The sequence below is a fragment of the Myotis yumanensis genome, unplaced genomic scaffold (assembly GCF_028538775.1).
Source record: "Myotis yumanensis isolate MYYU_CA2020_CCGP unplaced genomic scaffold, mMyoYum1.0.hap1 SCAF_12, whole genome shotgun sequence".
NCBI classification, from domain to species: domain Eukaryota; kingdom Metazoa; phylum Chordata; class Mammalia; order Chiroptera; family Vespertilionidae; genus Myotis; species Myotis yumanensis.
The window spans coordinates 25,582,479-25,726,366 of NW_027223763.1; the positions used below are offsets into that span (position 1 = coordinate 25,582,479).

The window sequence follows — 143,888 nt, forward strand, 5'->3', positions numbered from 1 at the left end:
CTCTTTCTCTTTCTCTTTCTCTTTCTCTTTTCTTTTCTTTTCTTTTCTTTTCTTTTCTTTTCTTTTCTTTTCCTTTCTTTTCCTTTCCTTTCTTTCCTTTTCCTTTCCTTTCCTTTTCTTTTCTTTTTTCTTTTCTTTTCTTTTCTTTTCTTTTCTTTTTTCTTTTCTTTTCTCCTTCTTTCCTTCCTTCCTTCCTTCCTTCCTTCCTTCCTTCCTTCCTCCCTTCTTTCTTCTTTCTTTCTTTCTTTCTTTCTTTCTTTCTTTCTTTCTTTCTTTCTTTCTTTCTTTCTTTTTTCTTCTCAACCACCTCAGACCCTGTTTTCTGGTGATAGCAAACCTTGCATATTTTCAGTGGAGGGATGATTCCTTGCGTACAACCTGTCTCTGGAGGGGCTGCCAATCACTGTCATGGCCACACAACACATGCGAGACCAATCAGAGTCCTTTCTAGGAATTCTGTGATCCCAGAGGGGAGAGGGAGTCTTCTCTCTCCTTTGTGGCCACTCTCTGGCTGGTGGAGCAATGTAAGCCTGGAGCTGTCTGGGAACAGCCCCTGCCGCATGAAGGAACCTTGTCCTCAGTTGGAGGGAAGGAAGCCATATACAGACACAAGCAGAAGCAAGACACACACACACACACACACACACACACACACACACACGGGGGTGGGGGGAGATAGAGCTAGATAGAGAGAGAGAGAACACAAAGGGACGATGCACTTGAGTCTCTTGCGTCCTCTGTCCTTCAATTTGGTTTCATGAGCCAACACATCCCTTTTCTTTTTTTTCTTATGAATCTGACTTGTTTTCCTTATTGACTAATATGCAGCTTTACTGGATTGCCGGCAGTTCCCTGAGTTCCACACTGTCTCCTACTTGCACTCCCTACAGGTTCAAGCAACACCGTGCACAGCGCAAGCCCCATAAAATCCAGAGGGTGCAAGAATCTGGGGTGGCTCCTGTCATTTTCCTTTAGGCACTGCCTCGTGGCCACATCCAGGTTGGCCGAGAGGATTGCCCTGGACCTTCTCCTTCATGCTCTGTCTCCCCCACCCCCATCTCTCCTCAGTCCTTTGTGCCCTTCAAAGTCGGCCTCCTCCTGGGCCTGGCCCTGATAGGGGTTGATAGGGGACAGTGCCTTTGCCCTTCTGATTCTGCTCTCGACAGGAGGCCTTGGCTGCTTCAGGCTTCAGACCTTTAGTGCCCAGCAAGGACCCAAAGACCATTCACACTGCGAAGATGAACTCCTCTGGCATATCTTTCCTCCCTTATTATGTCTGAGAGCACTCCTCTATTTCCTGGCCTTGAGGTCCATTCAGGAGTGGGGTGAGGGCTTAGAGGCCTTTCAGCCATTGTGTTTCAATCGTGTGACAAGATGTGGGTGTTACACACACCAGGTGATCAGAGGAGGAAGCGTGACTAAAAGCAGGCAGGTTCAGGGGAAAGGGTGAGGTCACAGATGAAGCAGGGTCTGCACTGGCTATTAACAAGAGAGCCAGGCTAGACCTAGGGTGGTTAGGGCTTTCCCAAGACGGGACAGGGCATGAACAGCCCAGCAGAGGGGCCTCGGCGGCTTGGGAAGTGACAGGAAAGCGGTGTTCAGTGAAGGTCTTGAATGCCAGGCCCAGGATTTTAGCGGTCATTCTCGGAGTCTGAGCGGGGCTGGGGTTGATACAGGGTCCCTTCTGGGAGGGCCATGGGTTATACCCTCTCTGATGCACAAAGAGGACTGAGAAGTTAGGACATAAACATCAACACCACTTCCTGAGGTTAAAAAAAGTGGTCTCTCCTACTCGTGGCCCATCCCACCTTGCCCCTCTGTGACCCAGGGCCATGTGGGCTCTGACCAAAATGGATGGCTTCACATCATGGCCTCGGAGCCTCACATTCCCCTTCCTCCACAGCTCCTGTCTTCCAGGTTCCCCAGCCCCCATCACTGCCTGATCCTCAACAGTCCATCTCTTGGGCTTTCCAACCTATATCTGTCTTCATTCCGTGACTCATTAGAGAGATTCGCATCACTCCTCTATTTAGGAAGCCCCTAAGTGGAGGTTCTGGATATTTTTGGGGTCAATTTCCTTCCTACCTCAAGGACTATTCGTGTAGATTCACTTGGCTGAGTTTCTGAGCCAGCTGAACAGAATGGGAGGAAATATCCCGGCATGCCCTTTGCCTGGTGATGCTGTTTCTCCTGCAGGGTCAAGCCCAGAGGCAGGGAGTCACAGACTGGGAGCTGGGAAGGAGCGGATGGGCAGCTTTGCACGGTGGTTCCTTGAAAAGATCCTGGCACTGGAATGAGACAGATCCTGAGTCTGAAACCAGCCCCATCACTCAGCAGCTGTGTGACCTCCTGACCCTCAACCTTTTCTTTTATAAAATGGAGATAGAAACACCCACCTTACAGAGTTATGAGGAAAGGTAAACAGCGCTTATAGTCTAATGTATAATAACTGGGAGCTGATATTATGCTTATTTGATCCCAACCTTCTTGAGAGAAAAAAGCAGACTTGTCCAAAGTCATGTGTTGAGACAGTCACAGTTCATCCTGTTTCCCACACTGGGGTTCTTCTGCCCACCCCCACGCTGCCCCCTCTAAGCGGGAGAGAACAAGCAGGAGCAGATGAGCATGATGGGAAAATCTTCCTGTTTTCTGATCATCCCCAAGGACTACACAAGTGGCAGTGACAGGGTTCGTAAACCCACCGGGAGCCACTTCCACATCAGTGGTGGAGAATAAAGGAACTAGAGGGGGAAAAAAACCAAACAAAAGAAAGCGCCTGGAAAAGATGTTTTTATGTTCACTTACATGGAAAAAAATCAAAGTATACAGCATGAAATATAGGTATCTCAGAAAAGTCATCCTCATGAACCCATTTGTTCAATCGCAGTTATAATTCAAGAGATGCCAAATGGGAAATCATAAAATCAGGGTGGGGGGTCGGGGGAAGGGCCACCAAGGGAAAGGTAGGAATTACGTGTTATTTCTCTTCTAGTTTCAGATAACTGGGAGTTTAAACTTTTCCAGCAAGTCAGAGTGATATAAACAGATGCCATACTAAAATATGATGGTAGCAAAAATATAGAACTCCTAAAGCATGATGACAATATTTCAGAAAATAAAAACATTAAAATCTGATAATACCAGAAACTACGGATAGGATCATTTGAGCAGTTCGGTATCTCTGTATGAACAGCAGTTGCAAATGATGGGTGTATATTAAAGAATAAAGCATTGGGTCTGCACATAACTTAAAGAGGGGTAATATTTCTAAACACCGACTTGGTAAGAAAACATGAAGGACATCTTACACTCAACGACAAGGGCTGAAAGGAGGAAATTACTTTCTGAAGGATGCAGTCGGGAGCGTGCCAAGGCCTTTTGTCTGCAACGTGCTCTCGGCCGTGTTGGGATGTATTCGCACTGCCTGGGGTTCCCTGCAGCGTCTAGCACCAATATACCCATCAGATGTTTATCTTTGATCTGAGTTGTTGATGTCTTCAGTTTTGAGTGTATTGAGGTATGTTTTCTTTGGTTGCTGTTGTGATGAATGTGTAATAATAAAAAAAACCCACCAATATTTACAACATTTAAACATTTTAGATTTCAGTGTCAACTCTTCACATAAGAAAAATTGGGGAACTCTTAAGGTCATGGGAAGGTCATTACTTCCTAGCGTCGGTCATGAAACTGTTTTCGATACAGAGAACAATTAGCCTGCTCGCGCAGCTATATGCTTTCTGGTCCAGAATCTTCCCCGTGCTCAGCGGGGAGGCCAATCCCGTGACTGCTGTGCTGGCGCTTCGCCATGCTTCACAGTAGTTATCCTCAAGACGCACTCCATGGGGGTTGGAGCCATGCCAAACGACCTTCTGGGGCCTGAAAAGTAATTTTGTCGTGTTATTTTTTTCTTCTTCGGGCATATTTCAGTGAACAAATTGGCATAAGTTTAGCGAATTAAGTCCAACCCCCTGAGCCCTCTGTGGTTTGACCCTGCATCACCACTCCATCCTCAATCCTCTTTCTAATTACTAGTAGCTGAACACACCACGTTCCAACCACACCCAGCTCATACATGTTCTCAAATCAGACTCTGTGCTCTGTGAATCGGACCCTTCCCTCATGAGGTCCCTTTGTCTAAACCAGCCTCTCTTTCATTCTCAGACCAGGGTTTCTTTCTCATCTTTCAAAGTCCATGAAATGCTTACTGGTACAGAAGCCTTCTTGATTCTCACCCCCAAGTAACGGTGAGTACTTTCCCTGTGCTCCTATCATCTTATCTGTGTCTCCATTTTATCATTGCAATGTTCTGGCTGTAATCACAGCTAGTCTGTGTCTGTCTTCCCCTGTAGGCTGTGAGCCCTGGAAGGGTAGGGGCCGTGTAGATACTGTGCCTTCCAGGCCTGGCATCAGGTGTGGCATAGAGTAGATGCTGATGAAGATGAAAGATTTGCTGAGTTGTTCTATTCTTTTTTAAAATATATTTTATTTATTTTTTACAGAGAGGAGGAAGAGAGAGAGATAGAGAGTTAGAAACATCGATGAGAGAGAAACATCGATCAGCTGCCTCCTGCACGCCTCCTACTGGGGATGTGCCCGCAACCAAGGTACATGCCCTTGACCGGAATCGAACCTGGGACCTTTCAGTCCACAGGTCGACGCTCTATCCACGGAGCCAAACCAGTTAGGGCTGTTCTATTCTTTATAGCATACATAGTTTTCAAAGGATTTGAGTGGACTGTTTCCATGGTCCCTTAGCTACCTCCCTGAGGCTTTATGCTGGCAACACCCCAAAGGGGCAGCTGACAAAAGCATCCCATGATTAGACTGTCTCCTAAAACTGTCTATCATACCATATACTTTGAGGCTTCCACCCCTACTTACCAGGAAGGATCTGTCATCACGTCTCGGCCATCAAAGGAGTATATTGGAACATGTGTACTAAACTGACCTCCATGGCCAGAAAAAATTGAGTCCCAATTATTGAAAAGTACTTGGCCCTATGGAGACAAAAATGTCACATTGGAATCATTATACATCAGCCTGCAAATGGACTAGCTATTTACTCATTGTTGTTGTTTTTTTTAATTTAAAGATTTTTTAATTGATTTTTTAGAGAGGGGAGAGAGGGAGGGAGGAAGAGAGAGAGAGGAAAAGAGAGAGAGAGACATCAATAGGCTGCCTTCTGCACACCCCCTACCAGGTATCGAGCCCACAACCCCGGGCATGTTCCCTGACTAGAAATCAAACTGGCAAGCTTTCAGTGCAGGGGATGACACCCAACCAACTGAGCCACACCGGCCAGGACTATTTGTTCATTCTTTTTTTTTTTTTAAAAAAAATATGTTTTATTGATTTCTTACAGAGAGGAAGGGAGAGGGATAGAGAGTTAGAAACATTGATGAGAGAGAAACATCGACCAGCTGCCTCCTGCACACCCCCTACTGGGGATGTGCCCACAACCAAGGTACATGCCCTTGACCGGAATCGAACCTGGGACCTTGCAGTCCGCAGGCCGATGCTCTATCCACTGAGCCAAACCGGTTTGGCTATTTGTTCATTCTTTAAGGCCAGATGTCACCTCACACTGAAGTCAACCTCAATCATAGAGACAGAGTGGGGACTCAAGAAATATCTGTTGCTTGATTTTATCATCCATTCCTGAACCTTTTCAGTTTTACTATCTTATTTCTTGAACTAATTTTTCTTATAATATGTATACAAAGTCCCATCCCATCAAAAGTGTGTTTTAGGTCTTTATCATTGTTTGAAAATATTTTATATGTATATACTGAGCTTCACATTTGTGCCAATCCACATCATGGAGATAAATCTCTTGCTCCTTTTTCTGAAGGAGCCCTGTTCCCTTCAGTTATTTTTATTCCAAGCATACAAATAATTGGGTCCCAAATGGAAGTACTAAAGTCCCAAGGACCAGAGGGTCTCAAAGTACCTTTGAGATCTAGTGGGAGGTCAGGACCCAGGATGTGTGTGAGCAGGAACAGAGCTGTACCTCTGCAGCTTTGAAGGAGTCGGCTACTTCCATGGTATAATTATACCACTGAAGGATCTTATGAGGCCCTGCCTTGCCTCAAGTGGGGGCAGAGAAATATCTCCCAGGCTTTGGCAGCTTAGATGTGTTGAAGACACCAAACCTGGTGCAGGACAAGGTGTCTGCTCTGTGACCAGTGATTACCAGCTATTCTCTGATACCACTCAGCAAGTGCCCTACAGAAGGCATCTCAGGTGGCACCAAGAGCCCCAGATGTGGGGGTCAAGGAAACTCATTCTAAATTGTAGTGACTTTGAGCAAAGGTCTTTCTCCTGAGCCTCAGTTTCCTCATCAGACAAAAGAATAACTTCCATTTTTATTGGAAGTACCTATTAAGATAATGAATGTAAAATACTTTGTAAACCTTAGAAAACTATGTAAGTGAAAGAGGTCATTATTCCTCCCTCCTGTCTGCTCCATGAGTCATACCATCCAGGCAGGAAGGCTACTGTAAATATTAGAAAACTAAGATCCAAAGTGACACAGCCAATCAGGGACGGGCTGGGCCTGGAACCAGCACACTTGGGACGATGTCAGAAAGTGGCAACTGCCTCCAGTCCCTGTGGAGACCGGTGCACCCAGGAGGCAACAGGGACAGTATTTATTTTTACCTTGAGGTTTACTATTGGGAGGCTGTATCTCTCCACTTTCCTCACAACTGTGGAGAGATCTTGCAGATGGGAGGATAAGAATGCTCGGTAGGTGGACAACAGTCCTGCATGCCTGGCCTGCTGGAAGCACTGAAAATCAGCTCGAACGTCCCCAGAAAATGGCATGTTCAGAGCAACCAAGTGAAGCTGCAAAAAAAAAAAAAAAAAAAAATTAGAGAAGACAGTACAGTTAAAGAGTGAAAGGCAAACTCCAAGTCCCAAATCCATCTCATGTTCCTAATGAGATCCCAGACTTCTTAGAATGGAAGGCACACCCGAGGGCGTCTTATTCAATCTCTACCTGGGGCTCCTAATGGTCCAATCTCTTCTCACTGTAGAGATTCTCTTTCAGGAATCCTACCACCCCATCATTATTGCCATGGCTTGGCTAAAGACTCTAAGTCTAAATCTCCAGACCAGACCCACTGTGGTGTTTCATATGTTCAGATCCTATTCCCTCCTGGAAGTCTCCACTCAGATATCCAACAGGTGCCTCAGGCCTGTAGGTGCCTCAGGTGAACTCCTGCACGGTAAGGACAGCATGATAGGGAACATGCTTCTGGTGTCTGCCCAACCCGTGCCTTGTTCTTTGCTAAAATGCCCTCACAACTCTTGTTTAAAAAACTGGTCTTAGGCCATGCGATCTTGGCTAGTTTTGATTTGTCTGGGAGTGAGCGATTGACCCAAGGTGACCCATACAAACCATCTCTCTCAAGACTCTGAATTGAGTCAGAAAGTATTGGGCTCTGCAGCTGTAAGATCACATTGAACTAGGGCCAGGATCAGTGCATGACAACCCAAGGTTGTGTGTAAGCTTTGAAGATATAACCTCTGTCTGTGTGTTGGGGTGGGGGTGGAAGGGAGTTAGGAAGAAAGATTTTTGCAAAAGCTGGTCTGTAAAGATAGTGGAGCAGACTAATAGCAGGGACAAGAGTTTTACTTTCTGCAAATGACTCTGGAAAGGAATCTCAGTTACCCCAGCGGAAACCTGGACATTATTCTTGAACTCCCTCATCCACGCCTCCCCTTATCCAGTCAGTTAGCACATTTGCCCCTCCTGTTTCCTTTTCTTTCCAATCTGCCCACTTTTCTAGGTTCACTGCTATGATCATAGTCCAGATCAGCTGTTGCCAACCTTTTGGAACTCATGGACCACCAGTGGTCCGCGGACCACCGGTTGGCGACTGCTGGTCCAGATAATAGAGTAGCTGACTAACTGGTGTTAGGACCCCTGGTCTTGTCCCCTCTAATCCATTTGTACACTACACCCAAAGTAATTTCTGAAATGCCAATCTTATAATACCCTTTTCTTGCTTAATACTTTTTATTGTCCACTGGAGAAGGTCAAAGTCAGAAGCTTGGCTTACAGGCCCTTGATGACTAGCCCGTGCCCTTTGCAGACTGAACATCTCTTGAACTCTACTCCTTCAGTCAGACTGAAATACTCAGAATTATAGAAATGTACACACTCCCCCTTGCCTCCCGCTGTTCCATATGCCCTCTGCCTGAAATTCCCACTCTCTTCCGCCCACCTGGCTTTCTCCTGCTCTCAACTGCCTTTTAGATCTTAGTTTAGAGGGCACCTCCTCTAAAGAAGGCAGACTTCTTCGACCTTCCTCGCACGCCCCAGCATCCTTTGATTGCCTCACCCAAACGACTTAGCATAATGTACTGTAATTACCTATTTTTTTGTTTGACTCTCTTGCTAGTCTGTTTGCACCTTGACAGTAGGAGCTGTGTGCCCAGCATGGGACCTAGCACATAGTAGACACACATTCAGCATCTGCAGGGTAAGTGCATGAATTGTACTTACTGCAGGCCTCCCATAATTGGCACTTGAAACAGACGTCAGTGGAGGCCGAAGTGGATGTAGCTATTATGTAAAAAAAAGAAAGAAAACAAACAGTTCTGACTATTTTCATTTCATTCAATCTGTTCTTCAGAGTACATTGAGGTACAGGTGCAAAGTTTCTGGAGAAGGTAGTTTAGTTTGTCATGGTCTTTGGGCCACTCTTAACTGGGAATGAAAAAAAATAACTCTCAGAAAGGAAGGGAATATTTTCAGTCTTTTAGAAAGAGCACTGAATCAGGGAAGCAGAAGGCCCATGTTTTACAGCTGACCCATTCCCTTAATAGAGCAAGTCACCTCTTCAGAGCCTGTTTCCTCATCTGCAAAATGGGATGATAGTACCTGTCTCGAAGGTGGCTGTAGGGTCAAGAAATGGACAATGTAAGTTGCCGACGAGTGTCAAATATTAAAGGGTTCTTTAAGATCGCTTATGCCAACCATGATACATGAATAAACTGAGGCCAAGAGAGGGAAAGCCCCTCAACCAGAGGTTCAGCTACGACATGGAAACAGATCTCCAGACTCTGGGTCCAGATCTGCCTCCACTCTGTAGTGAGAACATTCTGTGGGCACCTGGTCATCCCTGGGCGTCCACCAGATACCGAACCACGCAGCGCTGGCTGTCCAGAGTTTGGAGAGCTTGGTGCCGGGTACCAGGGGGGACTCAGTAAATGCTGAGCAAGACGCAAGGCAGGAAAACTACTCACGTTGTTGCTGGAAAGCGCGGGGGGTGGAGGGCTGTCGGCAGGAATGGGGATCAGTTCTCCCAGCTTTAAGAAAAAACAGTACATTGAAAATGAGCCAACTGCAAACTGTTCACCTATTTTTAAAATGGAAAAAATAACATTCACTGGAGTAGATTATTACTTTTCAGGGGTATTTGGAGGCAATTTATTCAAGAAAGTTGAAGAATTACCTGTAATTTTTTCCAACCATCTCTGACACGAATGAAAAACTCGGTGCTGTCCCTCAGGTAGATGAATGTCCCTTCTATCACCAAATGCGCATTCTGCAGCATGTCGTCCATGCTCCTCAGGGCTGTAACCTGTCAGGGCGTTTAAAATTCCAAATACTGCAGTTATCATGGGAGCCGTGGCACACTCGGAAAGCTGGCCTCCTGGTCAAGTCCAATATAAGCCACCCCCCTTCTTCGTCAGTGAAAAGGCTTATGGTGCCAAAGGGTGATACACAGCTTCCTCATAACCAAAGGACAGTCTTTTTGATAAAACAAAAACATGAATTACTTTGGAACACAACTCTAAGTTGTAATAGAGATGTTAAAACAAGAAGATAATAGGCTGCGAGTATAAAGACATTTAAAAACTGTGGAGAGTTGCCTTTGTTGGGTGCCGGTATCAGCGAAGTGGTCGGGAAGTTCGGCCACTTCCGTTTCTGTGAGCCGCTCAGTGGCGCTGACATGGTTAAATGTGCTGTCCCACACTGATGCTCACAGAGCTTCAAATGTGGTTGCATTTGGAACTTCAATTCTACTTAGGTCTTGAATCTTTCTCGCCTCGCCGGGTAGTTACAACATTAAATACCTGGTAGAAAACGAGGCTCTGTCATTTCTCTGTCTAGAAAGCTGCCAAAGGTTAGACCGTCACCTCGGCATAGCCAAGAGCAGACAGAGAAGCTGCAAAAGTCTATCGAAGAGCACCAAGTCTCAAAGAAACATCAGCCAAGAGAGCTTTTAGTTTTCATTCCAACGGAGCAGGGTTATAAAAGATTAATTTTCACTTAGCCTTGAAGTAACAACAGTGCCGCAAAATGGCTTAGAAATCCCCCAACGGCAGCAAATACCAAAATTCCATTATCTGCTGGACCGTTCTTTCACTTGGCAGCCACTTTCCCAACTAAAAGCCCGCAAAGATCACAGAGCGTTCCTAGGACTCCTGACATCCTGGGGAGGCACTGCCCCTCTGCTGGTGCATCATCAGAGCCTCGGGGCGCCCTGCCTGCCCCAGTGACCTGCAGAGCGCTGGCCGCACAAGAGACATCCTTTGGCGGAACAGAGGAGGCTGAGTTACCAGCACGGGGCCCGTTGAGATACTGTTTACACTCTGGTGCTTCTGTTTTTGATGTCATATGATTGGTTCTACTTAGTTTAGTGAATTAAGGAATAAAAGGGTACAACTGAAATCATCAATGATTTTGTATCCAGCATCTTTTTACTTACAAAGTCATCTAAAGGGATAATAAATACCCTCTGTGTGTGGGATTGCACCCATGCGACCCTCATGGAGGCCTTAATCCAACATAAAGGTGTCGCAGCCCCTACACACTGTAGCCGAAGTGCTTAGTAAACCCGTCTAAAGCAGAGGATGGATACACACTGATCGCTATACTGACCAGGTTTCTGGATCCGGGAAGCCCTGGCTGTCCTGGAGGGCCAGGCGGGCCTGGCAGGGCCACAGCTGCGACAAAGCAGAAAAGAGAAGTTAGAAAAAGCCACACTCTCCGAACAACACCTTGGTGTTAGCCGGTCATAAGGGGAGCACGCGCAAGCCCACCCGCAGTGCTGCAAGCATGGGCGCTTGCCTCTGAACCTTGGGCACTCTGGACCCAGCACTGGACTGAGCCACGAGGACTGGTCCGGGGAAGTGCTGGGCTTCTTCTTCTTCTTCTTTTTTTTTATTGTCTAAAGTTTTATATATGTCTCCTTTTTCCCTGATTGACCCGCCCCCCCACACGCCCCCCTCCAGCCATTCCCACCCCAGGCAAGCCCCCACCACTCCAGTGTCTGTGTCCATTTGGGCTTCTTGATGATAGCACTGGATGAAGCCCTGCCCAGGGCTTTTCCATTTTATAAGTGAATACATCCCCCTGGTTACTGTTGTTTGTATAAGTCAGTCTGGGTTGCGTTTTCTGTCACTCACATCCAAAAACTACTGAACAGAGGAAGCGGGCTCAGAAAGAGGAAGAGAAGGTGCCAGGCTGCGGAAGGAGGGCAAGTAGGTGAAGTGACAGGAGCCTTGGGGCCAGGAGACAGGGCCTCAGCTCCCCGATTTCAGCTGTGTGATCTTGGGGAAACAGCAAGCTCTCCAAACCCTAGCTTCCTTATCTGTGAAAGGTAAGCAGGCATTTCTTCTTCACTGGGCTGTAATGAGAACTGAGAAAAATACAAACTAGGCACGTGCTTTGCAAATTGTACAGCATTCAATTTGCCAGAGGCTCTTGCTTTTGAAGAGTCACAGTGCGCTTAATCAGATCGAGGCTATTGCCCTCTTCCCTAGAAAAATGCACTTGCACACACACACACAATTCCACATAAAATGTTAGTGGGATGACAGCTCCCTGAGGCGATCTTTGAATTTTCAAGGAGTTTATGGTTCCCCAACAAAACGGGCAAGCATAAAGAAACATTATTACAGCAATTCTTTTCCTCTCCTTCTACCTTTCCAAGCCCCAATTCCTCCCTCAGCTCTGCAAGGCTCTTGCAGAGTTAAGGATGTTTTGACTGTATCAGATTTTTCAGGTCATTGCCAGTAAGTTTGCAGTTCCGACACAGGACTTGAAGATCCGTACACAGGTGGTGAATGCCCAGTGGAGATCAGGTAGAGGACTCGGATTTAGCCATGCCTCTTCCTAGTATTTGTGACCTTGAGCAAGTTTCTTAACCTGTCTGAGCTTCAGTGTCTTCATGAACGAAATGAGTTTTATAGTAGTTTCCATTTCATCTCCCTCCCAAGGATGCTATGAAAATTAAGTGGGATAATGAATCTGGGAGTGTTTTGTAAACTGTGAATTGCTATACATTATGTGAGGGGCAATCTTTGTTCTATTGAGCAAGGAGTCCTGGGGCCCCTAGTGTAGGGCTACTATGGACAACAGATCCTCTGCATCCTGTACTCTCCCTGTAATGTCCCCCTCCCCCACCTCCTGTAATGCCTGCTCATCCCTCAAGACACCGATGGTTTATCAATTCAGCACCTTCTTTCTTTGCAGGACCAGTACCTTCACCTTCTCTTGGGATCTTCCCCTTCACCTCTACAACCATTTGGTTCCAGAAGGAGCTGCCATATTCTCATGTGATCCCACCTCCTGCCCATAGGTTGGGCACCTGGCCCAAGTCAGGCCAATCAAAAGCCTTTCCCAAGACTTGCTCCGTCCCAGGACTTTGCAAACAAAAATTGAGAAGAGAGGCCAAGATCTCTAGCTGACAGTAGAAGCTGTAAGCTGTCAGTAACCATATTTCCTTCCCACCATGCAGAGGATGTGGTCTGTGGTGAAGAAACATGAAGTGTGCATACAGAGAGAAGCTGAGACAAGAGACGGCCAGAGGACCCTCGCAGGGGTTGGGCCCCTGGTTCTGGTTGTACCTGAGGTCCTGCCGCACATCTGTGTCTCCCACACATTGACTGTTCACCTTTCCTTGACATGCTGTACGTGTCACTTCTGCTGGATCTAGTCTGGGTTACATTTCTGTCACTTGTAGCCCAAAGATCCAAGACTAAGTCAAAGCCCCAGCCCCAGTCACCCACTAAGTTCTCCCTGGTGCCCAGACATTGCAGATATCTTCCCAGGTGTGTTACCACCACACCTGGCTCATGCCAGCCCAAACCACAAAAAGTGATGCAGCCATGCTATTATTGCTGCTAGTATTATTTTCCCACCATGGGCACAGTGGGAAGAACACAGGCTTCAGAGCTACACTGACCTGGGTCCTAAACCTGTTGGTGCCACTTATTAGCTGTGTGACCTTGGCAAGGTTCCTAAACGTCTCTGGATCTCACTTTTCTCATCAGCAAAATGGGGATGCTGATACTTTCCTTGAAGGGCTTTGTGAGATTTTAATAAAATAATGTAGTAGAGCAACTAGCAGAGTTCCTGGCACTTGGTAAATGGAGATTTTCTTCTGTTTCACCCATTTTCCATTTGAGAAAGTGAGGCACCAACAGGTGAAAGAATTTTTACAGAGAGTTAAAATCAATGCTGGTCCTCAAGTTCCGTAAGGCCCAGGGATAGGCAAAGCAGTCAAGAAGTTTCCACCCACACATAAAAAGATACCCAACATCAGGCGTTTTCAGGGGAATGTAAATCAGAACCACAATGAGTATCACTCCACACACACTAGGGTGACTAGAAAAAAAGGTAATAACAAGCGTTGATGAAGAGGAGGAGATATTGAAACTTTTAAAAAATCCTCATCCGAAGATACGTTTATTCATTTGAGAGAGAGAGTGAGAGAAAGAGAAAGAGAGAGAGATGTGAGAGAGAAACATCCATCAGTTGCCTCACATACATGCACTGGGATCAAATCCTAGGTATGTTCCTTGACCGGGAATCAAACCTGCAACCTTTTGGTGTATGAGACAATGCTCCAACTACCTGAGCCACCCAGCCAGGGCTGAAATCAAAACTTCTGTACACTGCTGGAGGGAATGCAAAATGGTGCAGTCACTTTGGGGAATAGTCTGATAAGGTTCCTCAAGGAGTTAAACATGTAGGACCCAACAATTCCACTCCTAGGTATATATCCAAGAGAACTGAAAACACACATCCCACAAAAACTTGTACACGTATGTTCACGCAGTACTATTCATAACAGTCAAAGAGTAGAAACAACTCAAATGTCCATCAACTTATGAACGGATAAACAAAATGTATCACTGGGATGTTAAGCAGCCATAAAAAGGAATGAAATTCTGATACACACTGCAACGTGGACCCTTGAAAGCACTGTGTTAAGTGAAAGAAGCCAAACACAAAAGGCCACATAATATGTGATTTCATTTATATGAAATGTCCAGAATAGGCAAATCTATAGATATAGAAAGTACATCATTGGTTGCCAGATTTGGGGGATGGGGGTAGCAGCATGTTGTTAATTGATACAGGGTTTCTTTTTGAGGTGATAAAACTGTACTGGAATTATAGTGGTAATGACTGCATAACCTTGTGAATATATGAATTGTATACTTTAAAGGGGTGAATTTTATAAATTATCTCAATTTTTTTTTAAAAAAAAGGAAGGAAGGAAGGAAGGAAGGAAGGAAGGAAGGAAGGAAGGAAGCTAGCTCCATTCCGGAAGCAGCCCTTTGTCAGTGTAGTTGACATGCCACCAAATGGGGTGACCCTGAGCACAACAGCAGCGTAAGTGTGGGCACCATTGCAGTACTAACCTGCTCCTAGGATAGCTGGAGGTCCTGGTGGCCCTGGGGGTCCCGGTGGCCCAGGAGAACCAGGTCTTCCAAAGCCAGGTGGCCCAGGTAGGCCGGGAACACCTGGGGGTCCCTGGGGCCCAACGATAGTCTCCCCTTTCTGACCCTGTGAAGGCAAAGGGCACAGGAACAGAAGAGAGAAAGCACCATTAATCACTAGAAATCCCCCCTATTCTTTTTAAGAGGACATTTGTAAGTAATCAATAAATACTAGCTATTGTCAATATTATCCTCAATCTTGGGCACAACTCAAGTGGTGAATGCCCAGTCACTGTGTTGACACTCCAGAGTACCCGAGAGAGCCCCAAACTAGAAGATGACCTAGCCTAGCCTTTTCAGTTCACAGATAAAGAAGCTGAGACCTAGATTGAGGACAAGACTTTACCAAAGCAAATGGAAGTGGATCTGGAAGTAGAACCCTGGACTCCTGGCTTTGCTGAGTCTGCCCTCGTGGCAGGCTCTGGGACCAGAGTTTGCTTATGATCCCTGAGGGTCAGTGATCTCATCATACTCTTATTAGAGGCATAACTCGATTTCCTCTTTTGTGACCTGGAGAAATTTGTCAGCCCAAGAAGACCAAGCCTATCTAAGAGCTTCCTCTTTGATGAAATTTCAGAAGAATGAAATCGTCCCTCTGAAAAATGCCTCCCTCACCTTCCATTCTGTCTCCACTATCTGATGTGTTCACTATTAACATCTCTTCATATTTAGCAATTTCCCACCGTTAACATGAACAAGGCAGCTCAGTTAGAGACCTGGAAGTAACTTGAATGCTTATGGCCTTGGCCGGCTCCCTGTCTTCCGTGGGCCTCAGCCAAGTCCGCCTCAGTCAACAAGAGGCTGATGCCCAAGTCCCACCTCAGCTTGTGGCTAATGACTGACTCTTGACTCTCCAACTGCCTAGTCACATTGGGGGGGTTTCAGGGAAAGCGGTGACTTGACAAGGAAGGTGGCGTGGAGGGGTCACTACTCACAGCCAGGCCTGGGCTTCCTGGCCGGCCTGGAGGTCCTGACACAGAGAAGTCGCCGATAGAGTCTCCTTTTTCTCCTTTAAACCCCCTGTCTCCATTCTCCCCCTGGAAGCAGAGAACATTCAAAGAACATTTAGTACGAGTAGGAAGAACCAGTCTTTGACATACACCTGAGAACTTGGAAACACAGGCCCAAATTTAAGAGACAAATACTCACCTTCAAGCTGTTTATAAAATGTCTTAGGTAAGCTGGGTCCATTGGAGGGCCTGCAAAGAAACGCCTCATAAAACTCACAATCACAATCTCAGAAATTTACAAAGAACAGTCACCACATTGGCACCCATGATTATTTCCTAGTGGAAGTGACTCTGCATTGATTTAGCTAACAGAGTGGGCACTGGGCTTGGAGGCCGAAACAGTCCTGGCCTGGATCCCCACCCCAGGCACTGTGGGATCTTGGCACACCCCTTTAGGCCTCGTTTGGCATATGAAGCATGAATAATGGGAACTTCTAGTCTCTCCTGACAATGTTCCATCTTGGACATGTCACCCACGACTGGGTCTCTCTTGAACTCTGTGCAGCTTGCGGTCAGGGTGGTTATGGAATTAGTCTTACATTCTGGCTCAGTTGGATTTCTCAGGGACAACAGTCAAAGGCAAGATCTAGCCTAAGAGTTGAAATACCTGGTGGTCCCTGGGCCCCCTGGTCGCCTTTTTCTCCTTTGGAGCCTGGAAGACCCCAGGTTCCTTTTTCTCCTTTAACACCTGCCACCAAATACACATACATTAAAAAAAAAAAAGTGGAAAATTATCTTCATTTTATATAAAACATTTTTGAGACAAGTTTTACAAATTGAGCCCCTTTCACAAAGTCCACTCAATGAACAAAGGCCTATTAAGAGTGTAAAATCCTTCTCTGACTGATGGTGAAGACAGAGGTAGACACAGCAGACCTTGAAAGGCTCCGTCTCAGGGAGACTGACACAGTGAAGGGTAATGGGAGGCAGGATGGAATGTGCCATCATGAAAACACCAGCAGTGCATCATGGGAGGCCAGCAGAAGCTGGTTAACTCTCTCCCACAGCTTCACACACATGCCCGAGGCTCCACACCAAGTCAGGCCTGCAGCCTCCCCTCGCCTATGCCTGTGCAGCACGGTGGTATCAGGGGATGACAGAGTTGAGAGATGCCAACTGTGTGACCCCCTACTCCCCGCAGGGCTTGTGAGAAGCACCCTTTCTGCAGAACTGGCATCACAGGCAATCCCTTCCCCCAACTCTTTAGAAAGGAGAGAGGCATGAGCTCCTTCTGGGGGTTCAGCATTTAGGAAAAGAAGTGACCCCTCCCCCAACCTCGATGAGTGGTGGACACTACATTGTTGAATTCCTGGTTCCCAAGAGGTCTGAGAGATCAACTGACCGCCGCCCTTGAACCTAGAGACGGGCACACAGCGTAGATGAAGTTTGGGGCTCAGTTTCCCAGCGCGAGGGTGGGGAACGGGAAGAATGTTATCAGGGCCATGATGCTGCCAGCTGGGGGTCAGTGGGAGAGGCAATCACACTCGGCCAGGCCTCACTGATTGGGGAGGGGGACTGAGGCCAGGACCTGGGAGCCTCCACCGGACCACAGTGAGACCACAGACAGTGGCGCTGCCCCGAGAAGAGGACAGCCAGCTCACCACTGCCCGTGTGGCTGCTCATCGAGGGAGCAGGGTAGACCCACAAGTAAGAGGGAGGACAACCGGCTCACTAGGGCCTACATCCAGACAAGTCTACTCCCTCCCCTTCCTCCCAGAGAAACTGTGAGGAAGGGGAAGCACTGGGGATCTGAGAAAGCAAATCCACATCCACCCGTCCTCCCCAAGGCCCACCTTGCAGCAGGAGGAAGGGAAAGCCTTAAACTGGATCTGAGCATGGAGTCTGAAAACAGCCTGGACTTTGTAACCAAAGTAACAGAAAGCCACGGGGCCAGGTATCACCAGGAAGACCACCACCTGGTGGGCTAAGGGTGACAGAGCCCAGCCAGAGGTCAGTATTGGAAAGAAAAAAAAGGCCTCCCCTGTTTAAACTGCAAGTGTTCAGACTTCTCAATCAAAAGGGGGACAAAGGGGTGTGTGGGGACAGAGGACCAGACTGAGAGCTCACCTGCGTGCTCAGTTTCCGGAACTTTCCCACTCTCTGTGTGGTAGATGAGCTCCCACAGGCCTTGAACTTGCTAATCAAATGCTCAGAGCCAGGGCTTCTCATACTCTACTGTGCTGCACCCCAGCAGGGCGCTTGTTAAAATGCAGCTTTGACTCAGCAGGTCTGCAGGGAGGCCGAGGGCCCTGCATTTCTAACAAGCTCCTGGGAGATGAAGATGCTGCTGGTCCAAGAACACTTTGCAGCAAAGGCTTTCTGGGCTCCCCTGGCCCTGCCCTGTACTAGCTCTTGATATACTGCATTGTGGTGATTTTTAAACTACTCTCACCTAATAGTGCCTACGGGCCTGGGTGGCAGGAATGGTGGAGGATTCACCTGTCTCAGCCCAGTGCGTGGGACAGCACCAAGCAAGGAGGATTCAGTGGATGCTTTATGAATAAACTAACAAATGGACAAATGGAGTGCTTCCGGCTAAGTAGGAGGCTCAGCCAAGATGTGTAGGATAAACAGATGGGTGACAGAACCAAACAGAAATGCCCCGTCCCACAGCCTTTGCTCAGCTGTGAGCCCCTCCTAACACATAACAGAACAGCGAGTTCTTCCTGACCACTGAGTCTATGCCCATGGGCAGATAAAAACTATGCCAGCAGAGACACGAGGGTCTGGAAATATCCCAGAGAAATGTAAGGTGAATGAGGGAGTGTGTACCGTGAAAGGTGATGAGTTCTGAATTCCCAGGATGACCCGTACCAACCTGGAGAGAGAAAGGCAAAGTCACACATGTGAACCCTGTCCTGGTGTTTGCATGCACAGGTAGCCACTGTCCCCTGCTCCGGGGGAGTGTGTGGCAGGAGGAGCAACGTCATGGAGTCAGGCCTCCTGGCCAAACAACTCTGCAAAGGGGAAGCCCAAAGATTTAAGACAATAAATGGCAGCAGGGTTGGTTTGGCCAACCATGAGTATTGTTGGCCTCCTATTTTTTTTTTTTAATCAATGAATTGATTCACGTGAGAGGTCAAGCTAGTGATGTACCTCGCCGTGAAGCTGAGCTGCCATTAGTTTGGCTACTGCGTATGGTCAGGAATGAGCATAATGAATAGGAACAGGGTGGTGGTAATCAACAATGGCGGGGGGGGTATCATTAGGCTGGGAGGGCCTGGACATTGTCCATGTCTAAACTTTGTGCCTGGGGTCTGGAGTCCAAGCTGTTCCCAGTTCACTCCCAGATTCCTGCATTTCTTTACCTCTTAGAACAGAGCCACTTGCCACCATGCTTTTAATGGTCTGTCTTCACTTTTTTCGCAGTTGATATGTGGAATCAGAATGATCCCTCTGGTGCCAGGATTCCCCTAAGCTTTTGGGTGGAGGGTCACAAACTGCTCAGGGGTCACTGATAGAAGATGGGGGAAGGGAAGGGAGGGGACTCTTCATGGAAAAAAATTTCTAGGTTAAGGATGAAAGCCCCAGCGCCAAGCTGATATCTTGTGGTTTTGCTGGTAAAGTCCCTCCACTCCAGGCATGAGCTGTAAATTGCGATGGTTGGGAAGGGGCTGTATTTCAAAGGGGTTTGCGCAATGCTGGATGTGAAAGGAAGCATTTCTCTTTCAAGTGTCCATTTTGAGAGCTGGTCAAGGAATGTCGCTGGCCCAGCCCCCGTGGTGTCCAGCAGCATGAAATAAAAACACTCTGCAAACATGCTCTGATCTCCTCTTCGGCTTCTTTTAAATAACGTCTAGACCCCCACAGGCCATGTTTACTAAAAAGGGTCCTAGTCCAGGTCATGGTCATTGCAGTCGCATTTTTATAATACTCTCAAGTGCTGTCCCATGGTTGGTCCATTAGAAACCTGGAATTGTTATCTGGGGGGCCCTCTGGGCACTAACTCAGTCTCCCCTTCTGTACCATAGGAGGTGGGATGCAGCCATCGCTCCGGAGGGTTCCTCCAACACTGATGTTTTATGTTTCTGTTCAGTCCATCAGCGTAGACATGACCTGGCGTGCTGTTGTCCTCGCATAGATCCGGGCCCCTTGGTCGCCTTACACAGGTGGGTCCTGTCCTCTGCCTTCCAGGCCGGAGTTCCCAGGTCCTGGGCTGCAGACCTGGGTGCCCCAAAGTTTAGACATGGACAATGTCTAGACAAACACACTGCCAAGCTGCATCATTTTAGAGCCTTTGATCCAAGCCTTCTCACCACCTCAACAGGCATCAATTATGAACCCACTTTAAGGAATCTTAATAATTTTAATTAATTTCTTTAAGGAATCTTTCTAAATTGTCATTTGCAAGCTCCTGAGAACAGAGGCCAGCCCTGTGTAGTTCACCCCTGTGTCCCCAGGGCCTAGTGGGGTACTTAGCATTCGGTAAGTACTCAGTTAATATCTGTTGAATGAGCGAGAGAATGATTACGCACAGTTCCATGACTGATGTTTGTGCATAGAGGCCCACCTTCCTGGGTTTCCCCACAGAAACGGGATTCTCCCAATACTGCTGAGACCTCAGGGACAGTGCCACTGACTACCTGGGTGGCCAGTCACGTGCCTGATCCCCTGGGTCACAGTGCCTGCACCTGCTGCCTGGTGGTCAGGGGAAGTGAGTAACAGTTCCAGATCTGTCAGTGCTGTGACCTTGAACAAGTCAGTGAGCTCGTCTGAGTCAGTTTGCCTCCTCATTATAAAAGAGAGAGAGAAGCCTGCCTCTCAGGTGGTGTGCTGTGTGGTAATATCACAACGGGGAAAGGACAGCACATGGTCAGTTAGAGATTTTAGCCTAGAGTTCCCAATGCAAAGAGCACTGACTGAATTGCTTATTTTCTTGTCTATATTTTTAAGATGTCTATTTCCCCCTATCATACTGCTCCAAGCGTGAATCTAATATGGTTATGATAACAAAAGACACTGCTTTTTTTATTGTGCTAAAGAAACACTGTCGGCCTGTGTACCCTGAGAAGACCCTGTATGTTTCATTGCCACAGTCTGTTATCTAGAAGCTTTTGGTCACTTAAGGGTCTAAATGTAAGTGATATAAGACATCAAAGAGGACACTGATGGGTAGAAAGGGCTCAAGACAAAGACCGATCGTCTTCTCTGAGTTGCTTTCTGTGCCAAAGCCTGCTCTTTATGACAGAGACCATATGCTACTTACTGGCATCTTGCAGTGTGGCCGGGCTGGTATGGGGAAGACAGCCTGTGGGAAGTGAGGACAAGAGAAGTGAGGCCATGGGGACATCTGACTTAGGCTTAGGTCAGTTTGGTGCCCACTCCCCCCTGAAGGTCTCTCCCCCACCCCACCCCCACTTACTCCTTTGATGTTAATCACTGCTCCCGGCGGTCCAGGGGGGCCTGGAGGACCAGGTACGCCAGGTGGGCCCTGAGGAAGAAAGGCCATTCCTGAGTTCAGGTTGTTGTGAGGGCAGAGGCAGCTGCAGGATACTTTCCCCAGGTTTGGGGGACACAATGAGGAAAGGAGGGCCCTTTAAAGCCAACTAATTTCTCCCATAGGTAAGCCAGTCCCGTCTACAGAGCACGTCCACATAGCTGACCTCATTGCATCTTCACAACCCATGGGGAAGACGGCAGAGCAACAAGTATTATCTCTGGTTGACAGATGGATGATGAGGTCCAGAGAGGGGAAGTGACCTGCTCAAGGCCACACAGCAACTTATGGCAGAACTGAGATCGGAACCCAGATTCTGACTCCAAGAGCCATGCTCAGCTGATACTGAGCCCACCACCTCTGTATCAGCCCATCCCTAGTGTGGAGCGACAAGTGAGGTGGGGTGGGGGGGAGGGTGGTCCTTCACGGGCTGTGCTACCTCAGAGAGTGCCTCATAAATGCAAAAATAAATGCAAAGCTCTTGCTGGGTAGCACAGTTATTTTCAAAGCCAGGTCATCCTGGCCTGAACACCATGCAGTGTTCGCTCCTCTAAGCCTGGATCCCAAGCAGGATATCCCAGCAGGAGGGGCGAGGCTCCGACCCAGGCATGAGGCATCTAGCCCACTCTGAAGCTGCACGGATCATCCTAAGGGCAGGCATCAGTGTCTGCTTTTCCTAGTAGCCCCAGCAGGCTTGATGGCTATGCGCTACTTCCCCAATGCTTCAGTAAAGTTGTTTGTCTGGGTTTCTGGACATACAAAGCAGAGACAGTGTGGTGCAAACAGAAGCAGCAACGGACTTAGAGCTGCATTTGCACCTTAGCTTGGTGACCTTCAGTGAGTCACTTAACTTCTACAGGCCCCTGTTTCCTCTTGGGCAAAACAAGGACCCCACCTAGTGTCTCTTAGGATAGTTATTACCAAGACTGAGATAATATCCTTAAGAGCACATGGTATAGTGTCTGGTACACAGTAGGTGCTCAATAAACTTTGGCTTCCTTATTCCAGACCCTTGTTCCCTGCTGATGCCCCCAGTGTCTGCCATCCTGTGAGCCCCACCTAAGTAGCTGATCTACCTTTGTTATTCTCTCACAGGCATTTACGGAGGCCTTAGTGATGTGCAAAGCCCCTGGGACCAGGTATCTCCCAAATCAGAAGACCTGGGATTTGAAACCAGCTTTCCTGAGCATGCGCACATGGCGGTCTCCCTCCTCCCTCTGGGGTCTGGATGAGGAAACTTATGCTCCATTTCACTAAGGGGCTTTGGTGGGAGGAACCCTGAGAGTGAGCTGGAGGACAGAGTTGGGCTGGAGGACGTTTGGAAGTGTCAGTGGAGGAAGAAGAAAAACATTCCTGAACATTATATCCACAAGCCTTGCTCATTGGACCTGACACTCTCTCCTCTGGACACTGGCCTTGGGGCTCTGTCCCCAGGGTGGTGTGGGGCTGGAGCCAGGGCTGTGGCACTCACCGGCATCACGACCCCTCGGTCTCCTTTGGCACCCTTGAAGCCATTCAGTCCTGGGCGACCCTGAAACCCACAGAAGATGCCTTAGTAAAACCACTGCCCACCGGCCAGCCTGGCCCACGTGTCTTCTCTCTCATCCAGTCCAAGGAACACCAACACCTACAGGTCGTCCGGGGAGGCCAAATTCTCCTTTGTGTCCTGGCGGTCCTTTGGGCCCCTAGAGGCAAAACAAATACCAATCAGATTAGAAAAGAACAGAAACTCAAGGGCCAGGGAGATGGGGGGCACCCCACCTGCCATTGTGGGCAGTGGTGACGGTGAACCACCGACGGGAGGAAGGAGGGCAAGGAGCAAGTATGAGGTATCCACCTGATGATCCTTGTCTCCCAGCCTCTCTGTGCTCAGCTGGAAGCACATGCTCAACCCACCACCGCCCCACACCCTCCTGTAAGCTCTAACCCACCCCAGTCTCTGCACACAACTCTCTCAGTCAGGCTAATGAAGGAACCCAGGTAGCCAGACGCTGGCCAGCTCAGAACATGGACCTTTGCCCTAGGTCTTATGTCCCAGGGCTCTCCATGGCCCCCATTGGAATAATGCAGCCCTGCCTCACCCCTCATTGCAGCCCGTCCTGATAACCTGCTCCAGTACCTGGCTTCTGCTTTGTTCCTACCTGTCCCTAAGGACCTGAACCTTGGCCTGGCACCCCAATTCTCCTGCACCCCATTTATTCCAGGGCTGGCTTTCTATGTCCACATGCTTCCAGAGCCACTGCCCTGTTCTAACCTCCTGCAGGAACCTTCATGCCTTCTGACATACGGGTGCCCGCAATGCACCACCTCTTCCCAGAACAAGCTCTACCTCCAGGCCACGCCTTCCCACTCCTATAGCCAGTTTGCCCTGTCTCCCAGGAGAATGACTGGCTTAAGCCTGGGGCCCATCTTCCTGCTGCCATTAACATAGATAGTCATGCCCTGGAAAATAGCAATTAAAGACTGAGTTGAAACAGGCCCTGTGTGTAAAGCACCCAGCCCAAGTTACCCTTAGGGAAAGAAAAGCAAGGACAGAGGAGTTAACAAGACACGGGACACCAGGTGGTATGTTCTAGGGCAGAGCTCCTCAAACGTCACTGTGCATCGGTGTCACCTGGGATCTTATGGAAATGCAGATCCTGTAGGTCTGGGGTGGGGCATGAAGCTCTGAATTTCTACCAAGCTCCCAGCTGATGCTGGCGCTGCTGATCCATGGGCCATGAGTAACAGGGCTCTAGTGAGTTTGTAAGGGAACTCTAAGCTACACTAGTCACAAGGGCCATAGCTGGCCCACGTGGCACCTTTATGCAAGTTAGAAGAAGAAGGTGCCCCCTTATTGTCTGTGCTTAGCAAGCTGTGCATAAGCTGGACTTCGTGGGAACAACTTCCTTGGTCACCTGCTGCAGACTGTGGCCAGCATTGCTAACTATAGGTGTTTCCCATAGTATTGGATGTTAGTTAAGTGGTTAATCAGTAACACATGACTCTCCCAGTCTGCCTTAGCCTTTAGCTACCCCTCTCCAGAGCATCCATTCTGCCTGGTGTAAGGGACCAAGGCCTCAGAAGGCCCTGTGAAGAAATGCACTGTGGATGTTATGAGCTATTCATCAAGGATATATGTCTGTTAGAACAATGTAAGTACTTTCTCCCCAGGCCTCAGATCCAGCTTCAACTAAAAAAACCAGCCTAAAAGGTCTCAGAAGAATGAAGGTGTTTGTTGGAGGTAGTGGGGTGTAGTGGCCAAAACCTGGATTCAGAGTCCAGCAGGCTGGGTTCAGGTCCCTGTGATGCCACTTACAAGCTGTGTGACAAAGGACAAGTGACTTAACCTCTTTCACCTCCATTTCCTGGTCTATAAATTGGGGATTCTGATAATCACCTCTGAAGGCGGTGAGGATGAAATGAATGAGCTGTGTGAAGTATCAGTGCAGCATCTGACACATAGTGGATGTTCTACACCTGAATTTTCTTTGTTTTTTTGGGGGGGAGGAAAAAAGACAGGGACGTTTAGGGTTCATCTTGGGGAACTGGTTGCTTAAAAACTGTTCAGCAGCCCAATGGATTATAGATTCCTGGAGAAGTAAGGCAAGAAAGGCGCTACCCTGTCCTCTAGTACTAACTCAATACTCTCCCCTACAGATGGGAAAAGGGAAGCCCAGAGAAGAGGACTTGTTCAAGGCCTCACAGCAAATGAGCAGCAGATCCATGTCTAGAACTCACAACGCCCAAAGTGACTTTCTGGGTTCCTTTGGGGGGTTCCCTGGGCAGTGGCAATCTTTAGCTGGCAAGACCTGTGACGTAATCATGAGTGCTCACCACCATCTGGCTCTCCTCTCCTTCCTGGACACACGGCTAAGCCATATTTCTGAGGCCCCACCCACCCAGACAACTGGGTTCTGGCCAGTAGAATGTGCTAGACGTGATGTTCCTCATCTTCCATGATCTCTTTCCACCTCCTCAGCCCTGGCCTACCAGCTGGAATATGTCAGTGTGGCCCTGAATCCACAAGATTGCAGAGTCCCAGACTACAAGCATTCTGGGTCCCTGAGTCATTTCTTGGAAGGAACATGCCCAACTAGGAGCAACCACAGTGGACTTCATGCTGCTGTTGTGTTAAGCAACTGAGATTTTTATTTAATTGCAGTCAGCCTACGCTAACACACACACACACACACACACACACACACACACATTTTATCATGTCCTTTTTATTTTCACAACTGGGACAACTCAGTCTAATTAAACTAAAGTACGAGAATTGCCTCAAACCCCAGTCCAGCCCCAGCTGAGAGACACTCTGGCTTACCATTGGTCCTGGGGCTCCGTGGACTCCAGGTTCACCCTGAAACAGGGAGACACAGACTAGTTACCCAGAGGAACATAGTTTGTGGCAGAAACAGAGATGGGATATCAAAGAGGATGTGTGCCATCAGGGTCTGGTGACATAATTACCTTTTCCCCCCTCAGCCTTTCCAGAGGAATGTCCCCTGTCAGGATGGCGCCCGGCTCTCCCTTCTCGCCCTGCAATTCAGAGAACATTTCAATGAAAGTGGACTCCTCCTCGCTGCCTTATCCAGAGGCTCCCCAAGGCCTCTCAGTCCCACAGCCATGACTTCTGTTGTTGCCTTCATCCCAGCCCTCCAACCCCACTGCTTGGCTCAGACACGACCCTCACTAGAGTGCTGTAATAGCCTCCTAAGCGACTGACCGTTCTCTGCTCTATTCCCTCCCCTCCATGCACCCTCCCAGGCTGGGACGCTGCCAGCCGTCCAGGGCTCACAGACCGACATCCTCACTCTCCAGCAACCAGCCCAACAAGGTCCTTCCCTCCTCTTGCTGCACGGCATCCCTGGGAACCTCTGACTCCTAATGTATTTGGTGACTTGCTTTCCTAACAACTTGACTCGAGATCTGTTCCCACCAAGAATCCTTATTCCTATTAAAACTTCTGAAATTGGGCCCTAACCGGTTTGGCTCTGTGGATAGAGCATCAGCCTGCAGACTCAAGGGTCCCAGGTTCAATTCTGGTCAAGGGCATGTACCTTAGTTGCGGGCATATCCCCAGTGGGGGTTGTGCAGGAGGCAGCTGATTGATGTTTCTCTCTCATTGATGTTTCTAACTCTCTATCCCTCTCCCTTCCTCTCTGTAAAAAATCAATAAAATATATTTTAAAAAAAACAACTTCTGAAATTGGGAAGGAGATGAAGGTATGAACACCAGAGGCCTCTCTCAACAAAGGGCCCTGTGTCTCCATGGGGAACTTTGCCTCCAAACTCAGGCTCCTGTGCAACTGGACCAGGCAAAGTTTCTCAGTTGTTAGGAAACAGGGGAGGTGGCAGGAACACAGGGTCCTGCCCTCAGCAGAGCCATCTACTAAACCAGAAGGCTTCCAAGAAGGTATGCGTCCCGAGCAAAGGCCAGGGAGAGAAACCTTCTTTATCACTCCGAGGCTTTGGCCCCAGATTCCATGCTGGCCCCTGGGGAGCTGGGCTGACCACCTTCACCTCTCCCTCCAATGGGCCAGAAGCAGCCAAAGCAAGCAGAGCAGCCTCTTCTCTCCGTCCCCCAAGCCCACACCTGACATTAGGGTCTTACCACTCCGCAGGTGAGGAAAGGCAGTCCTGAGCACGCCAGCAGCAAGAAGAAGCAAGTACCAAAGCATTAGAGGCAGAGCAGGAGAAAGCGAGTGTTCTGTTAGGACTGGAGCAGAGCCACCTGGGTGTCCAAGGTGGCAGGGGTTAGGGGAGGGTCCCTCTAGATCCATCTGACCTTATCACATAGAAAACGGAGTGTTTGAAGCAAGAGCTGCTCTTCCTTGACCAGGCTCCTTCCCAAGCCAGAGCTGCCCTGGACCCATCCCATCTCCATAGCCCCTGGCAGCACAATATCCCAAGACTTCACCCCAGGTGGCACCGAACTTAGACCCCATTCCCTGCACACTGAACTCTCCACCTCCTGGAATTATGGTCCAACAGACACTGGAGGCTCCTCCTTGGGGCTGGTGTGGAATGGTGGGGGGAAGAAAGAAAGAGAGAAGCCTAACACTTTTTAGCCATCCCTCCTCATAGAGTCACCCCACCTCCTCAACTCCCCAAGGCTCAGGGGTTGCTCCCAGTGGCTTTGCACGGACCTCCATTACAGCAATGACCACACTTTCTATTGGCTCTTTGCATGTCTATTCCTCTTATCTTATTTCTATAGCCCTAGTGCTCCTTACAGGAATCTGGCTGGAATGGATAGAAGATAGACAAGTTCATAAATGGATGGATGAATAAATGCATCCATCCCAGAGTCTTTGCAGTCTGTTTATGGATGTCACTTCCACCCTTATCTATAAACACGAACTGGGAAGTTAATTCTCAGAGGCACATGTGCAGGGTACAAAGGCCAGTGCAGTACTCTGGAAATTCCCAGGACATGTTCTGCATATCAATATTTATTCCAAAGATTCTGGACCAAGACTGCCATTCATTATACATGCTTTCATCCAACAAGTCTTTTGAGTGCCATTTATGTACCAGGCCCTATGCTAAGAACTGGAGCTACAGAAAAAGAACTGGCTGACGTCTGCCCTTAGGGAACGCACACTCTCATGGGGGTGCCCACCAGGCAGTTAGACAAAGCACAGCACATGTGATGACACATTCAAAGAGTGTTGGTTGAGTCTTTTTCCAAACTCGGATGAAAATAAATTTCTCCACCCACAACCTACCTTCACTCTGGAGGAACCTTGAGATTATGAAAGTTAACAGCTGGAAGAGTGATTGCTAACAGATATGGATTTTCTTTTGGGCGTGATGAAAATGTTCTGAAAGTAGGTAGTGATGGTGGTTGCACAACCTTGTGAATATACTAAAACAATGAATTTTACAATGTAAAGGGGTGGATTTTATGGTATGTGAATTATATCTCAAATTTTAAAAAATGATGTTACCTTCAGCCAATTTGAAATGTTTAGTAAATTCTGGAGCATGACCCCACCCAGACACCTGGGCCCCTCTTACCTGTTCTCCTTTGAGTCCTGGAAATCCAGGCACACCGGTGTCACCTTTTGGTCCTCTAGGGCCCTAGAAGGAATCATTGAAGGGTATTTTGTTGTTTGTTAAGATTGAAGAGCTTCATCCAAACGGAAGTATTTTTTTCCCAAAAAGTAGAACAATAGAGAGTGCCATTCTCCTGGTAGATATGAATCATGATATTTTATTGATTTTCAGTGGTCTAGAAATTGTGGTCTGGTGGAAAGAAGACAGCACTGAGCGTTAGGAGGCCCAGCAGCCCTATGCCTCTTTGAACTTTGGATTTCTTAAAAGGGCACTATGGAAACTGCCCGGTCCTGCTGCCTCTGCCTCCGCATCGGTCCTCCAGGCCATCCTGCAGCCCACCTCTCCCCTCCATTCAGCTTCCATGACTCCCCTCCCTGCTCTGGCTCCCTATTACCTGTGGGATGGTATCTAGAAATCTTAGCTTGATACCCAAACCCATCCCAGCCAGCCTCAGTGTCTGGTCTTTCACTCTCCACCATACCACCGGGAGTGAGTCTTTTCCCTCACCCTCTCCACACTCCCTGCTGCCTTTGCACTTCTGCCCATGCCATTCCTCCTGCATGAATGCCCATCTACCCCTTTGTAGAGTCAAATGCTGCACACCCAACGGTGACGTCTTCCCAACTCCAGCAGACACTTACTATCTGTGACAATGACTCATATAACCAGACATCTGCCCCCAAAGACCTTTCAGCACTATTGCTATTTGGCTTTTCACAAGTCCCTGTCTTTCTTCTGCGTTAAAGGGTGAGATACCCTGTAGAACAACTTTCTACACAGAAATGCACTTTCACCTTCCGTGGTGGAAGCCCCCGAGTGTGGGGCACATAGATTTAATTACTGGATGTCTAGTCTATGCTGCCCCTCTCCCAGTCCCCATAGCCACCATTCTCTCTGTAGGAACTTTATCTACTGTATCGACTTGAAATGCTTGGCTTGCATAGGAAGTCAACATGCGTAGGAAGCCAACCACTGGCTGGCCCTTGGGTAGAGAGAGATGAGTGACCCAACCCTCCATAAGGTGGTTACAGTGCCGTCGAGGCAAAAAGACAAGGACACAAATAACTGTTATTCAAGGCAGGAAAGGACCACAGCAGAAGTGAAAATAAAGCCCCATGGGGCTGACCAGAGTGGAGGGTCACTCAGGTGGGGGCCAACAAGGAAAGGTTACATGAACAAGATGGCACTAGAGCTTGGTCATGCAGATGGAGAAGAGCATTCCCGGTGGAAGGAACAGAATGAGCGCAGCCATGGGGCAACAGAGGAAAGACAGTTACTGTGGTACTTACTGGAAACCCTGGAAGCCCAGGATTGCCGTCCGGGCCCTGTGACACAACAAAGACAAAGCAGGTGGTTTAGGGGCAGCATTTCCAGAGCCAGCAGGAGCGCTGCATCTCTGGGGCCCGCCCCCTCTCAGCACCTTCAAAGACTTATGCATGTTCCCGCACAATGGGGCTCACGATCCATTTTGCAGAAGAGGATGCTGAGGCCCAGGAGAGAATGAAACTGGGCAGTCACACAGCTGGTCAGTGGCAGAGCCAGGAAGTGTGCACAGGTGCCGAGAGCCCCCGCCCCCCAGAGCCAGAACTGTCTGCACTGTAGGTGGCTGCCTCCTCCTCCATGAAATTGCTCAGCGTCTGAAAACTCTGGGGCGATGAATGCTTCACTGAACTTCGACAAACACTCTCAGAAGATAGGTTCCTAAACTGAGGAATGGGGCCAAAGGGTGTTCTGGGCTGTGTGAGGGTAGAAGTGGGGACATGTGGACAAGACGCAGGTCTTTTCCCAGGTAGTAGTGAGAATTTTAAAGGACCAGTCATTTGAAAGGCCCTGGGACGCAGTGAGTTTGTGGTTCACTCCACATGGGGCCAGGACTCTTCTTCCTGCCAGCCCAGATACCCACATACCTATTAAAGGCAGAATATATAGACACACACACACACACACACACACACACACACACACACATACACACAGAGATATCCAGAGAGCAACATGTTTATCAATATACTGTATACACAGCGGGGTCGAAAAGCATCAAGGCACTGGTTGGGACTTGAATCTTCCCAGGGAGGGAATTGCCCTGAGCAGGAAAATCCTGACCCTCCATTAGGGATGAAGGGGCCCCTGTGGTCTGGACTTGTTGAAAAGGAGAAGGGTTGGGAAGGAAGGCGGGTTCTAGGGGTGGAAGCAGGGCAATGCAGGCAGACAAGGCCCATCTTAGAATGGAGATGCCGAATCTTCAATTTTAGTCTATGTTTTGCTTTAGTATCAACTCACCAACACCTAAACCTCCAATAGTTTGGGGAAAACCAAGACCTCTGTGAACTGACTTTTGCTTGTTAGCTCGTTTGCTTTAGGGTTTGATTATTGGGGTGCTCTGGGTGATTTTAGTAGAAATCAAGGAAAGGAGGCCCCATTGGATATAGCACAGAAGAGATAACACAATGACCTGCTAGCAGCTGGAGATACCAGCTCTAGAGGAACCTCCCAGATGTTTGCAGAGGGCACTAAATGGTGGGGTTCAGGCCACCCTCACTGGGGACTGCAGGAATGGGTGGCCCAACAGACATCTGGACTGCACAGCTGTGGAAGTATAAGCCTCAATCTCCATGTCAGCTACACAGAGTGCCACAGTTTGCAAAGCAGTTTCATATCCACGGCCTCTTATAAGCTGCCCCCAAACTAGTGAGGTGTTCTCAGAGAAAGACTCGGAGTGGTGTGTAGCAGAGATGGGCTGGAACCCCAAGGCTTCTACGGCTAGAGCTCTCCCCTCTGTCCCCAGCTGTCATGAGCAGATGTGAAAGATGCAATGGGATTCATTGCACAGGCTGCGGGAGGAGGCTTCCTTCCTCTTAAGTTCTATTATGCCGTGGACCGAGCCTGTGGACTTGCAGAAAAATAATGTCGCTTCTTTGTGTGTCCCTGGTGTCTCAAATGGGTCTAGAAAGACGGAAGCAAGTCATGTTCCCTCCTCTTGTGCCAGTTTGCCCATTAGCACAGATAGGTTTCTCTCATCTCTTCCTGTTCCGTGAAATGAGATCACGTAAATAAAAGCAGGCCAAAAGCGCTTCCACAGACGTCAATCGGGTTATTACTGATGATTCTCTGATTTCCATCACACACATTTGTGATGCGCAGGACTGGAAGCTTCCTCTGCACTGGACAACACTCCCTGCATGATCCAACTAACGTGATAGCAACTTCTCAGAAATGCAAAGTTCTCTTTCCGCTCTACTTGGATATAGTCTAGCTCTATGCAAACCAACCCGACCTAGTTTCAACAGGGACCTCTGGGTGGGAACCTCACTCTAGGCAGCTGTGGAGACATACCGGAGGCCCAGTGAGCTCGGGAATGTCAGAGAGATTCATGAATCCGTGGGTCATGTTGATCAAAGACTGAAAAGAGAAAAAACCAGACAATGAGACAGAGGGTGGCACATGTTCCACCATGTTCCTGGCAGCAAGGCTTTAATTAAACTCAGCCAGCATGGCAGAACGCGGGCAGGCTGATGACACCCTAAACCCACTGCCAGTACACGCATGCCTCCCACTGCTTAAAAACAGCTCGGAGCTGCCTTATCACTTTCCTCTTTCAATCAATCTTAAGATTGCACAACACATGAACGCCTTCTCTCTTTCCAAATTTATATATATATATATTTCCACAGAAAGCTTGTAGTGTTGTTGGTGTGTATACTAGTATTTGTACATGTGTGTGTGCATATGTGTGTGTCCATGTAGTTATTTTATTTTTTATTTTTTCAATTACAGTTGACATATACTATTATATAATTTTAGGTGTACAACATAGTGATTAGACATTTATGTAACTTACAAAGCGATCACCCCAATAAGTCTAGCACCCGCCTGGCACCATACATCGTTATTACAATGTTATTGACTGTGTTCCCCATGCTGCATTGCCACCTAGTTATTTTATATGATGGCATCAGGCTGTACGTATTCTCCTTCACCTTGCTTTTATTTTTTCACTCAACCTTATAGCACAGAAATCTTCCCATGTGGCATTGGGAGGTATAGGCATTTTTAGTTTTAACAAATTGCCTGCCAAAGAGCTGTCTAAAGGAGTCCTATAATTTACATTTCCACAAAAGCATGTGGGATTGTCTATTTCATCACACCCTTACCCACACTTGATATTTTAAATCATATATATAAGACTTTTTTACTCTAGTCATCTTTTTTCTAATTATTTGGGATGTTCTGACTTTCTGTCGATTACCGTATAACATGATTTCTCTCAGAAGGGCCACGGTTTTTAACAAATGTGATAGCCTAATAGTAAATGGACCGTGATCTGGTCCCAGCCCACAGCCCAGTCTTCTCTACAAATTTCCATCACTCTCTACCCGCTCCCACGCCTTGGACACACACACATATTCCTATTCTGTGTTTTGCCTCATAGTGCCCCTGCCACCTGAATTCTGGAAGTCCCGTCCTCCATGCTTATGTAGTAAAATCATTCTTAGCTTTTAAATCCCTGCTCAAAGACACTTCCTCCAGAAAGTCTTCCATTGATTTATCATTTCCCAAACCATCTTTCCTCCCTTGTGTCCCCACTTATGTTCCTTTGCTTCTCTGTTACAGCCATTCTCGTGACTGCAAATGCTGCCAACCAGCAGACAGGGTTCTGGAAGCACCAGGTGAGAGAACAGTGGTTCCAGGGTAGAGACAGACAGGAGGGGCAGGCTGGCAGGGGGAAACTCCCATGCCAGATGCCGGCCAGGTGCCCCTTGGATAACCAGCAACCCTGAAGTTGTGGACAATCTTCTTTCCTTTAGCAAAGGCAGAAAATAGCCACGTTCTGACCTGGATGATACTCACACTAGGCAAGACCTCGATGCGCCCTGGTGGTCCCCTGGGTCCAGGAGGTCCCACAGTGCTGGTGCCATCCATCCCTCTTTCACCCTGGATACAATAATGAGAGCGGAGAAACAATTCACTGCACAGATAACGCTCCCAGAACCAGGCGGGACAGTCCTCACACCCCACCTCAGAGCTGTGACCTCACCTTGAGCCCCGGGTCTCCTTTTTCTCCTTTGAGACCCTGGCAAAACAAAGAAACAAAGATCCTTGTGTTGTTGTTTTTTCTATTTACTTTGCTCACTCTCTATCTATCCTTGGATCTTGCCATCTCTCCATACACACTGACATGGATTTTGCCTCAGGCAAGGGGAGCAAAGGATGAGGGGCAAATTCCCCTTCCAGAGTCAGAAGGAATACCCCTCAGAGGGCGAGGAGACCAGAGTCCTCTCCCAGCACAGGGGCTGGAGGGTGGGGGGTGGGGGTCTTCTTGACCCTGAGTCTCACAGCCGGCATCTGGAGGATGGGGAAGGTCAGACTTCCCCTGGAGTGAGTGCTCAGCTCTAGGTCCCATGTGATAAAGATAATGAGGTTCCAAAGGTTGGTCCTCATAACAGCAGGTATCATAGCAGAAGATAGACAACACTTCCGGCCTCCCTGGGACTAGATGCATCAGGGAGGGGCACCTTCAAGCAGTGGCTTTGAAATGGGTCCAAGTGTGAGTATTGAATGGGGCAGCAAGAAGGAGGCAATGAAGCAGAGATGCTGGATGGTGAAGGACTGGAGAGAGAGAGAGAGAGAGAGAGAGATTCCCCACAGGATGTTTTGTGCAAAACTTCTGTACTGCTCCTCAAAGAAACACTCGGTAAAGAGCACCTAGGCTCCCATTGCACAGATGGGAGCTGGAGGCACAGAGAGGGTGAGTTATTGAAAGTAGCAGAGCCAGTCCCCTGACTCCAGCATGACAGGCCTCAAAATGAAGTTTTCAAAGGCCAACCTTGCCCAACCAGTGTGGCTCAATGGTTGAGCATTGACCTGTGAACCAGGAGGTCACAGTTCGATTCCTGTTCAGGGCACAAGCCTGGGTTGTGGGCTCGATCCCCAGTAGGGGGCGTGCTGGAGGCAACCAATCAACGATTCTCTCTCATCATTGATGTTTCTATCTCTCTCTCCCTCTCCCTTCCTCTCTGAAATCAGTAAAAATATATTTAAAAAGTAATTCAACCTACATTTGAAGCATTTGGTCCTGAGAGTCTGGGTTCACGCCATGGCCTGATGGTTCCAGAGCCTTCAGTATACTAAGGAAGGAAGAAGAATGAGAAATTCAGGCCCAATTCCTGAGCACCTGCTAGCGCCAGGTGTGGTTTTGGGAGCTGGAGCTTGGTGGGAATCAGCACAGCCTCTGCCCTCAAACCAGGGTTCAATCTACTGGTCTTCAATCTACTGCCCAGTAACCCTTAGGGCATATTGTTCTTCAACCAAAGATAGGGTGCAAGTACCTGAAATTCAGGTTCCATTGTACACTCAGGGCCTGGGGGACCTGGGGGCCCAGGAGGCCCTGGGGGTCCCATGATCCCAGGAGTGCCAACTTGTCCATTTTTCCCTGGGCGTCCTGGTGAGCCTCTGTTGCCGGGGTCACCCTGTAGGGAAGAGGACAGGCTGACTACCCAGCCCTGGGTTATACACAGAAGGAAGGACATAGACCCTGAGTCAGAAAATCATTCTTCAAGCTTAATTAGGCTGATGAATCTGATGGTCACTGCTTAATGGTACAGAAATGGCTGTCGGGCTAATTGACATTGCGCTCGATAGGCAGAGGCACTCATGTGAGCACACGTGTGTGGAAGGGTGAGGAAGGAGAAACACTGCAGGTTACTCACTCCCCTCCAGCGCCAGCTGTCCTGTCCTCCCCTGTGGTCCCTCTGAGATGTTTCTCTCTGCCCCACGCACTGATGCTTTCAGTGCTCCAGCCCCACAGTCCGATCACAGTGAACCCAGAGAAAGGGAAGGAAGGAGGAAAAGCTTTTCTTTTTACCTTTTCACCAGCTGAGCCATTAGGCCCTCTTGCTCCCTGAAAAACAAACAAACAAAACTGAGTCAACAGGTCAACTGATATCTCTCTCATTAGGTGTGTTCAGAAGAGAATTTAGAACTATGGACTCTTAAGTCACAGGATATTAAAATGGGACTCTTCCTCTCTCGGTTTGGGCTGATGTCTCAAAGCTGAGTACACTATGAGAGTTGTCAGTTGCAGGCAAGTCATGCTGAAGGCTTGTGCGACCCATTTTTCAATGATTAGCTCATCACCTACCTCAAGAGTAAGAAGGAGTTGAAGTTTAACCACGGGAGCTCATAGAGGAAGAATTCCCATGGCGAGCTGTCAGTGCACTGGGTGGTTCTTCCCCCCCGCCCCCCGCCCCCCGCCCACCCAGGATGGAAGTAAAGGGGCACTTGCCCTGCTTGAAGTCATAGGAAGGGGCTTCGAGCAAGACCTTGCTATGTGTTCACTAGACTTTTGGAGATATGTAAAAGGATGATTGACTCTCTTCTGGGAAAAAATCTAAAGACCAAAAGCTGCCTAAAATGGCCCCAGAAAGGGGGGGGCGGGGTGAGGTGTTGCACTAAGCAGGCTGCATGTCCACCCCCAGGAGACACTGTCCTACATTAGGGGACTGCATTTGGGGTTCTCTCTGGGGAATTATGAGGAAACCTCAAAAGCACCCTCAAGGGAAGGAGCCAGCAATTCAGGGCCACACAGAAGGCTCTGACACCTGATTATGATGTACTGCCCTTCTCCCCAGTCCCATCTCCCTGGGCTAGATTCTCTTTCTACACCCATTCCATAGAAATGGCGGAGTGGTTAGTTCCAAAAGAGTCATGCTCAAAAATCAGATGGAGAGTCACATTGAATCTGAAACAGTGAAGAATGCCAAAGCGAAAACAGATGGAAAGCCAAAGCCAAAGGCTCCAGTCATAGAGGGAAACCAGGGGAGAAAAGTATTGGGCAAAGTGGTGGTGGAAGCCAGGAGGAGGGTGTGGCTCTGACAGGGACATGGCTGAAATTCTGGAGCAAGGCACAGCCAAGGAGCCCTGCCTATCTCCCCTCGCCTCCCACTCCCACTGCCAGTCCAAGAACAACAAGAGTTATTTCCTGGAACAAAAAGATAGGGCAGAGGCCCAGGGGCTAGGGAACCCTGAGAAGTCTAGGGGTACCCCAAACTCATAAGATCAGCTGTTGAGGCACCTGCCTGATGGCACATCCTACTCCTCCCATCCCCTTCCTGAAACCTGGATGTCCCAATCGTAGCTACTGCCTAACAACCTAACAATCTGTAAAAACACACACAGAAAACAGACCAAGAGGGAGTCCAATTTTGAAAACAAACCCACAAACACCATACATCTGAGGGAAGGCAACAACGCCATCAATGGAATGTATGCCTGAGGGAACAGAGTAAAGAACACAATCCAATCAGTACTTGAAGGATGTGATATATATTCTCAGGGAGAAAAGGGAGGATATTACAATTGTGAAACAAACTACTATGAAATAAGAACAGTGGTTATGGAAAAGAATCAAGTAGAGATCTTGGAAATAAAAATATATAACTGTTGGAAGAAAAAACAGAACAATAAAAGTTATTTCAATAAGGTCAGGATAACAGGAGAGATACACCTGGAGAGAGAACTACATAAAGAATCAGGTTACAGAGGCTCTGCGTGTGGAGAGACAGTATTTGGGCCCATTCCACCAGCTCACAGATTCGGGGGCCACCACTTCGGAATATGAGCAGATCAGGTTGGGGATAGACGAGCTCTTCCTACTGGAATTTACACAAACAGGTAGAGTGAAAAGAGGGAGCCCCAAGGAAAAGGGTCAGCAAAGACCCCATACTCCCCAAACGGTGGTGGTAGAGCTATACTTCGTTCCTCCCTGAGAGAACTGTGCCTCGAGGCTCTGCACTATCTTGGAATTCCAACCAGCACAACTGCAAGTCTAGTGGTGACGAGGAAGTATGGAGAGACCAGTTATACAACAGAAACCTTGGGACAGAACAAGTTGCAGGAAGGACTGCTGCATATGGCAAAAGCATGGTCTAGATTAGAATCATTATCATATCAGCTCATCATGGTGACAGGATTTGCTAAGGTCGTTACTAGACTTCCTCACACAGGAACATCAAAAAAAACGAATAAATTCATGGATTTTTAAAAAATTTTATCTGTTGTGGTTTCTGAGACAGCACAGCTTAGTGCCTGTGGGTGCCTGTTGGTTTTGCTCATGGTGTTTGTTATAACGATAACTTCAACACACTACAATGACAAGGGACTGTGGTTTATTTAGTTTCATGGAGGCCTACAATCCTGATTTTGTACTGATGCTGAAATAAGGTATAAAATGTGAACTCAGGCCAATAGTAGAATGTTTAATTGAAATATGCTGTTACAAGCTCTAAACCCATGATGGGATCCTAGTCAAGAGCAGCAGGCTGCTCAGGGTCTAGAGAAGTAAGTACCCTGCTCTTTATTATACAAGACTCGGAGAATTGCTCAGAGCCAAGTTGGGATTATGTGGCAAAAGGGAAGGTAATGATTTACTCACACTTCTCTTACATTGTGGAAAAGATAATGCAAACACTGACATTTCAGCAGCTCAGTGAGATTACTCAAGGCCACTTTCTCAGAGCTTCACGTTCCTCAGCAATTCTGGGCACTGAAGAAAATGTCAAAGGACAAACTCTTTTCTACCTGGATGTCCTGGTATCTTTGGAGACTGAAGAAGACAATGAATGATTCAGATTATGAAAGAAATGCCCTAGCCGGCTTTGCTCAGTGGATAGAGCACCAGCCCGAAGACTGAAGGGTCCCAGGTTCAATCCAGTCAAGGGCATGTACCTCGGTTCCAGGCTCAATCCCCAGTCCTGATAGTGGCATGTGGGGGAGGCAACCAATCGATCTGTCTCTCTCACATCGATGTCTCTCTCTCTCTCTCTCTCTCTCTCTCTGTCTCTCCTCCTCCCTTCCACTCTCTAAATTTCTAAAATATCACTGGAAAAAAAAAATGTGCTCAGGTGCAGATTAACAACAACAAAACACAGATTATGAAAGAAGGGAAAGAATGACTCTGTTAATTGTAGGTAGATGCTGAAGACAGCGCAAAAAAAGCAGAAAGGGATTTTCCAGTGGCCCATCTCCAGCAAGTTCTTCAGCATACTTTCCAGAAGCTTCTGTATCTGAGAAAGCAGGCTGCTCCTCATCTACTCCTTCCTGGGCTACATATCTCAGAATCAGTTGATCTTAATTTGGAAAAAATAAATTAAGGAATACTCCTATCGTGGAAGTCAACATAGAATTATCTATTTGATAAATTCTTAACGACCATCCACATTTTGAGAACAACCCCACATTTGAAAATAATGATTATATATTATATTTTCTTCCGGCCCAATAAACTGGACCTTATTCTTTGGGGGAAAACCCCACTTCAGACAACTTGCCCTGCAAATGACAACAGAGGCCAATTTCCTCATAGCACGACGGGAGACCTTTCCCAGGTGTCCATGGGAGGCATTGCCTGGGCAAGAAATGAGTCCCTTGTCACTGGAGGTGTGCAAGATGAAGAACAGATATTGTGGAGGCTCAAAGGTATCATTGGGCCCAGCTGGCATGGCTCAGTGGTTGAGTGTCGACCTGTGAACCAGGAGATACTGATTCAATTCCCCGTCAGGGCACATGCCTGGGTTGCAGGCTCGATCCCCAGTGGGATGTGTGCAGGAAGCAGCCTATCAATGATTCTCTCTCATCATTGATGTTTCTATCTCTCTTTCCCTCTCCTTTCCTCTCCGAAATCAATAAAGATATATATATATATAACTATATATACAACTATATATATAACTATATATATAACACACACACACATAGTTAAAACTGTATCATTGAATCTTTTGTTTTGTTATATCCCTGAAATTATTCTTTTCTTTAGCATGATTTTATTATTTTACATCCAGACCACGCTCCTTGGTTTACCTTTTGTTTTTTTGGTTGTTCTTTTTTTTTTTTTTTAGGTAAAAGTCATGTGTAAGTTTCCCCTTGAGCTCTCCAGATGCAAATTTTCAAGTCCTTCTAGAGTTTGCTTCTGCTTTTACTTCACCAGGAAGCAGCATGTGCATACACAGTGTGACAAAATTAGGACTCCTAGCAAACTTCAGGGGGAAACGTGATTTGTCTTCAACAATTACATCTGAGCAAGCCTGCTGCTCCGGCACGGCTGCTTCCCTGAGCAGCTGCTGAGCGCGCTGCCATGTGTGTGTGCGGGATGTATGTGTGCGGATATGGGCGTGGGTATTTTTAAGTGCCAGACGAGTGTATGGGGGAGGGTGGGGGAAGCTGGTAAGAATAGGGAAGATGAGTGTAGGTCTGTGATGTTTCCTGCAAAATTTAATTTCTTATGAAAGAGTTGGTACATGTAAAATGAGTTCTATAAAGCTTGGCAATTATTTCTTTCTGCTTTTTTCTGAGAAATGAGCTTTCCACGAAAATCCAGTTACTGGTTCAATTAAAATAAACACACTTGAAAACTGACAGAAACTGGAAATTCAGCTCAGTGAGGATGGCTGTATCTAGCAGCCAGGTAGGGTATACAGAAGCCCTTGCCCGCCTCCCAGCTGGGAGAGACCCTCTCCCAAACCCCAGAAAAACTCAAGGCTGTGTCACTAGGAGGCTGGTCTTACCTTTACTGCCCTCCTTTGTGGGACATGGCTGATCTCATCCACCAGCCTGGGAACACTGGGGGAGCAGGAACCCCACCACAGCGCAACTGGGGGCTTACAGAGATGGAAGAGAGTGAAGGCATGCAAAGCTCTGGGAATGGAAGATGAAAATGGTGCCTGAAAGAAGTTGCATCCATTCATCAAAGGCTAACAAAGGCCTGCGCTAGGTTTTAAGGATTCACAGACACTAGGACTCTGTCAGGGTGAAGGTAGGAGCAGACAGATAAGCTAACAGTGATAGTGTCATTGGCTAAGCAGGGTCCCAGCAGAATAAATACTGTGCAAATGGGACGTGGAGAAAGGAGGGGTGCTTTCTGCTGGGAAGGAATCTGGGAGAGCTTCCCAGAGGACATATCTGAACGGGGCCTTGGAGAACGAGGGAGGGAAAGACACCTGAGACAGAGAAAACCATGTGCAAAGTCCAGGAGGCTGTGAAGGAAGAGCATTTCAGTAGGGCTGGCTGACCTGGAGGCCATCTGAGGGCTGGTGGGGGGTGGAGCTAGAAAGGCAGGTCGGGAAGGGCCTCGAGGGTCTGCACATAGTTACGGTTTTTTCCTGGGGGCAGTGGGGAGACAACGATATTTTCTCCCGGGAGAGGGCAGTGACTGAGGGGAACCCACTGCAGGAAGTGGTCCGGGCAGGTGGGTGGGAGCTTGGGGCACCAGTGAGGAGCCTGATGCCGCAGTTGCATAAGGAGAGATGAATGTCAGGCCAGGATGGACAGAGGGGTGAGAGAAGTGGACATCAGATTGGCCGGACCTGGCGCCGGACAGATCATGGCCGGAAAGGGAGAGGAAGGGAGTTAGAGTGGACTCTGTTTCTGAATCCATGTAACTGGCACCTGGTAGTGCCCTTCACTGAAGCTGGGGACATGCAGGAGTGGGCAGGGCAGATGCTGAGTTCAGGACTGGCATAAAGAGCCCTGGATGGAGAAAGCAGCAGAGAGGACCAGGAGGGGATTAGAGAGGGTCTTTTACAGAAGATGCAAGGTCAGCTTTAGAGGTCAGAGAGGGGCAGTGTGGGCCTGGAGGCTTCCATGTGTTAGACCCTCCCACCTTCCCCTTACCTTCTCCCCTTTTGTCCCTGGACGGCCGGAGGCTCCGTCAAGTCCAGGCTGTCCCTTGGGGCCCTGGAGAACATCAGTGACAATCAGCCCACAACATCCTTGATCAGAATCAAATACAAAGGCTTCCTACATGAGGAGGCCAGGGTTGGGAGGACCCAGCAGGTGAGGCTGGTGGCTCCAGTGCCTATGCCTGGTCTATGGCGGAATGCCTGTCCTGGCCAGCAGAGGCTGAGCACCTATGGACGAGGGTCCAGTTTTTGCTTCTGTGGAGGAATCAGGGGCAGGGTGGGTACTAGATGGTCTCTGAGGGGCTCCCATCCCAGGCCCAGCACTGACGTCCTATGATTCCAGGATTCCATGTGAGTCTGCGTTTCCTACACTGACTAAATAAAGCAGCAAAACACTGTGTAGGATGATGTTTTTCTTAGCTGCTGCTTTGTATGAGTCTTAGCAGTGACTTGCTGAGGATTTTTGTTTACAGACATTAGCTGGCTGCTCGCTCCCCGCTCCCCGCTCCCCGCTCCCCGCTCCCCGCTCCCCGTGGTGAGCTTAGACAGCACTGGGTCTGGGGTCTGTGGTCTGCATGCCCCTCCCTGGCTGAAGGAAGACCTATGGCCACAGGGAGGGGAGATGACTTCAGCAGCTCACCCGGGGCCCAGGTTCACCGGCAGCTCCGTTCTTTCCAGGAGATCCAGGGGGTCCCATGAAAACATCAGTTCCTGGTTTTCCTGGACTCCCAGGTAAGCCAGGTGGGCCCGGGGGGCCCGGGGGACCCTAAAAAAATAGACAGTCTGTTAAGAAACATCAGAGGAGGGGATAAATATATACTGAGCATATATGTTCTATCCATTCTCTCCCTTGCTTACAATCACCCTATGAGAAGGCACTGGTGTTCCCACTCAGCAGTGAGGAAACTGAGGCTCGGTGAGATGATACAACTTGCTGAAAGGTCACACACAGAGCTAATTAGGAGAAGAGCTGGGATTTGAAGCTAGGTCTTTCTGCGCCCATTTTATCATGTTTTCTCCTCAGGTGCATGCACACAATAAAAACCCAATTCACTGGAATCCTCAGAGATGCTCTGTTAACTCACTTTTCAGCTTAATCAAGAGGTCAAACACTGCCTGTTGTACTAACTCTTGTTGTTAAAAAGCCTCCTGCAATGTGCTAGTCTCTTTAGCCTCTGTCTGGGTCGGCCGATCCCATCAGCCTGGAAGACCCAGTAGCGAATCCTAAACCCTTCCCACTCGGTCATGGTGAGTGGGCAGAGGGCAGCCGAGTGGAGCCATCTGTGTAGAGGTTCAGCACAGGTGCTCCAAGGAAGAGACGGAGCTGAGGTTGAGGGCAGGGACAATGGTGTCAACTGTGGCTGTTGAAGGGAGGTGCTCCCTGGGGGGCAACTTAGGGACAGACCAGTGGGGGCCCAGCCTTGGGCAGGAGGCCAGAGAAGCAGGAAACCCCGGAGGGAGAGAGGAGTGGAGAGGAGGGAGGGGGTAGCCTCTGGGTTGGGAGGATGTCAGGAAGAGTCTGGAAGCCAAAGGGAGAAATGCTGCCCAGAGGAAAGGCCAGAAGGTCTCTAATGTACAGGGCGGGGTGGGGGCAGAGCCAATCTGTGGAGGTGAAGGCCATGGACACACCTGCTGGCGAAGGCTGCCAGGGAAAGGAGGCAAGTGGGGAGGTGGGGGTTCTGAATGTAAACTTAGGCTCATACTCACTTAACAAAACTATCGATGTGGAGAAATATATACAAAGATATACAATATAATGAACTCCCAGGAGCCCACCGCCAGCCTCAACAATTACCGATGGTGGGCAATCTGTTTCGTCCAGTGTCTGTCCTCACTTCCCTCCCTCCCTCCCTCCCTCCATTGTGAAGGCCACCCAGGCACCAGGCCGTGTCACCCCTCATACTCACTCTTAACAGCTCCTCACTGCTCCCCAGGTCACCAGAGCCAGAGCCAATTTCCGAGCCCCAGCCCAGGCCAGAGCCCTCCGCCTCTGCTCCCACCTGCAGAGAAAAAAAAATTCTCACAACTTGGTTTCCACTGCCACTCCCCAAGGACAGCCACGTCACCGACAGTTTCCCCACATTCTGCAGCTCTGCTAACTTCTGCGTCCACCTTTCCTTCCAGCCCCTTCTCCCACTCTGCAGCTACCCTCCTCCCTCACCACCTCCCAGCTGTGCACCAACACCCAGCTGTCCTCAAACATGCTACATGCTTTCACATCTTCGCCCCAACCTCCTTTCCTGCTTTTCAAATCCCTGCTCATCCTTCAAGGCTCATTCAGTGATCACTTCCTCCACCCCATTTTCAGACAGAATGTCTCTCTTTTCTGTGTTTCCACCAGCCTCTGTTGAGGTCTCGATTTCATGCCAGGACCACCTGACTTGAAGCTCAGTTGTGTGCAGTCCATCAGCCACTCTAGACTAGGACTCCTCTGGGGTCAGCCCAATCCTGAGACACCTCTGGATGCTCAGTGCCAGCCTGAGTTCTGGCACCAAGAAGGCCTTCAGCACATACCTGTTGAATGCCATCAGTTCCTCCAAAGAACAAAATAAAATCCCCTAACTCCTTCTAGTATCTACCTAATCTCTAGCTGCTGCTATGTCACCTGCACCCAGCAGATAATAGATTCTATTTGCCAAACGACCTTAGAAACAGAATGACCTCATGGGCACAGCAAATGTGAGATTTGCTGTTCAACTTCTGGATCGTGTCTGAAAAGGGTGGTTATGGACAGTGCAGAAAACAAAAGTAGAAAGTCCAGACCCTAAAACTCATCTCTACTTAACTCCTGGGAGCTGTGACCATGAGCAAACACTTAACCCGCTCTGAGCCTCATTTGCATAATAACTTTATGTAACTAATTTGTTGAGCATATACTACATGCCAGGAAAAGTTTTCCATGCATTAACTTACTGCATCCTCACAACAATTCAAGATGTAGGTACTATGATGCCCATTTTATTCATGAGCAAAGTGTGTGTGTGTGTGTGTGTGTGTGTGTGTGTGTGTGAGAGAGAGAGAGAGAGAGAGAGAGAGAGGAAATTTGCTACAGTTTTGTTGCACAACCAGGCTTGGATGCCTCTCTCACTCACTGCCTTGGTAACTCTGAGATTTAAAATTATCCTAAAGACTTTCCAGAGTGGATGCTCTCTTGATTGTCCTTATTGTGCTTTTAAACCATTTGCTCAGGAATCAGGGCATCCATTTCCATGCATCGCAGATTCCTGCACTCCAAGGTGATCTATCTTCATTAGTAATATGCCAGGATGAAGTATTGTGTGTTTGTGTCTCCTTTTCTCCTTTCTCTCTCGCCCTCACAAGTACCCAACCCACATTCCCCACCCCCACCCCCACCCCCACCCCCACACACATACTTCTCTTCTTAGGACTTTTTAAAATCCCACTGGAAAAATCATAAGGGGATGGTGGAAACAACCCTCACGGTTCTACCACTTTGAGGCAACAACTGCTAACATTTAGAGAGGGTATTTCCTTCCAGGGTTTTTACATGTGTCTATTTTTAAATAGTTCAGACCACACAATATGCTCAAGTTTACAACCAGCTTTTTTCCACTTAACATTGTGTGGTATTTTCCCCCATCATAAAGTACTCTGAATAAATATAATTTTAATAGCTGCATATGTTCTGTTATTTGAATATATTTTAATTCAACTAACCCGTTAGCTAGTTAAACCATGTCCGATTTTATTTCTACTATGGACAACACATTAAAATCCTTGTAACGTATCAAATGCTCCTTTACGATGGATTCTTAGAAGTTTCTGGGTCAACAATATGCAGTTTTATGGTTGCTAATATGTGCTGACAAACAATTTCCCAGAAGTAATAAACCCAGCAGCACTCCCACCAGCACAGCTGACCTCACCACGCCCTCACCACGTGCCAACTTCTCAAAGCAGAAAACACGGAGGGCCTAAGGACAACTGACCCAGTTTCTTCAACATCTCAATGGCTAAGAGAAGAAGCGGGGAGACAGCCACAGATAAAAAGAGACTTAAGAGACACGGCAACCGAGCGTCACACGTAGACCTTGTGTGGATCCAGATTCAAACAAACATCAGAAAGAAGATTTTTTTAAACTCCGGTATTAGATAACAGGAAAGAACCATTGTGAAATGGATAATGACATCGTGGGTAAGAAAAATAGAAAAGGTCCAGATCAACCTACTAGCAATACACATGAACATGTTTATGAGTTAAATGAGACGATGTTTGGAATTTGTTTTCATAGACTCCAGCCTCCTCTCTGCTCTGCTCTAAAAGACGGGGGTAGGAGGTGGAACGCATGAAGCACAGTTGGTGCAATGACTTGACCTCCCAGCCACCCTCTTTCCCAGGCAGAAAATGAGGCCCAAAGAAAAGAAAGGATGTGCGTGAGGTTACACAGGTGCAGCCAGAAACTCCTGTTGGGAGGGACGTGATCCCCTCCCCACGCACACATCTTTGATGCTTCCATTCCCTCTGCAGCCCTGCCCCAGGCTCCGTCTTTGAGGCTCCCCACCTCCAGTGTGGGGACCCCCTGACATTTGAGATGGGCCTTTGCATCTTTGGTGAGCTCTGCCTGTCAGAAAGTTCTCATGTCAATGTAAGGGACGCGTGGGACACGAAGCCAGGTGCCCTAGATTTTTATCTCTTGCTTTTTCCTCTACAAACTTCCGCTTCCTGTGTGTTCCCCAGGCTGGAGGCCCCTCGAGATCCCAAATTGGGCAGTTTTCAAACCAAAAGGAAAATGCACCTCTGAGAAAGCCAGGGCCAGGCTCCTCCCAGGATGTCAGCCTTTCCTTCTCTCTTCTGTAAACCTCCCCGCCTCTACACCACTTACCGAAGTGACTGGAGGGACTGTGGTTGCAGGAGTCACCGTGGGTATGGGCAGTGGGGGCCCCTCAGGGGGAGTGCTGCCGGGCTCCTCCGCCTCAGCCCTGGACAGGGGCTCCTCCGTTGTGGCTGCTACCAAGTCTTCATCACTAGGACCCTGGAAGCAAAACCCACAAAAGGAATCAATGTGATGTGATGTGCACGCTGCTGCCTGCCTGCCTGTGAGTTTTGGTGACTGTCATTTCTATGGCACTAGCCCAATTTCAAAACCCTTCCTTACCTACCACTCTCATTCTCCCTGACACATTCACAGAAGCTCGTACTCCCCTTCTGAGAAATGCATCTCCTCTAAGCCCCCATGCCCAGTGACAGGGCAGCCACTGCCCCTCCTCCCAGCAACCCCTTCCTGCTTTGGCCATTCGCCCTGAGAAGGTTCTTCCTGGACAAGCTACGAGGTAGCAGGGTCGAGACAAATATCTGCTCCCCTGACCCCCCTGCCTGCTCCCTCCATGGAAGGAGCTGAAGTTAGTGCCCCCCCCCGCCCCCCTTTGGCGCTCTGACAAGCTGAAGGGGCATTTGCGGCTGGGAAGGAGGCAGCTGCTCCTGGCTCAGGATGCTGCCCTCTCTGCCTCCTGTGAGCCTCAGAGAATGGGGGAGGCACTTACAAACGTGACCGCTTGCTCAGGGGCTGCTGTGGGTGTGCCAGGAGGGGGGCCACCAGTGGGAGCCTTGCTGGCCTCCTCTTCCTCTTCCTCGTCCTCGCAGGTGCTCAGGGGCATTTCTGCAGCAGCTGCTGCTGTTGTCAAACTCCCTTCACTGACTGGACCCTGAAACAAAATTGGTGCGAGGGACCTGCCACTTCGTCCTCGCCTCTGGAGGATTGTGTGACCGCAGGGAGAAAGCGGCCAGGCCATCAGGTAATTGGCCTGGCCACAGCGCCCCTTCCCTTGCTCATCTAAGACCTCTCAGACGGTCCCTTCCATCTCCCAGGGCCCCCTCCAGCACACCGAGTCTGCACATCTTCACTCACTGGACAGTCGCCGCCTCCACAGCCCTGCTGGGTAAGTTCTAGCTTCTACCGAGTCAAGACTTGGCAGAACTGGGACCTGGTGCCTAGTTGTCTCACCTTGTGATAAGGGCTTTACCTTTAAAGAAGTGGGGGGATGAGGGATGAGGGTCGAGAGAGGAAGGAGAAGAAGAAGAAGGAAAAGAAGGTGATGGTGATCCTTTGGTTCATCAAAATCGACCATGTAACTGCCCAGTGGTGTGCAGAGCTGTCAGCCGGTGAGGACGTAGCCTCCCCACTGTAGAGTGTCACCGGCTGACGTTAGGCCAGAGGTGCAAGGCTGGGAGCAAATGTGCGGAATGATTCCAAAGGCCAGTGCTGTGGGTGTGTGATGGCCTGACATCTCCCGCTAATAACTCACTCAGCAAATGTGCATTAAGTACCCGCCATGTGCAGGGATGAAGACAGATTGATGAACAAGATGTATCTAATCCCTGCCTCTTGCAGCCTGGGAGAAGCCAGAAATGAACTAGTCACCAAGTTTATTGTTCATTACAGTTATGACGAGACCTTACGAGGAGAAGTGCGGGTACCATGAACGTGTCTGTGGGGAGACTTCACAAATCTGGGCGGGCATCTCCCAGACAAAGTGGTGCTGAAGCTGAACTCTGATGGCTAAGCAGGAACTAAGGAGGGGCAGGGGAGGAAAGGGTTCTGGGCAGAGAGGAGATGGAAGATTCTGAGGCAAGAAGGGGGATGTGGAAGAGCTATGAGGTCAGCAAGGCTGAGAGGCCGAGAGCTGGGAAATGAGAGGCCCAAGACCTTGTCTTTGAGGCTGGCCAGGCCAGACCCTCCTAGCCTTGTAGGCCAGGTGGGGTGGCAGTGTCTGCAGGACGGCTGCCCGCACCAGGAGGAATCAGAGAGGTTGATGGGGTTGGCCAGGCTGGAGCCTCAGCCAATTCCTGGGCGGGGGTTGGGGGGCTCAGTCCAGGTCAAGGTCCTGGCACTGGAGAAGGGTTAAAGGGGTGGGGTCCACCATGTATTGAGGTAAAAAAATCAATAAGACTTTGTGGTTGATGGGATGTGGGAGGGAAGAAAGAGGGAAGAGGATCTGGATTAGGATTGGATATGATGTTCCCATTCATTTGAGCTGGGAACGCAGGAGGAGCAGAAATGAGTTCGGGTTTAAGTCTGCTGAGCTTGAAGAACTTGTAGGATACTCATTCTAGGGACATTACAGGGACAGGCTTGCCAAGAGTCCTGACATTAGGAGCTGGGAACAGAGTCCCCATGACCCCCAAGGAGAGGGCTGAGAAGTCCTGGCTGTGCTCTTGGACCCTGTGGAGCCTGCTTGCACCCCAACTCTCCACCACCCTCTGACAGCCTGTGTGCATGCTCAGAAACAGGCCATGGCTGAGCCCTCTCACCTCTCCTACTCAGGGCCCAGCACACCTCCTGCCTGGACCTGACCCCTGCTGGTGGAGGCGGTGACCCTGTACCAGCCCTGGGACTCACCCCCATGTCCCTGACTCACCCCCCTAGCTGGTTCTCCAAGGACCTGCAGGGGCTTCACTACACACCCCCTCAGGAGGGAGTATCTGGTCAGGAAGGTGCCCCCAACCCATTCAGGCTCCTCTAGATTTGCTGCACAGAATGAAGACTGGCCCTTTGAGTCTGCTCCCAGCCATGACTTCAACGTTCCAGCACCTTACCAGACTGACCCCTTCCTCAGGCTCCTGCGTGGACATGAAGAGGGCCGGTTCCCCGGTGGGCACTGTGCTGGCCTCTGCTTCCCTGTCAGTGCTGGTGGGCATCTCGGCCTCCTCCATTGATATCACTGCTGAGCCTTCTTCAGCGTCTGGACTCTGAACAGAAGACATCACGGGGACCAGGTCAGTGATCCACAGCCCTAGGGCTGGAGGGAGCAGGCAGCCAGGACCCCCTCCTGCACCTGTGTCCTGTTGCTTCAAAGCACTTGTACAGCCCAGACCTTGCCTTATACCACTGCCCTGACTGGGGCACCCACACAGAAACCTTGCCCTGCACACCACCCAAGGTGTGAGCACCCTGCCCAGTAATGGTGCCTGTGTGTTCATCCCACTCCTTCCTGCCAACCTCAATGGCTGCCACTCATCAGCTGCCATCTACCTTCCACTACTCTGGAGAGTGAAGCTTCCACTGAGGGCCCAAATCATGGAGCTGGGACAAAACCCAGTCCCGGATGCACAGCTTTCTAGGGGGAGGGGCTGTCTGGCCTCACTGACCACTTGCTCTCCTCACTCTCCTAGCCCAGTGCCCTCTGCCTTCCATCCCTCATTGCCCGCCCCAAGGTCCCTTTGACAGACCCAGCTCATGCCCTGCTCTCCCATCCTTTACTCAGTGGGAATCCTGGCAGGATCTCACATTGTTAACCAAACCCAGAGCGAGCCAACACCACCCTCTCCTGGAAGGAGACACAGCCAGCGAACCACACTCTACCTCCAGGCTTGCTTCCCCGACCCTTTCTCCATTCAGGGTCAGGCGAACTTTCTAAAACCTACTCTGACTACATCACCTCCTTCTTTACTACCCTCAGCAACTTCCCATTTCTGCTGAACACGCCCAGGCTCATTCTCATGGCTTCCTCAGACTCAGAGGCCCCGTCAGCCACGTTTCCCTGCCTTTCCTCGCTCACGTCTGACCCAGCAGGTCTTGGTATGCTCGTGCTGATGCCTCCAGGCCAGTGGTTCTCAACCTTGGCTGCACATGAGAATCACCTGGGAATCTTTTTAAAATCCTGATTTCTGGGCCTCACCCTCCGGAAAATCTGTTTCTTTGTTACTAATGTTGTGGCCCCACCCCATAACAAAGAAACAGAATTTCTGGAGGATGAGGCCCAGAAATCAGGATTTTAAAATGATTCCCAGGTGGTTCTCAGGTGCAGCCAAGGTTGAGAACCACTGCTCCAGGCCTTTGCTCCTGCTGGTCCACCTCCTGGAACACCTGCCCCACTCCCATCTGCTAGGCCACTTCTAAGCATCCCCTTGGTCTCACTTTCAGCATCCTCTCCCCAGGAAGGCTTCGAGTCTGGGTTCTGGCGCCTTTGGGGTGCTGCCAGAGCCCCGTGCGCTTCTCCTATTGCACCCCTTACCCTCTGTCCCTACGAAGCAGTCTACCCTATTTACCTGGTGCCCAGCACGGCACAGCACCCACCATCTGCTGAATGAGTCAACAGATGACTCAGCCTCCAAATCACTCAAACTTGGTCCCACAGGCTGTAATCCACATTCTGACAGCGACTGCTTCCACTGAGATGCCCGCCATCCCCCCAGAAAGAGGTGAAGTGGAGCATGCACTCCAAGCTACTTACTGGAGTGTCCCCTTCCCCGGGGTCCTGGGTGGACATGGAGAGGGCCGGGCCCCCGGTGGGCACACTGCCCCCCTCGGCTTCCCCCGCAGTGCTGACGGCCACTTCAGCGTCCCAGGCAGTGCTGATGGTCACATCGGCTTCTCTGGCTGCTACTGTCGTTGCCAAGTCTTCTTCAGTGTGTGGACTCTGAAACAGAGACATCACGTCAGTGGGCCCACAGCTCTGATCAACGTGCCTGTGGCTGGAGAGAACAGAATGTCCACACCTCTCTCTCAACCTGCACTTCTGCAGCCTCTTTCCCTCTGAGAACTTCCTTATCTGGACCTCAGCCCAGCCCTATGACAGTCCCCGAAGCACAGCATCCCAGAAGAGACTGCACAGCACCTGTCTGCACACACCAGTGGCTGGGAGACCACTGCCTCCTGAGCCAGCCTGCTCCCGCTCCCACACCTCTATCTGGACGCATCTGCCTCCCTGCGACCTTCCCACGTGTGCATCCAGAAGCCATAGGAACAAGAGGACAGTCTTTGCCCATGACAGTGCCTCACGACCTGCAGGGAGCAATTCCGTCATCTTCTCAGCCTGGACACCTGCTTCCTCTCTTTCTCTGTGACTTACTTTCCTTCGGATGCACACCCTTCCCTGAAGGTTACACAGCAGATGCAGGAAATGGAAGGAGAGCAGCTTTGACTGCTGGTGTTACCAAACTGACTATGTTTGACCTCAGTTTGCCAAGGTGGTTGTTGTTTTTTAATTGGGGATTGTTTTGTTTTGTTTGCAAAAGTGTAGTTCTTTTGGATACTGAAAGCCTATCAAGGTTAGATAGATTTCCTTGTTGCAGGATTTCTCAGAGCCTGAAAGGAAGAAATAAGTGGAGCATTTCCTAAACTTATTTGACAGCAGAACATTTTTTTTGTATAACATATCATGTCCTTGCAGAATTATTGTCCAAAACACACACACAGACACACACACACACACACACACACACACACACGAGAGAAGATGAAGTTATAGATTTTACTAGTAAAATGAGACTCTTTCTGACCCAACTTCAGCTAAAGTCCCAAAGGGCTTTATAATTAAGTACAACTAACTAATTAATTGTACAAGTTAAGTACAATTCCACCGTCATCGTGTGCCTTCCACATGCTAAAAGAAGGAACCAGGCCACTTATGTGGGATGCGCTGAGAGACCATGAAGTGAAATCAGTTCCACCGGCATTAGCCTCTCCTCCTGCCTCCGGGCTATATAAGAAAATGAAAGTACCCCATATTGGGAGAGTGAGAATTCCTTTGGAGAGAATTTTAAATGGTTTCCCCTCTCCCTTCTGCTCACTACAAACCGTTTGGTGAGTTGGATACGTATTCCATGGGATTTGGGAGACAAAGGGACTGCATTTTTTATACTACACCGAACTGGGCTTTGAAAATAGGCTGTTATCAGATATGACTCGGAGAGTATAAGCATTTTCATCCCAGGACAGCGAAAAGGATGAGCTGACCCTGTGGGCCACTGCGAGAAAAATACATTTGCTTAACTTTGGTATCCAACTGTGTCCAGCATCTTAAAAATTGGCTTTGTGGGTCTAAAAGCCAATTACCCAACCACAGAGTGGACTCACATGTAGCTAATCTGATTCTGGCTCAAAGAACGGAAGAGGCTGTGCATCTTCCCAATTGGGTGGGAGGGAGGCAGGTGCCAGGGTGCGGACTCAGCACTCATTGCCAGGCGGGTGTGAGGACCAGCTGCGTCTCGCCCTGGTGCATCCCTGGAGAGCTTCTGGAGCCCTGGAACTCCTGCTGCCCCTGTCCCAGCAGGAGGGAGGCAGTCTCCCCCATATTCAACTAAAACCCTCGTGGCCCCCTCGGGTGCCCAATACAAGTCACCATCAAGTCTAAAATAAGCAAACATATTTACCACTGACATAGCAAATGAAATTTACTATTCACTCACCTCTCCAGTGACATGAAGGAAGGCCCCATCCCCGGAGCCAGGGTCTGTAACGGGGACCCCGTTCATAGCATCGACCTCCTCCAGAGTGTCATTCAGGATGTCACCAGACCCTGGGGAAGCAGGCGTTCTGTAATTAATAACTGCACTTTGTGGTCTTGAAAAAGAAGAGCTCCCTCTTCACCAACTGACTTGAAAAGATACCCAGGATACAGGATTAAGAGAAAAAATCCAAGGCAGTATTACATGTGCCGAGGCCTGCGATCGCCTGCATTCTCTGCCCTTTTTCAAAGGGGTAACCATTTCAGACCAAAGTTACAGCCAACTTTGGAGCACCGAGCTTTAGGTACAAGGTCAAAAATCAGCCCACACGCCCACAGTAGGGGCTGGCTGAGCAAACAGAAAGCAGCATTGCTGGTACATGTGGTTTCTACCACAGTTTCTGCCACAACTGCAGGGCTGGAACCCAGCTTTGGCAAGTCGTTAGCCTGTGCCTCAGGTTCCTCATCTGTAAACTGGGGATAATTCCCATCTCATTATGTGCTACAAGGATTAAACCCATTAATACAAGGAAAGCATCAAGGACAGCACCTGGCATAGAGTTAGCAATGGATAAATGTTCCTTCATTGTCAGTGTGGTTCTATATTTGTAAAGGGAAAACAATTACATATGAGTATTCATGTTTTATCAACTCATATAATTAATATAGTCACTATAGAATACATATAATATATGGATATATATGGGTATATGTGTGTATAGATAAACAACACACACTTGGCTAAACCTCAATATTTAATATCGGTTTCCTCCTGAAGAAACTACTATTTTTTTGGTTCATGCAACTCTTCATTGATTAAACTGTTACCACAAGTACATATTTCTTTTGCAATTTAAAAAACACATGGAGCCCTAAAGCAAAGAAAAAGAAATTATATAACATGAATACATGTGTGTTACATACAGGCTGGACCCGGGGCTAAGCATGTCTCATGCCTTTCCTCACTTAGTCTTCCCAATAACCTATCTCAACTACCTACAAGGACCTTCCCACCACCTCGAAGCTGGTGGGCAGAGTCAGGACAGAACCCCACATTCTCAGTCTCCCCACTATCAATGCACTCTGTGTGTGTCCTGCTCTGACCCACATATTAGCACCTTATTTATTAACCCCCATCTGCAGAGGAGAAACAGGCCCCACAGAGAGGGAGTGGCTGGAAGAAGCCCATGAAGCCAGGTCGATCTGTCCCATGCCCAGACATTTCCACACATGCTGTGTGCATGCATGCCCCATAGTATGAACAGTGTGTATGTGTGTGGAGGGGAGGGGGCAGTAGGTGCTGCATTATTCAAGGCATCCTTTGCACACACACATCCTGTAACTCTCATGCATCCTTCCAGCTGCTACCACCAGGGGGGACTGTGCAAGCAGCTAGCCAGACCCCAGGCCTCAAAGTCCCCACCTCTTGGAGGATGGAGGTGAGGGTAGTGTGTGCCCTCGGGCAAGATGGTGTCAGAGAAACTTGAATAAAACTATTGGGTGGTTTCCCCTCGCCTGGGACCAGGCTCTCTGGGTTCAGGCCCATTTCCTTCACCATATGAACATTCTACTGAACAAGAACGGGAACATTTCAGCCAGTCCCGTTGCTTTTGTTTGGCCTTTTTTGTTTGCCAGAGAAGGCGTCTGGCTGATCACAGGGAACAGGCAAGTTGTGCTTGGATCTGGGTTCCTGTCTGGATTTGAATCCCACCTCCTTTGAACCCACCCCTCAGTCTAGGACAGGCCCTCACCCCAGGGCCCCACAGCCTCTGCCCTCTCCTTGCCTGTCCTCAGAAATCCCAATTCCACCCAGGAGAACAGCATTGCAAGGACCCTGCACCACTTCCACCTCCTCTCATCTCGGAGGATTGTGGACAGACAGTGAAGGAATCTGAAGCTTGGGAAAGTTAAGCAACTTGCCCAGGCCCGGCAGCCAATAGGTGGCTGAGAGGGATCTCGTCCAAACTGTCTGCTCCCGGCCAGCCCCACAGTCTTTCCACAGCAACACCCTGACTCCTTGGCTGTGTTATGACTTTATTAAACTATCAGACAGTTTTTTCTGTTCAGGACTGCATACCTTCTCTCACCCACAGACTTCCCAAGTTTAGTTATTAAAATAACATTCATTTACTGATGGCAGAAGTAGAAAGAATAGTGATATGTAAGATTGTAAAAGACATGTAAACTACTGAACTACAAACAAAAAAATTAAAACCACCCACAATCCTACCGCCCAGAAAATATTACTCATAGCATTTTGTTGTATATTATTCTCGCACACACACATGTACGTACACACACATTGTTTTCTATGGGTAGATGTAAATATAAATAACATATTCAAAGTTAGGGTCACAGCACACATAACAGTTTTGAAAGGTGCTTTTCAGTGGAGCATGTCCCTGGGCCATTCAATCTTCTGCATCACCAAGTTCAGAGCTGCACATATGAATGAAATATAATTTGCTCAGCCAGTCCCTACTGTGGGCATCTGGGTTGTTTTTAGGCCTTGTACCTAAATCTCAGTGCCCTGGCGTTGGCTCTCACTTTGGTCCGAAACAGTTATCCCTCTGAGAAAGGGCAGAACACGCTGGCCGATCTCGGGCCTTGAGCACACTAGCTGCTGCCTGGGGATCGTGTCAGAAGTTGGGTTTTTGCCAGTGCTCCTTTGTATCGCTGGGTAGGGACCGGAGTCCTGGATGGGGAGCCAAGAGGCCAGGCTGCCCCAGGGCCTGCTGCTGACCTGCTTGCTGGGCCTGCCCCTCTCTGGTCATCAGTTGGTTTTCCCACATGTGCCGCACAGGAGTTCAGATGGCCTGACCCTCTGAGAATCAGGGAGTCTGTGGCCAAGGCTGGGAGGGGTGGGGATTCTGGAGTGAGGCCTGGGCACCGGCTCTGTCCCACCACTCATGAGCTGTGTGACTGTGGGCACGTCACTTACCTTTCCAAGCACTGGTTTTTCCATCTGTAAAATACTAGCTAATCACAGCAACTCGGAGATGTGTGGTTGGGCTTGGAGATGACGTATGTAAACACTTGGCCCACAGTAGGTACTTAATAAGCAGCAACAATTGTTACAAGCTTTTCTGTTAAACCCCAGATCCTTCTGGAGGGGTCGTCTGGGGACTGAAAGTTCAGCTATCCAAAAATAAAAGCCATCTCTGCCATTTACAAGCCAAAGAGCCTCAGCTGGGTGACTTGATTTCTCCACCTTGTTTGTCACAGGCAGAAGGTTAGATGAGGTGCTCTATGTTCCACCCAGGCTGACACACAGTCATCACTCAATAGAAAACCACCATATGCGAAAGGCACACCCAGGACTTGCCTTGCTCAGCGCTGCTGTTCAGGATGGCACTCAGGTTGGTGGTTTCCAGGGTCCCCTCAGGTATAGGCTCCCCAGAAAGTTCCGAATCCTCAGAGGGAAAGGTTGGAGTTGGAGGTGTGTTAATGGGTTCAACTTTTGCTTCTTTAGGCTGAAGGAAGAAGAAAAGAAAAAAAGGGACCCAAAAACATTTACTTGGCAGGAAGGCAGGGGGAAAGGGCAGTGAATAATGTCACTGGAGAAAATAATATATCCACAAAGTTCTGAGTAAACCCAGAAGAAAGCTTAGACCTGCCTATTGTGTACCTGGCCAGCCTGCCAGGCCCTGAAAGAGGTGCATGTAGGAGTCATTTAATTCTGTTTGGTTTACAGCAAGACTCTGCCAGACTTGGCTGAAGCTCCCTGAGCACAGAGACCACATTTCCGTATCCCAGGCTGAGAGAGAGGAGGGAGGTGGTCAAAAAAGATCTATTAGATCAGGGAATGAATGAGTAAACGAACACACAAATGAATGAAGTAGGCTGCATTCAGTGAACGCTGTCTAAATCCAATCCCAGATGTGCGCTGGCCATGGATGCCTCTGAAAATAAGAGATGGGTGTGGCTCCCTTTCTTGGACACTTCAGCTTCTGTGTAGCTTTTCCAAAGCCAGTTAATTCCTCCACCAACTAGGGAAAAAAGAAACAAACAAAAAACCCCAACAGTGGGAAACACAGAGCAGTTCAGAGATCTAGGCAGAAATCTTGATTGGCAGGGGTGGGGGGTCAGCAAAGGTCGTGACATCATCCCCAGACCCAGGCTCTGGAGAGACAGGGCTTGCCAGTGTTCAAACAGTCTCATCCCTTTCTGAGCTCAAGGGGCTAGGGGATGAAAGGAAGGATCCAGCTGACCATTGTTGGACCTGTGATGTAAACCAGAAACAATTAAGGCACTAAGACTTCCGGATTAATTTGTGACTGCAGCCATCACTTACCTATCCTGACTAATAACAGAAAATTATTTCCTTAATGTCAAAATCTAGTGTATAAACAATGAATCTATGGTCCATCAGAACAAGGAGGGTTCTTATGGATCTAATGGTTCTTAGAATCTAATGGTTCAGTTCTGACCATCAATCTTGGGTCAAATCTCAGCTCTTCACTTATTTGCTTTGTTATGTTGGGCACGTCATATAACCTCACTGAGCCTCATTTCCTCCTCTGTGAAATGGGGCCAATGATAACTACTTACAGGGTATAAGTGCATGGAGGTGCGCAGGACAGGGCCATAGTATGAGCCCATCAATGTGTCAATATCACTAGAACCCTAAAGTTTGAGAAAGAACAACACCTCGATAGTGATTTTCTCTGGTATTAAAGAGGTTTGTTTTATCTTTTTAGTTATCTGCAGTTGTGGGTTTTTAAAATAATGAATATGAAATATTTGTGTGCTAAAAAAATAATATCATTTGTTGTATTGTAAAATCTCCAGAACAAGAAACGACGTGGGGCTAGAAGTCTTCAAGGAGTTGGGCCTTGAAGAATGAAAAGAGCTTCCAAAACCAAGGACGGAAGAAGGCATTGGGATGACAAAGGACACAGCATTGTCTGGGTCTGACAACCTGTGCTTGGTGAGGATTCCAGGACAGAAGCAGGGGGACAGAGCCAGGAGGTGGAGAGAGGGAGGGGGGCTGGATCTTTGGTGAGAAGTCTTGCCTGGGCCTGGGCCTGGGCCCTCTGTGGGGTGTTAGGCTGGGGAATGGCATGGGCAGGTGTGTACTTTTGAGAGTTCACCCTAGTGCCAATGAGAGCACGGGTTTGGGGAGTTGAGGTTAGGCCAGGAGTCCAGGAGGCTGCACTGAAGAAGCCCAGTGAGGCAGGAACCAGGGTGGCATTGTGGGGGCAGAGAGCAGGGACCACCCCAGGCGGGGCTGTGAAGGCCTTTAGGACTTCCCCATCCTCCCAGCTGCTTGGTGACCCAGCAGGGGAGTAAGGACCCTGTCATAGGCAGTTCCTCTCCTCTTCCTGCCACATCCCCTTGATGGTCTCTGGAAATCCCGTCTCCAGCCTGGAGCAAGGCCGGTAGCTGCAAGTGAAGCCTCTTTACCAGGGACTTGGGCTTTGAGACGAGGCAGGTAGGGCAGATGAGGATGCAGGAAACACAGGACAATAAACAAGGTGGGGTGGGCTGAGCTCTGTAACTCCAGGTGGCAAAGGCTGAGTTATATGAAATCACCGACTCCAGTCTGTCAACCATAAACCTCTTTTGGAATCTCCTAAGAAGGGGGCCACAAATCCCCGCTTAGGGCAGAGCGTGAATGTGGGGATCTGACCCCTGGCGGTTGGTTTTCAGGGGTGAGTGTGGATGGAGACCAGTGTGGTCGGTGACAAAATAGGAATGTCAAGTCTTAAGGCTTTTTTTATTAACAGTGTGGTGATTTGCTGAGCCCACACTCATATTCAACACGTATTTCCTGAGGCCTTACCATGTGCCAGGTCCTTGGTTAATCCCTGGGGAAATGGAAATAAATAACTAAGATAGGGTGGCTGTCCTCAAACTGTTGAGCTATGGGGACACACAGACTCAGACCCAGACACAACAAACTGCGATTGAATGTGACACATGGGACAGCAGAAGTGAGAGCCAAGTGCGGGGAGGGAAGTTGGCCATGGCCTCCAGCGAGGGGCTGCGTGCGGACGGGTCCTGAAGGACAAGTAGGAACTGGCCAGGCACAGAGGGGGCAGAAAGGGCTCTCTTTGCAGGCAGAACCCAGGAGTGAAGGTGTGGACGAGGGTAACGTATTGGGTGTGTTTGGAGAACTGTGAGAATTTGGGTGTGGCTGGAAGGGAGATCTTGGCTGAGGGTCAGAATCACCTGCAAAGCTTTTGGTAAGTACAGCTTCTTGGACCGCACTTCAGACCTTCTGGGTTTGACTATCAGCCTAGGCAAGAGTTTTTTTTAAAGACCTCCCCATCTCACTGTCTTCCCCCCTCCGCCTCCGAACACATACACAACTTTGATGCACAGCCAGGGCTGAGAACTACAGGAATATTAATTCTAACTCGGCATAAGATAGAACTTTCCAGAAATGGAAAGGTGTGTCAGCAGAAGCTGACTTAGCAGGGGGAAGAATGGGGTAGCAGGGACTCCTGCCTTAAATGGGGAAGGAGGTGAGGAGGGGCTGGCTCTTTAAGGCCATGATTCAGTTCTCAGGTCATGGCTTCTGTCTTGAAGGGTGGCAGTTGGAAAGGGTGAAGACAGGGAAGTAATATTCATTCCCAGAGAGAAGCCAGACAGGGAGGGAGGGGAACGTCTGAGAGCGAGAGGGAAATTCCCCCAACTTGGAGGGGGGCAACCCTGGAGCTCCTCCAGGAGATGGTGAAAGGGGAAGTCCCAGCTCAGGGTGACATGACCGAGGGCGCTCTGGTCCCTCCCTGGGGACTCGCCCTGCCACCTCCCCCCTGGGCAGTCTCGGACAAAATGCTACACTCATCTCCGCCTCAGTGCATCCTCGGGGGAATGAATGGAAAAACCCGGCCCTGCAAAGGAGGCTGGAGGGAGGGAGTGCCCTGCGGAGCGCAGGAGGTTCTGATACCCAGGATAGGCATCTGAGCCTCAGGACCGCAGCTCCAGGACCTCCAGGCCCAGAGCCACAATTCTTCAGGACTAAGGGCAGCCACAAGGATTTGGCATGGGGAGGGGGGTCCCAAGAGAAACGGGCCCTCTAACACATCACCTCAACCCTCACAAATAGCCTCTCGTCAATAGGAATATCCACCAAGTTCACTGAGAGCTGCCTGTGCCAGGACCAGCCCATGAGTCTCCCACGGGTCCATTCATCCCACTCTCTCACTAACGCCGTGAAGCCGCCTGCGCCATTCTAACCGAGGAGGAAACCAAGGCTCAGGAGGTGACGTCACTGGCTCCCGGTCAACAACCAGTAAGTGGCAGAGTTGAACTCACACTTGGTGGGACTCCGATCTATACTGGTTCCCTTAAAACCACTGAGGAGAGCAGGTTGGGGAATCTGGGAAGGAAAGTGTTTGGGGTGCCCCAGAGACCACCGAGCCCATCAAATGCCTTTTCCACCTCTCCAGACACTTTGGGGATTTATTCCGTTCTCATTCCCCGCTGCGGTACACACCCACATCTGCCCTTCACTGCATACCCTGGCCCAGGTCAGGAGGCCCAGCTAGGGCCTGACTCCACCACCCTGTGACCCTGGCAAAGCCACCCCGTCCTTCTGAGCATCCATCTCCCTTGCAGGGTTGTTGCAGGATTAGATTAAGTGATATTTACAAAGCACCAGCCACACATCAGGTGTTGAGAAATGCTGGTCCTCTTTCCTCCCCTACCATTTCTCTACTTCTGTCCAAAGCTGCCCATCTCCAATGCCCCCTCCATTAGGAAAATCTCCTCCCTGACCAGCCCCTCCCCCTGATCATCTCATGCTCTCAATGCCTGCTCCCCTCTCCCAGGGCCACCTTGGGTTACTGGCATCTTTGCCTGAGTTGGCCTCACTCCTAACTGTGAACTGGTGCACTGGAGGCAGGGGGGTGGGAGGGGGTGGGCAGCATCAGGCTAGAAGGCTCAAGAGACCACCGTTCTGTTCCCTGGACATACTGATGGAGTGGCCAAGGGCTGATGGGCACACAGGATTGCAACACTGCTCAGAGCCGGAGTGGCCACTTTGGACCCTTGACTTCCTGCATCAAAGCTGCCCAAGAACTGCCAGCATCACCCAGGCCAGCAGCTCAAAGGCATGGCTTCAACCCTGGCTGAGACATAGGGAACCTGTGCTCTAGCCTCAGCTCTACCCATGCACCTGAGAGCTAGTTTTCTGCCCCTTGCTGGGCCTCAGCCTGCCCGTCTGTAGAAAGGGTACCTTTAAAAGGTGACGGTTAAGTCCCTCCAGCACTAACAGACTATGGTCCCGTCCTTCCCCACCCACACCTCTGTCGCCAGAGGTTTATAGTGTATAGCCTCTGCCTTCTTTCCATCTCTCCGCTCTTCGATCAGAGATGAGTTTGTAGAGTGAGCCAGACCAGTTGAGATTGCTGGGCTTCTGTGTTCAGTGACTCAGACACTGCAGGCTGTTTTCATTAAAGCGGGCTCCTTGGTGTCTCCTCAGTCTGACTCAGTGCTTTCGACACCACTTCCTTGTCTGGGACATGGGGTGCATTCCCAGGAGGGTGGAGGCCTGGCCTCTGGGAGGATGGCTGACTTTCCCATGGGGTCAGAAGTTAGCTCCTGGGAGGACGTAGCAACTTGCAGGAGTGGGGGCCCTGACTCCCTTCTCATAGCCAGAGTCCCGAGTGAGCAGATGTTACCATAGCCACCATTCAGGGACACATCCTTCATGCCGTGCATGGGTCTGAGACCTGGCCTTGCACTATCTCATCTAACCCTCTCAACAACCACACCAGATAGGCTTGTTTTATGGACGAGGAGCTGAGGCTCAGAGAGGCTGAGCAAGTTCCCCAAGGTCACAGAGCTGGGAGGCAGCAGAGAACAACGTTTGCCTCTGGACGGCCTTCTCATGCCGCAGCACAGGGAGCACTCAGGTCACTGGTGTTCCCATGCACTGGGGTTTTGCAAAATGCCCTGTTGGCCAGTACCCTCCTGCTCTCCCCAGATGAGCTGACAATGGAAGTCACCGATCTGAGGACAAAGATGTCAGACCTAGGCACTCTCCAGGAACTCTCAGGCCCCTAACAGCTGACTCAGATGACCTGGTGGCACCCCAGAACTCACCGGGGCTTGAGTGTAGGTGTCGGCTTCTAAGATCTCAGCGACTCCGTCCGTGACTCCGTCTGTCTCCTGAAGCCCGCTGGCCTCTCCTGATGCCTGTGTGGAGGCAAATGACACCAGGTAGAGGGCGCAGTTTACAACTGGAAAGTCAGGGAAACTGCCTCGAGTGGAGGACAGCGCGCGCACTTGTGTGTGTGTGTGTGTGTGTGTGTGTGTGTGTGTGTCAGAGAGGGACAGACAGACACAGGGAGAGTGAAATTGAGGAGAGCATGTGCATGGTACACATGCTTGGTTATTCTTTTTGTTTCCTTCCACATTTTATTGCTCAAACAAAAACCCCACAACAATCAATTTACAGTCTCTCTTTCATACCTACTTGCATTTTGTCCAGGTTCCCTTCAATCTCCCTCAAAAGGCACCCACAATCTTTGCACAGCTCCTCATGGGAGTTTTACATTGGGAGCAGTTACATTGGAAGTATGCCTTCCTGTTGCCACCTCATCTTCATAATTAGCCACCTAATGGCAGTCAAGGAGCCTGGGTGCTGTGGACTCTTGCCTTGTGTCTACTTTTTCAATATTTTTCAATAGTCACAGCAATGCATAGAGGGAGGCACACGGACACGGGCGGCTTCCCTCCTCTCAGCTCACAGACATGCCGGGCCTGGACCCTGGCCTCGGCCTCGGGGAGTGCGGACATCCTCACAGAGCCAACCCCACCTGGGGAGGCTTTCCAGCTAAGCGGCAGCCATCTTTACTAACGAAATGAAATCAACTCGTGTTTTGTTTGAGGGTTGATACCACCCAAAGAGGAATAGACAGTCTAGGGCTCTGCCACGCTCTGCATCATGCTATGGATGCCCTGCATCATGTATGGCTTCTGCCTGGAAGGCCTTTTCCTCTTCCTCTCACCACCACTCGCCTGTCATTGGTCAGGCACTGACTCCTCCCTGACCTGCGCTGGCTCCTCCTCCCTCACCTTCCTGCACTGTCCCTGGAGTTGGGTGGTAGGTGTGGTTTATCCCTTCACCTCCGGCATCCCCCCAGGTCTGTCACCTGGCAGGGGCTCAGTATCCTGTGAAGGCAGGGATGAAGGAACAGAGGGAGGAAGGGGGAAAGGACCTATCTTTTTTCTCCCCGGCCCACCACCCCACTTCCAACTCAGGAACTGATTCATTTGCCAAGCATAAAAGCTAAATTTAGGTTCACTCTTAGAGGAATTTACACCCAGGGTGTCTTAGAGTTTTAGCTTCGGTTTTAGAATCCTGACACCCTTTCTTGGCAAGAAGTCTGGAAACCAGGCCACTGACTGCCTCAGCTGCAGAAACACCTCACACCTTAGAAAAAAACACAACCCCCCACAAACACCAAAGAGATGGCTGCAGCTCTTAAAAATAATAAAATAAAGCCCAAAAGCCCAAAATAGGACTTGAGGCAGCACTTGCCAAGATGAGAGATTTTAGAGGCTCCATGACGTTGGGGATGAAGAATTGCCTGGGCACCCAGCCTCTCCCTGGCAGACGGGTTGTTGGGGCTGCAGGGCCCGCTGTATGGGGTGGATGGGGGGGGGGGGGGGGGGCGGGGAGGATGGGAGCTCACCGAGGATTCTTCGGCTTCACATCGCTTCTCAGGAGCCCTGGGGTCGGAGTGGATGGTGAGCTGCTGTATGGAGCCCTGGGGAAAAGCAGAGAGGTCAGAAGCCACCGCTTGCACGTTTCTAGTACAACCATCAGTGGAAACATGATTGTTTTTGTAACGGAGAAGAACCAGTGACAGGGTAGTATTGGCCATGACAAGCAAACCAAGCCACCCCTAGGCCCAAGCTCATTTGTTGGGGGGGGGCAGGGGGGGGCGGTGGTCTTTGCTTGAGCCAATGTAATTTGAGCCCCACTGTCTGGAGAGCCCCTTGGGGAGTATTGTGTTCAAAGCACAGACTCACACAGCGGCCTCCTAGCTGCTCCCAGGTCTCCAACTTGTCAGGGGCAGCCCCTAAATGTAGTCTCCTTCTCCAGACGGGTCTTTCCCCTGCAGCCGGAAGCTTCTCGGCTGGAAGCCTCGCCCCAAGAAGAGCTGCCAGCCCGCCTCCCTCCCTCCACACTTTCCTCCTCTCCCCACGCCTGACACCTCATTCTCCACAACCCACCCAGAGCGAGGGTTTAAAAGTTGTTCACTGGATTTTCACTTCTTAAAAATCTCAGTCTTCCGGCACACCACAGGTAAACCCAAACTCCACCCCACGGTCCTGTCTCATACCAGTAAGCCCAAAGTCAGTCCACGTGCTGCCTAAATAACGTAGGGTTTTCTTTAGAATGGCTTGTTCATTATAGCCCATTCTGACGGTAAAGTCAGTTTTCTGATATTTTTTTCAGGGCACACTGTCCAAAAGGAGAGAGAGAAGCTCTCTCGCTCAGGCATTCCAGCTTGTGGCACCCTCTGCAGAAATCACTGCATTGGCCACTCTCTTCAAATACACACACCACCGAAGGCTCTAGCATACCCTCCTCTTCTTATAAATGAACCAAGTGCTTTCACACAGGCCTTCTCGGTTGACTCTACCACCCATGATGTAGGTTGTCTTCTCCCCACTTCCAGATAAGAGAACACAGAGAGGCTCAGGGGACCCACGACTGTCTAACCCCGTGGTTGGCAAACTGTGGCTCTCGAGCCACATGCGGCTCTTTGGCCCCTTGAGTGTGGCTCTTCCTAAGCCTTAGGAGTACCCTAATTAAGTTAATAACAATGGACCTACCTATATAGTTTAAGTTTAAAAAATTTGGCTCTCAAAAGAAATTTCAATCGTTGTACTGTTGATATTTGGCTCTGTTGACTAATGAGTCTGCCCACCACTGGGTTAGACTCTAACCCATCAGGCATTCCAGCTTGTGGCACCCTCTGCAGAAATCACTGCATCGGCCACTCTCCCCAAAGACACACACCACTGAAGGCTCTAGCATACCCTCCTCTTCTTATAAATGAGCCAAGTGCTTTCACTCACCACTGCAAACTCAGGACTGGGATCCACGTACAGTGGGGCCTTGACTTACGAGTGTCCCGACTAACGAGTTTTTTGAGATACCAGCTGTCTCTCCGCTGATTTTTTGCATTGAGTTGATAGAGTAATTTGAGTTAACGAGCTCCTTAACTAGCTCTGTCTTGGAACAAATTAAACTCGTTAAGTCAAGGCCCCACTGTATTGGGTTCCAGCCTAGCGTTTTTCCCACCGTGCATGCATGCCTCTTGGAGGACATAGGGATAAAATAATAACAAGCCTATTTGCTCATGTTTGCTACACAGTGTCCAGCGGCCTCCCTGATGTGCAGGGCTTGGACTCACGATGAATTTCTCCAGGCTCCTGGCTCCTGCACTGCCCACGAAGAGCCCCGTTGTGGGCTCGAAAACCAAGGCCCGGGAGGACCGCTGGAAGGGGGCGTGGCTGTGCTCCTCACAGTCCACCAGGAGGATCACTTCCTCGCCCTCGACCATCACGGCAAATCGGTTCCACTTGTGGGTCATGGCGGGCACGGAGAAGGCGGCAGCCTCCCGGGACACGACGGAGCCGGGCTCTGTGTAGTAGAGGATGACCCGCTGGTGGCCGTCCTCCACGGCCGAGAGCTTCAGGCCCAGGTGGATGACCTTCTGGTCGGTATCCATGATGGCAAAGAGCATGCCGCCTCGGTCGCTGCTGGGCTTCACGATGACACTGATGGCAAAGTCCCGGAAGAAGGTGGGCGGGATGAGGACGCTGGCCGGGCGGCCCACGTTGGCTCCAGGCCCGAAGCTGTAGGCTGGGAAGCCACCATAGCCTGTGACAAAGGACACGGATGGGGACAGCGGGAGACCAATGATCTCCATGAGGTCCACGTGGGCCTGGGAAGCCGGTTCTGCAGGGAGAGAGAGGCCACATTTCACATATATGTTCAACGATGCTGGGAACCGTAGAGGTCACCTGAGATGACCTCTACCGGAGGCGTGTTAACCTGCACCATACAGTGTAACAGCCGTTAGCCACGTGTGGCCAGCGAGCTCCTGAAGGGTGGTTGCCCCCACCGAGATGTCTCATCATGTAAAATACCAATTTCCAGTACTTAGTTTAGACCAAGGAATGCAAAATACTTCATTAAAAATGTTTACATGGGTTACATGTTGAAATGATAATGGGGGAAAATACTGGGTAAAAGAGATACATTTTTTAATTTCTTTAAAGAATAACATGAGAAACAAGCATGTGCTCTCCCCACGCCCCCTGACTTAAGAAAGAAAATACCAATTCAGCCGGAGCTCTCATGAACTCTCCAGTCCTCTCCCCATGCCATGCCCAAGAGGACATGGAGTGCCCACTCACACGCAGACCCTACGTGTTCCTTAGGTGAGGACGTGTCTCTAACACAGTGTGGGACCACTGCACGTCTCTAAACCCCATGTACACGTTGGCAAGCCGCATGTACTCTTCTGGCACTTTTTTTCTCTCACTGTATTTTTGAGGTTTGTCTTTGTTGATGAACAGGGCTGTGTGACTTATGTTTTAATGACAGTACTCTATGGTGCAAAGAGCCATAATAGCTTTCCGTGGATGGAAAGTGAGGTTTCCATCATATGACAAACACTACTGCTATGGACTTTCTTATACATGTCTCCTCGTGTGTGTTTGCCTGCACAGGTAATTCCACCATTTGGGGGAAGGATTATTGGATGATAAGGGGATATACACTCACAACTTCACTGAATGTTGCTGAAATGTTCCCTGAAAACCCTCACTGGTTGCTCAGTGCTTACAGCGTTGGCTGCAGATTGATGGGTCCCGGGTTTGATTCCGGTCAGGGCTCATACCTCGATTACAGGCTCATTCCCCGTTGGGGTGTGTGTGGGAGGCAACCAATTGATGCATCTCTCTTACATTCATGTTTCTCTCCCTCTCTCTCGGTCTCTCCCCCTCCCTTCCACTCTCTCTAAAAATCAATGGGGGGAAAAATATCCTGGGGTGAGGATTAAAACACAAATAAATAATAAATAAAATGTCCCCTGAAGCAACTGTGCCATCTTTTATTGAGACATAATTGACATAGAGCATTGTGTATCTTTGAGGTGTATGTGATGTGTGGCTTTGACACACTTATGTAGTGCAATATGATTTCCACCTTAGCTTTAGCTAACACCTAGGGCGTGTCAGGTAATCATCATTCCTTTATTGTGGTGAGAACGTTTAAGATGCACCTGTACCGTTTTACATGCCCGCCAGCAGTGCGTCCTTGCCAACATGTAGGGGAGACAGGGGGATGTGATTTGGGTTAGGCCCCCGGGGCTTTCCGACTCCAGAGATCACGTTGATTTCTTATTCTCCTCCAGTGCCTCATGCTGCTGCAGGTCCTCCTTCTACCTTGAGTGCTGCCCCTCTGTCACCCACCCTACCCAGCCTCACGCCACTCAGTTATTTTGCCAGGATAACTCCTTTCCATCAAGACTCAGCCTGATCTCACCCCCCTTGAAATACCTTGTTTCACCTCCTACACCTACACCCCCTCCCCCTCTTCCTGAGGCTGTATTAGATGCCCCCTCAGTGCACACTGGGTCCTCCACCATAGCCCCCAACACACTGCATTTCACTCTTGGGGGACGTGTCTCTCTCACCATTGGACCATGAAGACAAGGCCCACACCATTCATCTCTGTGTTACGCCAAGCACCCGGCCCAGTGCTGATGAATGAATGAATGAATGAAGTCCAACCTGCTCCTTTTACAGAAGATGTAAGTGAGGTTCAAAGAAGGAAGGGGTTTGCTGGCTACGAACTCAGATCCGATTCTCAACCCAAAGCTTTTTCTCTCCAGTTTGGAGCATACATTAAAACAGAGATTAACTAAAGTACGACAGACCTCAGAAGGCATAAATAAAATGATGGCTGAATCTGGTTAAATTTAACGACATAGAAATTTTTAAAATTTCGGAGAGCAAAATAAAAATCCCCACAATGTAAAATAAAACCCCAAATTGGACAAAAATATTTGCTACATATATTACAAACCACAAAGTAATTATCCAGATACACAAAGCCAACGAGTAAGCAGGAGGGCAACAACCCAAGAGAAAAATGGGCAAAGAATAAGAAATTCTTTCCACAGCAAAAGAAATAAAAATGGCTCCTAAACACAGGAAAAGACAGTCAACCTCACTCAGAATGAGAGAAACATAAGTTACGACTACAAAGATATACCCTTTTTTTCCCTATCAGCTTGTGAAGATAGAATACTGGCTAACATGTGGAATTGGCAAGGGCTGGAGGACACAGGCCATCTCATGCCATGCTGGGGGGGCGGGGGGAGGGGGAGAAATTGGTGTAACATCTGTGGGAAGCACTTTGCCGATATTTATCCAAATCACAAGTGCGCAGGTACTCTCCGATCCAGTAATGACACCCCTATGAATGTTTTAACAGATAAAGTTACATGAGTGCAATGTGAAGCATGATCAAGAATATTCATTGCAACATGGTTTGAAATGTATAGAAGTGTCCATCTTTGGGACCGGTTAAGTAAATAACAAGTTTTTATTTATTTATTTATCCCCACAATGAAATACAATGCAGCCTTTAAAAAGTTGTGATCCCAGCCTGGCTGGAGTGGCTCAGTGACTGAGCATCGACCCATGAACCAGGAGTCACGGTTTGATTCCAGGTCAGGGCCTGAGGTTGTGGACTCTGTCCCCAGTGTGGGGTAGGCAGGAGGCAGCTGATCAATGACCTCTCTCATCATTGATGTTCCTAAATCTCTCTCCCTCTCCCTTCTTCTCTAAAATAAAAAAATATATATTTTTTTAAAAGATGTGATTCCAGCTACGGGCAGGTGACTCCGTTGGCTGGGGCATCGTCCCATACAATGAAAGGATGAGGGTTCGATTTCTAATCAGGGCACATACCCAGATTGGGCTCGATCCCCAGTTGGGGAGTGTATGGGAAGCAACCAATCAATGTTTATCTCTCTCTCCCTTCCTCTCTCTCTCTAAAATCAATAAACATATCCTTGCCCTAACTGATTTGGCTCAGTGGATAGAGCGTCGGCCTGAGGACAGAAGGGTCCCAGGTTCGATTCCAGTCAAGGGCATGTACCTTGGTTGCGGGCACATCCCCAGTAGGGGGTGTGCAGGAGGCAGCTGATCCATGTTTCTCTCTCATCGATGTTTCTAACTCTCTATCCCTCTTCCTTCCTCTCTGTAAAAAATCAATAAAATATATTAAAAAATAAACATAGCCTTGTTGTGCCCAGATTTCAAGATTCCCAAGAAACCACATCAGGGAGCCAATTCGATGTAAAAACATAAGAATCTGTATTCAAGCTAGCTAGCTTGGGCCCCCCATCCATATCAAGGCAAAACCAAATGGCTGAGCGCCCCAACCCCGCCCGAAGACCGGTTATATAGGGGGGGGTTGGAGAAAGGGGAGGAGAAAGAACTGTGCTCTGCCGCCTGGGTGTGGCTAGCAGAGTAGGATGTGGCCCCCTACCCTGGGGCAACCTAGCCCTCGCCCTTTCATTCCCCCCTTTGTCTTGGAACTTCCGGCTCAATCATGAGACGGACTGATTCCACCGTTGCTAGAGGCCCGTACTGGGCATATTTTAACAAATGGTCTGGTGGAGGGGAAAGAAACCATTTTAGCTTTAACAATTTCTATTGAAATAGGATTTTTCTTTTTAAAATTTCTTCATGGCTATCAAAAAGCCAAATCAAGATTAATTTATTTACTGTCCTGATGTTTGCATAAACATAACAAGAATGGTGATTGACTACTTTTGCTGGAATCTCATGGTTGAATCTTAATGTGCCCCGTAGGGCCAGGAAGCCACGCCATCCAGCTGCCATCAGGCCCGCCTGCAGTATCTGCTGAGTTAGGTGAATTCTTCACCTGTATTCCACCTGAGTCCACGCTCCAGGCTTTAAGGCCCATTTCAGTAGCTCTCCTACCCATTGCGGTCCAGAGTGTGTGGGGGTTTTGCAGGAACGTAGAGGCATTTCTACTGCTCCCCTTCTTACCAACCGCCAGTGATGGTAGGGCATTGGCCTGACACTCCAGCGCCAGCCATCTTCAGGGCTTCCAAGCAGGATACCAGGCTTTCTTCGTGGCATTCTTACTGGCTTTAAGTTTTTAGAGCTCAGATAGGGCTCTTTAAAACATGATACTCCAGTCAAAGTTTTTCGTTAATAAAATCACTATTAGGAACCGGTCTTATTGAATTTATGCAAAGAAATGTATTGCCATGTTAGCATTGCCAACTTTCGGAGGAATTACATAAGAAGAAAGACATAATGATCTACTCTAAGATTTGCTGACTTTTCTTGCTAATTCCTTTTAATTGTTGGCATTAAATTTTTTTTCTATGCGTAACCATGCCTTAGACCTTCTATTCTAAACAGGCTGTTTTTCAGACTACCCCTGACATGGGCATGGTCATAAAGGCCTGCAAGCAGTATACAGGCTGCCAACTGTTAGCTGTCTCTCAACAGAGACCAAAATCTGATGGGCACTGTTCCCTGCCCAGGTGGGCACTTGCCCTCTTGGCAGCTAGGCACCTTTTACTTTTTGGGGTTCACCCCACATAGTATCCTTCCAGGACAGCCAATATACATTCAAACCTGCAAGAGAATTAAAGGTTAATATAATACATCAATACAATGAAACATAATATAGGCATTATGGCCGCTTTAGGCAGCCACATCTTCTGCTACTAAATATGTGATACTAAAGTCTATTTTTTGACCTTCCTATGAATTGTCCTTGTCTCTTTGGAGCCATGTCCATGAAGATGCAGGCATTATTTAAGTCTATTCAATGTTACTAGCATCGGGCAGGTCGAGCATGCTATAGCAGGTTGCGTTGATCTCGATCGATGCTCCATTTGGTAATGAAGTCTTTCCGGATCATGGATGGGTCCGCTGACCGGACGTGGGTGTGATGGACCCAGGTCGCACGTGCAGGGCTGCCAGGGCCTCGTCTATGGCAGACAGTTAGTCAGGCAGCAGGTCCAGGAGACAGGTGGCCAGAAACACACCTCCGACAAAGCAGCTTACCAGGCTCAGGACTTTCTGGCAGAAGGCTGAGGCTTCCGGGCTGGCTCCCGGTCGGCGCAGCACACAGATGGGCACCAGACTGCAGATGAGCATGAGCACCAGCAGGAGCACCAGGGCCCCTAATTTCACCTCCAGGCCCACAGGCAGTGGGGGAGCCGAGGCTACTGCCTCTGGGCGACACACCAGGAGCTCTGGTTCTCCCCAGGGCCCCATGGTGGCCGGCTGCTCCAGTGACTCTCAGACCTCGCGAGGGTTTTACTCCATGGTCCTCACCAGGTTCAGCAACCAGGCCTCTTTCAAGGGAGTGTGATAGGACCAAACCTTTTATCAGCTTTATTCCCGCTTATCTTTATAGATTTTAAGGCCCATTAAGTCTTTGCCTCGGGGAACTGAGCCCCATCCTTAAATGTTATTAGAAAAGCCACAAAATACCTTTTAAATTACCCCAGAATTCTAAAATCTTAACCCAGCACAGAATATCACATAGAAAATCAAAGTTCCCAGTAAACAACAGAGATGCTTATAAACATCAAATAAACATTTACATTTACACCTTTTTAGTGAACAAGTATTTTTACAGCCTTGGGCTCTTGAGCAGATAACAGGAACACCACCCGAGTCCCCTGATTGGGGGCCTGACAGGAACAGATGTGAGGGTCTTCCCTTTCCCACATCTCAGGACAGGATTCTTGATCTATGTCTTATTTAGATAGAAATGGTATTTATCACAAACAAACAAACAAATCCAAAACCAAGAAAATCAAGGCCAGAAGTACCCTCTGATGTTTTAGGGGTACCAAGGAAGGAGAAGTTAGGCAGTGTCCAGTCCTTCTTAAAGCCATGCCTTCCAGTTAGAACTCTTGGCCTTAATTTTTAGGTTTTATGTAAGAGACATAGAAATTTTCAAAATGCAATGTTTAAAGATAAAGTCCATCTGTAATAAAGCGAAAATAAGCCCTAAGCTCCAGTTAGCATTGTTAGGCATGCCCATGAAATTAGCGGTACCCAGGAAATAAACGCCTGGGAGCCATTTTTGCCATTTTTTTCTCCATTTCATCTGATATCCAAAATATACCAGGTTACATAGCCAACCGGCTTCCTATTCCGACCAGCACCCTCTTGTGTTGCTCCTTGGCTGCTTCAGGCCAGGTTACTTGGTGCAGCCTCAGAATGGAAAACGCATCGACATCCAGGATTAATGTCAGCATTTTATCAGAATTTACCTTTTCTACCTGAAATAATTGTACTTTAGAAATTGGATTACTGCTATCAGTTCCTTTTAAAGACTTGGCTATAACCTTTAATTGTCTTTAGTTTAAGGAAAGCAGGGTTTTCTAGATTTAAGAGATTAGTTTAAAAATAAATCCGCGAAGCAAGCACGCTTGCAGCCTTAGAAAACTTTGCCTTAAAGCTCCACCCCCGACTAAATCAGAGGGCGGGGCCTTTGCTGTTTCAAGATGGCGGCCCCCAGGGGCACGGCAATCCATGTGGCCAACATGGCGGCAGCCAAGTTATGCAGCTTCTAAACTGTTCTCTGATAGCAATACTAGTAGAAAGCTGATTTCAAAGGAGCCACCTCTTGGCCGCTTGAATGTTGGTTGGCAAGAGGTGTAGCCATTGAAATGCAAATTAACATTTCTAAAGATGACTGCAGGCGGAATTGGACCACCTGCATGCTAGGGAAAGGGCGTGTCTGCCCTGCTCTCCACCAAAAAAAGGTGTAACTTCAGACTTAAAAAAGATTTTAAACTTTTAGCTGGTAAGTTAAACATTCAGTTCTTTAGATTTTTCATCAGGTAAACTAGAGCAAACCATTTCTTTATCTCCAATGGGCTCTGGAAAACCACATTCGAGTCCCGTAAACAGACTCTGGCCCCTCTGGTCTTTTTTTTTTTTCCCTTCTTTCAGATGTAAATTGATTACATTCCCCAGGATCATCCCTTCAAGATCAAAATAGTCCTGGGCCTCTACTCTGCATACAGCAAAAGTCCGGCCCAGCCCAAAACTATGCTCATTCGTTTTTAAACTGGCCCTTCTCCCTTTACACGTGCACAGAAATCCCGGATGCATTTTAAAACTTTTACATTTCTAGCTGGGGCGATCTCCATGGGAAGAGGCCAGCTCGCGCGGCCGCCGCCGCCGCTAGGTGTCCGGCCCTCAGGCTCCGCGGGGGACCCTTCCCAGACCTTCCCCCGGACCCGACGCTGCCGGGGGCCTCGCTGCTCCGGCATCCCGCAAGCGACCCGCCGGCCTTGCTCCCCTGTGCTCCGCCCAGCTCCACTCGCTCGATACAAGCCCCCAGGGGTCAACACCCTGCCGCCGCCACCGCGGCCATGCTCCGCGAACGAGCTTGTCCGCGCCCAGCCCGAGCCTCCAGGGCCGCCCCCCGAAGGCGCGCCACCGCTCAAGGTGCTGAGCGCAGGCTGCGGGGCTCGGGCTGCCCGGGCTGCCGCCGCCTCTCCCGGCCTCCGGCCTCTTCCAGGCCACGCCGCTCGGGCTCTGGCTCCGGCCCAGCGCCTGCCGCCGACCGGGCCGGAGGCCGAGCCTCCAGGGCCGCCGGCGCCGCAGCCGAGCCACCCGGCCCGCGGCGTGGCCGGGCTCCGGGGCAGCCGCGCGCCGCTCCCGCACGCCTGCCCCCGGCTGCAGAGCAAGCGGCTCCCGGGGCCCCAGGCACAGTGACACCCGATCACCCTCCCTGCCTGGGAGGCGCGCGGGCGGGCAGGGACCTCTCCCCTGCTTCCACATTCACATATTTTCACCAGATATTTACTCAGAGTTCAAACAATCCATTCAATTTCTAACAATTTTCCAATTTCTGAGGGAGCTCTAAAGCCTCCCGCAATCTCCTTGAAATGATCAATCACAATACCCAAAAGAGTCCACAGAAAACAAAAACACAGACAGACAAACAGGGCTCGAAACAGCCTTCCAATTCCATGGAAGAAACAGACGGCGGCATTATGCCAAACCTTTTCAGATTGGGATTTCTACAGACCCCTCGACCTCGGGAGCAAAGCTACCAATACAGATGGCGAAGCTACTCGCCTACAGATCCCCCGACCTCGGGAGCAAAGCTACCAATACAGATGGAGGATCGAGGCGTCCCCCGACTCCTCCCGCCCTTTGACCTCCATGTGCGTCCACGGTCAATGTGGGCGAATACAGATTTCAGAAGTGAGCTCACACAGAACAGACAAACATAATACAGACACTTACCGCGGTCATGCAGATTCTACGAATTGGGGAAGTCCCTACATGGTCTTGGGAATCCCGGACGAGCCCCCAAATGTTGTGCCCAGATTTCAAGATTCCCAAGAAACCACATCAGGGAGCCAATTCGATGTAAAAACATAAGAATCTGTATTCAAGCTAGCTAGCTTGGGCCCCCCATCCATATCAAGGCAAAACCAAATGGCTGAGCGCCCCAACCCCGCCCGAAGACCGGTTATATAGGGGGGGGTTGGAGAAAGGGGAGGAGAAAGAACTGTGCTCTGCCGCCTGGGTGTGGCTAGCAGAGTAGGATGTGGCCCCCTACCCTGGGGCAACCTAGCCCTCGCCCTTTCAGCCTTGGGTGAGGATGAAAAAGAAAAAAGGTGTGATTCCTTAGTTATTAACATGAAACAATCCACAAGATGTATTAGGTAAACAAGGTACAGAATAGAAGCACTATCAGACTTTTCTACTTGTACATGGTGTGAAAAATAAAGACACTGACATATTCTTAAAGATATTCACTACTTCCATCCCCCTTTACACATTACAAAACCTTCTCTTCTTGCTTTTACTCACTCAGATATAGCCCATCTCTGTATAAGTGGGTGGGGGGGGGGAAGGAGGGAGGATGGAGAGTGAAAAGAAATAGAAATAAAAGCAAACACCCCACTGAGATTTCTATTCTCCCTCCACAGTTTAAAGATAAAAACAAAACAAAACCCGGAGCACCCTGCTGACAGCCCGCTTTCTCCTTCCTTTGGCCCGGTGAAAACTTTCTCTCCAGTTCCCCTCTCTCTCCCACTGAGAACAGGAGGGGGAGCTCCTCCGCAGGGACGCCCCGGGCTTGGGGGATGGGAGGTTCCACCAGGAGCAAATGGGCCAGAGCCTCTCATGTGGTCATTTATTTGCAGGTGGTGTCCAGGGTGTCCCAGGGACAGGTGGGGGTTTAGGGGATGGGGGCAGGGGCTGAAACATTCCCACCGGGACACCTGCTTAAGCAATACAGCCCAGGCTTCCACGTGGCAATTCTGGGAATTCTTGGTCCCAGACAGATTCTGCTTTAAAAAAATAATCCCAAATCTACCCTGGTTTAACAGACAGGGAGCCGGTGGTCAGGAAGAGCGCTCCATCACCAGGAGACGTAACCAGGAAGCAGCAGAGGGAGCATCTAAAGGATGGACGGAGGGAGGTGTGGTTCTGCCTGGGGGGACTTGCAGTCACACGTCTCCTGAGCGGGTGCCCCTGCCGCCCAGGCCTGACTTGCAAGGGGAGACTTAGTGCGCAGGCACCAGCTGCAAGACCTTATTTCCACTGGGTCGGCCACAGAGGGAGCCCAGCCACGAACACAGCCCTGCTCTCAGCAGCCCCACCTCCCTCCACACACATTGTCCCACGGCATTGTCCAGTGGTGGGGAGCAACCCCTGGCCTGGAGTGACCTGTGCTGAGGGCTGCACCTGGGCCTGCTGGCTCATTTACCCTTGGCCTCTGGCAGAAGGGCCACCTGCTCAGGCAGCCACCAGGGAGGGGAGGGGAGAGAAGCCAGAGCCAAGACAAACAGGCCTAGCATTTGGTCCATAGGCTTGTCCTCGAATGGCTCCGTGCTGGGCGGGAAGGGGTGGGGTGGGGGGTGGAGATCACAGCTGGTGGGAAGACAGCCTACCCTTCTGGAGGGGCAGGCTGGAGGGGGGCATGCTAGTTGGGGGCTGCTCCTAGAACTCCGGCCTCAGGAACCTCGGGGCCCTTCATGGGAGGGCACCACACTTCTCCCCAGATAATAGTACCTACCTCAGAGGACATTGTGTAACTTGAGTAAAATAATATTCCTAAAATGCATAGCTCATGGGAAGCGCCAGGCAGAGACTGAAGCCCCGATAAAGGTTAGTGAGGTCAGGCTGGAGGTCCCAGGTCTAACAAGGACCTCACTGCATGCTCCAGGCTCCCTGCCATCTCCAGGATGCCCGGTCCACGGGCCCAGAGGCTCCCAAGGATGCACACAGCCATGGGGCAGCAGGGGGTCCAGGCAGGGGAGGCAGGGCTCTTCAGGGGAGTCCCAGCTCTTCCATTGACTCTATCTGTGCTCTTTGGCAAACTGCTTCCCCTCCCTGACCTCAGTTTCCCCATCTGTGTATCAAGGAGCCATACAAGATAGACTCTCAGAGCTGCGTCCACTCTGACATAGTCTATGTGTTTTCAGTGCCTTTAAAACGCCTCCTGAATCTGACCTCCATCTCAATCTCATGCCATTAATGGGTACAATGGGGTTCTTCAACATACTTTTCCAATTCATTGATTTGATAACATTTATAAAGCCCCCACATCGTGCCTTGCGTGATGCTGGGATATGGAGATGAACCTAGAATGCAGGTAGTGAGGAAGCTCGCGGTCCAGGTGTCCAGCTAGCAGTCATCTACTCAAAGTTCCAAGCCTTCATGGATGAGGTCGAAATCCCATTCAAGACACCCTCTGCTTCATCTCCTCACTCTCCCCCTTTCCCTGTCTCTGTCTATTCTATGCTCACGCTGTTTCTTCTATTAGCAACAGCCTTCCCCAGATTCTCACATTCTCACAGCTGATTCTTTCCAGGCTCACTCAGCTGCACCCCAAGACACCAGCGTCCCACCCCTGCCCTACACACAGAGCCACAGGCATCACCCCCATCAGGGCTTGGTACAAAGCAGGCACTCAGCAAAGCGGCCGAAGGAAAGGGGACAGACAGACGCCACTGGGCTTCATTCCCCTAAAGACTTCGGCTCCAGTGCACCTCTCTGGGGCGGCCCCTCCCAAGGGCACAGGGAGAGGAATCAGACTGCTTCAGAGATGGACCAGGAAAGGGAAAATCTGAGTAGTCACCGCAGGGTGCGACTTTCCTCCTAGGGGTCCAAAGCCAGTTTCCATGGAAGCTAGGACAAAATCCTAGCAATAAAGAAACAAACAAGGCAGAGTTTGGGTTCTCCTTCCACATAGACAACAGCGACCCGCCCAAAGGAGGTGAAAAACCGGTGGAAACACCCCCCTCTTTTCCTCCTCTATGGACTCCAAGGTATCTGGCGCCTCTCTTCCCCAGCTGGGCCTCAGTTTCTCGTTCTGTGTAATGGGCTGATTCAGCTTGTCCATCTGTGGGGTCCTGGGCTTTGGAGTCTGACCTCCCAGGGAACTCTATCTGGCTTTGCAAAGCTCCAGCTCACAGATGACATCGGGGACCCAGCCCAGTGCTCCCGCTTGTTAGCATTTAAGGGGCTAAGACGCGTTCCTCTGGCTCTGGGTCAACAAGGACTGTGGAGAAGCCAGACAAGCAGAACCTGAGGGGCTGAGGACGTCCCAGGACTGTGCATGGCAGTGGCCCCTGGCGGCCATATGGAGAACTGCACCTTCAAGAAAACCAAGGAAGGGTTGCAGCTTGGAGGGATACTCAGTGCCTGGGGAAACTTGGGAGAGGGGGGTGAGGCGGGGGGTCCCTGCAACAGAATTGGAGAGAGAGGCCTGGAGTGCAAGTCTGAGGTCACGCAGGGCCAAGTCGGGACTAGAATCCAGGTGCCTGCCTCCCGTCCTGTCCTTATCCTACACCAGCTGCCTAGGAAAACAAAAGGTGCCCCTGGTGAAGACCCACAGGACGTGTCAGCTTTAACAGGAGCTCGCTGGCTGCTTTGAGCTGGCTGGTGTATTCCCTGGGAGCAGGATCAGGAGGTCCAGAGGACCCCATGCTGCTATGGCCAGGGGCCGGAGCCAACAGACTAAGGGTACACAGGCAAAGTTGGGGTGCCTGCCCTGGGGACCCCAGCAGGGCCACTCTGGCCTGGGTTTCTGTAAACTCAGTCCCTGCATAGAGAGGAGGTTCCCACTACCTCTCTTGCTGCCAGCAGCATGAGTTAGGGAGCCACAGAGAACCCACCTCCGTGTCCCTCCTCCTTGCTCCTCCTCAGGCTGTCCTGCCTGGGAGGGGACATTGTTGCATCTTCTCAGGACTGTTCTTTCCCTTCCCTTTGGATACCCCTATAGGGAGATGGCCCCTGAGACTCTAGTTGTACCAAAGTCAGACCTCCTGGCCCCTGTCTTCCCTTCCTCCCACCTCCCTGGAGAGTCAGCAAGCCTTAGACTCTATACACAAAGAGCAGCTCACCATCTAAAAAAGGCGTTTCCTCTGCCATACACCCACTGAAAGGCCATCTGGTTTATGCTTGCACATCTCCACTGCTGGGGAGCTTACTCCCCCCACAGCAACGCTGGCCCCTGCTGGACAGATTGTGCATGGCAGTGGCCCCTGGCGGCCATATGGAGAACTGCACCTTCAAGAAAACCAAGGAAGGGTTGCAGCTTGGAGGGATACTCAGTTAGTGCCTGGGGAAACTTGGGAGATGAAGGGGGTGGGATGGGGGGGTCCCTGCAACAGAATTAGAGAGAGAGGTCTGGAGTGAAGTGGGTACCTTCCTACTGGGGCTCTCAGCTGGGCCCAGCTCTTCCAGCTGCTAAGTCTTCGGAGCTCTTTCTCCTGGTGAGCTCCGGCATATCTCCCTGTAGCTCCCACCTACCTGGCTGGGCCTAGCTCTGCCTTCTGGGACTGTACACAAGTCAGCCTCAACTTCCACATCATGGTCTCTCAGATATTGCACAGAGCAATGGGTCAGCCTGGGAGGCACAGTCCCTCTCCTCGCTGAGCCTCAGGTTCCTCATCTTTAAAACGAGAGGCTTGGACTAGATGGTTTCCCAAGGCCCTTGCTAGGTCGGAGAGCCTCCGATTCTGCATTTTCCTCATCTCCCGTCTAATTTCTCTAACCACCCTTAACTGTGGTTCCTTCAGCCCACAGCCTCAGGCCTGGAAGGAATGACTCCAACAGCGATCAGGACAAACCCAGCCCTCCCACTTGGCTTTGGACAGAGCAGTCTGGCCAGAGGCAGGGAGTGATGTGCCCAGGAAAATGTCACAGCTCCGCCTAAAAGGAGACATCACCCCACCCAGGCTGGAGTCCCAGAGGCTCTGGGCTCTACCTGACTCCCTTCCTGAGGAAAGTGAACACAACAGATTTTATGCTGCATGGGGTCCGTCTGCACCCAGTACAGCTGCAAGAGGTTCTTAGAAAAACCTACCACCAATGCATTTCTTAGAAAAAGAACCGTTTCCCTGCCAGGGCAAAAATCCTGGATCAACCTAGAAGGGAGACCTGGGCTTGCCAACAATGAAAGACCTCATTTTTCCAAACTACAGAAGAGTATTTTTCTACATGTAAACTTAGACCGCCTCCTTCCCTTTTCCGGTTTTCATATATAGCATAGGAATTTTCCTGCTCAATGAACTTACTGTGTGAGCTCCCCTCCTTCCTCTCTCTCTCTCTCTCTCTCTCTCTCTCTCTCTCGCCTCTGGCCTAAACTGAGAATAGGATGTTTCTGAAAGGAGCTGGAGGTGGGCAAAGCCTGGCAAGGTGTGGGCCCTGCAGTTGGCTGCCCTGCCCAGCAGCTGGAAGAGCGGGGCCCAGCTGAGAGCCCCAGTAGGAAGGTACCCACCCAACACCCTCTCCGGTTTCCAAAGCATCCTTTCACCTGTTCCTTCCTCCAGGAGGAGGGCAAGGCGGGGACCATGCTCTCATTTCACAGAGGAAAGAATCAAGCCCCAGGGAGGGGAATAACTCACTCGAGGCCCCAGGGCAGGAGCCAGCACTGAAGACCCAACGCTGGGCTCTGCCCGTTACAGCCCACTGCCTCCCAGGCTTCCCTTGTGACCTGGGAGAGAAGGGGTTGCACATCCCTGGGTCCCCATAGTTGCTGTCCATCCCTCCACGCTAACACCCTCACTTCAGTCTGGTGGTCAGTCCCCTTCCTTGTCTGTTATGATTAGAGATGGGCTACTGGGCATGGACCTTGCAGACTCATCTCACAGTCCCCAGCCAAGGGTGACCTATGGATGAATGACAAGAAACAATGAACCCGCAGCTTGCTGTGTGACAGGCACCGCCCAAAGAGCTTTCTGCCAATCATTTCATCTTCACTACTGATTCTCTATGAGGTAGATAATTTTATTATGCCCATTTTACAGGTTGGAAAATCGAGGCTCAGAGAAGTTAATTTCTGCTCCAAGGTCATGAGCATAATAAGCAATTGGAGTCTGGATTCAAACCTCAATCGGTAGTATAGCATGGTGTGAACATCCCAGCCCCGGCCACACATCAGAGTCACCCGGGGAGCTTTTAAAAAATCAAAGTTCTGCTCTTCCTGCCTGGCCCTATGGATACAGGGTCTTCCAGGGCCCGGCCTGGGTGAGTTTGGTGCCCTCTCCAGTTGGCAGCCACAGGTAAGGGTTAACCCCTAAGGCATGGGTGTCAGACAGACCTAGGCTTGAGTCCTGGGTCTGACACTAACTGTGTATGATCTTGAACATGTCACTTCAATCCTCTGTGCAGTGAGCTCACAGCATCATTGGGAGAATGGACAACGCAATGAGGGCTGTGCCCAGAACACTCAGGACCCAGTGTGAGTCCTGGCGAACTGGACCCGGCTGGCTCTGGGCCAGGCACGCGCACACCCTTGCCAGTTCCCCTCACAGCCGCTGAAAGGACTAATAATATCATCAGATAAGGAGTCCCAGCGACTAGGGAACTGCGGAGGTCAGTCTGGAGAGAGTGTGGTCTGACACCTCATTCTGAGACCCAGGTCTGCTCGCCACCACCCCCCTAATTGGCTCTCGTGCGTGCGAGTCACACAGGCCTCAGGAAGCATGGGTGGGTCTTGCTGTCTTGCTGAAGGGAGGGTCTTCAGAACCCTCCTTTGCCCCCTGCCCAAACCTCTGTTCTGAGGACCTGGGTCTGGACCCATCTCAGGGACCACGCGCACTGCCCCACGTGGCACGGCTAAAGCCGGCAGGTGTGAGCAGCCACGGGTATCTGGGAAGAGCGCTGTAGTCAACTGCTCTGGCTTTATGGGCCTTCCTTTTCCATCGGGGGAACAAGGACTCTTTGAGTGTGACCAGGGCCTTGAATCCTGAGGATGACATCAGCTGGAATGAGTCATTCCCCGGCAGGCGGCTCTGGAGGGCTAGCCAGGGCTCCGCGAGGAAAACGCATGGAAAACGGGCCTGGGGGGAAAGGGGCCTGTCGGGGGCACATGAGGGGCGCCAGACAGGAACACTTGATGACCTGCTGGAAGGGGACACCCGACAACTCATGGCTCCTGAAAACCGCCAGGCTCGGTACTGGAAGGGGACAGGGAACCTGGGCAGGCAGGGTTAGTGTAGACGCTGGACCAGAGGGTTCAAATTGCATTCCCCAGGGCCAGGGGGAGGGGCAGAGAGGGGCTCACGGGCAAGGGGAGGGGAGACTGAGGAGAAGGCCTGCCCCTGGGCCCCCTAACACACACTCACACACAGATTCACACTCGTAAAAACACGCTCATAGAATACTTTTGCCTATTCACAAAACACACTCACACATAACACACAGAAACACACATCTCCACCCACACTCATCCCACACTCATGCTCACTGACACCTTTACATGCTCACACTCACACCGACTCACACACACACGTCCATTCACGGATACTTTCTCATGCTCTCACACGCTCATGCACACTTACCTGCCCTCATACACGCCCTCACACCAAACAATTCAGACTTAATTTGGTTAATATTGGGTTCCGATTACAGCCTCATGTGAAGAAACACAACTGCAGTTACAATCAACCCACTGAACCCCTTCCACGTAAGGGATGCTGAATTGGGGGCGCTGCGGGGAAGACATCTGCCTAGTGGCCCACAGAGAGTGTGCAGCCCACTCTTTCTTCCCTAGATGCCTCTGTAATGGTCTGGAGAGCGCTGATTGCACTTCCTACACACAGGGTTTCAGTCTCTCTGATGTGGGTATGTTTTCTATATTTTCTTCTTGTCAGTAAAACCTCCGAATATCAAATTTGGCTCATGTCTTCAAGTGTTGAGCCCAATGAACTCATTTTCTTGGAAGCAGTGCTAGAAGTGGCTGATCAATAAATAGGAACAGCTGACCTGGACAGGCGCTACCTGGGGCTTGGCACAGAAGCTGGCACAGGTAGGTGCCCAATAGATGCTAATTTTATAAATGTATGAGTAGACGCATACTAGTGGCTCCTGTGTATTGAGTCCAAGGCACCAAGTACTTTACCTGCAGAGCAGTGGTTTCAACCCTGGCTGCACAGATCAGGAGATGTTTCAACACACCAATGCCAGGCCCACCCCAAGAGATGCTGCGTCAGCTGGTCTAGGAGTGGCGTGGGCATGGCGAGTCTGGACAGAGAAGTTGAGTAACTTGTCTACAGAAACACAGCTATTGGGTCCCAGAACTGGTGACTGAAACCCTCATCTGTCTGATGCAAAAAGTTGAGTCTCTCTCTGCTCCTCTCCAGCAGTGTCACCTCAACCCAAGGCTGACCCACTCCAGGGAACACACCCTGATCATGGCAGCTCTCCCTGACCTGGGGCACATCTGCCTCTCTATTCCCATTGTCTTGACCACCTCACACAGCACCGCCCTTTAGCTATCAGGAACAGAGCTCCACTTCAGCAAGAGATGGTCTCTCATGGCCTTCATCTTCTGAACAGGTCTGGAAGGGTTGGGGGCTCTGGTCGTGCTGGCCACCTGGCAGCCACTGCTCTCATTTTGGCAGACCTGACATATTTTCAGAGCTGGGAAAAGGATCTCCCAGCAGCATGGCGTTGGGGAGAAAGACTCAGCCAGCTCTAGTTTCAAATCCCAGCTCAGCACAGAAAAGCTGTGCAACTTTGGACAAGACACTTCACCTATCTGAGTCTCAGTTTCTGTATCTGTAACATAGGAACAATGCCACCTACTTCTGGAGAGAGCTTTGAAAATAACCTGAGACAGTAGACATAAAATACTGAGCAGAAGGCCTAGCAAAAGCATGCAGTTAATAAAGTATAGTGGCTGTGGTTACTGTGGTTATTATGAATGACAACATTTTTTTCCTCTCCCCCGAACTATATTGTCTATAATTGCCATGAATGGTAGTTTCGGGTAATTTTCCCTCTCAGCCTCAGTTTCTTCACCTGCAAAATGGGGAAATACCACCTCCTTCAATAGGTTGCAGTGAGGGTCAAATGTGAAAATGCTCCCTCAGCTGTGCCTGCCCAGGTGTAAGAAACAACACAGACAGGGGGCTCCCAACAGATGCCTGGGGCTGAGAGTGCTTTTTATTTTTCTTCTCAGATTAGTGAAATTTGAACGGACTGAAGTGCTATAATGCGGCCAATATAACTTCATAAGCAGAGTTTCCTGCCCCAGCCTGGCAATGGTTTTAGTAAAATGGGACCAACCCCGAGGAGCTGAAACCTGGAAAACTGGTGCGGCACCCCACTCTATCCCCCAACTCACGCCTAACGGCAGCTGCTGGGAGCAGCAGCAACTAAACTATGATAACAATGGCCCGTGTTGACTATAGTGGTTTGAATGACGGCCTTCCAAAAGCCATGTCCATTGAACCTGTTAATGTGACCTTATTTGGAAGAAGAGTCTTTTACTGATAGGATTAAACAAAGAATCTCGAGATGAAGAGATAACCCTGGATTACCCAGGTAGACACTCCAACGATAAGTCCTTGGAAGAGACACATAAGGCAGATTTGACAGGGGAGGAGGAGACCTTGTGATGATGGAGGCAGAGACTGGAGTGATGCCGCCCTGAGCCAAGGAATGCTGACGGCCACCAGGTCCTGGAAAAGGCAAAGAGGACTCTCCTCTTGAACCTGCCGACACTTTGACTTTGGGCTTCTGGCCTCCAAGACTTCACAAGAATAAATTTCTTCTGTTTTAAGCCAATAGTTTATGGTGATTTGTTGCAGCAGCCAAAAATCTAATACATTCACTGAATGTTTATTATTTGCCAAGTCTGACCTAGATTGGGTCATTTAATACTCACAATAACCCAGTGAGGAAGGTGCTCTTATCTCTATAAACAAGGAGCTTGAGCCCTGGCCGGTTTATCTCAATGGATAGAGCATTGGCCCGCAGGCTGAAGGGTTGCAGGTTTGATTCTAGTCAAGGGCACGTACCTCCGTTTCAGGCTCAATCCCTGGCCCTGGTAAGGGATGCAAGCGGGAGGCAACCAGTCAATGCCTCTCTTTCACATTGATATTTCTCTCTGTCTTTCCCTCTCCCTCCCACCCTCTCTAAAAATCAATGGGAAAACATCCTTGGGTGAGGATTAACAAAAAATAAACAAGGAGACTGAGCGGGAGAGATATTAGGCCACACAGCCAGTAAGCGGCAGAGATAAGATTTGGACCCGGACAGCCTGAGTTCAAGCTCCAGAGCCCACCTCCCCTTGAACCTGCTTAACCAGGACATCAGTGCTTCTCAAATATGGTTCCTGAACCAGCAGCATCGGTATCACCTGGGAAGTGATCAGAGATACAAACTCATGGGCTCTACTCCAGACCTACTAAGTCTGAGGGCCAGTGAGGGCCAGACCCCGGGCTGTAGCCCTCCAGGTGATGATGCACCCTCATTGTCATCTGCCCTGCACCGTGCTGCTGAGGGTCGGTGGCCAGCAGGAACGGAGGCCAGCTATGGGGAATCATGGACAGGAGACACGAACAGGCAGAGAGCAGCGGGGCCGAGACTGGCTCGGGACTGGACAGAGTCAAACCTAGGCAGAGCCCCAGCCAAGATAGGGCTTCCTTCTAATCATAGCACAGCAAATGAGGGACATCTCAGCCACACTGATGGGAGGCTGAGTCCCCTAGTTAGTAGATGCCACTAACAACAGGAGGGCCCCGGGGCCGGGGGTGGGGCAGCCAAGCAGCCCCACACTGGCGGATGCAGGGAGGCTTGGGAGCTCCAGCCCACAGTCTGGGCGAGGGTTCTGAAGCTTGTGGTCTCAAGAGAGTTGGTCCCCAGGGAAAGCCTGTCCTAAGTAGGAGGAGCCCACGCCTTCCAGGCGGGCAGCAACAGCGACTTCCCTTGTCTCCCCAGCCCTCCTGCCCCACATTAGGCAGGTACCTGAAGACTTCCAGGGAAATCCACGCCAGCCACATTAGAAGCTGGGCCTCAGAGTGACTCCTTCTAGATGCCTACAAATGAGTCACCATCTTGCCCAAGAAACTCTCCCTGGCTGAGATCCCCCTGAAGTTCCATTCCTCCCTACTCTGTTATCTATTCACTCGCTTGTGTCTCCCACAGGACTGTGAGCCCTCCAGGTAGGGATGCATCACCTCCTATTTCATCTCTATATCTCCCAACTTCTATCCCCTCCTACCTACTCTGTTATCTGTTCACTCGCTTGTGTCTCCCACAGGACTGTGAGCCCTCCAGGTAAGGATGCATCACCTTCTATTTCATCTCTATATCTCCCAACTTCTATCCCCTCCTACCTACTCTGTTATCTGTTGATTGTGAGCCCTCCAGGTAAGGATGCATCACCTTCTATTTCATCTCTATATCTCCCAACTTCTATCCTCTCCCCTCTAGCACAGGGCCTGGCTGGGGTGAGCAAAAACTGAGCACTGATGAATGGATGAATGAATGAATGAATAATGCACGTGTGAAGGAATGAGCTTAATAGATTCTAGATAAGAGTGATCATATGCTTATCTTATATAGTATTTATTATCATCAATCACAAAGAATTCTAATGAATGCTAGCTATTGTCATAGTAATCCCACCAGCACCATTTAGCTTAATATGCATTTAATAGCCTCATTCTCATCTGATCCCCATGATGAAGGTACAGTGGAACTTTGGTTCTTGAACTTAATTTGTTCTGGAAAGCTGTTCAAGGAGCTATCTGTTTGGAAACCAAATCATTTTTTCCCATTAGAAATATTGTAAATTGAATTAATCCATTCCAGATCCCTAAGTAACTCCCTGTTTTAAACTTTCTTGTATACAGTACATGTCTAATGTATTGTTTAATCTTTAAACACTTTAAAAACAAAAAGGACATGAAATGTATAGTAAAAAAATAAAAATTTTTGTACACACTAGAACTTACCTTTAATGTTGAGAGCTATTAATGACTGAATATGGAGAGGAGGGATGGAGGGATGGAGGGATGGAGAGATGGAGGGATGGAGGGATGGAGGGATGGAGGGATGGAGGGATGGAGGGATGGAGGGATGGAGGGATGTTATTGTTGGGAAGGGGAGTCCCGTTCCATAAAAATATTGGGTAGCTCTTCTGGCTCTCTTTCTCGCTCTCCTCTCTTTGTTCCACTAGAATTTGCTTCAGGCTCCCTGGGCCTCTGTCTCACTAAAAATCTATCCAATGATGTTTGGTTTTGCCTGCGTTTTAACACTTGCCTGAAGTGAAACACTACATTGTGAGTGAACTAGTTTATTGCATGCTTGCTACTTCTCTGTCAGGATGATATTTGTCAATAAATACTTGCAGCACAATATCCAGAGATGTTAACAACGCAAGGTTTAGCAGTAAACTGACTCATACTTGCGCATTCTCCCCTTTGTTTGTTACCAGAGAGACTCATGACTCATCATGCAGGTATCAGCAAGAAAGGGTTGTCGGGTCGAGAAGTGAAGATTTGTTCGACAACCGAGACATATTCTTCTGTGAGCAACTTGGTCGAGAACCAAATTATTTGACATGGGAGACGCTTGAGAACTGAGGCTTGACTGTATAATGGAGTACAGGCACCCCCTGCTTTTCGAAAGTTCGTTTTACGCCACTTCGCTGTTATGAAAGACCTACATTAGTACCTGTTTACACGAACTGAAAGAAATCCAAAGAGGATTTTGCTTTTATGAAAAAAGGCGAACACAGCACCCAGCACTTGTTTTGCAGCAAGCGCTATGGAAGCAATGCGCACCCAAGCGGCACTGCCAAGCTCCTTCCCTGGGCAACTACACTCAGCATCTCAGGATCAAGCGCCCGTAGCTTTGAACTGTGTCTGTGAACATCTGTACATGATCTCGATGTATTTCGTGCACCCGTTAGCAAGATGTGTCCTACGGTAATTGCTTCTACACTTCACACCATTTCGGCTTATGAAAGGTTCATAGAAATGCCCTACATTTCAGGCAGTGAGGGAAGCCTGTGTTTATAACCTCCTCACAGAGGCTTGATGCTGACTTTTCTGAGGCCGAGATCTTTCTCCATCCTTCTGGCTGACCCTTAAGCAGAAGGGCTTTGAACGACCAGCCTTCTGCAATCGGCTGCCCTTGGCTCTCACCCACCGACTGTGTTAGGAGCGTCGCTCATAAACTCACTGGCCTCTTAGACTTCAGACTAAACTCCAGCTGCGTCCACCTTCCCCCACCCTGAAACAAGGATCTGGGTGGGGAATGTGAACCACATATGCTTCCCCTTCTCCATTATCTACTCTTAAGGTTCTTGAGATTTGGCTGGAGGCCTCAGGGAGGCTGCTCATGGCCTATCTGGGTGTTAGAGTTGAGCTGGGGCCACTGGGCAAGATCGGATGGGATGGGACAGGCCAGTCCTGGAGGTTCCAGGAACAGAACAATACAATTCCTGCTCCTCATACATTCCCCACCCCCACGCTCACCCCCGCCCCATGGGGTGGGAGGGCTGTCATGGTGGGAGGACCTTGGAAGAGTAATTCTGGCCATTTTTTAAGTCTAAGTGAGGCATGTCCTTGGGTGTTTCTTGCATTCTTTGGCGTGGTTGACAACCACATGGTCAATAAAATCTCTTAAAGAGCCGCTAACCACATTTCTCAATTCACCCATAATTTACATTATCCCAGCCCCAGAGAATGCAGCCACAAGGGAAGACAGAATCCTTGAAGGGAAGGCAGGGTGGACCTCTCCATCTTTCACTCTATCCTGGTGCCAGCTGAGGGTCCGGACTTGATCACAACCAGCATCCAATGGTCAATCTTATCTGGACGTGACCCTCGGCTGGACTCTGGGAGATTAAGAGGACTCAGACTCTGGTTCTCAAGTAGCTCTCAGCCTAGTAGACGGGACAGGACACCAACACATACAGCCTGATACAGGCCTGAACTGAAGGACAGGGCACTTAGATGGGCCTGGAAGGTCTTGCACAGGTGAACATGGTGGAGCCGGCAGAGCACACGCAAACCCAAGGGGCTGGAGGAGAGGAGGCAGGAAAACTGAGGGGGGGGGGGGGGGGGGATGAGTGATCCCGGGGGATGGAGCAATGGGACCCAGATAACCTCCAGAATTGGAACAGAAAGAAGTATGAATCTTCGTAAATACAGATTTAGAAGTGTTGAACCAATATGCATTAGCTGATTTAAACTCAATTTGATAAGGTGGGGACTATTGCTTTCCCATTTCACAAATGAGTGGACTGACGCCGAAGGAGATCGAGGCCACAGAGCTGGTAACTGAGATGGTTGGGACTCTCAGGTGGGTCATCTGAGGTCCTTCCCAGCTCTTCCTACTCTTAATCACTTTTTCACTTAGAGACCGAAGTCAGGCTGTGGAGAGCCTCGACTGTCAAGCCAAGGAGACTAAAATGTACCCAACAGACAACAGGCGCCTCGGCAGGTTTCTGAGGAAGGCTGCCGCTGACCATTTTAGGAGGCATCACCACTTCCCCTCGAGCTGCTGCCCCTGGCAGTCGGGCCCCTTCCTTCCCCTTGCCAAGGAGAGGGTGGGATTGGCGACCAGGAATGTGGAGTGAGGGCGGCAGTTTGGCAACAGCAGGAGACATACTTTCCTGCAGCCTCACAGCACTTGGCATGTTATGCCCTGGGCAGAATCAAGCTGCCCTGGGAACAGCCCAGGGCGTCCCAACGGATGAGCTCCTGTGACTTCACTCCGGACAGAGAAGCAGCCCGGGGACAGGATGAGCTCATGGCTCCAGCAGGCACTGTGAAATCTTCACTGATCAAGGCTGACAGAGGCCTGGGGACTCAGAGCGACCTTCAGAGCTGGGAAGGACCTGAGGAAGTACCTAGTCCAATGTCCCTTAAATGAGAAAACTGAGGCCCAGTCTGACGATGTGACTCGCTCAAGTGCCTAGGTTATGTCATGTCCCCGTAGCTATCTACTACCCAGACCACTCTCACCCACTGCTCTTCAGAAGTCGAGGAGTGGGAAAGTGCTTCGTACACAGCAGGGGCCCACTATAGGCATGGGTGCATTTGAGTCCGTAGTGGGGGCCTGTGGTCCATACATACAGGGTGGGGCAAAAGTAGGTTTACAGTTGTGAGTACATGAAACACAGTTTATTCTTGTTTCGTTGCATATACACGACCTACTTTTGCCCCACCCTGTATAATGACTTGAATGCTGTTGAGCAGGGGAACAGATGGCATAAAAAATGTGTCCTGCAGCTGTTACCAAACACACTGCTTCTTTCTACCGATTTTCCTACTCAATTGTGCAGAGACCTGCTCTCTGCAGGATGTTGGAGCCCCGTTTGGCTCTGAAATGGGATTTGAGTTTAAGGAACAGCCAGGACAGATGGTGACCCTGAAGTCACATTTTGCAACAGGCTAACTCTTGTTTAATCTGGATGAAAGCACTTGACAGTCTCCACATGTTTGCTGGAGGAGGAGCCTGTGCACCTCCAGAGTCATGGACCTTCCAGAATGAGTACCCAGGAGACGTCCCTCACTGGAGACCTGGAACTGAGGGTGACTTCCGGGGGAGCTGAGGAGGGTGAGCCTCACTCAGCAGGCGCAGGAGAAGGATGTGGGGTTCAGCATCACAGAGACCTGCATGCAAGTCCTTGCTACACCACTTCCTAGCCGGTGACCCTAGACCAGTTCTGTAACTTCTCTGAGCCTTACTTTCCTTACCTGGACACAGAGACGACAATACCCAGCACTCAGGGTGGGGGTGCAGGGTAATGTCAGGTGCTGAGCAGATCTTGTTCATCCGTTCATAATTCATTCACAAATATTATCAAGCACCAACCAACACGTGCCTGGCACTGTTAGTATTAGAGGTTCATGGGAGAATAGGACAGATGTGTCCCCTGCCTTCATGGCATGTATGGTCTAGTACTGAGCTCCTTGTCCTTGGCTGGGCTGGAGAGTCGTGGGGGGTGGGCTTTAGAAGATTGATGCCTTACTCCCAGCCCAATCAGAATCTCTGGGCATGAGGCCCAGGCCTCTGCATGTTTTAAAAACTTCCAGGGATGCCGAAACCGGTTTGGCTCAGTGGATAGAGCGTCGGCCTGCGGACTGAAAGGTCCCAGGTTCGATTCCGGTCAAGGGCATGTACCTGGGTTGTGGGCACATCCCCAGTAGGAGATGTGCAGGAGGCAGCTGATCGATGTTTCTCTCTCATTGATGTTCCTAACTCTCTATCTCTCTCCCTTCCTCTCTGTAAAAAAACCAATAAAATATAAAAAACAAAACAAAAAAAAAAAAAACAAAAAAAAACTTCCAGGGATGCTGCTGTGCAGCAGGATGGGCCCATGGTCTAGGGGAGAGTTCTCAGCCCCCGAGTGCCTGCTGTCTCTGCTCTGCTCTGCGCGCTCCTCCAGCATTACCTGCCGAACGCCTCACGCAGCCCAGCAGGGAGGACCTCTGCTACCCTCGTCCAGATGAGGACACCAAATTGCTCTCTGGGGGCAATTTTCTGACGTCACACAGCCAGTAAATGAAAGAATTGGAATTTGAAGTCCATCTGATGTTTCCAAAGCTCAGCTCTAAACACACACATGAGAAACCCTCACCATAGGTAAATGTCTTCCCCTGTCTTTCCTCCCACGGCCCTGAGATGGGAAAAGACTGCAACACATCCATGTCAAGCAGCACTCGGAATGTCAGGGTGGTGCGACGCCACCCTCCTGGACGTCGGAAGACCCAGTGCTAGAGCCAGTTCTACATTTTAGGTGTGACTCTCATCATGTCCCTCTTCTCTCTGAGCCTCCATCTTCCCTTCTGTAATTTAGGAGAGTTAGAATAGGTGGTCCTGAGAGTCCAGCGTTTTCTGATTCCTCGAGGTTCCCAGCCAGGGGCTTTGATGGAACTGAGGTGTTGGGGCGGTCTTTAAGCCTTGTCACAAGGCGGCCCTAAGCCCCAGCTGTTCAAGGCGTATGAATGGTAAACTGTACCTTCTCTCACAAGGAGCCACTATGCGGCACAGACCACACTGGGTAGGAGGCTGCCTCCAACGGGCGATTCTTAGAAACCCTGAACTTGAGTGGGACCAGCCAGTCTCCCACATGCATATGCATGAGCAGCATTTTTCACATTCCACCCAACCTCCCCATGCTAATGCAGCCCCACATACTTATTCCTGAAAAGGTAAATGCAGATTGCCAGAGGGGAGCTTTTTCATTAGCGCACACACATCTATTCAGTCAGCCAGCATTGATTGAGCACCTGCTGTATGGAAGGCACTGTTCTAGGTGCTGGGGACCCAGCAGTGACAATGAGCTTTTTCCCTCATAGAGTGGACGCTTCTAGTACAAGAGCTTTGGAGAGCAAGCTCCATCTTGCCAATGGTAAAAAGCCAACCAACCAAATAACAACAACAAAAAACAGTAATAGCGCCTTTCACACACAAGTGCACTAGGTATTTATAGGCAGAGAAAATGCTTATACGAGAATGGATTCTGCACCCGTTGCAATAATTTTGAGCCTCCCCTACAAATTGGGGACCTCAAATGTAAATATAACAATCTCCACTGAAGCATCCTACTATCTGAAAGAGAGGACCATATACCCGAGGGCCTGAGTCTAGCCAAAAAGCCCCCCCAGAGCTTGGAAATGTAATTAAAACCTCCTACTTTACCTTTGAAAGCACTTAAGTTGAGCACTTCACACTATAATATATATGTGCTATTTTTTTAAAATATAAAAATGTTCTAAATTATTCCCCACTTGTTACTGGACTCCCCATGGCCCCACCCCAAATTACCAACTGCTGAGTAAAATGGATACAGGAAATAAAGAACTTGGCTTTGCAGATGGTACTACACCACCCATATCCCAGCACTTCTAAGAAATTGCCCCCCTATGTCAAGACATGCAAAACCTTCCCAGCTGAGTTGTTCCCACCAAGACCTGGTTTCTGTTCCGTGGTGGGAGAATTTTGCACTGTGTTTATGGATATGCCATTCCCTGGAATACAGAGATTGAGAAAGACAAATATCTAAAGAGATAACATCAGATCCGGACAAGCCTCAGAGCTGGTCCAAACTCTTCATTGCACAGACAGGAAGAAGCTTTTCAAAGGCAAGGCTAACTGGAGTCTATCTGTAGAGGGCAATTCTTAGAATCCTTTCCCCATGTGACCTTCACGACCTCTCAGCCAGGCAGCTGTGATGGCCTGGGAGGCTCTGGGTGGCCGAGGTAGGACCAGGGACTGCGTTGGCTCAGGGCTCTCTATAGATAAGGAAACTGAGGCTAGACGAGGATTAGTAAATCATTCAAGGTCACCAGCTAATAAATGCAAAGCCTAGAACCAAACTAGCTCTGACCCAAAGCCCAGGCACTTCACCGCCATGCCGCAACGCCTGCATTTCTCTGTTCTGTGTGCACTTCAGCAGGAACCTGGGTGATGTGCCGGTTCTGATGCAGCAGGTCTAGAGCAGGACCTGGGACCTTCGTTTCTAACAAACCCCTGAGGGATGCCGATGCTGCTGGGGCAGGGACCACAGCAAGTCTCTAAAGGAGAAAAGGCCAAAGAGGATTTCAAGACAGCAGGAGAGTATTCCAGACTGTGGGAGGCACTAGCAAAGGCTGGGAGAAGGGGATAGACCCGTTAAATCCAGAGACCAGCAAGGACTCGGCGTGGCTAAAGCCAGAGCATGGGCAGAGCTGTGAGGGGAGAAGAGGCCTCGAGCTCCAGCCCAGAGAGGGGGATTCGTTACCCTGGAACAGAAAGCACAGGAGGCTTTATGAGGGGACATGCACGATGGGACCTGCGTTTTGACGAGCACTCTGCCGTGAGAAGATGTGCTAGAGACGGAGAGAGGGGAAGTCCTATTGGCTAGGGAGTTGCTATGACAATCCAATAGTGAGCATGGCACAGGTGGGGCCACGGGTTGGAAGTGACAGACGGAGGCCACAGACACAGCAGGAGCAGAATCTGTTTCTTTGAAACAAAGGTACAGTACTCTTTCCAGGTGCTAAGCATTTCTCAGCCACTCCATTGGAGGAGGGCAACAGAGCAGAGATGACAAAAGCTGACAACAGAGACAATTCCAATGGCATCTCAGAATTGTGGACTCTTAGAAATGGGGCCCACCAACCACGTCTCCCAATCCAGCCACAGTCCCACGGTGAGCCAGCATCTCCTTCCTTTGCAGATTAAGTATCTGAGTTCAAGAGTGGCAGTGACTTGGTCAAGCTCCCATAGCCGAGCCCAGAACCAAGCTCCCATAGCCGAGCCCAGAACCAAGGAATCGGCATACTAACCTAGGTGAGTGCTGTGCATTTTAGAGGATCCTCCAGCAGAGAAAATGAAGACAGCCGTAATCTGGTATCAGCCACACTTGCAAATAGTAAACACACAAAACCATTCTATTAAACTGGAAGCTCATAGTCTAAAAGGGGAAGGGGTAGCCCCTGAAATGGAGCCATCTACTCTAGACAGTTAAGCCTGAAGTAAAATTAGAAAATGTGTCACATGGAAAAACTCTGCAGTGAGAAATGGTGTTTTTTCCTTCCTTTTTCTTTCTGTGGGAGAATGAGCAATTTGGCATTTTAACGAGAGAGAGAGAGAGAGAGAGAGAGGGAACACACGTATCTGTGGTCTGTTTTGTACCAAATACACACAGTTGTAGGATACAGTTTTGAATCCTGACTCATGGAATGGGATGTCAGTGCAGGATCTGAACAGGGCTGAGCATTGCTAAACTGAATCACTTCTCCCAACTGTCACCAAGTTTGGCCAAACTGAACTCAGAATGTTCATGCTGACAGCGCTTTTAGAGTTTACTTGGTCCAATCTCTTCATTTCCCAGGTGGAGAAGCTGAGGCCCAAAGAGAGACAGATATTTACCAAGATAAAAGAAGAACAGGGGAATGTCAAAGCTATACCTTCACCGGGTTATTCATTCCCTGCCAGGGCCAGGCACAGTGCTAGGTGCTGGGGATAAATGGAAAAATAACCCCACTCTGGACTCTCGGGGTGCCCCACCCCATATGCCAGCCACTCAGAGCTGGGTGGTTTGAGATCAGGCTGTGAGGAGGGATATTCTATGAGGTGAGGCCAGAGCAGCACACCGGTGGTCTTCAGAGGGTCTCAAACGTCATGCTAAGGTGTGTTACGATCATTTTCTATGGTTGCTATAACAAATGGCCACAAATTTAGTCACTTCCATCAACACAAATTTATTACCTTATGATGATTCTGCAGGTTAGAAGTGCAACACAGGTCTTCCTGTGCTCTTTTCAGGAAGCTTTAAGGGAAAAATCCATTTTCTTGTCTTTTCCAGCTTCTAGAGGCCAACTGCATTCCTTGGCTTGTGGCCCCTTTCTCTATCTTCAGCACCAGCCAAGAAGGCTGCTCAAGTCCTTCTCACACTGCATCACCCTAACTTCCTCTTCTGTCTCCCTCTTCAGCTTTTAAAAGACTCTTGTGATCACACTGGGCCTACCTGGGTAATCTGAGATCCTTATCCTTTTTTATGTTGAGCTGATTATCAATATTAAGTCCATCTGCAATCCCAATTCCCTTTTGCCATGTAACCTAATCTAGTCAAGGTTCTGGGATTAGGATGTAGATACCTTTGAAGGCCTGCTATTCTTACTACAGGTGGTAAGCATGGGAAGATGACAAAGAGTTCTAAGAAGGGGTGACATCATCAGAGTTGGTTTTACAGAGCTGCTCAAACTTCAATGTGCACGTGAGCCACCAGGGATCTTGTTAAAACGCAGATTCTGATTTATTGGGTCTGTGGGTGGGAGTGGAGATTCTGCATTTCTACTAAGTTCCCAGGTAGTGCTGATACTGCCGGTTGGTGGACCACATTTGAGTAGCAAGAAGCTAGGAGATCGCCATGGCTGCCATATGGAGGATGGGGTATAGGGTGGTAAGAATGGAGGCCGGAGGACAAGCCTGTGTGCTGAAAATAAAGACAGAACTCGGTATCACTAAGACTGTGTAGCTGGGAGGGGAGAAGCAGCTGGCTGATCCACCTTCAGATGGAGTTCTGTGTGGGACATTGTTGAAACTGCATGAATTTAGGTTCCGTTTGTCATCAGCTTTTGAACTCTGTCCTACAGGATAGAATGGTTATAACTTTCCAACACCGGAAAAGCATACCCCCCTTTTTCTTTCATGACCTGACATGTATGTTCTATCCAGCCCTGCTCTCACCCCCCTCTGACCTCTCCACCATCCATGGCAGTGATGGCTGCGGGTGGTCTCCCAGCAGGGCAGAGGCGCACAGACTTTGCTGTGGTCAAAAGTTCATAATGCTGGGTTTTCACTAAGTTCTCCACAGTCTCAGGCTTTGAATGATTCATTCATTAATGTATTCAAATGCTCATTGTGTCCTTTCCAGGCCATGTCAGATGTCGAGGAAGCATGGATAAATAAAATAGCGTTCCTGCCCTCAAGGAATCCACAGTGATGCGGGAGCAGGGAAGGAAGGACGTATTGAACTGGTCACCAAGGACAGGCCTGATACTTACTCCATTACTCCTCATAGTAGGAATGATTGTGCCATTACAGATGGGAACATAAGGAAAAGAGATGTAACCGGGCCCAGGTCACTCAGTGGGAAGTAGCAGAGCTGAGATTTGAACCAGGGAGACCTGGGATCCCAGAGCTCATGTGCATGAACTATACCCCCTGAAGCTCCCTCTGGGGTCCAGTGCCAGCCCTGCCATTCACCTGAGCTACAACCACAAGCAGGGACTTTCCTCTTTGGGACTCAGGGTTGCTACCTTTGAAAGGAAGCTACTGGCCTGCATTGGTTCCTCTCACCCTGGCTGCACTTTAAAGGGCACGCCACGAGCTTTAAAGCAGCGGTTCTCAACCTGTGGGTCGCGACCCCTTTGGCAGTCGAACGACCCTTTCACAGGGGCCGCCCAAGACCATCCTGCATATCAGATATTTACATTACGATTCATAACAGTAGCAACATTACAGTTATGAAGTAGCAACAAAAATAATTTTATGGTTGGGTCACAACATGAGTATTTAAAGGGCCAGAAGGTTGAGAACCACTGCTTTAAAGGCTTGCTGTCACCGCAGATGGGTTAACTAAGAATCCTGGAAGTGGGGGAGGACTGAGCATCAGGTCCCTTTTGAATCTCAAGGTGACTCTAAGGTGCAGTCAGGGTTGAGAACCACCAAGGTCCTTGTGACCTAAGCTTTTGCATTCTAATTTCCTGAAAAACCTCCTCTTCTCTTCTCTCTCTCTTTTTAAATATATTTTTATTGATTTCAGAGAGGAAGGGATAAGGACAGAGAGAAAGAAAGAGAGTAATTGGCTGCCTTCTGCACACCCCACAATGGGGATTGAGCCTGCAACCCAGGCATATGCTCTGATCAGGAATCGAACCGTGCCCCCCTGGTTTATAGGTGAATGCTCAACCACTGAGCCATGCCAGCCACGCAAAACCTTCTCTTCTTATAGCCCTCACCACAAGGCATATGCAAAATGGATGAATAAAATGGGGGAGGGGAGGAGAGAAGGGAGGAAGGAAGCCCTGGCTCCTCTCAACTAAGGATAATTGGGAGCAGTTTTGCTGGCACTGTCCTTCTAGCTGTTATTTTCTCCTTTCAAATTAGAGCAACAGCAGCAGTGGACAGAGACCGAGGGAGGTGGGCATTCCCATGTGCTGTTGCTGGGAATGGAAGTTACCATCACCTTTCCAAAGAATGCAACGAAAGCCTTCAACACGGGCACGTGGGAGACCCAATAATTTCTTTTAGGAATTTGGGCTAGGAAATAATCGCAGAAATGGTCACATACAGACCTATAAGAATAGGACCATCACAATAGTACTTTTATAATAGTCCTCAACTGGAAACAGCCTGAAGCCCTAAAAGGGGACTAGGTTAATTATGGGACATCCACATAATGAAATACTATTTCAAATACAAAAGGGTGTTAGGGAAGAATTCTGTTGGGGAAGTGCCTCGATGGTTGTTCAAGCGGGGGGGGGGGGGGGGGGGGGGGGGGAGGCCAAGCAACAAAATACAATGCACAGAATGATCTATCATTATAATACACATGCATATTTAGGCATGGAAAAGAAACTTGAAGGACAGCCCACCAAATATTAGCAGGGTTTATCTCTGAGTCATGAGCTAACATGTGATCTTTATAAACTCCTTTTATTTTCTCCTGTTTTTACAATGACTATTATTACCAAAATTTTTAAATATCGTTGAAAAAAATAAATCTCCTCTTTCAAAGCTGGCTTACCTCCCTTCCTGCCCCCATCTGCCAGTGGAAATGGGCGTCCCTACACCTGCATGAGGACACTCAGGATAAGCTCCTTAGCATGCAAGCCAGCTCTCTACTACTGGTGGCGAGTCCCTCCAGAGTGGGCTCTGGGTCCAATGCAGCTCTTAAGCCACCCTGCCACTCACCCCAGGGGACCTCAGAGAGTGTAGGCAGCAGGAACTCTGGGAAGAGGACTAAAGTCTACAATAGTACCCCAAACACACATGGCAGACAGTTTTGGAGATATCAACAGATGTGCACTTTGGAGGAAGCTAGTTACACAAGACCTCCTGGTCGTGGAAGAGGCTTTAAGCTGGGCCCCATTTGCATCTCTCAGTGATGGGCTGAGAGACTCCTGGAGAGACCTTAGGCAGGGCTACTCCCTGCAAGCCAGATACTAGCCAAGCTCCCCAAACCCTGGAGGGGACTCCCCCAGTACCTGAGATCAGGGGTCCTGGTCACTTGAGAGAGGCACCAGGACTCTCAGAACAGTTTTCTGTCCTGTCCAGTCCTTTAAGTCACCCATGGCATGCAACAAGTGTGAAACGATTTGGATTGGATGAAATTGGTGGGTTAAGTCAAAAGAGTTGAGTTGAGTTCTGTTGGGGATAAGGGTTCGGTTGTACTCACTAGGTGACCTCGGTCTCATGTCTCCTCATTAGATCCTTTCCAGGAAGAGGCCTGGACCTTCTCCCAGGTTCTGTTCTAACCCAACACTTCTCTCTCTGAAGTTGGAGTGGAGCAGAGGAAGGTGATCAGTCAGCAAACCTGGCTCCTCCCAACATTTCTGACTCATCTCAGCTGCCCTGTGTCTACAGTAATAGCTCAGACCCCACAGCCTGCTGCTCTGACTTAGAAGCTTTAACTGCTCATTTGTTCTCTTCACTGCACCTGAATGTCTTCAACTGAATCTTATTGTAAGATCGCCTCCCTTTTGAGAACCCTCACCTGCCACTACCACTACGACACTCCTGGTATCCAAGCATATCAGGAGGAGATTATGTGATAAATCAATCTATACGGAATGATTTATGGCTTAATAAAGGAAGTAGGGGTGAGTGTCCTTACCAGATTTTAAAACATGACAAAGCAACCATTATCAAGACCATGTGGATTTTAAAAAACAACAACACATATGCATGAGAAAGCAACCAGTAATATAGAGTTTCCAGGAAATAAATTTCTGTATTTCTGTCATTAAAAAAAAATTTACATGATAACCAGAAACAACAAAATGATGGAGAAACAGCTCATATTTTAATTAGTATCTGGGAGAATCCAGTGTACCACTTTGGAAGTTACACCCCAATCTATAGTCCATTTTAAATGGATCAAGCTGTAGGCATTAAAAGGAAATGGGAAAGCAAGATCATCCATTTAGCTGGCAGAGAAAACATAAATATACAATTGTTTACAAAACACAGGCTATCAGGAATAAGTGGGGATAAACTAGAAAAATTGTTTATACAATTAGATGGAATGAAAAAAGATAAAGGGTAAAGTAACAGCAGTGTAAACTCACACTAGTTGTGAAGGTTACTAAAAGAAATAAAAACTGAAAACTCAATAATGTACCCTGACTACTCAGTCCTGGTCACCCCGGAGCTGGCAGAGCTGTAAAAGAGTCGGGATGACTTACATACCGCAGAGGACGTGGTAAATTGGAGAACTCTCTCTAGACCACAGGCTAGACCTACCCATTCATTCCTTCTTTAATTGACTGGGAGTTTGTTGAGCACCCACTCAGCCAGGCCCTGTGCTGGGTCCTGGGATTCAGAGTTGGACAAGGCCCAGTCCCTGCCTCACAGAACTTCCCATGTGGTAAGGGAGACAAACAAGTAACTAAGGCCACAGTCTAGTCCGGAAAGCCCTGTGACTGAGAGATGGGTGAATATAGTATTAGCCCAGAGGAGAGACCCAACATGCCTGACAGAGCAGGAGGGCTTCCCAGAAAGGAAACCTAAAGGATGAATTGGGTTTGCCAGGTGGACAAGGGGAAAGGCATTCTTTTTTTAAAAAAATATATTTTATTGATTTTTTACAGAGAGGGAGAAGGATAGAGAGTTAGAAACATTGATGAGAGAGAAACATCGATCAGCTGTCTCCTGCACACCCCCTACTGGGGATGTGCCCGCAACCAAGGCACATGCCCTTGACCGGAATCGAACCTGGGACCCTTCAGGCTGCAGGCGGACGCTCTATCCACTGAGCCAAACCGGCCAGGGCTGGGGAAAGGCATTCTTAAAAAAGGACCAGCCTGTGCAAAGACACAGAGGTGGGACATCACATACCTCATTCAGAAATCTACAGTGGTTTGGTGTGAGCCCAAGGGCTCTGTGTAAGTGGCCAGACCACAAAGGGCCAGCTGGGGTAAGGAGCATGACTCCATCCTAGGTATAATGAGAACCCAGCAAGAGCAATTAAACTAGGGAGTAGCATGATTAAATGTGTTTCTAAGAAAAATCCATCTAACTACATAAGAGCTATCCAACTAGTTCTGTCTATGATGGGTGAGTCTGTTTGAGAGAATCTAGTCAAAGAAAATAACCCAAAAGAAAACAAAGGTCATTTATCTAAAGATGTTCCTAGCAGTATGTTTACTATAGTAACAAAATAATAAAAGCCTAATATGCAAATTGTTCAACTGGCAGTTCCACCTGGAGTTTGACCGCTCGCTATGACATGCGCTGACCACCAGGGGGCGGCGTGGAATATGGTGGGCATCGGCGATGTGGCACTGGCAGTGGGCGGCAGTGGAAGCGTTACTGGCCCTGAAGGGCCCTAACGAGAGTGGGACCGCGCGGCAGGATGGTGGAGCAGGGTGGCGTCAGACCAAGACTGGTGTGAGAGGGGGGCTGATCGCCCCTGGATGGCAACCTGTAGCCCAGGCAGGGGGTGGGGCCACCACCTGACTCCCCATGGGTTCACACAGGAGCCAGTCTGTGAGGTCGGCCGGGAGAGAGTGCGCTGCCTGCCTGGCTTTCATGCGGCACCGCTGGTCGGCCCAGAGGCCCATGCTGCACCTGGCCCGCAGCATCCGACCATGCTCACTGCATCTCCGTGTGGGGACTCAGGTGCTGTGATTCAGGCAGAGGGGCGCACGTGGGGCCCAGGGCTCAGGTGCTGCCCAGGGCCCAGAGGTCAGCTGGGACCTGCCCTTCCATGCCAGACACTCACACTTTGATTGCTGGCCAGGCCTAGGGACCGCACCCGTGCACGAATTTTGTGCACCGGGCCTCTAGTAATAACAAAATGGCCAAAGTCCAAGTGACCAACTCTGGACAAATGAGGCATGGCCCACACTTCAAGGTGCTCCCATGAGAAATGGAGATGAATAAACATATTGATAGTACAGAGAGGGACTGTGGCTGGGGCCTGGAGAGAGAGATGTAGGGATATAGTGATAAGAAAACTCCACTGGAGAGATCCAGGGAAGGCACCCTAAAAGAGGTACCATTTAGGCTGGTAGGTGGGATTAGACCTTCAAGAGAAAGGGAATGTGAGAAAGCATGCTCTAGATGGAGATTAGTTCACACCTGTGCAAAGTCAAGGAGACTGCAAAATTCCAACTATACATGAGGAGCTGTGAGTGGTTCAGGTGATGGCAATTTTCAGCATTCACTTTGCTGTAAAACACACAAATGGGTGTGAGGTTACCACAGGCATCCCCAACTTCAGACAAAACAAAACAAAAAATCAGCCAGTAATTAAAGCACTACAATCATTTATATTCATCACAACTTCTAATGGTATGTGAGCAACAGCAACTCATTACCAGTCCTGGTATAGGCAAGGCAGGGAGCCAGGGCTGCAAAATCCCAGGTGTGACTCTTCCTTCTTTCTCACTCAGGAAAGCACATGAGACTGCCAAGAGCGAGATAATTAGAGGGGAAACCTGAACCTGCTCTGATGAGTTTTTAGTATTTCTTCAAAGAAGACCTACGAACAGCAAACAAGCACATGAAGTAATGCTCAACGTCATTAGTCACGGGGGAAATGCAAATCCAAACCCCCAGATACCACTTCACACCCGCTAAGGTGGCTTTAATTAAAAAATGGAAAATCACAAGTGTTGACAAGAAAATGGAAAAATCAGAACCCCTGTACACTACTGGTGAGACTGTAAAATGGTGCAGCCACCGTGGAAAATAGTTTGGGAGTTCCTCAAAAACTTAAGCATGGAATTACTTTATGACCCAGCAATTCCCCCTCTAGCTACACACACAAAATAATTGGAAACAAATTCAAACAAATCCTTGCATACAGATATTCATAATAACACTATTCACAATAGCCAAATATCCCTATGAGTGGAAGATGAATAAAACAATTGTGGTATATCCATACAATGGAATATTATTCAACCATAAAAAAGAATAAAGTATGGACTCATGCTACAATATGATGAACCTTAAAAGCATTATGCTAAGTAAGAAAAGGCCAGGCACAGAAGGTCATGTATTATATAATTCCATGTATGCAAAATGTCCAGAATAGGCAAACCCATAGAGACAGAAAGCAGTTTAGTGGTTGGCAGGGGTTGGTGAGGTGTGACTGGGGGGGTAGGGAGTGGCTGCTGAATGGAATTAAGGTTTTCTTTTATTTATTTATTTATTTATTTATTTTTTTAAATTAAATCTTTATTGTTCAGATTATTACATTTGTTCCTCTTTTTAAGGTTTTCTTTTAGAGTGATGAAAATTTTTAGAAGCAGATAAAAACAACGGCTGCACAACACTGTAAATGTATTAAATGCCACTGAATTGCACAGGTGAAGATGGCTAATTTTATGTTACGTGAATTTTACCTCAAAAAAGTAAGTCAGGATATCTAAATGTCCAATAAATACATGAAAAGGTAATCAACTTAATAATCAGGAAAACATAAATGAAGACTACAGTAAGATTCTAATAGGTACCCATTAGAAAGGCTGGAATTAAGCCCAGTGACAAGACCAAGTGCTGGTGAGGATGCTAAAAAACGGGGACGCTCATACCAGGTTGGTGGCTGTGTACCTGCGAACAACCAGGTGACAGACATGCTGTCTGTTCATCCGTTGTCTGTTTGGTTGGAGGATTGGCATACCCTGTTACCCAGCATTCCACTCTTAGACACAGAATCAAGAGAAATGTGTGCACATGTGCACCAAGAGACATGTACAAGAATGTTCACAGACACACTACTATATCATCCCCAAATGGGAAAAATATTGTTGAAGACAAAATAGATAGATAATATACATGTTATTAATACAGTGGAATATTATATAGCAATGAAGATGGATTAGCTACAGCCACATGCAACAGCATGAATGAATCTCAAAAACTTAATATTCAGTTTAAAAAGGCAGACACCAAAGAAGACATCCTACATGTATAAAGTTCAAAATCAAGTAAAATGGAACTTTGGAATTTGGGGATACATGTTTAGGTCCTAAAGTTATTTTTAAAAAGTAAGGAAATGATCACATTGAAAGTCAAAGTGATAGTTGTCTCTGAGGGGAGGGAGGGAATCACATAGCCAAAGGACACAAAGGAGCTTCCAGGAGCTATGCTATTTTTTTTTTAATATATTTTATTGATTTTTTTACAGAGAGGAAAGGAGAGGGATAGAGAGTTAGAAACATCGGATGAGAGAGAAACATCGATCAGCTGCCCCCTGCACACCTCCTACTGGGGATGTGCCCGCAACTAAGATACATGCCCTTGACGGGAATCAAACCTGGGACCCTTTAGTCCGAAGGCCGACGCTCTATCCACTGAGCCAAACTGGTTAGGGCTATGCTATTTCTTCATCTGGGTTATGTGATGTTTGTACTGTGAGACATCATTGAACTGTACTTTTTAATTTATTCTCACCAGAGAATATGTTTATTGGTTTTAGAGAGAGGGGAAGGGAGGGGAGGGGAGGGGAAAGAGAGGGAGAGAGAGAGAGAGAGAGAGAGAGAGAGGGAAGGAAAGGGAGAGAAACATCAATGTGAAAGAGAAACGTCGATAGGTTCACAATCAAACACTTTAAAGAAAAGTAAATAATTCGCACATATCACCATTTTATCTGGAACAAATTACTGGTGGCACTACCATCCCTGTCCCCACAACAACCTCATCATCTAAAATAGCGGCTATTCCAATGACACTGAACTTTACTACTCAGCCATGACCCCTTAGGGACACAAGGATGGATGTGAGGGCAAGGGTCCCTTTCAGGGTCTCTTTAAACTGGGTGGGCAGGAAACCCTGAGGGGCCTGGAAGCCTTGGGCCTTTGGGACTCACTTTCCTCATCTGAAGGACCGAGACAGTAACAGTCCCTGTCCCCACCCCGTGGAGCATTGTGAGGACTGGATGAATGAAGTATGAGTGTGTTCACAGCTCTGCCTGAGCATATGAAGTGATTTATAGGTGTTAGACTAATTGAACTGCATGCAAAATTTGGTTTGCAAGAGGATATTTCATGCATCTAGAAGATTCTGAGTCTCAAAGGGACACCGAATACCCATCATTGCAAATGGCCCTACCCAGGCCCTGTTCAGCCCCTGAGGGCTTCCTGGCACTCCCTTCGTACATGATAGATGAGAACAGGACTTCCTCTGTGTTAGCAACCACAGCCCTGACCTGTCTCCCAGGGACCCAGCCTGCAGGCACAGGAGGAGGCAAGAGACACCAAAGTGTCTCTCTCCAGAGCCTTCTTCCTTTTGGGGGTGAGGGTTGCAGCAAAGTTCACCGAGGATCACAGAACCCGAAGCTGCCTCTGCTGCTGAGTTGGCAGTAACCTATATCACATGCAAAATTGCAATGTTCCCACATGGGCCATGGTGCTGAGAAGCCAAAACTGTGCTCCAGCTGCCCTTTGATCTGCAAGAAATGCCAGGCTGGACGCTCTGGCAGGAAAAGCTGTCATCGCGTTTGGGTCTCCCTCCCAAGGAAACAATGGTCCGGGCTGTCCCAGGCTTCCTCCAGCACACAAAGAGTTAACCAAGGCCACCCACCCTATCCCCACTTTCCTTCATGGAGACACCTCTATGGAGACTGTGTTCTAATCTCCTAAATCCAAAAGGGGTCAAAGACCACTGTTGGGGAGCACAGCTCTCCCACAAAACTGCATGGAGGAAGGGCGGAGCAAGGCACGACCGGAGCCTGCAAATCTGGGCTCAGTTCTGCCATTGGACCGGCCACTTCCTAAGCCTCTCTCATCCTCAGTGTCCTCTTCTGTAAGAATTCCTGCATTGCTTTCTAACACAGCTACTGCAGCACCAAGCCACAATACCTATCACTTATTTTCTGCCTGGTATGCGCCAGCGTGTGGAAAGCATATTATTTCTAATATCTCTCTTAATCTTCACAGCAGCCCTAGGAGGTCGGGTGATTTAATTATCCCCTCTCCCCCTTTTTTGAATGAGGAAACTGAAGCCCAGAGAGGTGAAATTAATTGCCCAAGGTCACCCAACTAGGCACAATTCAACCCCATGCTGCCTGACACAACCTAACCAAAACATGTTTTAACTAATACCCCACGATTCTTCCCACCGCCTCTGGGTCCAGGTGGGGAAAGTGAGCCTTGGGAAACAGAAGGCACCAGATCCCCTGGCTCCCAGCCCATAGCTTTTCCCATCACCCATGGAACCACTGCCCCGGGGAGGTGACTCCCGAGGTAACTCAGCGCTAAGTGAGGCATCAGAGCAATTCAGTCCCGTTATTTCTTTCGAGGCAACGGCGCCAGGTGTCTCTGCTGGCGGTCATGCGTCCGCACCTGGGTACAGGGAGGGCACCACACCTGCCCTGACAATGAGCTGGGCAGCACGCACGACCTGGGCGCGGGCACTGGGCGCAGCTAACTGTCCCCGCGGAGCCTCTGGTGCCCTCCGGTGCTTCCAAAGGCTCTCGATGCCCAGGACTGGGGGGACCACGCCTAACTTAGACATCTTGGATGCCCAGAGAGCGCTCCATCCACTCCAGCTGCCCGGGACTCCCACCCACTCCAAGAACCCCCTCGGGAAGCCGCGGCAGGACCGCCAGTGCGCACGGAGCGGCGAGGACTCCCTTTTATGTCCAGGAATGAGGCGCGCACTGCAGCCGCGCTCGCCGCCAAACGAGCTTCCCCGGGGCGCGGAGGCTGCGGGTGCCACCCTCCGGCCGGGTAGCTTACCTGTCTCCGCGCGGGTCCGGACAGCAGCGGAGAGAAGCGCGGAGACCCAGAGCAGCCACAGCAGGAACCGACTCTGCTCGTTCCTCCTGCAAGAAGCGGCCGAGTGAGAGAAGGCGAGGCGGGCAGAAGGGGCGCGGGGGAGCCGGGGCGCGGGTCTTACCTTGGCTCCATCTCGCGGGTCTGCCGAGCCCCGAAGGCGCTAAGCGACGGAGCTCCGCGGAGGCGACGGGGGCGCTGCGCGCGGGCCGCCGCTCGCCCTTCCTGCAGGGAACAAAGGCGGCGCTGGCAGCGGCCGCGGCGGGCAGGCTCCCGGCTCCGGCCCGCGCCCTGAGTCACACGCGCTCTGAAACCCGACTCCGCCGCGCCCAGCGCTCCCTCGCGCGCCGCGCCGCGCCCACCTCGGGCAGCGGTGGCGCACTCCCACCCCAGGACCTCCCCACGCCCCTTTCCCCCTCGACAGCCTCGCGCTTCCCGGCCGCCACTGCCACCCCCAGCGGCATTAAGTAACAACCTTCGGGAAAAGCCCGGAGACCCAGCTGGTCCGGGAAAGCGGCCGCGCTCCCTCCCACCCTCACGTCTGTCCCCGTCCGAGCTGCTCCACGGACAAAGCACTCTCCATTCGCGGGTCGCTGGCCCACGGAGGCTGGAATCACTGTGATCTGGGCTCGGAGTGGTGGCGCCAATGTCCCAAGTTCACACAGCTGGACTGAGCTCTTGGCTGCCGCGCCCCACCCTGCGTGCGTGACCCCCGGAACCTGCTTGAATGCTCCGGTGTGATCCAGTTTGGGTGGTATAATTGATACACATAACTAAAAGCAGCAAAGCTAATTCTAATGAAAATTGTAAATACATCTAATATTCCAGGGTTTTCCTCTCTATACCTTGCCGGTACCCCCACCCCCAAGTATAACCTCACAGGAGGGCAAGGGTTTAGGTTTGTTTTGCTCTCTGCCTAAAATAGTCCTTGATGGTGGGAGATGCCAATACATTGGAGGAACAAAGGGACACAGTCCTATGTCAGACATCACTCCAGGGGCCTTTCTTCCTGAATGCACTAAGCAGCCACAGAGGGCTTTGGCTCTGTGGTCAGTTCCTGCTTTTCATCTGATATCCCTTCCTGGAGCAAGAGGCACCACCTGCCAAATGAAAGGTAATTTGAATGAGCCCTGCAGAGGAGACGGGATGGGCACAGAGATGGTGGCTAACATTTATTGAGCACTGATTATGTCCCAGGCCCTGTGTTAGAGGCTCTGCCTGTGTGGTCTCATTTAATCCCCACAACAGCCCTGGGAAGGTGGCCCTGTAGTGATCTTCATTTCACAGATGAGGAAACTGAGGTTTAAAATGTGCTCAGACGAATGCATGTCAGGTATCAACATCCACGCTCTTTGCCACTCATACTATCCGTTCACAAACAAGAGGATTAGACCCACTCCCTGCCCCCAAGAACAGAATTGCACTGGAGACACAGAACACCGAGGCAGGAAATGGTTAATGCCGACCCAGGCAGTGAGGACTGGAAAGGAGCTCTGGCCTGGGGGTTAGGAGTCTGGATTCCAGTCCAGTTCTGGCCCTGGCTGGAGAGTGAAGTTGGGCATATCCTGTCCTTGTTTGGGTTTTTATTTCTTCTCCTACATGATGGACCTGATGATCCAGATGTTGTGAGTCTCTATGAGGTAACTTGCATGCCACAGTGCTCTGTTGCCAGTGAACTGCTGTGCGGATGTGAGGGGTCAGGTCTGGGATTAATGCAAGCAGTCTTTGGGAAAGGAAGAAATCAATATGGCCTGGAGAAGGCAGAAGAGGCTTCAAAGTGGGAGTGAAGTTAACCCAAGTGCTGGGGTCTGCTGCGAGTTTTTGGGGCCAAGAGGGAAGGGGAAGGCAATACTCAGAGGAACACACACCCAAGTAGTAAATGGGTAAGAACTCCTTGGCTGGAGAGGAGACCAGTGGGTAGGGAGGTGCTAGAGTGCTAAGATCTTGAAAGGCAGGCTCATTGATGGGTATGCATGTGGCCGTGAAGGCCATGTGAAATCATTGGTGCTCCCTGGGCATTTTGGAATCCCACATAACATTTACTATGGGCAGAGCCATCTCCCTTCTGTCTCCATCTATCTAATAAAAGCCTAAGCAACCGTCACAGCGGAACAATCAGAACAACCGGTTGCTATGATGTGCACTGACCACCAGGGGACAAACGCTCAATGCAGGAGCTGGCCCCTGGTGGTCAGTGCACTCCCAAAGGGGGAGCACCACTCAGCCAGAAGCCTATCTCACGGCTGGCAAGTGCAGCCGTGGTGACGGGAACCTCTCCCGCCTCTGCAGCAGCACTAAGGAGCAATGAGCCGAGCAGTAAGGAGCGAGGGATACTGGATTGCAAGAGGGATGTACGACTGCTGGCTTAGGCCCGATCCCCCTGGTTTAAGCCGGCAGTCGGACATCCCCCAAGGGGTCCCGGACTGCGAGAGGGTGCAGGCAGGGCTGAGGGACCCCCCCTGCCTCAGTGCACGAATTTCATGCACTGGGTCTCTAGTTTTATTGATAAAAGAACAGACCCAGAGAGAACATGCAATTTACCAAGTCACCTACCCAGTGAGTGTCAGATTGACAAGGTCTCAGAGCAAAGGAGGGAGACACATAGGAGAAGGAGGGAATGGGCAAGGTCTTCAGATGATGCTGAGTTCACATAGAGTCAGAAGACCCTCAAGGTCATGAATTCCTTGTCATTGCAGAGACAGACCCTTTAACAAATAAGAGGTCATAGAGAAGGTAGGAATTACGAGCGTGGGCTGGGTGGTCACACTGAATCCTTATGAGCTATATAAAATGAAGGGAAATCTGTAAAATGAAGATGACTATGGTTGCTTCCTCCCAGGTTATTGGGAGGATGTAAGGTGTTTCTGAGATATAAAGCATTTATCAGAGTGTCTGGTGCAAGACAATGCGCAATGGATGTTCCCTTCTGTTATTGTGATATTCTGCGATGATGATATTCTGGCAGGGACATGACTGGCAAGAGAAAGGCAAGACCCCAGCCCTGTCCCTCCAGGGGTTGAGGCACCAGCAGCCAAAGCAGGATGGCCTCACGTGGAACTTACACACAGGCAAAGGACATTCTAACAAAATTGTCCACTTCAGGTGCCTTTGTTAATCTGTTCATACTCTCCGTGAATATGAATTCTCTCCCACTTGCAGCCATTCTGTGCTGCATCTACTTTATTTTATTATGAATTACTGATCATAGGGAATTTGCCTTCTTAATTCTGTATTTGCCTGTTGCATATAAAGTAGCCTACCAACTGGGAATATACTGACTTTCTTAGAACTATATTTCTATATTGCTTAGAAAGAGCCACATCAACCACAATTATATAATAGTTCTATACCAGTAATTGTGTTTGACAGTTAAAACCAGAGATTGTGAACTGGTGGCCATGGATTCACTTTGGTCTATTTATATGTTTTGTTCAGCTTGCCTGGTGACAAACCCCATATTAAATTGTTAGCAATATTTGATAATGAAGCTATTTTACATCTAGATTTCTGGCTTCTTTTTAAATTTTTGAAAAACCTGGCAACATGGGACCCATGTTCCCTGCGACAACAATTGATTGGCATTAAAAAGTTTAGGCAATGGCCTTCAATTTGCCATTGTCCCCACCACTCCTTATTGGTCCCCAACACCACGGCTAAGAATCATTTGCCATTTATCATCACACATGCATTCTGCCGAGAGAGAGAGAGAGAGAGAGAGGAAAGTGGAATAGATTGAGTGCTCATGTCTGTTAAAAATGGGTAAAAACTAGATGATAGATAGATAGATAGATAGATAGATAGATAGATAGATAGATGAGCGGGAGAGCCACGTTTTAAGAAAGAGTAAAGGACATATTTCTACATGTTTAATATACAAATTAAAGCATATATATCTTGGGGGGAAAAAGAAACTAAAATGCCATTATGAAACAAATCTGGTCCCCCTCATTAATATGTTATCTGGAGGATGAAGGCATAGCTTTGTTTTGATTGGTGGGTTTAATTGTGGTCTAGTTCATCAGTCCAAGATATATATGCATAAGGCAGCAGACTCTGGCAGGGAGATCCTGTGAGCACATTTTATATTTTGTCGGTTCGCTGTAAGTATCTGATAATATCCAATTCACTGAAATCTAAAGATGAAAGTCCCCAAAGCACATTTGTCCGCTATAAATTGGTGGACATAGATGCACATTAATATTGTTTATTTTGCACCGACTTCACCTGGGAAGTAAGGTCATGTTCACAGGCAGTAATGCTCTCATTTTGGAGTTCGGCCTGGAGATGTTAACTGTGACCTCAGACTGATGGAGGCCAGAGAGTGTGTCTGGCCTGTAAGCTGGAGGGGGTCCAAATGGTCCCAGTGCAGGTGTGGGAGGGATGGGGGCAAGACGCCAAAGCAGGCATTTTGCCTTCAGCCAGACTGTGTTTTGACGGTTTAAGCGATTTCCTTCCATTCAATATGAAGCTGTAGAAATAGCCAAGAGGAAGCTTCGTGTCATACCCAAGCTGGTCTAAACTGTTTACCATGGCTTCAGTACAGTTTGTGAGATCGGCACGTGTGGAGACATGGGGATCGTCTGTCCCCTCCCAGGACTCAGCTGAATTAGTGGGCTATCCCATTTTCCTATAATTCATCCAAGTGTCTTAGAAAACTCAGTCTCCAAAAGCATTCTCCAGACAGTCTCAAGCAGCTGGAGGGGACACACAAATGAGTGAAAAGCATCCCAAATTTTGGTTGGGGAACAAGTTACCAGGCACACGGTGCACATCTTTCCAAACTGTTTCTTTGGTACAGCTAGTTATATCTGTTCTGCTTTTTCTGCTCTTGAAATCAGATGAGGATTCACCCACTGGTCTGCTCTCACCCACACCTCTTTTTTCTTTTTTTAATATATTTTTAATAATTTCAGAGAGGAAGGGAGAGGGAGAGAGAGAAAAACATCAATGATGAGAGAGAATCACTGATCGGCTGCCTCCTGCACACCCCCTACTGGGGATCGAACCCTCAACCCAGGCATGTGCCCTTGACCGGAATCAAACCCAGGACCCTTCAGTCCACAGACCTACGTTCTATACACTAAGCCAGTGGTTCTCAACCTTCTGGCCCTTTAAATACAGTTCCTCATGTTGTGACCCAACCATAAAATTATTTTCGTTGCTACTTCATAACTGTAATGTTGCTACTGTTATGAATCGTAATGTAAATATCTGATATGCAGGATGGTCTTAGGCGACCCCTGTGAAAGGGTCATTCGACCGCCAAAGGGGTCACGACCCACAGATTGAGAACTGCTGCAAGCCAAACCAACTAGGGCTCACCCACACTTCTTAACTTAAAAACTCTCTGGGCTAAAGTGAAAGCCCCAATGACTTCGGATGAGCTAAACTGCCTTGCTCTGTTTCCCAAAACCAGATGCAGAGAGAGGCAAACAGTCGTCCGTCCATTGCTGAGGCCTGTAGTTTTTACAGGGCCCTGCTCTGGGGAAGGCTGATCATGTGCTTTGGAAACAGATAGATGTGACCCATTTAAAGGCTTTTGCATCACAGTGGACAATGGAACTAGCCACAGTGGGAATGGGGTGAGGGTGGGCTGAGGCCCCTGAATTAAGCCAAAAGGCCTTAAGCCAGCGGTTCTCAACCTGTGGGTCGCGACCCCTTTGGCGGTCGAACAACCCTTTCACTGGGTCGCCTAAGACCATCCTGCATATCAGATATTTACATTACGATTCATAACAGTAGCAACATTACAGTTATGAAGTAGCAACAAAAATAATTTTATGGTTGGGTCACAACATGAGGAACTGTATTTAAAGGGCCAGAAGGTTGAGAACCACTGCCTTAAGCGAATAGTTTTCACATTATCTGAAACACAGCCTGTGTCGGATGGGCAGCTTGGTTCTCCAAACCGATGCAAACTTCCCTGCCACTGTGTGTGAGCAGGTCAGATTCTAGTGTGCAGAGGCACAAGAATAGATGACACCCAGGAGGCCAGAGGCAGGCCCAGGTGAGGGATGGGATCTGTGACACTGGTTGGTGGGACAACCAGCCACCTTTTGACTACCTCCCGACCCCTAAAGTCAGTCACAAACTGAATGATCTGATCCCTTCTTCCTCTAGTAGTTTTACCAAACTCTTAACAACCCTCACATCAACATATTACTTTAAATTATTGAAAAGACACCACTTTCAGACTACCCCTGCCCCTCCATGGACAGTGCCTCCCTATCTTGGGCTTAATACTCGCCTGCTTTCAGGAATTTCTGATGAGAAGGGGATACCTGCTCCTTCACAGAACAGCCACAGGCCGGGAGCTCTTATGGCCTACCCCTGCCTCTCCATGGACAGTGCCTCCCTATCTTGTTTTATGCTTTTCCTGCTTCCTGGGTTTTGTAACTCAGTGTTCTCACAGGCAGAGCCCTTGAGTAAAGCACCACACACTCCCTGTGCAGGACCTCAGGGCCACCAAGGAGAAGGCCACCCTTTCAAACACTCCAGCTCGGCTAGGGTTCCCAAAGTTTGTTTTTAATTGATTTTAGAGGAAGGGGGGGCGGGCGGGGGAGAGAGAGAGAGAGAGAGAGAGAGAGAGAGATTGGTTGCCTCCCACCAGAAGTCACAGAAGTATTATGGGACCTCTGTGGGAGGTGCAAGTTTAAGGTGAGTCCAGGGAAATCCTCACAAGCACATGTCATCACCTCAACATTTGTGATTCACAAATAATATTTTCCAAGAAGGACTATTGTTGAGGTGGGTGCCGTGCTGTGTGGTTGGGGGTCAGCCCTTCAGACCCCCAATTCCAATAGCTGCCTGTGGTCTGTGAATAGAGAAGAAAGATCAGAGCTGAGCTTGGCAGGCAAGACTGCGCCTGAGAAGGAACAGCATTCTAGAAGTAGACAGCGACTCAGATGCAGAGCCATGAAACTAGAGTGGGGTGTAGGCCTCCACAAGAGCTCCCAGCCTGTGGCTGTTCTGCGAAGGAGCAGGTATCCCCTCCACGTCAGAAATTCCTGAAAGCAGGCGAGTATGAAGCCCAAGGAAATGGCTGGTGGCGATATATCAAGACAAGCTTAAATTGTGCTTTGTGGGTTCTCTTTAGGAAAACTCAGAGGTGTAAAAAAGACTCTCAGAAAAGACTCTCATCAACATCAAATGAAGAGTAACTTTATTTCTTTTTAAATTCAAAAGGTCAAGTTTTAATGGCTTCGAAAATTATCAGAACAGATCTTTGCTCAAATTGTTACATACCTGTGTTACAAGAGATTTTTTTTGAAGTCAAATTTCCTTTTATGTTTGTGAAACTCATGAAATGGAACACCTACCTTCTTCAAAAGATACTTTGAGGCCATAAAAATGTTCATACACTTTGACTCCATAATCCCCTTCTGGGAAGCTAGCCTAAGAAAATACCGTGAAATATGGAAAAAGCCATATGCAGAAAAATACTCATCAAAGAGTTGCTCAGTGAAAAGCTGGATGCAGCCCAAATATTCAAAAAGGGGAGGGAGGATGGTAAGATAAATTATGGTATAAGCCTTAAAGAAATATTCTATAACCATTAAAAATGGGGGGGGGGTATGAAGTTTATGGAGGAGCACAGAAAAATGCTTGTGATAAAGTATTGGGTGAAAAAAAGTCTGGGGAAAATTTTGCACATACATGATTTGTAAAAACAGGAAGGAAGCATAAAAGCATGGTTGTCACGCTGTCAAAGTAGAAAGCTTGTGGATTTTAACCTTGTTTTCAAATTTCTCTAATATTATACTTCTACTTTTCAAATTTATTGATTGATTTGAAAGAGAGAAACACTGATTTGCTGTTCCATTTATTTATGCATTCATTGGTTGTCTCTTGTATGTGCCCTGACCTGGGATCAAACCCATAATCTTGGTGTATTGGGATGAGGCTCTAACCAACTGAGCTACTCGGCCAGGGTCTCTCTCTCTCTCTTTCTCTCTCTCTCTCTCTTTTCTCTTCTTCTTCTTCTTCTTCTTCTTCTTCTTCTTCTTCTTCTTCTTCTTCTCTCTCCTTCTCTCTCTCTCTCTCTCTCTCTCTCTCTCTCTCTCTCTCTCTCTCTCTCTAGTTCAATCCTGGATTCTAAGATAGCTGTGAGGGATAATAGTAAGAAGTTAGGAAAATACCTTGGCAAGTGGAATGGGGAAACTGAGACAGATAGCGGAACAAACTGGCGCAGCAATGTACAGCCAGATACAAAAGGTCACCAGAGCGGAAAGCCTCGGAAAGCCCCTGGTGCAAAAGTGACCCAGACTTTACCCTTGAGATGGCCTTTCCTCCCCTGGAATATCAGTGGTCATGCAGTTTAGAACCCCCTGACCTTTCCTCCCTAAAGACAACATGTAGGTTTCAGTTGTATTTCAACTCCAGGCCCAGAAAAGCAGCAAAACCAGGTGGGTGATGCCAGGACCATCTGCAGTGACCCCCTGCCCTGGTGCTGAGGGTAGGGGCCATGACCATGAAAGGGCACCTGGAAAAGCTGATGAATAGTCTATTGAGATCCTTCCCTAAGACCTCCCCTAACCTTCCTGCCTTTAAAACCTTCAAAACAAAGACCCCTGCATACGCTCCCTCCCAGGAGCATGTCTGCACCTTTCCATTCTCCCTCTTCTTCCCCGTAGGCACGCGTCTCCCAAATTCTAAGGGTCCCCACAAGACTTGCAACCAGGGGAGCAATGGGTAGCAGCAGCAATGGGTTCTGCTAACCACTGGAACCTATCTCCGAGCCCCCTTTTCTCTGACTCTCCAGGGAACTGACAGCAGCTAATCTCTCTCTTGTTGTTTCTATCCTAGGCCCTTCCTTGTTTCACTGTCCTTGGCTTTAATAAACACACTCTCAAAATCACCTGGACTCATGTTGTGAAATTGTTCCTGCCTGAAGTCAAGAAACCACATACTACCAGTCGGCCCTCCTGACCCTGCTAGCCCTACCAAGCTTGCCCCCTGTTGAAGGGTCTGTGGGTCACAGCCAGGCTGGGCCCAATTCACAGTCTTTCTTCAGAAGGCTCTGGAGGAAGACCAGGCAACCTCAGGAGTAGGCAAAGCAGCCCACAGGTGCAGGCAGACCTCGGAGAGCTTCAGACCTTTTATCGATCTGCCCCCAGCATCATCATTAACCCTACATTCCTTTGTGAACTACAGGTACCTAAATTAAAACATTTTATCTGGTGTCAACTCACATCGCAGACCTGCATTCTGAGAACTCGTGTTGTAACAAATAGACGCAGATGTCCAAGTCAGAAGAGATGTATGTCTCAGATTCATAACTTTCTCACTGTGACCCCTGAAGGACAGTCACCACCTGGGCCTCTGTTTCCATACATGGGCAATGAAAAGATAACCATACCTACCTTGCTTCTTATAAAAATGAGTAGGGCCACCATACACAAATTTCTTTCAGAAGTTTTAAGATGTGTTACACAACTAATTTAGGTGACAATGAATTTCCATCAACAAGGAGGGCAAGGTAAATTCACATTTATAAACTAATGATTATTAAGTGCTTCCTAAGTAATTCCACCAATTTGAATGAGAGCCTTTAGGAGGCTGAAACCATTATCATCTCCATTGTATAGATACAGAGACTGAGACCCAGAGACTTTAAGTAACAGGTTGCAAATGGGAGAAGCAGGATGTGAAATCTTGGTAATGTAGCAGCAGCAGGTAAGTGCTTAAACTGCCCAGTGCATCAGGATGATCTGAAGAGCTGGATAAAAGGTGAATTGCTGGGCCCCACCCGGAGTTTCTGATTCAATAGGTGTGGGTGATTTTGACTTCCAGCAAGTTTCCAACAGCAAGACCTGGGGAGCAGGGATAAGAGCTGTTCTGTCCCTGCCCTTTAGCTAAAGAGGTGAGGGACCTCAGGACTGAAGAAGGTCATGAACTGTTTATAAGGCCAGGCACAGGGGTCCCGGTGAGAGGGACAGACAGGAGCCAAATTCAAGAACCATCCCAAGGCACAGAGGGAGACTGGGCTTCCAGGGGGATGACCCTCTGTATTCTCAGTTCTTGGGATGAGGATGCTGGGGAAGGACTCCAGGATGTCTGAAAGAGGAATGAGCTGCCTTAAGAAGAACAGGACTCCCAAGACTTGGGGGTAGCAAGCAGTGGCTGTAACCGGGACTTGGGACTCTTAACTCCTGAGGAGGAAGGAGACAAGCCTGACAGCTGAGTGTCCTTGGGGAAGTCACTTTACCGCTCTGACCAGCAGTGTGTCCTCTACAAAGTGAAGACAGTAATACCTGTTTCATAGGGTTATTAAGCAGATGGATGGAGGCTGGCCTGGGGAAGGTCTTTAACAAATAGGCATTCCCTTCTATTCAGCCCCCCTCCTATGAGGACCTCAGGCTGCAGCTGTCTCTATATTCTAAGCAAAGGTCTCACTCCAAAGGGGATATTCAGGATTCAGAAGCATCATTATTTGGAGGGAGGGGAAGGTTAGGGGGAGAGAGTGGAGAGTCACCCAGAACTCCTCTCTCCAAAGCAGGGTTTTCTCAGACCTGGCTGCCACTGCCATCACCTGGGGTCTTCCAAAGACGCTCATGCCTGATCCCAGCCCAAGAGATTCTGGTATATTGGGTCTATATTGTGGCCAAGGGCAAAGGGATTTTTAGAAATTTCCCAGTAACTTTCCCAGTAACTCCAATACGCAGTGAATTCCTGCCAAGGGGCGTATGATACTCCCAATAAAGATCAAGTCAAATTAGCTTTTTCCTTATTGCACTCTAGCATCAAGGGCAGCTGGATGGATGGGGGAAGGGATATCTTAGGGTCCAAAAATTTGGGCGGTAAAAGAAAAATGGAACCTCTCAGACACCAGAGTCAACTATGGAATGTTGTCACATGTTTAGAGCTTGGAGAAATTGCCAAGCCTAATTTAAATTCGCTTTTTATATAACATGGTAAGCAGCTCTGTGTTGGGTTTCGTTCCCCCGTTCTGTTATTTTGCAATGACCTTTGTTCAAAGGCTTGAAAGACTTGATGCACCGTGTCCCTCTGAGACAGAGTCTAAGAATAAATTAGAAAACATTTTTGAAATATATTGAAATATATTTAGAAAAAAAAATGCCATTTTGTACTACAAGGATTGAGGGTCTATAGAAAGACGCCTTTCAGAATAAATGTCAGGCATTCTTTTCAGATGAATAAGTCTCCACAGAGATCCCATCACAACCAGTCAGTTTATCCCCCCATTCAACTCATAACTGCTCATTGATTCTGCGTGAGGCGCTCTGGAATGGCGCTGGGGCTCCAATGCATGCAGGGACGACATGGAAACTCTTGGTTCAGTCTTGGGAAATTGATGCTTGCTTTCCTCTCACAAGCCAGAGGGATCTGGCAGCGTTTTCTCAGAATCTCTTTTTTACTCTGGGAATCTCCGTGTCTCTGAGATGTGACGCTCAAGGGTTACCGAGGAGGAAGTATGACATAGAGCAGTGGTTCTCAAAGTGCAGCCCCCAGACTGGCAGCATCAGCGCCACCTGGGAAGGGGTGAGAAATACAAATTCTCCTGCCCACACAGCAGACCCAAGGAAGCAGCAATTCTGGGGTGGGGCCCAGCCATCACTCTTTTAACCAACCTTCCAGGAGATTCTGGCCAACCAGCATTGAGAATTACTGGCTAAGAGCACAGGCCAGCCCAGCCAGTGGGGCTCAGGGGTTGAGGGTCAATCCAGGAACCAAGAGGTTGAGGTTGGATTTCCAGTCAGGGCACATGCCCGGGGTTGCGTGCTCAGTCCCCAGTAGGGGGCATGCAGGAGGCTGCCGACCAATGATGTTTCTCCCTCTTCGATGTTTCTACTTCTCTATCCCTCTCCCTTCCTCTCTAAAAATAAAAAATAACCTTCTCTTTCTTTTTTTTTTTAAGAGCACAGGCCAAACATGAATAGACTTTGTTTTAAATACCAGCTCTGCCATGTATTCCTTGGGTAAGTCACTTCACCTCTTTGATCTTCTGTTTCCTCATCTTTAAAATAAGAACGATAGCAGCACCTATCACTCTAGGGTTGTTGGAGGGTTAAGGGAGTGTTTGGCACTGTTCTTTGCAGGGCTGGGATGAGGTTAAGGCAAGTGAGGTGCTTACAGTCCTGCAGGCACCTCCTTAAATTCTGCATCCACAGACGGTTCACTCGCTTCACCCTAGGCCTGGCCCTGGTTCTCGATATTCCAAAAGCGCTCAATAGACGGCTGCTATTATTTTATATTATTGAGGGATCTGAGGTTTCACCTATCTTCAGGGCCTTGTTCAGGCAGGGTTCCAAAGTCAAAGTCTTTAGGCAGTTTCGGAAAGAGCACTGGCTTTAGAGTTCACGGGCCAGGATTGAACTCTAGGAATGCCAGACACGGAGAGAGGCGCAGAGGTAGAGGCAGGGCAAGCCCAGCTCCCGAGACAGGCTCCTTGACTGGACACAGCTCTTTCCAGCCCATTTCCTTTTTTTCTAAGAGGAAGCAGAGGCCACTCTTGAGTTTGGGCTCTTCCCTCCATGTATCAGTAGATTCCGAAAAAGCATTTGACAAAATCCAAAATTCTGATGAAAGGCCTCAGCATACTAAGAATAGAAAGGGCCTAGAAGGGGACTTCCTTTATCTGTCAAAGGGCAGCCACTGCTCTCATCTTACTAATTGTAAACGACTGGCTCCTCGTCCCCTAGGATCAGGAACAAGATAAGAATGTCCGTTCTCAGTGCTGCTCCGTGTGTGCCAGAGGCTCTAGTTAGCTCGTTAAGACAAGAAAAGGAAGTCAAAGCTATCCAGATTGGAAAGAAGAAGTAAAACTGACTTTATACTCAGGTGACATGATTGCCTATGGAGAAAACCAATGGGATCTACAGCAAAGCAAACAGAACTAAGAAGTGAGTTTAGCAAGGTTGCAGGATAACAATAATCAATATACAAAAATCAATTTTATTTCTTTACATTAGCAACAAAAATGTAGACATTGAAGTCAACAAACAATGCCATTTACCATAGCATAAAAATATGACATGCTTAGGTATAAATCTGGCAAAATATAAGAAAGATCTGTACTGAAAACTATAAGACAATGCTGAGAGAAATTAAACAAGACCAAAATAAATGCAGAGATAGCCCATTACCTAATCCAAGGTCACCAAGATATAACCCTCCATTTTCTTCTCAGAATTATATAGCTTTAGTTCCTACATTGGGTCTTTGATTTATTTTGAGTTAGTTTTTGTATATGGTGTGAGGCAGGAGTCCAACTTCATTCCTTTGAGTATTCAGTTATCCCAACACCATTTGTGGAAGATCTTGTTTTTTCCTCCATTTGAATTGTGTTGGCACCACTGCAGAAAATCAATTGTTCATAAATGTAGGGGTCTGTCTTTGAACTCTCAAAGTCTATCCAAAAGCATATAAGTCTCTCTTTATGCCAGTACCACACAGTCCTGCTTGCCATGGATTTGCAGTGAATTTTGAAATAAGGAAGTATGAGTCCTCAAACTTAGTTCTCCTTTTTCAAGATTGTTTTGGTGATTCTAGGTTTGCACAACTGATTTTTGACAAACACCTAAAGGTAGTTTAGTGGAGAAAGCATAGTCTTGCAACAAATAGAGTTCTGGAACAATTGGATACTCATACGTCCTTGATTTTTTACTCTTTTTTTGCCTGTGACCACTGCTTTTGGCTTGACCACTGTTTTCTGAAATGCTTCTATTCTTCTAGAAGTCATTTTCTTATTTTTTTCTCAAAAAAATTTAATTAAGCTTAATTAAATTTAAATCTTCTTGGTCTGTGTTTTCTCTTTTCGCAGGCTGTGCATTCATAAGCTATTTCTGAAATTTGTGAATGAGAGCAGCTTAAAGGAAAAAATTGATGGGAGCCGAGGAGGCAGCTTTTGCATCTGTTCTCTGTGCCTTCCCCAGACAAATGGCCTTCCCTTCCCCTGGCCGCTCTGGGGTCAGGCTGAGTAGCCATTGCTACAAGGATTCAGACACCTACAGGATCGGCAAGCAATTTCTCTCACTTGGTTTCTGAGAGTAAGGGCCTCCTGGGCATCCCCATCCACTTTTTCCATTAGCCTAGCATATGGCTACATGACATACATCAAGTACCTGTGAACACATGTCCAGCTAATCTGTGCAGATAGGCTTCAGAGGGCCTGGATCTGGCCATCGCTGGGGTGGGAGGCACTGGGAGAGCTCTGTGCTACACAGAGTCCCACAGTGTGGTCCGAGGTCCAGCAGCATCAGCAGCACCTGGGAACTTCTTAAAAATCAAAATCACCCACATCTATTGAATCAGAAATTCTGTGGTGGGGCCCAGCAATTCGCCTTTTATCATCCAGCTCTTCAGATCATCCTGATGCACTGGGCAGTTTAAGCACTTACCTGCTGGTGCTACATTACCAAGATTTCACATCCTGCTTCTCCCATTTGCAACCTGTTACTTAAAGTCTCTGGGTCTCAGTCTCTGTATCTATACAATGGAGATGATAATGGTTTCAGCCTCCTAAAGGCTCTCATTCAAATTGGTGGAACAATCCATGTCAATTACTTAGAAAGCACTTAATAACCATAACTTTATAAGTGTGAATTTACCTTGCCTTCCTTGTTTATGGAATTCATTGTCACCTATAATAGTTGTATAACACATCTTAAAACTTCTCAACGAAATTTGTGTATGATGGCCCTACTCATTTTTGTAAGAAGCAAGGTAGGTATGATCATCTTTTCATTGCTCACATATGGAAATGGAGGCCCATATGGTGAACTGTCCTTCAGGAGTCACAGTGAGAAAGTTATGATTTGAGACATAAATCTCTTCTGACTTGAACATCTCTGTCTATTTGTTACATCAAGAGTTCACAGGCCTGCAGTCTTAGTTGACACATGTTAAAGTGTTTTCATTTCAGTACCTGTAGCTCAATATAGGAATGTAGGGTTAAGGATGATGCTGTTAGTTAGTTCTTTGTAAGACCCCTCTTCGCAACTTACTCATCACTGCTCCCTGAGAGTCCTCAATTCCTAAAGGGGAGAGGCCGTTTGGGGTGGAACGGGCTGACTCAGCTCCAACTTCTGGCTGCAACATTTCTTAGCTGAGCATATGACCTTGAACAAGGCATCTTACCCTTGGGAGCCTCCTTTTCCTCTTCTGGAACAGGGAGTATTAGTTCTACCCTCTGCAGCTCACAGAACAACCCTGGGTCTCAAATGAAGTAGATGTGGAAGCACTTTGAGAACTGTAAAGTGCATGCACACTATGGAGTTAGAAGTGACAGAGATGGTAAAGGAAGAATGTGCTGAAGACAAATACTGCCGGCCCCCTGCCAGCACTCCACAGCCTTGTGGTCTGGCAAGGCCAAGGCTCTGTGCAGCTGGTGGGAGGTAGGTGGGGTCTGGCAGAGAATTAGTCAGGATGTGTGGTCTGACCCTTATGGGGGAGCAGCCTGTCAGGACAAGGGGAGCTCAGAGACCCCACCAGGTAGAGCCACAGGCATATGCCATCACAGGTGTGAGCCATCAGCTCGGACAAACCCTGCTTCCTGGCCAGTCAAAGGCTCTGGAGTCCACTTGAAGTGAAATAAGTTATCACCCCAGCTGCCAGTTCACAAGATGACCCTGGGCAAGACCTTTGCTTCCCTGGGCCTTACTTCAACAGGGTGGCTGGTTCTCAACTATTCCACCACCCCTTTATTTCCTCCCACATCTGGTCCTTGCATCCGAAAAGTATTCCTACCAAGACCCTTCCTTGAGTAATATCGAGTGTGTTTGCCCTTTTGCAGTTTTCAAAGGCACACGCCTGAGCTTCTAGGAGACTATTTCCCGGTGGTTGAGGGTTGGAGCTGGGGAACCAGACTCCTGGATGGGAGTCCTGGCTGGGTGTGTGGCCTCAAGCAACTTACTTAACTCCTTTGATCCTCAGTTTCCCCATTTGCAATGTAGGAATCACAAATGTTCCCATGTTCCCAGGTGGAAGATTAGTGAGATGATGTGTATAAAGGGCTTTGCCCAGCTACTGGCAGAAAAGCTCAATGGGGACCTATGATCATTATCTTGAGTACAGAGGGCCACCCTGAATTGATTTCAAGAAAAACCAGAGCTGCCCTAACCGGTTTGGCTCAGTGGATAGAGCGTCGGCCTGCAGACTCAAGGGTCCCAGGTTCGATTCCAGTCAAGGGCATGTACCTTGGTTGCGGGCACATACCCAGTAGGGAGTGTGCAGGAGGCAGCTGATTGATGTTTCTCTCTCATTGATGTTTCTAGCTCTCTATCCCTCTCCCTTCCTCTCTGTAAAAAATCAATAAAATATATTTTTTAAAAAAAGAAAAGGAAAAACAGGGGCACCTGACACTGAGGAGCCTGTGAGCCCTCACACTGGGATGATATACTATTTTGTCAGGCTCGTGGAAGCACTGGAAATAGTCTAAGGACCCCCAGCAGCCAGGGCCCCCAGCCTGGGAACTACGGGCTGAGGGAGTCATAAAGCTTCTTCTAGCTCTGACCACGTCTCAGCTCTGCTGAAGGTCAGCCAAACCTCTTAAAAGAAATCCACATGGTCAGTGGCAGCTGGGCCTGCAGTGAGTCCAAGGCAGATCCCAGGAGGAGCGCCGCAGCCCGGAGTCCCGTCTCCCAGGGCCAGGGCCCTGAAGAAGTGTCACACATCAGAGGAAAGCTTGCAGCCTCCTAGTCAGCCGATCCGGGAACTGAACCTTCACGCCCCCTCCTACCTCTCTGATCTGAGAAGGCCAGGAGAGAAGGAAGTGGTTATTTCAAAGGCTGGGAGAGATCCCTGTACAAAGAGGTCAGAGAGCCTGAGACTTGAGTCCCCCAAGGACCCACTTAGAGAGAGAACTTGCCTGTTTCCTTTTGTTTATTCCCCCTTCCTCTCCTTGCAGGCTTGCTCTAAATATATATCTTAGAGGTCAAGATACAGGATGGCAAGGAGCAGAAACCCAGCCACCAAAAATAGAGATAAAACTCAGGAGCTGGGGGAGGGTGGGAGTGATTTGGGGGTCATCCATGGCAGTGAGGTCTCCTGGGGCAAATGCCACGCTTATGGAAATGACCCGTCACCCTCCCCTCTGTGGACACCTTCACATCCATTCTCTCCCCAGCTCCTCACACCTACCCCCTGAGACGTCCAAAGCAGGGGTTTTATACATGCGTTCCCATTATACAGAGGAAGAGACTGAGAGCCAGAGAGAAGGGGATAACACTATAAATCATAGCTAAGTTTTATTGAGCACTTATTAATTTTGCCAAGAAGGTACTAATAACTTGGCATGCATTACTCATTTAATCCACACGAAAATCCTATGCGGTAGGTACAATTATCACTATCCCCATTTACAGTTAAGGAAGTTAAAGCACAGATGTCAAGTAACTTCAGTTCTTGTCTCTCCACACTGAGCCCACACTTGCAATCACTGGCTACCCCAGCCCTGTGCAAGGACCACATGAGCCAGTGGTAGGACCAGGGCCCAAGCCAAGTTCAGTGCTCTTTCCCTATCACCCCTCTGCTTCTGTGTAGTCAACGTAAGGATGGCTATTCTAAAAATCAGATCTTTTCAAAAGAAGGACCGGCTGTATGGGAGGGAGTGAGCACCCCATCACTGAGGGGCATCCCAGTTAAAACTACACAGTCACTTGGTGGGGTGTTGCGGAGTTGTTGGAGATTGGACTTAAGGTTCCTTCCAGACTGAGTTCTAGGATGGAAGGAGACAGTGAAACCCAGTGGAGTTGCTAAACAAACCTCCCAAGAGATGTCTAGGATCCAACTTTTCTTTGCATTCTCATGTTATTCAGTTATTCTCTTCAGCTACAATTTACTAAGTGCCTACTATGTGCCAGATTTTTTTGTCACAATACGACAGACAAGACAGAGCCAGCCCCTGCCCTCTTGGAGCTTAGACTCCTGACCTGCACAGCCCAGGCGGCCTTCCTGGAACTTCCTCCACTAAATCAAGACGTCCCACTCTGAATCTTGGCTCGTTCTGTCTCCCTTCTGCCCACTCCTCATGCTGAAATCAAGCCCAGCTCAAATGCCATCTCTTCTGGGACTCCCTGGTATTCCCATCAGCAGTCGCACCTTCTGCCTGGCTCCCATGACCACGGCAAGGTGCTTACGTGACTCACGGGCAGCTGTGCTGATCGGCTTTGGATTTCAGATAGATATTGGGGGGAGTGGGGAATTCTCCACAAGACCACAGGCTCATGGACAGCAGCGATGGTGTCCTACTCCGTCTTTCCAATGCCAGCCATCCTGGCATGGAGAAGGTGCTCGTTCATTCAACAAACATGCACTGAGCACCTACAAGGTAGGTGGCAGGCACTGTTCTCACTATGGGTTTTACAGCAGAGAATATACAGGCCCAAAACCCCGCCCTCATTGTCATTCTAGTGGGAACCTCCAGTTGGACAAATCAATGACTGAATGAATATGCATTGAATCCTGAAAATTCTTCTTGAGACCCTACACCTAGAAAAGGTACATTTTAGGGCTGTTTAATCCACAGGGCCAAATATTTATTTAAAATAAGTGAGCTCTTGAAGGAATCCTCCCTCCCTCTGGGGTGTGAGTGCTTAAAAAATCACCGGAAAGAGATTGTGTTGGAATTGGTCTTTGCAAGACAACCCTGCTTTGGGGATCCAAAGTCATTATTTAGGTATGAGTCTGTGGTTTGGATAAAATAAACTAAACTTTAGAGTCACAGAAATGATTCAATTTGAGGAAACACTGGGCCGAGGGACAGTAATAACAAAAATAATCACTGCAAACACTTACATAGCCCTGGCTCCTGGCAGATGACGAGGCTCTATCGGAAGGAAGGGGAGGCTCCGAGAGGGGTGACCCTGACGGGAGCCGTCCCTCGGGATCGGGCCATTGTTCGCTTGGGCTCCTACTGTCCGGTGATCCACAGCGAGCTTGCAGGCCCAGTGCCTTTGAAATTCCCAGAAATTCAATGGCAGAAAAGACAGGTCTTCCTAAGTGAAAGGAAATGTGATTCCCTAAAATAGAAGAACTGCTCAGGAGAGGAAATTCCTTGGAACTATAGAGGCAGGCGTCTTTATTCCCTGAAAAGATTTTAAAAGCACATTTATTGAGCACCTATTATATTCCAGGCAGCCAGATTGTCCCACTTGTTAAAATATTTACAAGTTTCTGTTCTCACTGGTACAAAGCAGCTGCCCTGAGCCCCAGAGTGCCCCCTCCCTGCCCCAAATGCCCCAGGCCCCTTCCCATCCTTTCTCCCTTCCCCCCCACCCCCCACTTCTCTATGACCCAGGCACTCGAGGTTGATTCCAGCACAGCTGGAAGCCCACCAGGGTTTCCATCACAGCCCAGCCTCATCTGTGTATCACCTCTTGCCTGGCCCTCTTGGAGCTCCCAGGCCAGTGTGTATCTCACTTAAACCCCAGCAGCTCTGTGGCGGGTAACTGTTGACTGTCTCACACTCCTCCTTCCAGCTCCTTAAATGCACTGCCCCAAAGCTCCCTTCCTCTGCCACTGCCCTCTCATTCCTCACTGTGTCCTGTTGTGATCCGATCCCAGCCAGTGGTTTCATACCTTTCCCACCCACTCACACCCCTTGAATTTGTCTCTCCAGCCTGAACCTCTCTCTTGAACTGGGCAGATGGCCAGCTGCCTGCTGGATATCTATCTCCCTGGGAAGTCCCACTGCCACCTCAAGCTCAAGGTCTCCCCAAATAACTGAGGTCAGCTTCTTCCCCAGACTTCTCCTTCTTCCCTTCCTCTTCCTTCTCCTTCCTCCTCTTCCTGTATTCCCCGTTTCTTTCATTCATGCATACACATATTCATGCCATAAACACCCATAGAGCATCAATGACATGCCAGGCACTGTGCCTGACACTGAGGAGGGGGAAGGAAACAAGATACATCCTCAGAGAGCTTACAGTCCATCAGGTGCCCAAGCATCACCTCCAACTCCTCCCTCCCTCGCCCACTGCAGGGACGATGAACAAGTCCTGCAATTGGCTGCTTTTCCTCCATCTCCACTGCTAAGGCCTGAGCCCAGATCCACATCCTCTCCTCAGCCTCCCTCCTGTGTGGCCCTCCCCAGTTCTTTTTCTGCCATACAGTCAGAGGGGCACCTCTAGCACACATCTACATCTGCCACCTCCAGAGCTTCGAGCATTCCATGGCTCCTCGTTGCCCTCATGAGAAAGCCCAAGTTCCTGGCCTGGCATTCAGGGCCCATGCTGACCCCTCTTGCTCCAGCAGAGCTGGCCTGGCAGGAGACGAGCTGTGGGTGGTGGAGCCATTTATTACCAATCACCTGCTAAGTCTTTATCAGCCAGGATACAATGCACACAGATCCCCATACACACAGAGACACCCACAGACACACACACACACACTCAGGTACACCCTGAGACATAAACAAGCAAGCCCATTTATATTTATATACTTGTAGATAGATGTAGTTGCCAGATTTAGCAAATAAAAACTTACACTAAAAAATAATTGGTGGTTCATTTGAAATTCAAACTTAACTGGGTATCCTGTATTTTGTCTAGTGACCCTACCAAACAAGAGAGGCTTACCCAAACACCGACTCCACAAAGAACACAGCTTACACACTTACACACACTGCACACTTACAGTTCAATTCATGTGTGAACATGCACTTCACACTGTCATGGCTCCAAGACTAATGGCCATCTCACCACTTGAGACCAAACTGTGGCAGGGCCATGGCATTGGCTGGCTGTGGAGAGCTCTTCAGGGAAATGTTTATTCCAAGAATAAATGTCTAATTGACAGGAATTCCTGGACGTCCAGCTTCTGGGATGTGGTGTGCCCAGAGTAATCCCCATGGAAGCCAAAATTCCACGGAGCACAATGCCCTGGCTGGTGGGGATGGCAGTGGGGAGCGGGTGTGTGGGACCCGAGCCTCCCATGCCCTCTTGTGCTTTCCACAGGTTTCCAGAGCAAAGTTCAGTGCCCCGAACCTCCTTTCCAAACAGGATCCCCTTGGATCAGAAAGTGACCTCGGATAATGGGAAAGCCACAGATCTGAAGTTAGACAGAATTAGGTACAAACACCTGACTTCAACACATCTATACTGTGTGTCTTTAGGCAAGTCACTTCGCCTCTCTGAGTCTCCATCAGCCTGGCTGGTGTGGCTTAGTGGTTGAGCGTCGACCTATGAACCAGGAGGTCACAGTTCGATTCCCTTTAGGGGCACATGCCCAGGTTGTGAGCTCGATCCCCAGTAGGGGGTTGTGCAGGAGGCAGTCAATCAATGATTCTCTCTCCTTGATGGTTATATCTCGCCCTCTCCCTTCCTCTCTGAAATCAATAAAAAAAATTTTTTTAAAGAATAAAAAAGAAATCTACTCCCTAGGGTCATGGTGAAAATTTCTAAGGGAACTTTTTAGAGTTTGGGATAAAAAGTAGTTATAAACTCTTATTGTCAAGTACATACACAAAATCAAACAAATGTTCATTGAAATTGGATTCAGAGATGGAATGGCCTCTCAGGTTGTAAGAGAAGGTGGTAAAACATTGATACTATTAAATTCAAGCAGTTAGAGAGGGTGGGAGGAAACGTTTAGAAGTGACGCATACAGAGTGTGGTGAAGGTTTCATGGATGTATACTTATCTCCAAATGCATCCGATTGTATACATTAAATTTGGACAGCTTTTTGTGTGTCAATCATATCTCAATACATTGGTTTTAAAAATAATGAAGTCAGACATTGCTATCAAGTAAATACTGTAGAATCATGTCTTTAATAGCTTAAGTTCTAAATTCAGCACATACAGGGAAAACACCATATGTTCAAAAAATTTTGAAACCCTTAAGGAGTGTGCAATGTCAAATGGTTAATTTTTGCATGTGCTGGAAATTGAAGATAAATGAAATAGAAAAGGCAGGGACAAAAGTAACTTCTCTATGCAAATGTCTGGGCATAATCTGCTTTTAAAATGATTAGCAAATCCCTAGTGGTGAATGGGGATGGGGTGGTGAAGAATTCCAGAATTTTTGCTTGCCTGCAGGATTTCCTCAAATTTTTTCTAAATATTGAGTTTGTGTGATCAACATCATGTTGTCCATTAATATTTCTGGTTATTTTCCACCTTCAAGCACAATAGGATTGGATATCTCTGCTTCCGTGAGGTTGGGGATCATATGACTTGCTTTTGCCAATGAAATGTGAAGTGATGTGTGTTACTACTGGGTAGAAGCATTAAAGTGCTGGTCAGCAATTCTTCATCGTCTCTTTCCCTGCTGCAGTGACCGGCAACATTCCAGATGGTGAACCCTGAGCACCTAAGAGAGGCCAGTGCAGAGCCGAGACCCCACCGGCATACAATGGATGTGTACCATGAGTGAGAAATCAACCTTTGCTGTTTTAAGCCATTCATATTTGGGAGTTGTGTGTTACTGCAGCAAAACCCAGCCTATTTTTGATGGTTATGCTTTATATTCTGATTATGTTAATCGTTTCATTTATTGTTATGAAGATTTTTTGAAGGTTCTAAGTAAGCTGGTAAGTTAAATGCACCTGATGCAACTTCACAGCAATTATATGCTACCTAGTTTCCTTCCAAACAGAATTTGTAGTAACTTCGCAAATTAAAATACGTCCTAGCAAACAGAGCAACTAACATAATGATGGAGGGGAAATGGGAATTCATTAGGGGAAAACTGGAGGAGATTGTACCTGGAAACTTTGCCAGAAGCTAGGAATGAAATTTTGAATCATGAATCAGTGAAGCATTTAGGAGTGGATAATAGAAGAAATTAGTACCAAAAGGCTCTGGAGCAGAGGGCTGGGAGGGAGGAAGCCAGTGTTTATTGAATGCCTGCTGTGTGCCAGATACTGTGCTACATGCATTGAAAAATACAATTTCTTTATTTATTGGTTTCACTAAAACTCAACAAAGTAGAAACTGAGAATCAGAGAGGTCAAATAAGTTGTCCAAGGTCACACAGTAACAGAGCCAGGATGCAAACCCATGCTGGCCTTGCTTTTAACTTTTATTGGAGCCCTAAGGAGACTCAGGCTGGCAAGAGACACTGGCCACCATTTGCTCCAGGCTTGGTCGCAATTTAACGTGGCCACAAGCCAGCATTCAGTTTCCCAATAGCTGGGACTTGAAAGTCTGTTGGCAAGGACTGAGGTGTCCAGAGGGCCTGCCCCACACAGGGCGGCCCTGCTTCTGACTTCCTGCTCTGCACCCACAAGGGTCCCAGGCTTCTCCGTAGTGGCCTCCAAGGAGGAAGCAGCATTCCAGGCCCAGATGCAGACAGCTGTGTGCTTCCTCCGGCCCGTGGTGACTCACCCTGGGACGAGCAAGTTGCTTCTTTGCCTGGATTCCCTGTCTCCAAATTCTAATCTGGGGAAAGCTGCCTTAAGCTCCCTGAGCACAAGACTCCGGGTGGCTGGCGTGCAAGATGGGTGGGGGGACCGATGACGTCCAGAGAGCACAGGGTCCAGAACAAAGGGGAAATTCAGGGCGGGAGATCATGTTTTCTCCCTGGCAGGGCTCCTGCGGCCATCTGGCGGAGGGGGCTGTTATTCAGACCTCTGGACCATGGTCTGTTTGTGTTTTAGGAGTTTGCAGCTGATTATTTTCATCAATTCCCTACAACCAACTGCCCTGCTCCCTTAGCAGAGAGCCTGTGCAGCCACCGTGTCCTCTCGGCTGTTCCCTTGCAGGGGGCCAGCAGCATTGCTCTTATCTTATCAAGGCCTTCACCCCTGGGTGCATAAAATGTGCCAGCTGAGCCACCAGAGGGCCTGGAGTGAAGCAGGGGCATTTGGGAGAGCAGAAAGCCCCTGAAGCAGGGACATTTGGGAGAGCAGAAAGCCCCTGCTGACCAGCCCAGCCCCAGTGGCCTTTGGCGTTGTCATCACAGCTCTGAAAAGGCAGCACCAACCTTTCCTGGGTATTCCCACTGTGCAGAAGATGTAAAGACCTCCAAGCAGAGCTGGGAGTTCAGATCCAAACTCCATTACTCTTGCTGTGTGGCAATTGATTCTCCATTTCTTGCTCTGCTGACCAGGGATAGTTCAGTGTTATGTCCCCAGGCAGCTGTGTGCAAATGTGTATGTGTTTGCATATCATTCTGTATAATAAAAAGCTAATATGCTAATTAGACCAAACAACAGAACGACTGTCCAGACGACCTTCCAGATGAAGCCGGGGCTGCAAGGGCGGCTGGGGCTGCAAGGGGCTGCGAGGGCCGAGCCCCTTGCACGAATTTTGTGCATCGGGCGTCTAGTAATCCATATAAAAGGCCAAAGACCAGATCTGTACATAGCAGATTCTCAATAAATACTACTAGTTCCCTTCTTTTGTTTCTTCAAGTATGTGATACCCTGGCCTTTCAGCTCCCCTGGCTCCAAGGACAGATAAGAAGGCTGGCACGCTCCTTGCTCTGGGGGACAGGATGCAAAGACTGGGGACTTTCCTTCCAGAGGCAACGAGAATGGCCCATGTCTTCAAAGTAACTGTGGTGGCCACAACGGATAACTTTTTACCTAGAAAGTAAAATCCAGATGGTTTGGTAAGATGAGAGCTTGGTTGCTCAGTGTGCCTCCTGGACGTCAGCCCAACCTTGGGGTGAGTGTGATGGACGAGTGCAGCTGGGCAAGAGCAGAAACGAAAGTGGTTCTGCATAGCTTTCCTACTGTAGGAATCACACAAAGCTTCATGTGAACACGGGCACCCCTAAGCTGAGAATCTGGGGTATAGCAATTTCCAAACCAAACATCATTTTTTATTCTTTGTATTTTAACTTCTCCAAACTTTTCACTTTTGGCTTTTGGAAGTGAGGGAAATGGGAATTCTTAAAATGTCTTAACTGGTTTTCCACTCCTAGCCCTTCTCTTGTCCCCATAGTTGGGGCGACCCCAGATCCTATGGCTCCCTTCCCTGAGGGGGGGTCAGAGGATTGGGCCAGCAGCTGGGCCTGCAGGGAAGGGCTTAGACTCCTTCCTGGTGCCAGTTGCAACCTTGCAGCCCATTGCCTCAGATTACTCAAGTCACTACACCCTAACCCCAAAGACTTAGACTTGAGTCCTGACCCCAAACCTTAGTCCTATGGCCCCTGACTTCCTCAAAAGCTACCCACTGCCCTAGAACCGCCCACAGTGCCCATTCCTCAGCCCATGGCCACCACTCTAGCTGCTGCAGGGCCCTCCCTGGACTTCCAGATGCCACTGCCTGAAGCTCAGCCCCAGATGGGACCCTTTGTTGTGTGGCTGAGCTGGACAGCACTGGCTCCCTTGCAGCATCATCTCACTGCCGCAGCAGGGGTCCCTGCCTTTGAGGAACCCACTGAACACAGGACAAAGAGTTATATGAATGAGCAAATGTCAATAGAGTGTGAGAACTGCAGTAGAGACACACAGAGCATGGAAATGTTGTGGACAAGAATTCACTCCATCCCAGGGAATGGGAAGGGGGTCCAGGAAGGATGTGGGGAGGAAACGTGGTCCAACTTGGGGTTTAAAGGGAGAACAGGAGGAGACCAGAGCAGACAGTCCGTTTTTCAGTGATTCAATGGTCGCTTCTATCTTGACCATAATTTGTCCCTTTTCTGACTTCCAATTCATTTAGTTTTTACCTCTGAGCTAAAAATTCAAGGCAGACTCTTGTCCTACATTCAAAACTCTGAATTTCCTTCAGGAGACTTGTTAATAAGGGAGCCCGGGATGCAGTCAGAAACCCTTGGTTGAAACCTTGCACCTTCTGTTCTTCCGTAGAAACTCTGGCTTCTGAGTTTCGGTTTCCTCATCAGAAAAGCAGAGAAAAGAATTCCTCACACACCTCAGAGGTCAGCCCTCAGATAGAAATAATGAGTGCAAACCTGCTTCATGGGGGGAAACCCCTCTGCCCATGTGAGAGTTTATCACGGCAGCAAGACCTCCCCGGGGGCTGACCCAATAGCTCCCCGAGAAATCAGGGTGGCTATGAGAAAAAATCCAAGTCTTCATTTTCCCCTCTGCATGGCCATAATTCCTGGGTCTGTTGGTCAACATGTGCCTTACAAATGAGCTGTTACCAGGCCTAGCATTTCGTATCTGATTTCTCCTGCAACTGTTTTTCAGTAGAGAAATCCTACCTGTGCGACAAGGGCACCTACTCAAGGTCCCTGGAATGAGCTACTGTGTGACCCAGAAGGGTGAGTTCATTGGCAAAGAGTGTGTCATTTAAATAGAAAGGAAGAAGGAAGGAACAGAGGTGGGAGGAGGGGAGCTTGTTTGAGGGGAAGGGAATGCTCTCACTTGCCCGATGCTGAAGAAACCTTGGTGGAGGTTGGCATGTGTGTGCACGCTGTGTGTGCACGCTACTGACCTGCTCCGACCTCTCTGAGAGAGGCCCAGGGCAGGAAGGCTCTGGAAGGGAAACCAGGGCTGAAAGTGACATTTAATCACTTTTTCGACTGCCTGTGGGAAAACAGGAAGAGAGCTTTCAAGGCAGGGAGCTCTCAGAGGCTGAGGCTCTCAGAGCTGGTGGGAGCCCCGTTGACTCTGAGGATAGCAGTGTGAGGAGAAACCCAGTCACTGAGTGGGCTGGAGAGCCATGGCCTGGACTTGGGCTAAACTGAGGGGGGCAGAGGGATCTGAATTGGGGAAGTTCATCTCTGATGATGTCTTGTGTGCAGCTCTGGACGTCACTTCCACCCTGTTGGCCTCAGCTTCCTCTTGTGTGAAGCAGGAAGGTTGGATTGCACCCTCTCTAAGCATCTTTCCAGAACTGACCCGTGTAGTCGCTGATGCATATGTCAGGTGAAGAAACTCAAGGAATGGAGGAGGGTGACTGGTCACTCACCCTCCTCTCTGTCCACCGGACTCATTTATTGACTTCCTAACAGAAATGACTGAGCACCAACACGTACAGTTTTACAGGTTCTGTCCGCCGTATTATCCTGTTCACTCCTCCCAACATCCCTGTAGGAAAATAATAACTAAGTTTGATTGAGTGATATTATGTGCTGAGCATTATTATTGTAAGCCCTTTTACATAATTCTCACCATGATCACATGAGGTTTAAGTATTGTTGTCCCTGTTTTACTGATGTCCCCATTGCCCTGCCACACCTGAACTGGTCCACAGAAAATCTCTAGACGCCCAATGACCTGGAGGCTCTGAGACCGACCTGTGAACTCAGCTAGAGCTCTAGCCCCTGAGCCAGCTTCGCCTATTTGCACTTGGCCCCTATTTCTACCCGCTCTTCTTGGCTGTCGTTTCCCTCCAACCAGAGGGGGACCTTGAGAAAGTATCTTCCTGAGGCAGCAGGAAGAGGCCACTAGGGTGGGCTGGGTGCTGAGGGAGATGCTGAGTCATTTTCCAGGAGTCTTCTCCTCCCCAGAGAAGGGTTGGCCCACCCAAGTCTCCCAGGGCAGCCTGAACAAGTGTCTGTTCTAGAAACTTGGCGGAATGTCCTTCCTTCCTCGCCGGCTTAGGGATCCGAGGTCACGTCTGCTGGGCCAAGCTCTCCACCTGCGTCCTAGATCCCAAAGCCTCCCTCTTCCCAACACCCTTCCCTCCCAGGCAGCCTATCTCTCCCTCTCTGCTGGCTCCCTCCCATCAGCTGCAGCTGAAGTGCAGCAGAGAGTGCCCCGACATGGAGTCAGGAGACTGGGAATCAGATCTGGCCCTGTCACTTACCAAATGCCTGACTCTAGGCAAGGTCAACCACATGGCTGAGCCTCGGTTTCCTTACCTGGAAATTGGGGTTCCAAAGGTACTGAACAGCTATTTCTCTCCAGTCTGTTTTCCAACTGCTCCCCATCTTGTGATCTCTACTCTGTCCAGACCTGTTTCCTGTCCGTGGATTATTTAACAAATTCATTCAATAGATAGGCTGGGCACAGAGCACAGTCCTGTGAGAAGCTCCACATAGGCCCTGCTATCAAGGAGTCTGCAGTCTGGTGGAGCAGGGAGACAGTAATTAGGCAATTATAAGACAGTGTCCTGACAACTGTGAGGCCAGAAGTCAAGAGTGCTGGGCAATGTGAGGAAAGTCATCTAGCTCAGGCTTGGGAGGCTTGCAAAGACTTCCCAGAGGGAAAAGCTTACACCAAGATTAGGGGACATGAGCATGGTTTGGTTTGGTTGGACCATAGAGTGTGTTCATGAATGTGTGCATGCGTGCATGTGTTTGTGTGTGCACACTTGCATTTGGAGTAGGAGCGAACAAAAAGGTGAGCTTGGAGAAGTGGCCATGGATTGGCTCATGCAGAGCAGGTGGGCCAAACAGGACTCAGGTGTTATAGAGAGCAGTAGGTACCCGTTGGAGGGATTTTAACACTTGGAGTGGGGGAAGCGAGTTAAGTCGGCTCGCGTGAATTGCGCGTACTCCGCGGGAGCCGTCTTAACTCGGTTCATATAGATTTGCGGTGGAGTGCGGGAAACGTGTAAACTCGGGCCGATTGTAACTGCGTATTACCAAATATTTGTTTGTTTGCCGTTCACAAAGATACCTACCTGCGTATGCGAACCGTTTCATACCCATTGGGGTAATAGGTATCATAAAAATCCCTGATTTTGCGCGGGAAACCTAAATAATTGCCCGCGCCATCTTATATTTTGGCGGGAAATTCACCCCACACCGGAGTGTTAAGCAGGGAAGGGACATGGTCATTGAAACTCCCATCCTCACATACACTGGGAACTGTACGTGTCACCTGGCACCACCATTGTAAAGAACCACTTGGAAATGCCTAGAAAAATTGAAGATCTGTGTATTCTTGATCCAGAGACTCCATTTCTTGGTTTCTACCCAAAGAGACATGTGTAAGGATACTCACTTCAGTACCATTTGTAGTAGTGGAAAAGTAGAAATGACCTAACCAGGCATCTCGAGGGGAACAGTTCTGTAAACTTCAGGTCAGGTATACATTGCAATACTACATGATGGTTAAGTGAATGAACTATATCTCCATCTATCAAAGACAAATCTGAAAAACAATGAGCAGTAGTGGGAGAAAGGGCAACTTGCTAAGGGATATGAACTTTATGTATATGTATAATACCAAATACCACGTGGTTTGTGGATCATCAGTAGAAAAACACACTTGGGAATAAATCACTTCAACTTCAGGATAATGTTTGTGGAGGGAGGGCTAAGTGATAAGGTAGGAATTTAAATATATAATTATGTTATATTTCTGTAAAAGACAGAGAGCTGAAGCAAATATGGTGATATGTTAATATCTATGGAATCAAAATGGTAGGGATCTTGGTGGCTCTTACATTACTTGCTATACTTTTTGATGTGTTTGAAGTATTTTGCAACTGAATTTAAAATGGATTGGTAGATAACAAGACGAGGAGGAGACAGATCTGCTGGGGAGGCTTTGGCCTGGTGAGGGGAGCTGTGACCTGGAGCAGGGGAAGGCCCAGTAGAGAGGATATAAATTAATGATACTCAGGTGGTAGGATCAACACAACTTTCCGCCTGCTGTGATGTCTTCCTTTCTTCTTTTCTCTTCTCTCAGGTTCCTAATCAGAGTTTCACCTCCGAGGAGGCTTCCCCAACTAGTCCAGCCCTTTGAGATCCTTCTTTTCTCACATCTTATAGCCCTCACAATATCAGTCACTCTTGGAGTAATTTCATGCAAGGATGCCTGAACTTGTGGTGTCTGTATATCTCATCTCTTCAATAAAACGGTATCAGGAGTCCTCCCTCAGGCTCTTGGTGGGTGTCCCTCCGGGCATGTCAATTGTATCCTGGTGTCGCACATCATGCCAGACTCGTGATTGGTGCAGGAGAAATTCTAGTTGAATGAATAAATAGATAAGTGGATGACTAAAGGAGTTTCAGAAAGAATTATTGAGGAAATGCAGAGGCAATGTGGCAGCCCTGAATTTGAAACATCACTTTGCTACTAGTAAGTAGTGACCTCGGGAAAGTCACTTCCCCGCTCTGAATCTGTTTTTCTAGTTTATAAAGTGGAGGGAACACCCATTTTTCATGAGCAGTGCCTATGGATGTAATATATTGCTTACACATACCTGTGGATATTACACATTATGGTTATATCTCTTTTATATCTCTAAGATGACTATTATTTTTTCGTCAATCAATTTATGTTTCATAGATCTTTTATTGTTCCCAGCCTAGAAAGTGTGGCTTCTAATACCAGGTGACCCAGTCCCTTCTGCAGACAGCTGATGGAGCTTAATGTACTTATGACCCAAGCTGAGACTGTCTCTCCCAGCAATCTGGAATACAGAGACCTACTTAGTCCATTGACAGGCATTCATCAAACATTTGATGAACAGCCTATTCCAACCATGTCCTTGTACAGCGTATATTCTAATGTGCTATAATGCAAGATAAGTGTCTGGGAAGTTGGGGTTTGGAGTGGGAGGAGAAATAGGACACTGTCCCTCTCTCCTGCCCTGTCTCACAGCCCGCCTTGTAGAGCTTTTGTGGACAAGCCTTCTTTCTCTTACAAGGTCAAGGCTGACTTGTTCCTTCTTTCCCCGTTGCACCTAGCCTTGTGCCTGGCACTGAGAAGGTGTTCAGGCAACATGGGTTCAAATGAATTGTGTTGGATTGGAATGGAAATGAACCGGGACTCATGGGGGAAAGAGAAAGCAAGCTGGTTGAGTGCAAATGAAGCCAAATCATAGGAGGCATGATTTTTGTTTTGTTTTGTTTATAGGAGGCATGTTTTAAGCAATTACAGATGTTTAACTTGTTGCAGAAAAGGCTTGTGGGAAACAAATAAGAAAAGGGATCTGGTGTTCTCTGTGGGTAGGAGTTACAGAGAAGCAGGTGTGGCTTCATACCAGGAAAATCTTTCTGTTGGAACTGCTCATAAATATATTGGGTCTTACAAGGTTCCCTGTTTGGGGGGTGTTCAAGCAGAGAATGGGTACCACTTAGCAGTCATTCAGGCACTGTATGTGGGGCTTGGACTAGATGAGCTGCAAAATTCCTTTCCACTGGGAGTGTCTAAGTCTATGCTTTTATTTGCTGGTGAAATTGTTAGCCGAAGTTCTAGTTATTAATGCACCATCTCACAGACCTTGGCCATGTGTTCTGAAATAAATGTCAGACAAAGAGCATCCAGGGATAACTGTTATGATTTATAATTTCAGTTTTTATTATACAGTTTTATTAATGCTGGATAAAGTTTTAAGAAAAGCTTTTTTGCCTAAAAATATGTTAATGGGTTGCCTGTCAGCTTCAAAAGAAGAGAAATTGCTAACAAGGAAATTATGGAGTTACAGCGTTAATCTAGAAGTGGAAAGAAGAAGCAAAGTTTCAGCAAAGGGTATGATGTGCTCAGCCCAAAGTCACCAAGAGGACAAATCATGATGAAGACCAGGCCAGCTTGCAGGATCCAGTGGGATTCTATTGTCTGTGAGCTACCAGCTGACTGAAGAGGGATAGGCAATTTTCCAAAATTGTATATGGAATACGAATTCCCCCTGCCCCGTAACAATGCCTCCACTGGCCCCCTTCCAATGTAATCCTCCTGTTACCATAATAATCTACTCCTTGAATAAACAGGGCCATTCTCAGAAGAGGCAGAAAGGAGAAAGCTGGTGGGGCTTTTGGGGGCTCCATCCTACTCTTAGCATCTTCTTGGCCTTTTTGGCATCTTGGTGCTTGCCAAGTAGCCATGCTCAAGTAGACCCACTATCAAGCATGCATGGAAATCCATTCACCCAGCTTCCAGGATCTGCACATCGAAGTCAGGGAAGCACCTGCATGGCAAGCAGGTATGACAAAGGATTCTATCACTAGACAAATACCTATGACTGTGGTTTTTAACTTTGGCTGTGGGAACTTCTAACACCCAGAGCCTCATTCTAAAAACATTAAAATTTCAATCTCTGGGGGTTTGACACAGACATTAGCATTTCTACCTTTTAAAAATTAGATATACTTTACATACCTCTGAAATGCCTAGAGCTTAACTCCACATCTTAATGTGTGTGTTTTGTTTTGTTTTGTTTTTGTTGTTGTTTTTTTAATGGACACACCCATGTAGCATACACCCTTATCAAGATATGGAACATTTCCATCATCTCAGGAAGCTCCCTCCTGCCCCTTCTGATCAATGCCATCCTCAGACCTCAGAGCTCAAGATGCCACCATTGTTCTGATGTTTTCTACCTTAAATCAGTGTTGTTTGTTCTAGACTTGCATATAAATAGAAGCACACAGTATGCACTCTTTTGTGTTTGGCTTCTTTTACTTAGCATACTATTTTTGAGATTAATCCATGTTTTGTTTGTATCAGTAATCCATTCCGTTTTCATTGCTTAGTTCTATTTCACTTTATGGATCTATTCAATGTATTTCTGCATTCAGCAGTTGATTTTGGTTGCTCTCAGTTTGTGATAACTCTGAATAAAGCCTTTATAAGTATCCATATGCTAGATTTTGTGAGGAGATATGTTTTTATTTCGCTTGGTTAAATACCCAGGAGTGAGATTACTGGGTTATTTCATCAATATTTCACAGCTTCTTAAGTGATTCTAAGGTACAACCATGGTTGAGAGCTATTGAGCAGTAGTTCTCTAAATGTGAAGGAGCAGGGTGGGGGTGGGGGTGGGGGTGGGGAATCCCAATGAAAATGCAGAACCCCTCAAGGGGGAGTGGTTCTGAACAAAGTCATGAAGGATGTTGATAAAGGAGCTCTACTCTAAAATAGCTCTAACCTGGGAGACATAAAGGAACAAAACACAAGATAAGTCAGTGAGTCAGGTTTAATCTATCTACTTTCTGCCCTTTAAAATGATCAGCTATGACAGTTTACTCTTACTCTGTTTGAGGGGTCCCTTTAAGATTTTCCTAACATCTAAATTGCAGAAACTAAAGTGATATATGCTCAAAAAGAATTCCTGATTCACTAAAGCCATTAGGGTGTAGGAAATTAGATCAGCTCTTGGTTAAATCTTGTCAGTTATCATGTTCCAAGCCCAGAGGATATAAAGAAGAATAATGTGTTATTTCCATCCCAAAGTGGCTCCCAATCTAGTTGAAATCCCAGTATATATGGAGCTAAATGAAGTACATTTCAGACTGTGATACGTCCAGGGGGAGGCAGAGATAGAGTCACAGTGCTTTTAGGAGCATGGCTGTTTCTAACTTTGGGTCACGAAGAAATAGCTTTTGAGTTGGGTGTCATTGCGGATAAGAAGGGTGAAGAAGATTGGAGGTGAGGGGAAGACGGGAAGGGTATTCTAAGCAAAAAGAACATCTGCAAGGGAGAATAAGTGGAACATTAGGGAAAATTTGGGAAGTTCCATGTAGAAAGATAAGGAGGGGAAGTTTATAGAACAGCAGAAATGAAATGCTTTCACCCTCCCCATCAGGTGAGATAAAACAGATTTAGGAAATAAAAATAACTTCTAAATAGTTCCCACCGATTTGTAATGAATGTCAGCTTATTTGGGGCTAGAGTAGGTCCTTCGCAGAAGTTGAACAGAGGTCTGTCACTATAGTGAGGGGAGTTCAAACAGCATGCAGGGAGCCGGGGACGCCTGACCGCATGAATCATCTGAAGAATGTCACCTCACTAGAGTTATATCTTACACTTTAGCATAAAACTGTGGAGAAGGATCTTTCCAAATGGATGGTGATCATTCTCATGGTCTCACATACATACAGGCACGGCAGAAAGGCCAGGCCACTGAGTGGACTGGGAAGCTTAAGGATCAAAGACACTCGGCCAAATGTGTTTTAGAAATCTATCTTCCCAGCAGCCAGAAAGCATGGCTGCTATTTATTTGCTGCACATTGTGCCCTTGAGAAAGTTCTTTACTTCCTCAGTTCCCCCATCTAGGAGATGAGCACATTAGTGCTTGCTGACCCTGCTGTCTCATGGGGTGGTTAGGAAAGACCTAATGACCTACTTTGTGTGAAAAAGCCTTGATGGTTTAGAGCACTGACTGTGATGCAAAGGGTTATTATTACTAATAATAAACAAGAAGAATGTGTAACAATGACCAGAACTTCCTGTTGAGACAACAGCTTCACAAAAGCATTAAGAAAGATAGGATGTTTGGTCAATTCCACAATGAGAGTTATGTGCTGGTATTGTTTCAACAGTCTCCAGGGAATAAAGGATTTGGTAGCAAGAAAGAATGAGCCAATTTATCCTAAAGATTTTTGTTCTTTTTACCATCAGCTCAATAGTTTTTTTGTGCTAACCCTGCCATGATGGATGAGAAATGGGTATTATTCGATTGATTTTTTTTTTCCTTAAAAGAATTTATCTTTCCATATGTTAATACTCATATAATTCAGGTCTGTGAACAGGCCCCTCCTCCAAGGCAGCCCCAGGCACAATGCTGGGCCCCGAAGAACATCTATTTCCTCCGAGACCTCAAAAGTTTGTTTCTTCTACTTACTAAGAAAAGAGGGAAATGCGTGCCTGCCACCAAACCAGTCTTCCAGAAGCCCTTCATTCCCCTTCTATCAGCTCAGGACAACAGACTTTCATGTGGTACCAGTTGGCATTTATAAATTTGTGTGGGCAAAGCCCTCTGGGGTGGGAGGGGGGGGGGTACACACTTAATGCAACAGAAGGATTCTTTCTTGTTGGTTTAATGATGCCTTTGGTGATTCTGATGACATTTAGGCTGCTATTTTCATTTCATGTCATCACACACAGTAGCTGACTGGCCTTCCCCATATCCTGCCACAAAGAACCTGTGGGTTCTGGTCCCAGATGGTGATCCAAAGCCTTGCATTGAACTAAAATAATTTCCACTAAAATAATCAAACAATTATATTAATAGGGAGACATTGCATCACCACCAGAAACTTGGAAAGGGTTCCCTCTTTGGCCAGAACTTCACAGCGCTGTCCAAATTTTAATGTGCACACGAATCATAGGACATCATGTTAAGACATGGATGCTGATTTAGTAGGTTTGGGACGGAGCCCAAGAACTTGCATTTCTAACAAACTCTCAGGTGATGCTGATACTGTGAAGCTGATACTGGACCACACTGAGGAGCAAGAAATCTGAAGACAAATGTGAGCAATTCTCAGAACTCTAAGGAAATGGTTAAAGAGATACAAATGGTGAAAGAAAAGTTGAAGAGCAGGCCAAGAGCTATAATGGAGCTTCTACATATAGAAGAAGAGAACAGAGGAGATAGAGAAAAAATTAAGTTGTATGTATGTTTCAACTTTAGAAAGACTTATGAGTTTAATTTATCGTATCTGTATAGAAAAACAGAAATACCACAGAATTTAAATAGATGAGAAAAATAATTTGAGAAAATTCAACATTCCATCATCCTCATCATCCTCATCATCATCCTCATCTTCATCCTCATCATCATCCCCATCAAGAGAAAGAAGCCTATATTCTACAAGTGACAAATGTACTCATGTAAAATGAACTCCAGTAGGACACTTCATGAAATACTAGAGCCATTCCCATTCTCTTCCGTAACCAAAGGAGGTCCACTCCCATCAGTGTTATTAACACTGTTTTGCAAATTCTAATTCAGATAGTTAAATCCAAAAAAAATGAAATTAGGGGTGATATGAGTGAGGGTTATTTCAGTTTCGTGTAATCATGGCTTAAACGAAACATACATGTCTTTCACTTGCACCTAAGTTGGAGAGAGCAGACCAGGCTGGTGTAGTGACAGTTCAGGACTCCAGAGACCCAGGCCTTTCCAGTTCTCTGTGCAGGCAACACAGAGAGGGCTCTCATGCTGTCGTTCTACTATTCCTGTCACACGTATTTGGTGTCTCAGATCTCATGAATATTTAGTGCTTCCTTGGTCCTTCCATCCCTTCCCATCTATGTTCAGCCCACATATGCTCTACTAAAGTTATCTGTAATGTGTCCCACAGCTACTTGCTTTTATTGTTCTCTAAGGCAGAATTTAAAATTTTAAATAATACAACTATACATAGTACATAAAATAATAGCATCACCTTTACAAATAAAGCTAAACTAGAGCCGAAACCGGTTTGGCTCAGTGGATAGAGTGTCGGCCTGCGGACTGAAAGGTCCCAGGTTCGATTCCGGTCAAGGGCATGTACCTGGGTTGCAGGCACATCCCCAGTAGGAGATGTGCAGGAGGCAGCTGATCGATGTTTCTCTCTCATCGATGTTTCTAACTCTCTATCTCTCTCCCTTCCTCTCTGTAAAAAATCAATAAAATATATTTTTTAAAAAAATAAAAATAAAAATAAATAAAGCTAAACTAGAAAAAATAAACGTGATAGCAACTAGAAAATTTTAAAAATGAGTGATAATATAAACTTAAATGAAAGAATATTGAAGTACATCATAAAGGGGCAAGAAATTTTCAGTATGCTAGCAGCTGAAGGAAAAAAACCTGGCCTGGCTGGTGTGGCTCAGTGGTTGAGCATCGACCTATGAACCAGGAGGTCATGGTTCAAATACTGGTCGGGGCACACGCCCGAGTTGCAGGCTCAATCCCCAGTAGGGGTTGTGCAGGAGTCAGCCAATCAATGATTCTCTCCAATCATTGATGTTTCTACTCTCTGTCCCTTTTCCTTCCTCTGTGAAATAATTATTTTTTTAAAATGTTTTTAAAGAAAAGACACATGGATTAATGCAGAAAGAAAGTTCAGAAATAGTCCCAACCATGCATAAAAAGTAGTAAATTCATGGACACAGACAGTGGTATGAAGGCCTGGGGCAGAGGGCTGGGGCAGGCTGGAGGAGGACCCAAGGGGGAAAGAAGGGGACATCTGTAATACTTTCAACAATGAAGATAAAATGTTAAAAAGTAGTAAATTATAATGCTATTGTTTCTAAATCGACGAGAAAAAGATGTGGTGGTGCAATTTGCTAACCACATGGAAAAAATAATATAGATGCCTACCTCATACCATTCACAAATTTCCAGATTAATTAAAGCTATAAATGTAAAAATGAAACCATGAAAATATGACAAGAAAATATGCGTGTATATTTAAATAATCTTGGTCTGGGAAAAGAGTTTAAACCCTGCCAGCAAAGATGGAACAAAAAATAAAAATATCAATCAATTTTAATTTTAAATGTCTGTATAGTGCTTTTAAGAGGCCAAAATTTAACTGGAATAATGAAATAAAGAGGATCTGGAATAGAGCTAACTAGACTAATCTAGCCCTTCACTAGGTCAACTAAGAGGGGTTGGTAGATCACACCGAACTCACACGAACTATACTTTTTCTGTATGCTAGCTGAGAGTTGATACAAATATATAATTTTTAATTGTTCAAAAGTGTATAGTTGACATGGATGAAAATATGAAAATATTATGATAATTGAAATAAGTCAGACTGATAAGCCATATGGTTTATGAGTTCTTTATTATGGAAATCCCACAGCAATTGTAACAAGCAAATGCCTAGAGACAGATTAGTGATTGGTGGGGACTGAAGGGAGAGGAGAATGGGAAATGACTGCTAATGTGTACAAGATTTCATTTGGGGGTAATAAAAATGTTTTGGAATTAAACAGTGGTGATGGTTGCATAACTGTTAATATAATAAAACCATTGAATTGTACACTTTAACAAGGCAAATTTTACAGTATGTGACATATCTCAATTTTAAAAAAAAATAGTATATGTTGAAATTTACTATCAAGAGCGGGTTCAGTTCTTCTAACATGACCCTGTTGTTGTTGCTATAACATAGTTAAAAGAGCTCCCATCAGGCATGATGCCTGAGGAAGACTTACTCACGGGATCTTTGCCTCCTGATGGCCAGGGTAGACTAGCCAAGGCCATGCCTCCTCACTGAATGATGCAGACCTCTCCCATTTGGATGAGCCACCTATACACCCACTACCAGTGTAGAACTTTCCATGCAACCTCCCAATAGCTCCAAAAAAGTCTGGTTGTAGTTTACAGATTTGAGTAAACATGTGCTGAACCTTTAGCGGGTGGATTTGGCCATCCCATCTGTGGTTTCAGACCATTTTTAAACTTTTGGTTCCTAAACCATGGCCTGGAACTCAGGAGGACTGGGATCCTCTCCCAGAAGTCCATCAACATCCCTTTCCAGCAACTCTGTGTCAGTGGGCCTTTTGTCAATCTGATATCATGCAACTTACAGATATGACTTATCAGAACTGGAATGAACTTTAGAGTTTAATCAGTCCAAGCACCCTGTCTTCCACCTCCTACAATCACTATTCAATGGATGGGGTCCAGAGAGGAGAAGGAGCCATCCTTAGATCACCCAACAAATAAGTGAGGAAATAGAAGTAAATTAAATTTCTATGTCTCAGTCCCAAAAGCACATGGGCTGTATCTCCAATTATTCATGTTGCAATATTGGCCTTACTGCACTTCCAATGTAATAGTCTCCCACACAGTGAAAAGCAAATGGAATGGTGCAAGACCAGCATCAGGACAAGGGTCTTAAATGTTAGCAATTTGAAAGGCATGCTCAGGGCAGGCCCCTCAGACAGACTGCTGGGAATAAGTATCTTCTCCAAGTTCCCTAAAACTAGGTAAACAGCTTTGTTTATAGCTGCAGGTGGAATTAATAAGAGGGACTATCTATCTAAAAGGCAAATTTTATAGTCTCATAAAATACTGTAGCAAAAAGGAGCAAGTTTCTTCCTTATTTCCCCTGTAAATGAAGCAGTTTCTGTTGTGATATCAGATGCCCTTTCATTTATGTATTTTTTTTCAACCAACACTTTCTAAACATCAACAATGTTCCTGGCCCTGTGTCAGACACTGGGACATGAACATGGGTCAGGCATAAACCCAAGTTCTAGCAGCTCCCAGTCTATTGTGAGACACTCCAATACAACCAGCCCTGATGGAAAGGGAAGGCAATAAAGTCTGTCCAGAACACCTTGGAGACACAGGCAAGGTCATGATTCTGGTTTGGAGGTCAGGGAAGCCTTCAGAACGGGGATGACATTAAGCTGCACCGGAAACATTTTCAGGTGGCAGAGGAAGAGAGAAAGCTTTTCTGACATAAAGAACAAGTAAGCAAAGGCCCAAATCATGAAGGTGCATGGTGTTTCTGGGAAAGGGAAGAGACGGAGTTTCTGGAACATGGTGCCTGGAGCTGTGTT

The 143,888-nt window shown here is 48.4% G+C and overlaps 1 protein-coding gene and 1 pseudogene across 4 annotated transcripts; one reads left to right on the plus strand and one right to left on the minus strand.

Moving 5' to 3' along the window:
* Nucleotides 1-2,773: 2,773 nt before the first annotated feature.
* COL15A1 (collagen type XV alpha 1 chain) lies at nucleotides 2,774-105,118 on the minus strand. 4 transcript variants are annotated; one of them, XM_070431086.1, is made up of 41 exons: nucleotides 105,006-105,118; nucleotides 104,846-104,931; nucleotides 64,484-65,031; nucleotides 62,750-62,824; nucleotides 61,155-61,247; nucleotides 55,426-55,573; nucleotides 52,063-52,172; nucleotides 50,106-50,291; nucleotides 48,478-48,621; nucleotides 46,416-46,577; nucleotides 45,758-45,907; nucleotides 42,821-42,913; nucleotides 41,554-41,679; nucleotides 40,906-40,968; nucleotides 35,102-35,137; nucleotides 34,566-34,706; nucleotides 34,296-34,364; nucleotides 33,275-33,310; nucleotides 33,088-33,171; nucleotides 31,573-31,638; nucleotides 29,529-29,564; nucleotides 28,201-28,263; nucleotides 25,648-25,716; nucleotides 25,502-25,537; nucleotides 22,827-22,880; nucleotides 22,667-22,726; nucleotides 21,121-21,189; nucleotides 20,965-21,006; nucleotides 18,531-18,576; nucleotides 16,366-16,446; nucleotides 15,898-15,947; nucleotides 15,684-15,785; nucleotides 14,671-14,815; nucleotides 10,898-10,962; nucleotides 9,465-9,593; nucleotides 9,256-9,318; nucleotides 8,846-8,905; nucleotides 8,513-8,572; nucleotides 6,661-6,846; nucleotides 4,882-4,997; nucleotides 2,774-3,876 (listed from the first exon to the last, which is right to left on the minus strand). In XM_070431086.1, the coding sequence occupies exons 1-41, from the start codon at nucleotides 105,014-105,016 to the stop codon at nucleotides 3,663-3,665; spliced, it is 4,173 nt and encodes a 1,390-aa protein (XP_070287187.1). In that variant the 5' UTR covers nucleotides 105,017-105,118; the 3' UTR covers nucleotides 2,774-3,662. The 4 variants fall into 4 exon arrangements, with proteins under 4 accessions (XP_070287187.1, XP_070287186.1, XP_070287190.1 ...); XM_070431085.1 differs by having other exon boundaries at nucleotides 48,469-48,621; XM_070431089.1 differs by lacking the exon at nucleotides 34,566-34,706 and having other exon boundaries at nucleotides 48,469-48,621.
* On the plus strand, nucleotides 36,119-37,927 carry LOC139020902 (protein adenylyltransferase SelO-like; annotated as a pseudogene).
* Nucleotides 105,119-143,888: the final 38,770 nt, after the last annotated feature.

Coding starts and splice junctions, on each gene's coding strand:
- COL15A1 (XM_070431085.1), bottom strand. Junction 41,680..42,820: donor GCAGTGAGGAGCTGTTAAGA/GTGAGTATGAGG, acceptor CTATTTTTTTAG/GGTCCCCCGGGCCCCCCGGG. Junction 15,786..15,897: donor ATTTTATAAACAGCTTGAAG/GTGAGTATTTGT, acceptor CTCTGCTTCCAG/GGGGAGAATGGAGACAGGGG.